We start from the raw sequence: 144,179 nt of genomic DNA on the forward strand, positions 1-144,179 counted from the left end.
TCCCTATCGCACGAGAACGAGCCTCATCAGGACAAAATATTGAAAAATCTCATTGAGTCACAAATTTTAGAACATAAACGTGGAAATAATAATAATAATAATGCATTTATATAGCACTTTTTGGACTGTATAAAGAAGTGCACTGAGTGAGTGTGACGTCTCCCACAGCGTTCAGCTCGTGAGTATCAAAGCAGCCAATCAGGAGCGAGGCTGTTGAAGGTAACGCCCCTGCCGCTCGCACCACTGGTTTATCAGGGAGCGGGCGCTTAGCAACGCAATCAATCAAACCTGTTGCTAACGCTAACAGGAGCGACCTCAGGGAAAAACGGCGCCTTATTAATGTTCATATCTTGATTTACAGACACAATAGTGAAAGTGATCGCTTCCGGCGTCTTCGACTCTGGCTCCAATTCACTTTTTATTGCAAAACTGAGTCCCCTCTGTCTGTAACTCAGACTCGTCATGATCCTGGGGTTCATTTTTTTTAATATTATTTTGAGCTTATTTTTTTTATTTTTAATTATCCATCCCTCTCAAGGAGTTGGGTTTTTATTTATTTATTAGTTATTTTGAGTTGGTGTTTTTTTGTTATTTTGAGTTTTTTTTTTATTATTTCTATTATATTTTTTATAGATATATTTTGAGTTTTTATTATTATTATTTTGTTTTTTTGAGGGTTTTTTTTGTTATTTTGAGGGTTTTTTATTATTTCTATTATATTTTTTTATATATATATTTTGAGTTTTTATTATCATTGTTTTGTTATTTTGAGTTTTTTTTTGTTATTTTGAGTTGTTTTTTTTAATATTTTGAGGGATTTTTTTTGTTATTTTTATTACATTTTTTTGTTATTTTGAGTTTACTTTTTTGTGTTTTTTTTTTTGTTTTTTTTGTGATTTTAATTTTAGTTTGCTGAAAAACTATCCTCTCTCTGTCTCTGCTGCTTCAGACTCATTCTGGTCTTAAATGTTCGTATTAACCCTCTACATGATCCTGGGGTTTTTATTTCACTATTGCGTCCGTAACTCGACATATGAACATTAATAACAGACAAATCAGGTCCTTCGTTCCCCGAGGTCGCTCCTGTTAGCTTTGGGGGCGTTACCTTCAACCTCCTCGCTCCTGATTGGCTCTTCGGTTGCTGTGATACTCGTGGTCTCTGTACCTGCTCTGGTCTCGACGAGCTTCATTTGACTGAAGCTGTGAACTCTTTTCGTTTCGTTCCATAACATGTCGATGATGTGGCAAAGACCAAAAGCCGTGGGTTCTATTGTTTTAACGAGTCAGACTTTATAATGGAGTGTGATTTCAATATTTACAGAGAAAAGGCTTCCTCCCAAATGGAAAACGGCCACTTAAGTTTCCTTTTGTTTGTCAAGCCACAGCGCACTTAAAAGTTTATAGTCAGAGCAGCGGCCCAGTGACTCACCCGCTAAAACGAGCCCATTACACAACCTTAAAACCTCCGACAAACGCTCTGGCCCAGATCTGGCGAGCGACGCTCCACCAGCTCCACCAGCTCCACCAGACTTCTCCGACTTCCGCTTCTTCTGGTTGTTTTTTTGAAATCCCGCGGCCAGGATCCAGAAGGTCTGAGAGGAGCAGATGCGGCGGTGAGGAGATGATGATGATGATGATGATGGCGCGGCGCGAGCTGTGGGTGGACCGTTTGGAAAGAGCCAGAAAAGAGGCTCATTCAACACGGAGCAGTGGAGACGGAGGAAATAATTAAACTCACGAGAGGAAGAAATGGTGAGAGGGACGAGAGGAGAGGAAACAGGAAGTCAGGATGTGCAGTGAGTCAAAGAACCGATGAAGGAGGTCGTGGACAAAATGGCCGCCTCGTTTTATGAAGGTGAGGATGAAGAAGATTTAACCTGTTCTTTTGTGCTATTATTATTATTATTATTATTTTATGTGTCACCCAGAAAAATATTGCTAAAACCTTTTGATTAGCAGGTACGCTCGCTGTGTCTTAAAGATAACAGTCGGTTTTATTAAAATTGGAAAATATAAAATAAACAACCTAAAATTATCCTTAAAAAAATAATAATAATAAAATAAAATGTATTAAAATATAAATAAATAAATAATATAAAAACTTCCCCATTATGCTTAAATGTAGAATACTTCAATTTGTGGTGTTGTTTTATTTTAATTTAATTTGTTATGTCCAAACATGGACTCCCAGACTTCCCTCGCCCCAGACACTTCCTCCAGCTCCTCTGGTGGGACCTGTCCAGGGAGTCTCAGCTGCTCCTCTCCATGTGAAGGAGCAGTGACTCTACTCCGAGCTCCCCCCGTGTGACTGAGCTCCTCACCCTGCAGAGGAAACTCATTTAAACACTCGCCATCTTGTCCTTTCGGTCATTACATCTTTAAATATTTATTCATTTTAACGTAACTCTGCAAAAACCTCCTAGAGCACGTGTGTCAAACCCAAGGCCCGTGGGCTAAATTTGGCCCTCCACATCATTTTATATGGCCCTCGACAGGCTAAATTGAAAGATATGATGGTCTTAAAATGTCGTTTTATCAGGAGACCCACAGTTACACAGCCATATTTTTTACATCTTTGCAAATGCATATGTAATATTTGTAAGTTGAAGATGTAATAAATACAGAAACAGTTAATAAACAATTTAAAAAAGTATTTATTTTACATCTGGCCCTTTGACGGCGGCCATTTTGCTGATGTGGCCCTTGGTGAAAATGCGTTTGACGCCTCTGTCCTCGAGAAACAATCGCACAGGAAGTAGTGACGCCGACAGTGAGGTAGAGGGCGCCGTTGAGCACAGATCCAGGTCGGCGCTACAACCAATTTTTTGCGTAATACTCAAAGTTAAAACTCCTCTGCAGCGTTTTCGCCACATGGACTAAAATAAAAACACATATTTATTATTTTTATTGCACTGGAAAACCATGATGTGACTCGCATCTCCACAAACCTGACTCGTCCAGCTTGGCTCCGTGAAGATGACGCTCGTTTTTTCACTCTGATATTCCACAGAACGGCTTAAAACTCGTCTGTCTCCGGCGTGAACGTTCTGAAAACTCCTCCACGCTCGGGCTGATGTGTTTAATCTGAGGAGGAGCGGAATAACCGGGGACTCCTTACACTTCCCTCACCCCAGACGCTTCCTCCAGCTCGTCCGGTGAGTGTTAAAGCGGCTTTGTGCGCGTGCGGCGGCGGAGAAAACTTTGAATAGGCTTTTATATGGAGTGTGATGGTGAGTCCGGAGGGGCCGCCGGGCCGTGTGCAAAGTCAAACTCATCACTGGTCTAATGGCGCAGCTCCACAGAGGCTCCGGCTCCGCTCCCGTCGGCTTAGACACGACTAAGTGCATCGATCCGGTTCATTACGTTTGACCCTTCGCCATTATCTGGAGCGATTAGGACCGGTCTGCGTTTTAAAATGTGCTGTCACCAACTGTCACTGCGCAAAAAAATACAAAATAAAATGAAATAAAACGTCTTTTGCAGTGGATTTACTTTCAAATCTTAAGAGATGATTAATAAAAAGTCCATTTGTGTGTTTTTTTTGTCATATTTAATTCACAAACCTGCATATTTAAGCTGAGTTCTTCTCTCAAACTATACAAAAACACTCCGTTCCACCTTGTGATGTCATCATGTAATACAGGAAGTGCTCCGCTGTGTTTCTTTTTAAACTCCACACGCCTTCATTTCTAGAATCATTTGGGCAGTTTTAGTTGTGGAATTACCAACTAAACTTAAGGTAAAAGCAGCTGTGGAGCTTGAAAACTACCACCTCATGACATCACAAGGTGGAACAGAGCGTTTTGAGCGCTGGAGAATGAAACGAAACACAACTCGGGGTCTGTTTTTGAGGAGAAAACCGCGTTAGAACGTGGATTAAACCACACGAGAGTCAGTTTTGTGTCATATTGAAGCTTTAAACTCCATCCATCCTCGTAAACCCGGTTGGAAAACACTGATCTACGTTGAGAAATAAGCACATCTTGGTCATCGTGCTGGTAAACGCGGCCCGTTACCACATCCTTACGTCACGCTTAGGTAAGAGGCGGCTCATCGCGGGGGGCGGAGGATCAGTGACAGGTCGGGGTCGTGTACAGCGGGTGAACACAGAGATGACAGATGTAAGAGCATCGTCTCATACGGGAAATGTGGCTCACACTCCTGTTACATCACTCAGAGCGGGCAGTGTCATCGCCCTCTAGCGGAGAACGGAGGAACTGCAGCTGTGACAGGAACACACAGTGAAAACAGAGATGTACAGACACAGGAGACACTTTACAAAACAAAAAGGGGATGCACAGAGACTGGAGCATTTAACAAAAAACAAAACAAAAACAAAAACACTGATTTAAAACATAAAAAACAGGCATGTACAGACACAGAAGAGACTTAAAACATAAAAAACAGAGACACACACACAGACTGGAGACATGTAACAAAACAAAACAGGGACGTACAGACACTGGAGACACTTCAAACATAAAAAAAAACAGAGATGCAGAGACACTGGAGACACTGGAGACACTTGAAGCTGCAAAGATCACAAACACTCGGCTGTACATCTGTGATAAAGATTCAGATACATGTCAGACTGTGAAGTGCCTCCTGTTAGCATGTGATCCGTCATGAATCATTTTAATAGTTGGTACAAATATGTTTTACTCTGCACTTTTTACACTGCGAGCTGAAAAAAGCAGCTCCACTGCGCTTCAGAGCAAACTGTCAGGAGAGGGCTGTTTTTATGGCACAGTGAGGATGAGGAGTGGGATGGGGAGCTGGGACCAGGGCGCATGCGCACTCGATGGGAATTTCGATTGAAAACGGGCAGCTATGCCGCGCAGAGGAGAAGAACCCAGGCTGGACGCGACCGTGGCACCGGAGCACTGACCCGGGGGACTGCGCGGACCCAGAGGCGGCTCACCGGCGTTTCCAGCTCGGATTTTCCCCGGGGATCGGCTCCATCTGCTCCGCGAGGCGACGTGCGCTTTGGCCCGCTCCCATCCCAGCGAGAGGAGAGATGTTTCCGCTCCAGGGCTGAGGTTTTACCCCGCTGTGCGCCTTTGTATCGCGTAAATAAACCTGGGAAGACGCAGAACAGGAGCGGGTTCGAGATGGTTTTCGTGGCGCGCGGCAGGACGTGGCTCAGGAGCGGCTCAATGGGGACGCTGTGTTTGCAGTTGTTGCTGTGGATTTTATGCGCCGTGAACGGAGAGGAGCGACCCTTCAGTGTGGAGGTAAGACAGCTCCTCTGTGCTCACATGTCTCCAGCTGCGGATGCGTCTCCCCTGGTTGTTTTTTTTTTTACCTCCCCAAACATTTACGCACGACACGGTTTGGTTGTTTTTTTTTTTTATCCGATTTGAAACGCAAACAAAAGCGTCTTTATGAGATTCTTCACCTCACAGCCCACTCTGGAGCATCTTAAAGCCGCAGAACGCGCGACAAACACGGGATTTACAGCAACATCACGCGCGTAAAACGTGTCTCAAGGTAATTCAAAGTGATTTACTCCATAAGAAACACGTTAAAATCACAAAACAACAAATCAAAAACTGTAACAATCAGCTTAAAATTAACATTAAAGGAGAAAAGTGCAGAATAAACCCCTTTGAGTCACGCGCAGCTCAACAGAACCTGGATTTAAACATTGTCAAAGTAAAGGCCTGTCTTACATTTTCAGGTTTTGAGCTGCGGAAACACTTAAAACTCATTACGTTTTCTCATTAATGAAGCCGTCGACTCAGAACTGCTCGTCTATAACAAACAAAAACAGCCCAAATTCGCCTCATTAGCAGCTCCTGGAAGCTAAAACTTGGCTAATTCGCACAATAGAGTTTCTATGGGTCCACTGGCATCAATAAACCAAGTAACAAAGGTGTCTTTTATCCTGGCGCCGTATCAAATGGCTCTCACTCCTCCAACGTTAACTCGATCAGTCTTAAAGGCAGATGCAAAGTCTACGCTCGCTCCTTCCTCGCCGTTTCACTCACGTTAAACCTGATCTTCCACCTTATATGAAAAACAACCAGGTTTTCTTTTTTTTTACCAAATCCTCTCGACTTCCAGCTCAGTTTAGACGGAGTTTCAAAGCTCGGACCACCCTCCCGTCCCGTCCCCACCTCCGCCGCGCTCGTACAAACACAGAACATAATTGTCTGCAGATACTCGTGTCCGTCCAGTTCCTCACATCCTTACGATTTGAAGTTTTTTGGCTCCCGTTCGGTGCTTTGGGGAGGCCGCCAGCAGATCCAGTCCAGATGCTGCAGAACAAAGACGCGAAAGACGAGACAAGAGCGAAACTTCCCCCTGTCAAAAACACGGGAGTCTTTGCTAAACCGTCAAACGCGAATCGTCTGCTGCTCGTGTCGTTTTCAAACACGAGGTGAATCTTCAGGTTTCGGTGCTTCGGTTTTGAAACGACGTGTTGACGGCAAAGTTAAAACATCCTCGGAGACTCTTTCTTGCGTTGAAACGTTCAAATTTGTCAGTTTTATGAGGCTGGACTTGAGCGAACTCGATGACAAGACGCTACACCACGAAAGCCAGGACTTTTCCACATGTTCATGTTTCCTTGACGATCTGTCGAGACTCAAAACCGATTCAAATGACATTTTCGGGCGACGGTGGCTCAGTCAGTTGAGGTAGAAGTCAGAAGTTTGCCGGTTCGAATCCCGCTCTTGACGTAAAAATCACCGGTTGAGCCGTTAAATTCACCGACCCACATATCGTCGACGCGATTCCAGCTCCCGAAGATCAATCCGGCCGCTGTTTCCTTGGGCAAAACACTTCACTGAACCCAACGCACCTCGCAACCCCAGAGTCTCCAAACACCGGTGCATGAGTTTGTGTTTTTTTTACGCGGTTTCTTGACGTAAACGCTGCGTAAAACGTGACTATTTTGCATTTTCTCCACGTCTAGCGCTGTTGCCGAGGCGCCTCTGAGCAAAATTTAAAAGCTGAAGCTGAAAAGTTACACTCGTAAAACGAAGCTAAGACTCGAACTCGACTTAAAATAAACGAGAGACTAAAGACGCAGAAGTACAGACGAGTAATCCGTCGTGTCTCTGCCGTTAAAGTGGACGATGTGGACGATGCGATTGGACCAGAGCTGGACGATGCAGAGAGAATGAGAGTATGTGGCGTTTACTTCGAGTTTACGTTGGTTTCTACGGGACTGTGTGGGACTAGAGCGAACGTGCGTGTGAGTAGAAGCTACGTCGGCGCGTTTAGGATTGTCAGAAATCGATATTTGGTCACGAATTGATACCAGAGCGAGTGTTGAGACTAGACCAGGGGGTGTCCTCCTCCTGAATCGGCACAAAAAGCAGCACTTTTAACGGAAAATTAAACTATTTCTGCCGTTATAAACCTCAAACGTCACATTGCGTCGTGACACAGACCTGAAATTGATGCGTTTTAAGCCTTTTAAGCCCTCGATTAAAAAAGTTTAGGCATCTCTGGACTAGAACGTTTGAAGAATCGTGCGAAAACGAGGGGAAAAAACACATTATTAGTCAAAAGTTTGGACACATCCTCTCAGTCGATGTTTGTTTTCTTAAGATTTATGGAATTATGTAGCAAAGTTAGTAAGTTTAATCAATCTTTTGTGTCGCATTGGTATTGAAATTGAAATTGAGTTGTCCACAGTCGCTCAGTTGGTCGTTTCGCCGAGTGTTTTTCTGATCTGAAGGTCGGCGGTTCGAATCCCGCTCTCGACTTCAAGCGACGTCGATGTCAGATTTACAGTTCGGCGGTGAGAGATCTGGCGTCGTCTCCTCGGGAAAGACGTTTGTGAAGCGTTTTGAGAGTCTCGAAAGTGGAAAAGTCGTATATAAATGTGACTGACAGCCCTCGTCGGTTTGTGGGTTTAATTAAGAAAAGTTTTAACGTTACTCAAAGCGTAAACGCATTTGTAAAGTCACACGGGTCCCTGGTTTATCGCGGGGGTCACGTTCTAAAAATAACCCACAACAGCTTTATTTTTTACATTATTCTTTATGTTTTTGTCTGTAAAACCCCTCACCACACACTTTATACACTTTTCTCACACAGGCGTTAACATTTTTCTTGCGTTTTTATTTGAGTAGCAACGATAGTCTGTTTATATAAGTGGACGTAGCTAACCTGCTAGCCGCCGCGCTACAAATACTGCGCGGTTTCGTGAATCGTTTACCGTTACGTGATGTTTAAAATGACATAACTCTGAACTTCACTCTCAGTCTCATGTTTTTGTATTTTTCTTTGAGTAGGAACTATAGACAGTTTATATAAATGGACGTAGCTAACCCGTTAGCCGCCGCGTTTCAAACAGGAAGTGATCATGTCGCACTTCCTGCTCCATCGACTCTGGCTCCAATTCACTTTCTATTGAAAAACCGTGGCCCCTCTCTCTCATGTAACATTTTACATGAGAGAGACGAAAAGAAAAAAGCGTCTTTGATAAAGTTTTGTGTAAAAAAATAAATAAAAAGTACAGTTTGAGAATCATATTCATAAAACGTGAGTGATTTAGGGATTTATCGCCTTAAAAGACAAAATAGATCAATCAGATTTACTCTACGTTTTGTCATTTCAACTAGTATAGAGTGGACCCTCGTTTATCACGGGGGTCACGTTCTAAAAATAACTCAAAATAAGCAAAATCCGTGAAGTATCGTCTTTATTTTTTACATTATTCTCTCTGTTTTTGTCTGTAAAACCCCTCACCACACACTTTATACACTTTTCTCACACACTCTTCCTTCTTCTTCCTTTTTCTCTTTCTTTCTGTCTTTTTTTCTTTTTCTTTCTGTCTTTTTTCTTTCTTTTTCTCTTTCTTTTTCTGTCTTTCTTTTTTCTTTATTTCTTTTTTCTTTTTCTTTCTTTCTCTTTTTTTCTTCTTTCAGTTTCTCTTTCTTTTTCTTTCTTTTTTCTCTTTCTTTTTCTTTCTTTTTTTCTTTTTCTTTCAGTTTCTCTTTCTTTTTCTTTCTTTTTTCTCTTTCTTTCTTTCTTTTTCTTTCTTTGTTTCTTGTCTTTCTTTTTTTCTTTCCCCTCACCACACACTTTATACACTTTTCTCACACAGGCATTAACATTTTCTCACATTTCTCTCTCGTTTAAACACAAAGTTCAAACCTTCGTAGGCGTCTTTGTCGGTGCAGAACGTTTCATCGACATTGTGGGTTTTGTCGGTGGAGAAAACAAATTGCAAACGTACAGCACTTCAGAGTCACACTGAGATCCAACGTTCATCTAAACCGTACAGATGTTGCAGAGTGTTGGATGTGTTTAAACTGTTCTGGTGTTCGTGTCGTCGTCTTCAGAGCGCTCTCATTCTTAAACCTGAGTCTCTGCGTTCTCTCCTGTCTCTCTCTCCTCTAGCGCCTCCTATCTTCCAGCGATAAATCAGTAATGAATTTGGCATTTTACACCTCGTCCCCGCGTAAAAACCGCTGCGTCGTCGTCCTCGTCCTCCCGGAGCATCTCTCAGAGCTCTGTTAGCTTTTGTTTATCCACTTGTGTTCGCTGAAGAAGTCATTTTCTCTGCAAATGAGACTCCGCCGTTAACAATGGCACCGCCGCCGGTTCGTTTCATTTATCTGCGCGACTTTTGTTTTCTGTCTAAATCCATATAGATTTTAGCCGAGGATGAAAGACGTGACGCAACCGTTCGTAAAGATGTTTCAAACGTTTAAGAACAAGGAGAATCTCGCCTCGGCCAAAACAACCCATTTGAATGTGAAAGCGGGTAATTAAAGAGGCATTATGCAACTTTTCTGGCGGAGTGGATGCCTGTCTCCATGGAAACGCTCTTACTTTGTCTGATAAACGCCACAGAAGGACATAAAACGGATCTACTTTGCATTTTTCCAGTTGTGCTTTGCAGCTAAATATAAAAAACAACAAAAAAAAAAACATGTATTCTGACTGTGAGTGGGCTCGCCTTCCCACAGATCTGACCTGTAATCCTGTCTCTGTGGAAATACTCAAACATCCCAGGCAAAACTGCGGTCTCCAGTGAGAGATACGTGTTTTTTCATGGCCGATTCCGATTATTTAGAATGTAAACGAACCACTGGCTGATGAGCTCTGCCGATATTTTTGTGTCGATTTTAACCATTTTCCCCCTAAAAAAAACGATTTAAAATGAAAACTGTGTGTACTTTTTACTGCTCCACAGCCGCGTTTGTGCCGCTGACCCATAATGGAGCTGTGTAATCTTATTTTGTGACTCATCGTCGCGCTGAAGGGTTAAAATGAAGCTTTCTGCAGCAACTGGTGAATCCAAACCGAATATCGACCCAGACAGAAGAGCAAGGCCGATCTTCCATACGCAAAAAAGGGCAAATATCGGCTCGATGTATTTGCAAACCGATATATATTGGTCTGTTTCTTGTAACATAGCGCGGTTAGGTCTGTCAAGATGAGAAACGGTGAAGCACGACGCATCGCTACAGAGAAATATTTCAATAAACGACGATATTGAAACTACTTAAAGCCACAGACACGAAACAGGAAGACGCCAGTTAAACGTATTTGTATAAACAGTTTCATTAAAAGGCCAAAACTGCAACAAACAGCAGAATAAACTCATGATAATTAACCGTAGATGTTATTTATTAAAGTCTCTACACTTCATGTCTCACCTGTTTACATAAAAATGGCTGAACTCTCCTCGTTTTTGCAAAGAAAAAGTCCATGTTCAGGCGAAACCGCGGCTTTAAAACTGAGGTTAATCGTTTCTTTTCTCTATTTGACAAACTCGCTCTTGTTTACGTCGTGTCGTAGTTACAGTAAATCCTCTGGTGTTGATCTGAGCAATGATCCGATGACCCTGAGTCTGACTGGAGTCGCTCTAAAGCCTTCGATCCTTCTGTGTCGTGTTGAGCCACAGAAGCTGATCACTCTGGATTGTTTAGACTCTTCTTACAGTTTGTTTTCAGGTAAATGATTCCTTCCTGATTTGGAGGATTCTGTCGGACCTTTGTCTTGTTCCAAAGCAGCGACGGGTCTAAACCAAACTGAGGATCTGTGTGAGTTTAAAACAGCAGCAAAGACAAAACTCCGTTAAACGAGAGTCAGTTTTTTGCAACGAGGTCAAAGTTTTACCCTGTAGACCCGGGCTGGTCAAAAGACATCATTTTGCCAGTCCCGTTGTGTCCCGTTGGGTCTCGTTGTGTCTCGTTGGGTCTCGTTGTGTCCCGTTGGGTCTCGCTGGGTCTTGTTCCATCTCTTTGTGTCTGAATGAATTAATACATTTTATTTTGGTTGTTTACATTTTTTTTTTAAAAGACAAAAACAAAAACATTTCCTTCATTAATTACAACCAAAAAAGGATTGCGTCCCCCGTGTCCCAGTGCGTCTCGTTGCGTCTCATGCAACCTGATTTGTCTGTTATTAATGTTCATATCTTGATTTACAGACACAATAGTGAAATAAAAACCCCAGGATCATGTAGAGGGTTAATATAATAATTATGAGTTTTTCAATAGAAAGTGAATTGGAGCCAGAGTCGATGGAGCAGGAAGTGCGCACATGATCACTTCCTGTTTGGATCGCGGCGGCTAACAGGTTAGCTCTGTGCATTTACTGGGGAAATAGTAATAAATGTAGTAGATAAATAGCATATAACTGAAGTGCATTTTATTTGTGTTAGTTCTTTTTTTTTTATTGTTGTAATAAATTGGAAGATTATCGTGATCTTGAAATATTGAAATAAACTTTATATATTTCATTATTTTTCGTCAAAATAACAAGCATCACACTCGCAGACGCCGGTATTCTCGCCAAAACGCCGCATCCATGCTCCGAAAGCACAAAGGCGACATAAGGACGACGCTCACGGCATTTTCTGTTTACTACATGAATAATTTAAGTTCAGCTTTTTAATTCATCTGAAAGAGACCTTCAACTCAGCCTGTTTTTTAGTTTTTTTTACTTTTTAAGTGTTCAAAATGTTCAAAATGTGTTCATTACATAGATAAAAGTTTATTTTCTGAACTGAAAAGGTAAAAACAAATCTATATATTCAGTGTTTTCTTCATTTTTACAAGTTTCCCAGGGTTTTTTTTTTTTTTTTTTATGTGGAAACTGGGTCAAAATGGCTGTTTGGGGGTTAAAGGTCACCGAACCCTGAGTTATGGTCTGAACGATTCGTATTTGAGTTTTATCTCGACGGCCCGACGTGATCAAATAGGACGCAGACTCAAAAGACAAAATGTATTATCCGCGTAGTCGTCCCCCGTGAACACAAAAAAACAAACATATTTACAAAAACGAACGGTGCTCAACGAAAACTAAGCAACAGAACTTAAACAACTAAGGCACATGTGTCAAACTCAAGGCCCGTGGGCCAAATGCGGCCCGCCGTGTCATTTTACGTGGCCCTCGACAAAGTAAATTAAAAGGTCTGACTGTTTTAATGTGTCAGTTTATCATTAGATACACAGTTAAACAGACATTTTTTCATATCTATGCAAATCCATCCGCACTATTTGTAACTTGTAATAAAGTAATAAATATAGAAACGGTTAATTAACAAGATTCAAAAGTAGCTGCATTTATTTTACATTAAATAGTTTGCTTTTAGTGACATTTATGTTACAGTTAGTTACATCTGGCCCTTTGACAGCGGCCATTTTGTTTATGCCGCCCTTTGTGAAAATGAGTTTGACGCCGCTGAACTAAGGAAAAAGCCTCGTGTGTCCGGGCTACACTGATAAACCCTAATTAACCCTGATAAAATCCTCTCCTGCACCTGAAGCTCCTCCCCCGGGTTACTCCATCTTGTCTCCAGGTGCTGTGGGTGTAACATTTGCATTTCCTTCAAAATAAAACCACATCTCTTTACTAAAGTGTTTAACAAAATAAACTATAAACACTTAATACGTAAAACATTAACACAAAGAAATAAACAAACTTAAACCAGTTTCCCCTCCACATGGTCCCGCCCACGACCACACCCAAGTCTATAAAATGGCTGACATAGGCCACGCCCCCTCTTTGTTTGGCCCATGTGGAGATGCAGGTAAGAGGATTAGTGTATTTAACTGAATTGACACGTTTAACTAAATAAAATGTTTAAACTCACTAGTGTGTGGTGATTTAACTGATTGATAAACTAAACAAAACAAACCCGGGACAGTTCTGTTTAGTTTAGTATTGAAAAGTTATTGAAAATGAACAGACGTGTACAAACCACATTATAGTACGATTAAAAAGAGACAAACGCCCACTTTGTCACTGTGTTTTAACCTGTTTTTGATCAATAAAACGTGACAGAATCCTTCATATTTAAGTTTCCATCAGCCCAAACTCTTAAATCGGATGTTGCGTCGTCTCCTGATGCTGTTGGAGGAGTTTCGTCGTGTCCGTTGTTGTACTCGGGCTTATCGTGGTCGACGTCTCGCAGCACGTGTGACCGAGGAGCGCTGGCCTCATTCCTGCTGCGGCTCATGTTACGGCGTTTCTCTGGGCTTTCCCCGGGGGGCGCCGCGCTCTGTTTGGATAGCTGGCTCAGGCTTCCAGTTACTTGCGTCGTAAGTGCATTTTAAAATATTTGCTCACGAAGTTGGTCGTCTCCACCGAGAAAAAAAATCATTTAAGTTTGGTCATTTTTAAAGACTTTACCTCATTAACAGACTGTCTGTATAAATGGACGTAGCTAACCTGTGTAGCTAACCTGCTAACGCACGTCAGACTCGTCATTTTGGTCTTAAATGTTTGTATTAACCCTCTACATGATCCAGGGGTTCATTTAGAGTTTTATTTTAGGTTTGAGTTTATTTTTTAAGTTTATTTATTTTTGAGTTATGAGTTGTTTGTTGTTTTTTTTTGTTTTTTTTGGGGGGGGGGGGTTTAGGATTTTTTAAAAAGTTAATTTATTTTTTAGTTATTTAAAGTTTTTTTTTGTTATTTTGAGGATTTTTTTGTTTTTTAATTTCTTTATTTTGTATTATTTTTTTATTTTCTTTATTTTTTTGTTTTTTTGAGTTTTGTTTTTTTTTTTTTTTTATAGTTATTTTGAGTTTTTTCTAGTTTTTTATTTTTTTTATTTTGAGTGTATTTTTTTTTATTTTTTTTAATCTGTCCTCTCTCTGTCTCTGCTGCTTCAGACTCATTCTGGTCTTAAATGTTCGTATTAACCCTCTACATGATCCTGGGGTTTTTATTTCACTATTGTGTCTGTAAATCAAGATATGAACATTAATAACAGACAAATCAGGTCCTTCTTTCCCCGAGGTCGCTCCTGTTAGCGTTAGCAACAGGTTTGATTGACAGCGTTGCTAAACCAGGTCCTGATCCGTGTTCGAATGTCGTTTCCTCGTCACACACAGACCTGGAGTTGTTTTGTTTCATTCACAAATGTTTAACACACAAACCTGCAGATTTAGGCTGAGTTCTTCTCTCAAACTGAAAAAAAACACTCTGTTCCACCTTGTGATGTCATCATGTGGTGATACAGGAAGTGCTCCACTGTGTTTTTAAACTCCACACACCTTCATTTATAGAATCATTTGGATCATTTCAGTCCTGGAGTTGTCTCTTATCTCGACTAAACTAAAGGTAAAAGGAGGAGTTAACATGAAAACTACCACTTGATGACATCACAAGGTGGAACTGAGCGTTTTGAGCTTTGGAGACGTAACAGACTAATAATAAATGAAACAAAACACAACTCCAGGTCTGTTTTTGAGGAGGAAACAGCGTTAGAACATGGATTAAAGCTACAAGGGTCAGTTTGTGTGAAATAGAACCTTTTAAACACGATCAGTTCCACCTTGTGATGTCATCAAGTGGTAGTTTTTACTTTAACAGCTCCTTTTACCTTTTTACCAGTAGAAATTTGGTAATTCCAGACGCTGAAATGATCCAAATGATTCTATAAATGAAGGTGTGTGGAGTTTAAAAACACAGTGGAGCACTTCCTGTATCACCACATGATGACATCACAAGGTGGAACTGAGCGTTTCTTTCAGTTTGAGAGAAAAACTCACCTTAAATCTGCAGGTTTGTGTCTTAAACATGTGAGAATTAAACAAAAAAACCCAACTCCAGGTCTGTTTTTGACATTATTACTCTGTTTAAACCTCAGTGGAGTCAGTTTTGTGAAATATCAGACTTTTTTTTATTAATTATTCTCGTGTCGTGTTCCACTCTGGTGTGCGTCTGGTGTGCGTCTGGTGTGCGTCTGGTGTGCGTCTGGTGTGCGTCTGGTGTGCGTCTGGTGTGCGTCTGGTGTGCGTCTGGTGTGCACTGGTGGACGGGGTTGTGGGTTCGAGTCCTGTTGTTCTTGCGGTTGCTTGTGTGTCTTGCTCTTTGCCTTGTTTACTTTTTCCTGGACGCTCTTGACCGCGGAGCCGAGCGTCACCGACTGAAGCTCAGACTCCGGGGGACGGTTTGTTTCCTATTTTGGGACGAAAAGAGTCAGATGTCGTGGCGTTCCCAGAAATCTGATGTTTTTGTTACGTATTTTGTGTTTTTTTAGTAAACTAGCATTAAGTAAAACACACATTCTCAAAGCCGCTCTTAAGTTTTAGTTTTTCATCTCAGAGTCAGGCCCGTTGACAGGGATTTCAGGGGCCCGGGGCAAAAAGACTCCCATGGGCCCCCCTAATATAAATGAAGAGGAAGAGGGGACAATTCTGGGGCCCCTGAGACACTAGGGCCCGAGACAAATGACCCCTTTGATAAAACTAATAAAAAGCAAAAACAAGGATTGGTTTTGTCGTTTTTGGAGCTGGTAAAAGACGTTTTTGACTTTATTTTTTCTTCTTTTTTTGAATAATATTGTAACGTTTAAAGACAAGAGTAAAAGACGTTTAAGTCGTACATAAAGGATTATTAAAAGTATCAAAAATCTGATATTAATCGATACTGAAACTTGTATTTAACCTAGATACTCGTTTAAGCGGGAATCGATACTAAAAAAAACCCAAAAAAGTCACATTTACAGAAAAGAAATGAACCGAAGAATAATCCTGAGCTGAACCAGGACTGAACCGGGACTAAACCGGGACTGAACCGGGACTGAACCGGGACTGAACCGGGACTGAACCGGAACTGAACCGGGACTGAACCGGGACTGAACCGGGACTAAACCGGGACTGAACCAGGACTGAACCAGGACTAAACCAGGACTAAACCAGGACTAAACCAGGACTAAACCAAGACTAAACCAAGACTAAACTAAGACTAAACTAAGACTAAACTAAGACTAAACTAAGACTAAACCAGGACTAAACCAGGACTAAACCAGGACTAAACCAGGACTAAACCAGAGCTAAACCAGGACTAAACCAGGACTAAACCAGGACTGAACCAGGACCATTTTGGATTTATTTTTACATTTAAAGCTTCGTTTTTCTTGGGGTTTTTATATCACTATTGTGTCTGTAAATCAAGATATGAACATTAATAACAGACAAATCAGGTCCATCTTTCCCCGAGGTCGCTCCTGTTAGCGTTAGCAACAGGTTTGATTGACAGCGTTGCTAAGCGTCAAGTCGTAGTAACAGTACGTCATCTGAAAACTGTAAGTACCTGAAAATAAATGTACTCGAGTAACTGTTCCTCCATCATCAAACACCTCAGACCCGCCGTGACCTCGGATCGCGCCGGCAGGTCGTCCCCTCGCACGTCGGGCCTGAGCGTGTGCGTCGTGACACATGGAGACGCCCGCGCACGTTTGGCCGCCGCTGCCAAACGTCGGAGGATTTCGTGTCACCCTCATTTGCATAAGCGGGTCTGAGTCACCCCTCCCCGAACCGCCACCTTAACGTGGTGGAGGGGTTTGAGCACCCGAATGATCCTGGGAGCTATGTTGTCGGGGGCTTCATGCCCCTGGTAGGGTCACCCATGGCAAACAGGTCCTCGGAGACGGGTCTGACTAAGAGCGGTTCAGAAGCCCTTCATGAATAGAGTTACAACGAGGCCAGTTACGTCGCCCGGACTGGCGTTACCGGGGCCCCACCCTGGAGCCAGGCCTGGGGTGAGTGCTCGGCAGCGAGCGCCTGGTGGCCGGGCCTTTCCCCACGGGGCCCGGTCGGGCCCAGCCCGAAGAAACGACGTGGGGCCGTCCTCCCGTGGACCCACCACCTGCGGGAGGAGCCATGAGGGGCGGGTGCGGAGAGATCCGGGCAGCAGTCGAAGGCGGGGACCTCGACGACCGGATCTCCGGACATGGAGACTAGCTCTGGGGACATGGAATGTCACCTCGCTGGGGGGGAAGGAGCCTGAGCTTGTGCGGGAGGTTGAGCGTTACCGGCTAGATATAGTCGGCCTCACCTCCACGCACAGCTTGGGCTCTGGAACCCAACTTCTTGAGAGGGGTTGGACTCTCCATTTCTCTGGCGTTGCCCGCGGGGAGCGGCGGCGAGCTGGTGTGGGCTTGCTCATTGCCCCACAGCTCAGCCGCTGCGTGTTGGGGTTCACTCCGGTGAACGAGAGGGTCGCGTCCCTGCGCCTTCGGGTCGGGGACAGGTCTCTCACTGTTGTGTCGGCCTACGGGCCAAACAGCAGTGCGGAGTACCCGGCCTTCTTGGAGTCCCTGGGAGGGGTACTAGACAGTGCACCAACCGGGGACTCCGTTGTTCTCCTGGGGGACTTCAACGCCCATGTGGGTAACGACAGTGACACTTGGAGGGGCGTGATTGGGAGGAACGGCCTCCCCGATCTGAACCCGAGCGGTGTTTTGTTATTGGACTTCTGTGCTAGTCACAGCTTGTCCATAACAAACACCATGTTCGAGCACAAGGGTGTCCATCAGTGCACATGGCACCAGGACACTCTAGGTCGGAGGTCGATGATCGACTTTGTTGTCGTGTCATCTGACCTTCGACCACGTGTCTTGGACACTCGGGTGAAGAGAGGGGCTGAGCTGTCAACTGATCACCACCTGGTGGTGAGTTGGATCCGCTGGCGGAGGAGGAAGCCGGACAGACCTGGCAGGCCCAAGCGCATTGTGAGGGTCTGCTGGGAACGTCTGGCGGAGCCCTCTGTCAGGGGGGTCTTCAACTCCCACCTCCGGGAGAGCTTCTCCCTGATCCCGGGGGAGGTTGGAGACATGGACTCCGAGTGGGCCATGTTCTCCACCTCTATTGCCGATGCGGCTGCTCGTAGCTGTGGTCGTAAGGTCTGTGGTGCTTGTCGCGGCGGCAATCCCCGAACCCGGTGGTGGACACCGGAAGTAAGGGATGCCGTCAAGCTGAAGAAGGAGTCCTATCGAGCCTTGTTGGCTCGTGGGACTCCTGAGGCAGCTGATGAGTACCGGCGGGCCAAGCGTGCCGCGGCTCGGGCAGTCACAGAGGCAAAAACTCGGGGTTGGGAGGAGTTCGGGGAGGCCATGGAGGAGGACTATCGGACGGCCTCAAAGAGATTCTGGCAAACCGTCCGACGCCTCAGGAGGGGAAAGCAGTGCTTCACCAACACTGTTTACAGTGCGGGTGGAGAGCTGCTGACTTCGACTGGGGATGTTGTCGGGCGGTGGAAGGAATACTTTGAGGATCTCCTCAATCCCACTGTCACGTCTTCCGAGGAGGAAGCAGAAACTGGGGACCCAGAGGCGGACTCGTCCATCACCCTGGCTGAAGTCACTGAGGTGGTTGGCAAGCTCCTCGGTGGCAAGGCTCCGGGGGTGGACGAGATCCGTCCTGAGTACCTCAAGTCTCTGGATGTTGTGGGACTGTCTTGGCTGACACGTCTCTGCAACATCGCGTGGCGGTCGGGGACAGTACCTGTGGAATGGCAGACCGGGGTGGTGGTCCCTCTGTATAAGAAGGGGGACCGGAGGGTGTGTTCCAATTACAGGGGAATCACACTCCTCAGCCTTCCCGGTAAGGTCTATTCCAGGGTACTGGAGAGGAGAATCCGACCGATAGTCGAACCTCAGATTCAGGAGGAGCAGTGTGGTTTTCGTCCTGGTCGTGGAACACTGGACCAGCTCTATACTCTTCATCGGGTCCTCGAGGGTTCATGGGAGTATGCCCAACCAGTCCACATGTGTTTTGTGGATTTGTAGAAGGCATTCGACCGTGTCCCTCGTGGTGTCCTTTGGGGGGTGCTCTGGGAGTATGGGGTCCGGGGCTCTTTGCTAAGGGCTGTCCGGTCCCTGTATGACCGGAGCAGGAGCTGTGTTCGCATTGCCGGCAGTAAGTCAGACCTGTTCCCGGTGCATGTTGGACTCCGCCAGGGCTGCCCTTTGTCACCGGTTCTGTTCATTATATTTATGGACAGAATTTCTAGGCGCAGCCAGGGGCCGGAGGGGGTCTGGTTTGGGAACCACAGGATTTCATCTCTGCTGTTTGCAGATGATGTTGTCCTGATGGCTTCTTCGAGCCAGGACCTGCAGCAGGCACTGGGGCGGTTTGCAGCCGAGTGTGAAGCGGCTGGGATGAGAATCAGCTCCTCCAAATCCGAGGCCATGGTTCTCGACCGGAAAAAGGTGGTTTGCTCTCTCCGGGTGGGTGGTGAGTCTCTGCCCCAAGTGGAGGAGTTCAAGTATCTCGGGGTCTTGTTCACGAGTGAGGGAAGGATGGAGCGGGAGATTGACAGGCGGATCGGTGCAGCGTCTGCAGTGATGCGGTCGCTGTATCGGTCCGTTGTGGTAAAGAAGGAGCTGAGCCGGAAGGCGAAGCTCTCGATTTACCGGTCAATCTACGTTCCTACCCTCACCTATGGTCATGAGCTTTGGGTAATGACCGAAAGGACAAGATCGCGGATACAAGCGGCTGAAATGGGCTTCCTCCGCAGAGTGGCCGGGCGCACCCTTAGGGATAGGGTGAGGAGCTCGGTCACACGGGAGGAGCTCGGAGTAGAGCCGCTGCTCCTACGCGTTGAGAGGAACCAGCTGAGGTGGCTCGGGCATCTGCTCAGGATGCCTCCTGGACGCCTCCCTAGGGAGGTGTTCTGGGCATGTCCCACCGGGAGGAGGCCCCGGGGAAGACCCAGGACACGCTGGAGGGACTATGTCTCTCTGGCCTGGGAACGCCTTGGGGTCCCACCGGAGGAGCTGGAGGACGTGTCCGGGGTGAGGGAAGTCTGGGAGTCCCTGCTTAGACTGCTGCCCCCGCGACCCGGACCCGGATAAGCGGAAGAAAATGGATGGGTCTGAGTCAGTCGTTTTGTTTCATTTCAACGTTTATTCTGCGAGTTTTTCGTCGTTGAACCGAGCGCGACGACGGAAAAAACGCGGTTCCAACGAGACTAGACGTGCGCCGATCCAGCTTTTCCAGTTTCGATACCGATATTGATCCCCGATATGAACCGATACCTGTTTAAAGACGAGAAGTGGCTCTTATTTCCTTAAAATGCAGAGATCCAGTCGTGTTGTGTCACTGTTATTTCTCCTCAACAGTTTTGGACGAAGAAAAGTCCAAACATTTTGAGATGTTTTTGGCGAATAATCTTAAACGCCCAACCAGGAGAATCGATTTCACGGAGCTGATTCCCGAGTGAACCTTTTAATAAAATTCCAGGTCAAAGTATAAACCAGATCTGCACCAGGATTGAACCAAGATCTAAAACAGGACCATGATGCACTGCTCTCATCTGGTTTAATGCCGTTTCCTCGTCTTTTTTGTTTCATTCACACACGTTTAACAAAAAAACAAACTGCAGATTTAGGCTGAGTTGTTCTTCTCTCAAACTGAAAACACTCTGTTCCACCTTGTGATCTCATCATGTGGTGATACAGGAAGTGCTCCGCTGTGTTTTTAAAAATCATTTGGATCATCTCAGCTCTGGAATTACCCATCTCTCCTCTGTGTGTGTCTCTCTCTCCTCCCTCTCCCCTGTCTCTCTCCTCTCTTTCTCTTTCCCTCCCTCCTCTCGCTCCTTTCTCTGTCCCCTCTCTCTCTCCTCTCTCTCATCTCTTTTTCCTTTCTGTCTCTTCTCTCCTCTCTTTCCTCTCTCTCTTATTTATCTCTTCTCTCTGATCTCTCTCTCCTTTCTGTGTCCTCTATCTCCCCTCTCTCTCTCCTGCTCCTCTGTCCTCCTTCTCCCCTCCTCTCTCTCCTCCCTTTCTTTCTCTCCTCCCTCCCTCTCCTTGCTCCCTCCCCCCTTCTCTCGCTCCTTTCTCTGTCTCTTCTCTCTCCTCCCTCTGTCTCCTCTCTCTCTCATCTATCTCTTCTTTCTTTCTCTCCCCCCTCCCTCTCCTCACTCTCTCCCCCCTTCTCTCGGTCCTTTCTCTGTCTCTTCTCCCTCTCCTCTCTTCTCTCTCCTCCCCTCTTGCTCTCTCTGTCTCCTCTCTCTCTCGTCTATCTCTTCTTTCTGCCTCTCCCCCTTCCTCTCGCTCGCTCTCCACCCCTTCTTTCTCACCCCCTCCTCACTCTCCTCTCTCTCTCATCTCTTTTTCCTTTCTGCCTCTTCTCTCCCCCCTCCTCTATCTTATTTATCTCCTCTCTCCCCCTCTTCTCTCTTCTCTCTCTCTCTTCGTGTGCTGATACAGGAAGTGCTCCACTGTGTTTTTAAACTCACACCTTCATTTCTAGAATCATTTGGATCATTTCAGACCCAGAATTTCCTCTTATCTCGACTGAACTGAAGGTAAAATGTCTCTGTTAACCTGAAAACTACCACTTGATGACATCACAAGGTGGAACAGAGCGTTTTGAGCCACATTTGGTTCACATCAGACCTTTTAAAGACTTGAAAAACGGGCTCAAAGTGTAAATCTGGTTGCGTCTGAACGTTCTGTAGGAATAATATAGATTAGGCGTCGCTCTGATGAGTATGTACGATCACACTGTGACATTTTTGTGTGACATTTTTGTGACATTTGGTCCTGACGGGGCCGCGGCGGAGACGAGGACGGCGTGCGGATGAGGAGCGGGAGACACTTTCGGTCACGGGTTTGCGAGCTACGTTAAAGGCTCTGGAATGCTAAGCTAATAAGGAATTTTACAGTAGGAGCAGACGGTCACATGTGGCTCTGCGATGACTCTGGACGAGACTCCGGCTCCGTCAGGGTTGACATGAATAATTAAGGTTATGGTCGAGCTGTAGGCATCAGGTTAGCGGCGGCGCCCGGATACGGAAAACCACCACGGACTGTAAAGACGTGACTGAGCGAGACGTCACCACAGCATCGAGACTGGAGCAGGTACAGCGGCCATTTTGGATTTATTTTTACATTTAAAGTTTCTTTTTTCATGTTCAAATTGACCAGAAGTCGTACAGTTGTCCCTCACTTTAACACGGGTCGTTATAGTGCGTCCTGATTGGCTGTTGGACTGTAGACCGTTGTGTCGTGCGTCCTGATTGGCTGTTGGACTGTAGACCGTTGTGTCGTGCGTCCTGATTGGCTGTTGGACTGTAGACCATTGTCCATCAGTCTCCTCCGTGCCGTGTCTCCTGTCCAGTACAGAATGTGTTCAGACAAATTTACATAAACGTTGGATCGCAGTGTGACTCTGAAGTGCTGTACGTTTGCGATTTGTTTTCTCCCCGACAAAACCCACAATGTCGTTGAAACGTTCTGCACCGACAAAGACGCCGACGAAGGTTTGAACTTTGAGAGAGTTTAAACGAGAGAGAAATGTGAGAAAATGTTAACGCCTGTGTGAGAAAAGTGTATAAAGTGTGTGGTGAGGGGTTTTACAGACAAAAACAGAGAGAATAATGTAAAAAATAAAGATGATACTTCACGGATTTTGCTTATTTTGAGTTATTTTTTGAACGTGACCCCCGCGATAAACGAGGGTCCACTCTATACTAGTTGAAATGACAAAACGTAGAGTAAATCTGATGTATTTTGTCTTTTAAGGCGATAAGTCCCTAAATCTCTCACGTTGTTATGAATATGATTCTCAAACTGTACTTTTTATTTTTATTTTTTACACAAAACTTTATCAAAGACGCTTTTTTCTTTTCGTCTCTCTCATGTAAAATGTTACATGAGAGAGAGGGGCCACGGTTTTTCAATAGAAAGTGAATTGGAGCCAGAGTCGATGGAGCAGGAAGTGCGCACATGATCACTTCCTGTTTGAAAACGCGGCGGCTAACAGGTTAGCTACGTCCATTTATATAAACTGTCTATAGTTCCTACTCAAAGAAAAATACAAAAACATGAGACTGAGAGTGTGAAGTTCAGAGTTATGTCATTATAAAAGTCGCGTAACGGTAAACGATTCACGAAACCGCACAGTATTTGTAGCGCGGCGGCTAGCGGGTTAGCTACATCCACTTGTATAAACAGTCTGTGCTCGTAGCTCCACTTGTGTTCATGTTTTGGATCCTTCAGTTTCGTAGAAGGCGGGTGAGTAAACAGACTAATAACTGTGTGATGTAACTCGGCCTATTTAAAAATGTAAGGTTTTTGTTTTGGTTCAGCGTTTAGCCTCCTACACGCCGACAAACACCGCGCTAGATCTGGGAAAAGCAGATATTCAAACTAGGTCAGGGCTCGGCTATGAGTAAAACAACAAATATGCACGATTAATATTCATAATTTGTTGAAAAAAAACAAACAAAAACAAAACATAAGTGGATTTTCATTGCGTTTAATCGTTAATAGAACGTGAAGGACTCAAGTGTCTTTAGTGGAGCGTCCGCCAAAGTTACAGGTCGGATCTGTAGTGTGGCAAGCTGTACGCACTGTAAAGATGTATGGATGTCGAGGTGGGTTTTTTTTGTCGCAAGAAAAACAACAGGACCATCAGAAAAGTTACACAGAGCGGCTTTAAAGGAAAGAAAAGCGTTATCGGTCGCGTTTTTACGTAGCGGTTTTGTGGGATTCGAATGGACAAACCTTTGGATCAGTGGGAGAAACGCTCTACCAACTGAGCCACTGTTATTTTTACTATTACCGTATTTTCCAGAGTATAAGTCGCACCAGCCAAAAAATGAATAATGAAGAAAAAAACATATTTCTCATATAAGTTGCATCTAAGTGTGTGTTTTGTTCATAGTTTGTCTGAGGGGGCGACTTATACTCAGATGTGACTTGTATATGTTTTTTTTTTCCTTCATTATTATGCAGTTTTTGGCTGGTGCGACTTATTCTCCCGTACGATTTATACTGTGTGAATTATACTTAGATGTGACTGATGTGTGAAAGACATGGGTTTTTTTTCTTCATTATTATGTATTTTTTGGCTGCTGTGACTTATACTGCAGTACGACTTATACTGCAGTACGACTTACACCGCGGTGCAACTCATACTCCCGTACGATTTATACTCCTGTACGACTTATACTCCCGCACGATTTATACTCCTGTACGACTTATACTGCAGTACGACTTATACTTCTGTACGACTTATACTCCCGTACGATTTATACTCCTGTACGATTTATACTCCCGTACGACTTATACTCCCGTACGATTTATACTCCTGTACGACTTATACTGCAGTACGACTTATACTCCAGTACGACTTATACTCTGGTGCGACTTTTACTCAGTTGCGATTCAAGTTTGTAATATAAATATTTACAAAACTTGAGACTCAAACCCCATTTATCTCATGAAAACAGTGTGACTGTAACAGCCTGTCCCTGCCAGGCTTCCGTAGATGTCGGCAAACTGCAAGAACAGTTTCAAATTACAATCAGCCGTGGCACCATTACATCACCGCTCCAGCTCCATGGCAACCAACTTTTTCAGTTCACAAAGTTCTGCTCCCGTCTCCTCGTCGGCGTTTGGCCCGTGGTTTCCGTCCCTGTGGGGAGCTCATTCTTTTCCCTACGCGTCTCTCAAAGTCTTTCACTGATTACGGACAGGAATGGAACCCGAGGCTCTTAACTCTTAGGTTCACTTTAACTTTAACACGGTCAGTTTGTAGAGCGTGTTAACCCGAGGCATGTCTCTGTCTGCTGCAAATGAAAGAGGAAGAGTCCAGTCACTCTGTTACATCAAAGGGAGGACGTTTAGACACTGGGAAATATAGTGATCTGCTCAAAGTGTGTAGCAACCAGGACTGTTTATGTAAGACAGAGCTAACCTGCTAGCATGTCCCAAACAGGAAGTGATCACGGGCCTTAAATGTTCAGATTAACCCTCTACATGATCCTGGGGTTAATTTTTTTGTTATTTTGAGTTTTTTTATTTTTTATTTAGAGGTTTTTGTTTTTTTCCTTTTTTTTGTATTTTATATATATTTTTTTTAGTTTGTTTTTGTTTTGTTTTAGCTTCTTTTCTTTTTTTTGTTATTTTGAGTTTTTTGTTTTGTTTTTGTTTTTTTTTTTTTTGTTTTTTTTTGTTGTTTTTTTTTTTAGTTTATTTCTTGTATTTTTGTCTCCTCTCACTGTCTCTGCTGCTTCAGACTCATTTTGGTCTTAAATGTTCATATTAACCCTCTACATGATCCTGGGGTTCATTTAAAGTTTTATTTTAGGTTTGAGTTTATTTTTTAAGTTTATTTTTGAGTTATGAGTTTTTTGTTTTTTTGTTTTTTTCGGGTTTTTTTTTAGGATTTTTAAAAAAGTTTATTTATTTTTTAGTTATTTAAAGGTTTTTTGTTATTTTGAGGATTTTTGTTTTGTTTTTTAATTTCTTTATTTTGTATAATTTTTTGTGTATTTTCTTTATTTTTCTTTATTTTTTTATTTTTTAAGTTTATTTGTTTTTATCTGTCCCCTCTCTCTGTCTCTGCTGCTTCAGACTCATTCTGGTCTTAAATGTTCGTATTAACCCTCTACATGATCCTGGGGTTTTATTTCACTTTTGTGTCTGTAAATCGACATATAAACACTTTAACTCTATATCGTCGGACGCTGTCGCCGCCGTTAGACTCACGGTCGTGGACTTTCTGTTACTGTAACTCCTCAGCCAATTGTGCTTCATGTAAATCCAAACGGCGTCTCAAAGCAGAGACATGAGGCTCTTTAAATATATCACTGTCATTACGGTCATGTGCTTACGTCGCCCTCGAAGACGACCAATCAGAGCGCAGGAGCCGCCGCGATTGTCCCAGTCAGTTATTCGAGGCGTCAAAGGAAAAATAAGGATGGACAGAGGAGTAAAATAGAGGAAGTTGTGTGAAAAAAGGCAAAAGTACAGGCTGATACTTCCTTTAACATGATTATTATGGTTAAAAACAGAGTAAACGTCTCGTCGAGCTGCACTGGTCTGTAGTTTAGACTCAAATTGTGTAGCAACCGAACTAAAGTTTAAGTTTAAAATGATAAACGAGCGAGTACAAAAGAGTCTAGACACGAAGACGACACTACAGACAGAAAATACTAAGAAAATACTAAGAAAATACTAAGAAAATACTAAGAAAATACTAAGAAAATACTAAGAAAATACTAAGAAAACACGGCACATTTCCAGATTATTCAAGTCTCTGAATGATGTTTAAAGACGCAACGTGTAACTTTTCTGCTGGACACTCAAACATTGTTATTGTTTTTGTTGTTTAAACGTAAAAGTACTGGGTTATAGAAAGTGAAACATTCCGGATATCACATGTAATACTTTGCGACAGCGGCTCAGTTGGTAGAGCGTTTGTCCACTGATCCACAGGTTGACGGGGCGATTCCGGCTTCCACAGGTGAATGCTGTTGTTGTGTCCTTGGGCAAGACACTTAACCTTCACCGGTGTATGAATGTGTGAGTGGTTTCTTGAGTGTCTTGAAGTACAGTGAATATTTACAGTATGTATTTGCGTTTAATGACTTGTATCAGTGCAGTTTACAGCAGCGACTTAATATTTCTATAGTTTAATAATTGAAGTAATTAAAAGTCTGAATGTGTTTAAAGTGATATTTCAAATAGTACTCAAGTGAAAGTACCAGCGCTCAACTCGAGTATAAAGTATAGAGATACAGAAACACGGAGGTGACACGTGAAAAAGTATTTTTTTCTTATTGTGTGAGACCTGCTGAAAAGTCTGAGGATTTATTTTTAACACAATCGTAATTTGTACAAAACAAAAATATACAAATAAAAACAAACAAAAACAAACGATCGATTCAGTTGTTTCTTCAAATTTCAGCTCAAATCTTTATCAAAATCTCCACATTTGAAGCTTTAAAGACTCAAAATCTGTGAGAAATACTTGTACTTTTTACTCTTTAAGTACATTTTTAAACACGTACTTAAATACTTTTACTTAAGTAGATTTTTTCATGTGTTTTTTCATTTGTTTTGCTCCAGTGTCTGTACTTTTACTTAAGCAACAAAATGTATACACAGTTCAAATATGGCCGCCAACACAAATACTTTTACTAATGCTGTTTTTACTTCTACTGTGTCAAAATCTGCACAAAATACTTTTACTTTTTACTCTTTAAGTACATTTTTAAACAGGTACTTTAATACTTTTACTTAAGTCAGTTTTTTCACATGATACTTTAACTTTTGCTTCAGTATCTGTACTTTTACTCAAGTAACAAAACTGAGTACTTCCTCCTCTTAAATACTTACTTAAATACTTTTACTTTGGTAGATTTTTTCGCGTGATACTTTTACTTGAATATTTGTTTTGCTCCAGTATCTGTACTTTTACTTAAGTAACAAAATGTATACACAGTTCAAATATGGCCGCCAACACAAATACTTTTACTGATGCTGTTTTTACTTCTACTGTGTCAAAATCTGCACAAAATACTTTTACTTTTTACTCTTTAAGTACATTTTTAAACAGGTACTTTAATACTTTTACTTAGGTAGATTTTTTTCACGTGATACTTTTACTTTTGCTTCAGTATCTGTACTTTTACTTCTTCCTCTTCTGCTGATACAGTTCAAATATGGCCGCCAACACAAATACTTTTACTAAACCTGTTTTTACTTCTTCTCCAGTGTAAATACTTGTACTAACTGTGTACTTCAGACCAGTGGATCTGAGATGTTCTTCAGTCTCCGGGTTTATAACAATAAAACTAAGGTTGCGAAAGTTCACAGTATGGCATTAATTTAGCTGCTTATGTCTTGGGGAAGTGGTCGTTTACGAGGTCTTAATGTGCAGTAATCATGTCCCACACTGAAGCTTTAACCTCGTGTGAGAACGAGCTCGTAAAGAGAGAGAGAACCCCGAGGCTTCACAACGATCTGTGAGAAACCTGCATCCGAGAAGTGCACCTGGTAAACACGTAAAAGAACTCAGCAGGGAAGAAGTACTCAGGTCTGTCACGTCAGTAAAAGTACAGGGACTGAAGGGAAAACAAGTAAAAGTAAAAGTATCACTTGAAAAATGGACTTAGAGTAAAAAGTAAAAGTATTTTGCACAGATTTTGATACTGTAGAAGAAGTAAAAAAACTGCAAAAACAATTGTCAGCCATATTTGAACTGTGTATCAGCAGGAGAGGAAGAAGTAAAAGTACAGATACTGGAGCATAAGTAAAAGTATCACGTGAAAAAATCTACCTAAGTAAAAGTATTAAAGTACTTGTTTAAAAATGTACTTAAGAGTAAAAGGTACAATATTTTGTGCAGATTTTGACACAGTAGAAGTAAAAACAGCATTAGTAAAAGTATTTGTGTTGGCGGCCATATTTGAACTGTGTATACATTTTGTTACTTAAGTAAAAGTACAGATACTGGAGCAAAAAAAATACAAAAGTAAAAGTATAACTAAAATCTACATAAGTAAAAGTATTAAAGTACCTGTTTGAAAATGCACTTAAAGAGTAAAAAGTTAAAGTATTTTCCACAGATTTTGAGTCGTTAAAGCTTCAAATGTGGTGATTTTGATAAAGATTTGAGCTGAATTTTTTTTTTTTTTTTTTTTACTTGTATATTTTTATTTTGTTCAAATTCTGAACGTGTTAAAAAATAAACCCTCAGACTTTTCAGCAGGTCTCACACAATAAGAAAAAATGGGGAGTTGAAAGTACAGATACTGCTCTCAAATGTACTCAAGTAATACTTTTAGGTATTTGTACTTTACTTAAGTACTTTTTACTACTTTTACTTTATGTTCCACCACCATGTCATAGCAGGTGTATCACAATAACACAATTTGAAGTGTAATATTTTGGTGAATATGGACGATAAACGATAATATTGAAACAGATTTATGCCACTGACGCAACAATCCTGAAGCGCGTTAAACCCTGTCGACTCTTTTCTATGCACAATATCGTCAAAGGTCAAATATGACACGAAACTGACTCTTGTAGCTTTTAATCCATGTCAGTGAAGGTGTGTGGAGTTTAAAAACACAGTGGAGCACTTCCTGTATCACCACACGATGACATCACGAGGTGGAACAGAGCGTTTTCAGTTCGAGGGAAGAACTAAATATCAGAATAAACGTGAATTATTGAACCGGCTGCGGCTAAAATCGTGTCACGGTTCAGCAAAATAACACAAAGCTCCAGATTAGAGCGTTTGCCCACTGATCTGGAGGTTGCCGGTTCAAATCCCGCTCTTAACAGAAAAGCATCATTGGTTGAGATGAAAAATTGAACTGTTTTCTCTTTTTTTGTGTGTTTTTTAGTCTTTTTTTCATGTTCATTAGTCACTATTTGGTTTAAATGTCAAATTCTACCTTTTAAATCAAAGCTCAAAGATAATTGACTCAAAAAAACCCACATTTCCCGTTTCGGCTTGGGAAAAAAAATCCGACTCCGTGTGTTTTGACTCGTTTGTGACTCGCAAACACCGAACTCTCCACCGCAGCCACAAATCCCTCTGAATAATTGATGACCTCATGATCTCGCCCCCCCTCCCGTCAGCTGATCCGCCGCAACCTCGCTCCTCATTGGCCCGCGGTGTTTCCATGGCGACCAGGTCCTCATGTATAATACAGAGCGCCCCCTCCTCCCCCTTCCCCCTCCCCCTCTCCTGATTGGCTGCCCTTTCCACGACACCCGGCACCTCCTGCGCCGGGCCGAGGTGCGCCGAGGACAGTGTGGAGATGTTTTCCGCGGCTTCGAGCGTCGCAGAGGCTGGAAAACGAGTATTAAATGTTGTTTTTATTCAATTAAAGCGTCTTATTTTTAGCCTATGGATTTGGATCTTCAAAGGAAACGGGGGATTCACATAAAATTGGGAGCGTTACGTGCAGATGCAGAGGTTTACGGAGTCGGGAAGCGGAGCCAAACGTTTAAATTTGAACAACGTGGCGATTCAAAGCGGTTTCTGAACATCGACGCAAACAGTTTTTCGGGAATACCTTTGTTTTAGCGCGTGACAGAAGTTTCGTGGTCGTGTTCAAGTCGTTTTTTAAGAGGGGAGTGGCCAGGTTATCTCAGATGTTTGTAACGTTTAAAATCAAACTTCACGCAAAACGACAGCGGCTCAGTCGGTAGAACGTTTGTCCACTGATCTGAAGTTCGATTCCAGCTCTGGTCAATCCACTGAGCCACAGGTCGGAGCAGGGCCGGTCCCAGCTTTCAGGGGGCCCTAAGCTAAAGTTGTGAAGTTGTGTCTGGGGCCCCCACATTTGACACATTCTGACTCTGCTCTCATCACGTTGACCAGTTGTATTTGTGTTTTTATGACCAACATCAAACTGAAAACATCCAAAATGTCACGACGACTAAAGCCACAAGAGCAGAACACAAACACATAAACGGAAGGGCCAAGATTTTTGAAGTTCTATACATTTTTTCTTCATTTTTGATGGAGTTTAATGTGTTCCAGCCCTGTTTCCAATAAAACTTGATATATTAGATTATTTTCAATTTAAATTTATGAGCTCTTGGGGGCCCCCTGCTGGCCTCTGGGCCCTCAGCAGCTGCTCAGTCTGCTTATAGTCTGAACCGGCCCTGCACATAGATGAACACTGTTATGTCATTGGTAAAGTCGGACTAGAACAGGATGGAGTTTTAAGTTTTAATGCGTCCAAACTCATTTCAGATCCAATCACGACCACAAAAGGACGAGTTAACGCAGCGAACGTTCATTTATATTCAAAAGTTTTACCTTTATTTCACGTTTTATAATATGTTTACAGCACTTTTCAATCTTCAAGACACTCAGAGCGCTTAAAATCAAAGAACCGCTCACCCATTTCCACACCGCCGCAGCTGGAATCGCACCGACAGCCCGTGTATCTGATATTTTTCCCGTATGCCAAGACTGGGATTCGAACGCCAACCTTCCTCTCTCCACGGACAAACACTCCACCAACGCCGCTTCTGTCGTTTTCCCCTGTTCTTTCGCCAAACCCTTCAAAGCATTTCCCGCATAAATCCCTCAGTAGCTTATCGAATGTTGTTTTAAGCTCCATATTTTTAAATCGTTTATGTTTCTTTATCTATACTTAGCAATGACTCAAGTCCTGGAGAGGGTCCGGGGGTGAAGGGGGAGGTGTCTCGCGCCAGAAGTTGGAGGCAAAAAAACCTACTTCAAAGTCAAATCACCAAAAATAGAGTTCGAGTGCGGCGTTCGAGGCATTCGGGCCTTCGCCGGGGTATGCGGCCGGACGCCTCATCGCTCCAGGGGCCTCGAATCAGCCCAACTTAAACCTCATTATCGCACTCAGGAAGTTCTTAGCACATTCATAACAACATAATTACGGCGTTACATACGGGGAGGCGTATACTTGGTCCATGACGCGATCTCGTTCTGCGGGTCCTGCTGAGCGCCGCGAGGAGATAAACGCGGTGCAGAATAGGTTGACATTTTGATAAACTCGACTTCCTGCCGTGAGTGAGATAAGGAAAAAAACAAAAAACAAAACGCATCAGAGCTCAGAAGGTCCAGACTTTGAAGGTTCTGGTCGGGCCTTTTCCAGATTTCGTTTCTGTGTTTCGTGGCATAAATAAAAAAATAATCCTACCTTTGAGTCTTTGATTAGAGCGACGAGCAGCGAAAGTAGAAATGAGCCGATGATATTTGATGTTTAAAAAGTCGATATTACACCGTTTTTTGATCCATGTTCTAATGTTTTCTCCTCAAAAACAGACCTGGAGTTGGATTTTGTTTCATTCACACAAAAAACTCTGCATATTTAGGCCAATTTACAGATAGAACTAGAAAATATAGACAATAAATGATCAAATTGAAACAAATTTTTGCCACTGACGCAACAATCCTGACTCTTTTCTAGGTTAAATTTGGTTAAATTTGACACAAAACTGTAGCTTTGTCATGTTCTAATGCTGTTTCCTCCTCAAAAAAACAGACCTGGAGTTGTGTTTTGTTTGTATTTGTAAAGTTAAAGCCAAACTCCGGAACATTCACCTAAAATGTCCAATTACAAGTCGAGTTTGTGGAAATGTGAGCCCACTTAGAGTAAGGACACAGGTTTTTGTATGTGTTTCAGTGCAACAAAACCATCCATAATGGGAAAAAAATAAAAAAATAGATATTAGTTTAGTCTATTTTTTGGCAGAAATGTTACATCTCCAAACCTCAAAACGCGACATTCCACCTTGTGATGTCATCAAGTGATGATACAGGAAGTGCTCCACTGTGTTTTTAAACTCCACACACCTTCATTTATAGAATCATTTGGATCATTTTCGGGAACATCGCACTCACTTAGTCCACTTCTTTATAGAGTCTTTGCTCCGTCACAAACGTCGCTTTGTGTCCTTGAGCAACGCACTTCAACTCATTTTACTGAAGTTAAACGGTTGTGTTTGAGCGATCGATTGTTGGCGCACATCGACAGGCGCGTTCGTCAAATAAGCCCCACGGCGGCTAAGGCTACCAAAGATTAGCACTATATGAGCTTTTTACAATGACACCCTTCTATTTACATGTTTTTGTTGTTTTTTTTATTTATATATATATTTTTTTTTTAGTTCGCCGTTTTTAGTTACGTCTTCATCCACTCGCCTAAACGTCTGCATCACGATAATTATTAAATAATTATTAAATCCGCTGACAGTTTAAAATGTTCTGAATCTGAATAATTATCTTTTTAATGTTATGCGTAAGTTCCACGTTTAAAGAAGCGTAAAAAAAACTTCGATCGAGCGGAGAATATTCTGGATGAACAGGGCCGTCAACTGAAATCTGGGGGCCCGGGGCAAGACGTCTCACATGGGCCCCCCTAATACAAATTAATAGGAAGAGAGTCCAATTCTGGGCCCCCTAAACCCGGGACAACAGACGTCTTTGTTCCCCTGTCGACTCCTCTGTGGATAAGTCATTTTTTTTTTTTTTTTTGCACATTCAGGTGATATAACGGCGATTATCTTTGTCGCCGATTATATAAAATGTCCCGTGATTGATTATTATTGACCTTTTTATCACGCTAAACAATATTTTTGTTTATTGTCCTACTCTTTACATGGTTTGAGGAAAGAAGCGAAAGTTCCATGGTATTGACTAAAGCCGTCGTTAGCTAGCTGCATCTCAGAGGAACACGAAACGAACGAAACTCACTGTAAATCAGGAAGAGATCAATGAATCAATCGATAAAAAACAGCGGCGCAGAGCAGACGAGTCGCCGTTCAGCCAAACCGCTCGCGCTCGCGTCGTACAGAGCGACGTGTAAGTGCGTCGTGTTACCTTCTGGCTAATCCTCTTTGGCTTTGAAGACGCGTGACGACCATGTTTCTTGGGTCTTTTGTCTTTCGTGGGTTTTTGACGGCGCGTTCTGGCCTAAGGAGCCGATTCCCACTGGAGGAACGTAGAAAGTCTGTCGGTTTAGATTCGAGGCGACGCGCAGTACGACGAGATGAGCTTGCGCTGGTTATGAACGTCTCCGAGAACAAAGGAAGAATCGTTACGTAAGAAAAGTACTTGGGAATCGCGTTTGTTTTTTAAAGCGCCCGTTTTTTACGCTGTTTTTTTTCTGATCTGTTCTAACGTTTCCTCGTCACACACAGACCTGGAGTTGTGTTTTTTTTTTGCATTTCATTCATACATTTTTAACACACAAATGCTGCAGATTTAGGCGGAGTTTTTGTTGCAAACCGAAAACACTCTGTTCCACCTTGTGATGTCATGCGGTAAAACAGGAAGTGCAGGTTCCCGAGCCTTGTAACTTAAACTTGAACGCTACACGACACGCTAGAGAGTTGGCGTTGGGTTGCTATTAGCGTTTTTTTGTAAGGCGAAGTGGAAATGCAATAGACTCACGCACAACAGCGCCCTCTACCTCACTGTTAGCGTCACTACTTCCTGTCCAGTTTTATCGCTATGAGTTTTTTTCCGAGTTACGCTGAAATGAATAAATATTTTAAGATGAGGCAGTGGACAGGGGTCAAAGGTCAGAGGTTAGTGGGTTAGGGGGGTGACTTCTGTGTTTAGAAAAAGATTTACGTGTCAATGCTAATGCTAATGCTAATTTTGTGGCATAATAAATATCAAAACACCACCACAAACTGAAATATTCTACATAAAAATAGTTGTGTAGTCTTTATTTTAATTCATTTGAATGTTTATAGGTTGTTTACTTTATGTTTTGACTGTTAGCTTTTGAGCCTCAGCGAGCTAGCTAGCGTGCTACCGTACGCAGAGCCTATTTACGAACTGTTGTGCTCACGATTAAAACACTTTGCACCATTTTCTATCTAAAAATTTGAACAATTTACGAGTTTTAACGGGCTAGCATCACGTCAACGCGCTTCATATTCAAAACCGATCGCGATTTTGACGATACGCGATAAAAAACAGCCTTGAAAACGTGGATTTTTATGTTTTAATCCAGTTGCAGTTCTGTTTGCAGCTCGTTCCCCGCTCAAAACAAATTGGCGTCGCTTTCACCCTTTAACGCCAAACCCTTTGACCGACGCGGGGACCAAAAGGCGTCTCGTTTGGACACGTTTGGACCCGGTTCTTGCTGTTTCCCGCGGAGCTGTTTACGACACAATAGCGTTAGGTTTTTATATCAGGAGAAGACGGAACAGCACGCTCACCTTTTTTGTGCGCGCCTCAGCCAATATCCTGCTAATATCTGAACGGCTGCTATCGCTAACCGCAGGCATACCGTCTTTTATTTCCTGCTTTAATAACTCTAATATGTCTGAACGTGATAATCGGGCCATTGTCGCGGCGCAAACATAGCTAGCTTTATTCAAACTTGAACAAAAACTTTTTATCTTCTTTGTAATTTACATAATAAAACATATTGCGTCGTCATAACTCGTTTTCAGAGTCTCTTTATAACGTTTGCAGATATATCAGACGGGTTTTTATTAATAATATCCGCCGCTACGACAGGGTAACGTTGGAAAAGTTATGCAAAAAGGTGGATCGTACTCGGGAAAAGCAAATACTGACCTGTTTTTAATGTTCATATCTCGATTTACAGACACAAAAGTGAAATAAAAAAAAAAAACAGGATCATGTAGAGGGTTAATACGAACATTTAAGACCAAAATGAGTCTGAAGCAGCAGAGACAGAGAGAGGGGACAGATTAAAAAAATAAAAAATTAAAATAATAATAATAAAAATAAATAAAAATAACAAAAAAATCTGTCAAAATATAATAAAAAAACTCAAAATAACTAAAAAAAGAAAGAAAATAAACAAAAATAAAAAAAACCTCAAAATAACTACAAAAAAATAATAAATAATAGAAATAATTAAAAAAAAATACAAAAAAATAACACATGAAAAAATACAATAAATAAATAAATAAAAATAAATAATTAACTTAAAATAATAATAATAATAAAAATGAACCCAGGATCATGTAGAGGGTTAATACGAACATTTAAGACCAAAATGAGTCTGAAGCAGCAGAGACAGAGAGAGGGGACAGTTTAAAAAAAAAAAAAAAAAAAAAAAAAAAAGAAATAAAAAATAAACTAACTAAAAATGAAAACAAAAAAACAAAACAAAAAACCCCTCAAAATAACTAAAAAAAACCCCAAAAAACAAAATCTCAAAATGACAAAACCAAACTAAAATAAACTTAAAAAAAACTCAAAATAACAAAAAAAAAAAAAAAAATAGAAATACCTTAAAAAAAAAAACAAACCTCAAAATAACAAAAAACCAAACAAAAACTCAAAATAACTAAAAAACAAAAAGAACAAAAAGGATCATGTAGAGGGTTAATACAAACATTTAAGACCAAAATGACGAGTCGATGTAGCAGGAAGTGCGCCCATGATCACTTCCTGTTTGGAACGCGGCGGCTAGCAGGTTAGCCACGTCAATTTATATAAACAGGACATGATAGACTATGGTAAAAGTAAAAGTATCACATGAAGAAATCGACGTAAAAGTATCAGTACAAGTACCTGTTCAACTTTTTACTCTTAAAGTACATTTTTAAAATATTTCACACAAGTGTTCATTTGTTAAAGTGGAAATGTAGAGATATAGATTCAAAATGACGCATATTTTGTTCAACAGAAACAACACAAATCGGTTTCTTAGTTTTTCTTCTGAATTTTGTGTATTTTTTTGGTTATTTTGCGCCGAAGCTTGAACTCGAAAACATTACTCAGGATGTTTCCACGAACATGGTAAAAATAACCTGTCAGATCATATGAAAAGTACTTTTACGCGTACCTGGTTAGCACGTAGCTGGTTAGCATGTAGCTTGTTAACACATAGCTGGTTAGCATGTAGCTGGTTAGCACGTTCCTCATTAGCACATAGCTAATTAACACGTTGCTGGTTAGCACGTTCCTCGTTAGCACTTAGCTGATTAACACGTAGCGGGTTAACATGTAGCTGGTTTAAACGTAGCTGGTTAGCATACATCTGGTTAGCACGTCGTTGATTAGCTTGTACCGGATTAGCCTCTGCGACGTCTTTAAACTCTTAAATCTGAATACGTCAAAAAGGGAAATGTTTCTTCCCAAACCAGAGGCGCGTCAGTGTGGAGCTTCATTTCTAAACCTGATATTTTGAGAGGTTTGCCTGAGGAAGGGCATCTGACTCAAGATCTACTCTGAATCCAGACAGACGACAGACGAGTGGATCCCCCTCGAAGGCAAAACACAAAAACAGCAGCAGAATAAGAATAATCCTCTTAACTGGACATTTTGACCCATTTTGCCTCGATGACTCCGGTTTTATTTTTGCAGCGTGGACACATTTTTTTTTTTGCGTTTTCATGTCGTTAATTTGACCACAACAAGTAGCACCGCTTTAATTTAGCTAAACACGCAGAGCCACGTCCCGCTGCAGCCGCGCTCCTTCCTCATATATTCTTCTCTTTTTTTTTTTTCTCTGCTCTGGGGAGTTAGTGGTTTGGACAAAACCAAAAGCAGTTTGAGCCAAAACCTCAAATGTCAGGGGAGAGATGCTGAGGGATGCGCTTGGGAGAGGATGAGGAAGATTACAGGAGGAAGAAGAGGGAAAGTATATGTATTTAAAGCCAAGAGGAGGAGGCGGGTCACGGGGAGGAGCGGCGGCGGCGGCGCAGGACGTTATGAAAATGACGGTGAACGTGTTTGGATAAAGATGTTTTTTTGAGATGAAGTGAGAACAGAAAGAAAACACGGAGTTTAACGGGTCACGACCAAGAAGTTTAATAAAATAAACATGAAGAAATCTACTTAAGTAAAAGAAGTACCTGTTTAAAAAAGTACTTTTAGAGTAAAAGTAAAAGTATTTCACACACGTGTCGTTCATTTAAAGTGTAAATGGAGAGATTTAGATTTAAAATGACATATATTTTGGTCACAGTAACAAAATGAATCCGTTTCAAATTTTTTCTCATGAATTTTGCCTTTTCCCTCTCTCATGTTCTGTCCCTCCCTCCTCCTCTCCTCCCTCCTTCCCTCCTTTCTCCCCCCCCTGTCCGTCTGTTCCGACTGTACAAACTCCTCTTATTATATCGTTCTCTCTCCCTCCTTCCCTTCTCCCTCTCTCATGTTTTCTCCCTCCTCTCTCTCTCCTCTCTCTCTCTCTCCTCCCCTCTCTCTCTCCCTCCTCCCCTCTCTCTCTCCCTCTTTCTCCTCTCTCTCCCCCCCCCCTCCATCCGTCTGTTCCGACCGTACAAACTCCTCTCATAGTATCATTCTCTCTCCCTCCTTTCCTTCTCCCTCTCTCATGTTCTGTCCCTCCTTCCTCCTCTCCTCCCTCCTTCCCCTCTCTCTCTCTCTCTCCTCCCTCCTTCCCCCCTCCCCCCCTCCATCCGTCTGTTCTGAGCGTACAAACTCCTCTCTCATCGTATCGTTCTCTCTCCCTCCCTCCTTCCCTTCTCCCTCTCTCATGTTCTCTCCTTCCCTGCTCCTCTCCTCCCTCCCTCCCCCCTCTCTCTCTCCCTCTTCCACCTCTCCCCCCTCTATCCGTCTGTTCCGACCGTACAAACTCCTCTCTCATCGTATCGTTCTCTCTCCCTCCCTCCTTCCCTTCTCCCTCTCTGATGTTCTCTCCTTCCCCCCTCCTCTCCTCCCTCCTTCCCCCCTCTCTCTCCTCTCTCTCTCTCTCTCCCTCCTCCCCTCTCTCTCTCTCTGTCCGTCTGTTCTGAGCGTACAAACTCCTCTTTCATCGTATCGTTCTCTCTCCCTCCTTCCCTTCTCCCTCTCTCATGTTCTCTCCCTCCTTCCTCCTCTCCTCCCTCTTTCTCCCCTCTCTCTCTCCCTCTTTCTCCTCTCTCTCTCCCTCCCCCCTCCATCCCTCTGTTCTGACCGTACAAACTCGTCTCTCCTCTCTCTTCTCTTCTGAGTGAGTGAGTGGGGGGAGGGTCTCATTTGGAAACAGGAAGTTGAGGGAAACGGAGGAAATGGCCTCGTGAAGTGAAGCGGAGGTGAAGTCCAGGTCACATCTGGGCCGTCGCCCTTAAAACGGTCACATGACACGACGACGAGAACCACGACACGAGAACCACGACACGAGAAGGAGAAGATATGAGTTAAAGGGAAAACACTACGCAAAAGTGACTTATTGTGTTTTGTTTCATTCACATGACGTTGAAAAAAATCATGAAAATTGTCCAAAAAAAATTCTTTCTCTCAATATTCTGGCATTTAGCAAATATAAATAATTTTGTTAATCCTAATCGACCTAAAACAGAAAAAGTTTAGTCTGATTTCATGTCAGACACTGAGAAAAAAAATCAAATGTGTTCCACCTTGTGATGTCATCAAGTGGTAGTTTTCAAGTTCCTCCTCCTTTTACCTTTAGTTCAGTCGAGATAAGTGGAAATTCCAGAGTTTAAATGATCCAAATGATTCTATAAATGAAGGTGTGTGGAGTTTAAAAACACAGTGGAGCACTTCCTGTATCACCACACGATGACATCACAGTTTGTTTTCGGTTTAATTTTGCAGAGTTCGTGTGTGAAAGAAACAAAACACCACTCCACGTCTGTTTGCGATGAGAATGGACTCTTTAAGTCATTTTCTGATTTATGTTCTTCTCTCAAACTGAAAACACTCTGTTCCACCTTGTGATGTCATCATGTGGTGATACAGGAAGTGCTCCACTGTGTTTTTAAACTCCACACACCTTCATTTATAGAATCATTTGGATCATTTCAGTCCTGGAGTTGTCTCTTATCTCGACTGAACTAAAGGAGGATGCTAATTTTGAGGCATAATAAATATCAAAACACCACCACAAACTGAAATATTCTACATAAAAATAATTGCGTAGTCTTTATTTTAATTAATTTGAATGTTTATAGGTTGTTTACTTTGTGTTTTGACTGTTAGCTTTGAGCCTCAGTGAGCTAGCTAGCGTGCTACCGTACACAGAGCCTATTTACGAACTGTTGTGCTCACGATTAAAAGACTTTGTACCATTTTCTATCTAAAGAATTTGAACAATTTACAAGTTTTAACGGGCTAGCATCACGGGGAGGAGTTAACATGAACTACCACCTGATGACATCACAAGGTGGGACAGAGCGTTTTGAGGTTTGGAGATGTTACAGACTAATAATAAATGAAACAAAACACAACTCCAGGTCTGTTTTTGACATTTTAACATGACTTAAAGCTTCAGGAGTCAGTTTTGTGAAATATCGTGCCAGAGTTAAACTTCATAAACACAGACACAGAGTTAACTGTTACTGGGAAACACAAAACCAGGAGAAAATGTGACAGAACTGCAGGATTTAACTGTGTCCAACGAGAATAAACGACATAAACGTCTGTTCTGTTTGTACGAGACGACGCTGATCCAGAGCCTCAGAACATTTTACTCTGGGACATTTTACTCTGGGACATTTTACTCAGGGACATTTTACTCTGGGACATTTTACTCTGGGACATTTTACTCTGGGACAGTGACATGATATGAGACATTTTGACTCGGGTCGTTCCAGTTTCTTTCCAAAATGTCATTTTCATGATTCACTGATTTTTATCGTTTCACCTGGAACTTAACTCATGTTTGAAAATTGATCAAACTGTAAAGATGTTATTCTGTCGTATTATTCCTCCCCCGCCTCACTCTCTTTCACTCTTTCACTCTCTTACTCTCTTTCACTCTTTCACTCCCTCTCTCACTGTCGTATTAACTCCGCCCCTCTCTCACTGTGGGCGTGGCTACAGATGTACAGTTGTTCTGTCGTATTAACTCCGCCCCTCTCTCGTTGTGGGCGTGGCTACAGATGTACAGTTGTTCTGTCGTATTAACTCCGCCCCTCTCTCGTTGTGGGCGTGGCTACAGATGTACAGTTGTTGTGTCATATTAACTCCGCCCCTCTCTCGTTGTAGGCGTGGCTACAGAGGTACGGGTACCTCCCTCCCGCCGACCCCTGGATGTCGGTGCTGCGCTCGGCCAGAGTCATGCACTCCGCTATCGCTGCCATGCAGCGGCGCTACGGCCTCAACGTCACCGGCAGCTTGGACGGCAACACGCTGGAGTGAGTGCATCAGGTTTAATGCCACACTGTGGAACATTCTGTGTCAAAACAGAGCGACAAGACAGAGGAAACAGAGGAGGAGACAGAGGAGCAGACAGAGGAGGAGACAGAGGAGGAGACAGAGGAGGAGACAGAGGGAGGAGACAGAGGGAGGAGACAGAGGGAGGAGACAGAGGGAGGAGACAGAGGGAGGAGACAGAGGAGGAGACAGAGGAGGAGACAGAGGAGGAGACAGAGGACAGTTCAAAATAGAAATCACACTGACGTTCAGATCTGAGCCAGAGAAAAGAAACAGTTTGAGAGAGAAGTTAAAGAAGATATTTTTGTTTGGAAACACATCAGACGTCATCTGTCCCCAATTTACGCCTCCATCTTCAGACCCAAAGCAAACAAAGGAAACAAAGAGAACAGTAGAGCTAGCTCGGAGGCTAATAGGTGTGAAACCGCTCATTAGGGGCTTGAATGACTCTGCTCAGTCGGACAGAAACACAAACTGTAAACAAACAGGTGTGTTAGCTTTAGCTTCAGTGTCGTTAGCGCCTCCTGCAGACAGATTTAAGGCAGTGTCCAGCAGGAACCTGACCAGAACTTACAGATTTTATTTTTCTTTTGCGGTGGATCAGACCTGACTAAACTGTAAATCCATCTTTTAAAAAATCCCTCCTACGTTAGAGCGTGTTGTACATTTCCACCCCGCTCTTCTCTCCGTCTGATTGGATTCTCGTGGGAGACCTTTAACCAGATTCCCGTAACCTCCAAAATCACTCAAACTGCGCTCGGTGACATTTGTGCCACCGACGCCGAAATACCATCCGCGCCACAGACGGCGACGAGCCCAAATCGCTCGCTCGGCTGTGAAATCGCACTGTGGGGGGCAGCGGTGAGGCGGGCCACAGCTGCCACACCGCTGGGTACAAACGCAATGAAACATGATCAGCTAACGATGCTAACAGGACGCTAACGGTCTGCTAACGATGTGCCTGTCTTGTGTTTTTGTTTCCTGATGCTTTCCTCGTTGACGTAGTGATGACACGATAAGGTGAGACGCTGTTTCCACTTGTGATGTCACGGTGTGAATGAGTTTTGCATGTTGTACCACGAACTCGCTAACTGCTGCGCATTAAAACCGTAGACTGTATGTGTAAACGGACATAGCTAACCTGCTAGCCGCTGCTCTACATGATCCTGGGGTTTTTATTTCACTATTGTGTCTGTAAATCAAGATATGAACATTAATAACAGACAAATCAGGCGCTTCCTTGTTTCCCCGAGGTCGCTTCCTGTTAGCGTTAGCAACAGGTTTGATTGACAGCGTTGCTAAAGCAGCGGTGCGGGCGAGAAGGAGCGTTAGCTTCAACAACCTCGCTCCAGATTGGCTGTTTGGTCGCTATGACAGTCGCGATTGGAATTACAAATACGAAACTCGGCTCCAGATTAGCCGGTATAACTGCTAGCCTAGCTTAATTTTAGCTCAGTCCACGTCTTTGCACAGTCTGCGGTTGAGACGTTTCAGTTTGTCGCCGTGGCAACAGAGCGTCAAACACCGAGGAGCCGTGCGTTCTGCAGTTTTGACGCGCAGCTCGTCCTTGTTTAACGCTCACATATGCGCTAGCTAGCATGATAAACGTACGGTGAGGGTGAAGCTAACGGTGTTTTTTTTCCGGTGTCGTAGGTGGATGAGGAAGCCCAGGTGCGGCGTCCCGGACCAGATAGGAGGATCATCGCGGTTTAACGTCAGGAAAAAGCGGTACGCCCTCACGGGACAGAAGTGGCAGCACAAACACATCACGTACAGGTGAGTCTGGACACGCCCACTCACTCTATGTTCTTTATTTTTTATATTTTTACTACTTTCCACATTTTAAATCCACACAGAAAACATCAAATATATGACGTAAGATATATGTAATTATGTATTCAAGAAAAGATGTTTTATATTTTTATTCAAACTTTTTGCTTTGTCAAAAAACATTGACTTGAGTTATTTCACTTTTTTCTTTACTAAATAATTCCATATATTTTACTTCATATATCTGATGTCTCTGTTTATTTTTTATTTTTTTACTACTCTCTACATTTTATTTACACACAAACACTGAACGAGTGTACGTGTATATCTCATAGTTCCTAGTTCCAAAGGGAAAATTGTTAAGAATAAAGTGATAAATGCCCCTAGAACTTTCCAAGAAAGAACCCTAACCTGCGAGCTGCTAGTTCCAAACAGGAAGTGATCATGTGCTCACTTCCCGCTCCATCCACTCTGGCTCCAATTCACTTCCTATTGAAAAACCATGTCTCCTTTCTCTGAACCTGCTGCTTCAGACTCATTTTGGTCTTAAATGTTCATATTAACCTGCTCTACATGATCCTGGGGTTCTTCTTCTTTTTTTTTTTTTTAGTTATTTTGAGGGTTTTTATTATTATTATTATTATTATTATTATTATTATTATTATTATTATTATTATTATTATTATTAGTTTTATTTTATTTAATTTATTTTTTTAGGGTTTTTTTCATTATTTTTACATTTTTTTGGTATATATTTATTTTTATTTTTTTTGGTTGTTTTTTTTTTGTTTATTTTCTTAGTTAATTTGAGTTGTTTTTTTGTTTTTTTTAGTTATTTTGAGTTGGGTTTTTATTTTTACTATTTTTTTGTATTTATTTATTTATTTATTTTGAGTTTTTTTTTTTGTTTATTTTGTTTTTTTTGTTATTTTGAGGTTTTTTTTATTTGTTTATTTGTTTGTTATTTTGAGTTGTTTTTTTTTGTTTTTTTTGGTTTAGTTTTGTTTTTTTTATTTTATTTATTTTTTTGTCAATCTGTGTCCTCTCTGTCTCTGCTGCTTCAGACTGGTCATTTTGCTCTTAAACGTTCATATTAACCCTCTCCATGATCCTGGGCTTTAAATCTTTACATTTTAAATATCTAACCATCTAAACTTCACGAACCTTCGTTTTGCAGCTCCGTTCTTCTTCTTCTTCTTCTTCTTCTTCTTCTTAAATCAAAACACATCAAAAGCTGAATATCATTGTGTCTTTGGCGACGCTTCATGACCAAAGCCTCGTCCGGCGGCGTGGCCCTGGGAGCCTCCACTATCTGCAGAATCACACTGAAAACACGTGCTCCGACCCCCCTCCTCCACCTCCTCCTCCACCTCCTCCTCCCGCCTCTGGGACTCACACTCGCGCTGACCTTTACGCGGAGATGCAGATCTGGCAACGAGACGAGGATCTGTGTCATCTCCTGTTCTCTGCGTTTAACAGCCGCCGCTTTAATCCCACCAAAGATATTTTTACGACGAACCGCTCCTCAACTTTTACCATGATGTGGAGTTAATTAGCGTCGTTCACTACCAGCGTATAAAACCCAATCCGTAACATCTGCGATCAACTTTCACAGCAGGTTCAGACAGAAATGCCCTCGAACTCAAAGTGTAACAGTGTTTGGAATAAAATCATGTGTTACGTTTTAAGACGAGGCATAAAAATGTTAAAGCGTCAGTATTACTCTATATTCTCATCTGTTTTAATGTTTCCTCCTCAAAAACAGACCTGGACTTGTGTTTTGTTTCATTCACATGTTTGAGTCGCACTTTATTATTAGTTGAAAACATGTGACGTTGAAAAAAAGTCCTGAAAATTGTCAAAAAAATAAATAAATAATCTCATTTTTCTGGCATTTAGCAAATAGAAATAATTTTGTTAATCGTGATCGACCTACAACAGGAAAAGTTTAGTCTGATTTCATGTCAGACACTGAGAAAAAAAAAAAAAAGTGTGCTTTTTTATGTACTGTATGTAAACGTCTGGTTCTCCAAAGCTCAAAATGCTCTGTCCCACCTTGTGATGTCATCAAGTGGTATTTAACTCCTCCTTTTACCTTTAGTTCAGTCGAGATAAGAGACAACTCCAGGACTGAAATGATCCAAATGATTCTAGAAATGAAGGTGTGTGGAGTTTAAAAACACAGTGGAGCACTTCCTGTATCACCACATGATGACATCACAAGGTGGAACGGAGTGTTTTCAGTTTGAGAGAAGAACATAAATCAGAAAATAACTTAAAGAGTCCATTCTCATTGCAAACAGACCTGGAGTTGTGTTTAGTTTCATTCACACATGTTTAACGCACAAACCCTGCAAATTTAAACCGAAAAACAAACTGAAAACACTTTGTTCCACCTTGTGATGTCATCATGTGGTGATACAGGAAGTGCTCCACTGTGCGTCGCGTTTTGAGCTTTGTAGATGTAACAGACTAATAATAAAGTGCGACTCAAACGTGTCCAGGTCTGTTTTTGAGGAGGTAACAACATTAGAACACGGTTTAAACCTCACAGGAGTCAGTTTTGCCTCATATAGTTACAAAGAAGTACAAGTATTTAAAGTCGCTCTGGAGTTTAAGTAAAAAAAAAAAAAACATAATACTGAAGAAAAACACGCAGTTGTGAGTTTGTCAGATGTGACGTATATTCCACATAGAAGAAAAAAAAACTGCGACTTATAGACCAAAAAATACAGTATTAAAGTGCTGCACTTAAGTGAGTTTTTAAAGTATCTGAACTTCACATAAGTACATTTCACAGTGTGTATTTTTTACTTTTACTTGAGTACATTTGAGAGCAGTATCTGTACTTTCTACTCCACTACATTTATGAACTGGACTGAAAAGTAAAAGTATTTTTCTTATAATGTGAGACCTGCGGAAAAGTCTGAGGGTTTAATTTAACAAAACAAAACAAAAATATAACAATAAATAAATAAAAACATATGAAATAAACGTAAATAAAACGTCCGTTCCTCCACAAACGCCTCATTTGACGGAGCTCAGATGTTGTTTTCTGTCTGTTTTTAGTCACACGTGTGCGGGGCTGCGTGTTCCAGCGGCTCCAGGACACGCGTGTAAACTGTACGACACGCTAAACATAATCTGTGGATCTGTGACCTGCTTTTGGGCTGAAATATGACGTCGTCCGGGCGGCGTTTGAACCAAAATGAGCCGTTTGTTGAGTTGTTTTTTAGGCTGGGGACGCAGAGGGAGCGGAGGAAACCCGGCGCTCTGCCTCGGATTAGGATTATGTAACAGGACGGGGCTTTTTCGCCGCGTTTGCGAGGAGAACGTGAAGCGCTCGGTCCGTGTCGTGGTCAGACGTGTCCACAGCTGTTTGTTCAGAATCAGAGCGACGTTAGATTAAAGTCTCTCTGGAGTCGTGACGTCTGCGACGTTTGTTTAGAGATGAACTGGGTCGGATATCGGCTCCCAAATATCGGTTCAGTTGATCCTGGTTCGATCATGGACTGTACATTTGTTCATCTTTCGTGGCCTCGCTGTTTCGCAGATTTTTATTTTTTGCGCAATTTTGCACGATTTTTTACAGTGTATGAGCTCTCTCTCTCTTTCTCTCTTCTTCCTCTCACTCACTCCTCTCTCTGTCTGTCCTCTTCTCTTTCTAACCCTCCCTCTCCCTCTTCTTCCTCTCTTTCTTTCCCTCTTCTCCTTCTTCTCATTCCTCTAGCTCCTCTCCCTTTTTCCTCCTATCCCTCTCCTCCTCCTTCTTCCTCTCCCTCTCTCTCACTTCTGTTCTCTCTCTAACCCTCCCTCTCCCTCCTCTCCTTCCTCTTGCTCCTCTCCCTCTTCTTCCTCCTCTCCTTCTTCTCTCTCTCAGTCCATCTTCTTGTCGTCCTTCCTCTTACTCCTCTCCTCTTTCATTCACTCTCTCCCTCCTTTTCCTCCTCTCCCTCTTCTTCCTCTCTTTCCTTTCCCTCCTCTCCTTCTTCTCATTCCTCTAGCTCCTCTCCTCCTCCTTCTTCCTCTCCCTCCTCTCCTTCCTCTTCCTCCTCTCCCTCTTCTTCCTCCTCTCCTTCTTCTCCCTCTCAATCCATCTTCTTGTCGTCCTTCCTCTTACTCCTCTCCTCTTTCTCTCACTCTCTCCCTCCTTTTCCTCCTCTCCCTCTTCTTTCTCTCTCTCCTCTCCCTCCTTCACGTTCATCCATCCCCTCTTCTGACAGACGACCAAAACGATCCAAATGATTCTAGCTCAGTGTGTGGAGTTTAAAAACACAGCGGAGCACTTCCTGTATCGCCACACGATGACATCACAAGGTGGAACAGGGTGTTTTCAGATCGAGAGAAGAGCCGTGTGTGTGTTAAACATGTGAGAATGAAACAAACACGGCGCAACACGAGCGCTTTACGTTTCATTTTGCAGAACAGATCTTGCTGATGCTAATGCTAATGCTAATGCTAATAGTTTTATCATGTGTAGTTTCCCACACACGACGCTTTGGCGAAACGCTCGATATAAACCAGGCGCTCGCTCAGACTCGTGAAAGACGCCTATTGTCACCGGAGAAAAAAACAAAAAATAAAAGAAACATTTGAGTTTTTTTTAGCCCTAAGACAAACTGTGTGTCAGCTGATGTGAGTCTCCTCGTTTAAAGACGTCGTCCTGTGTGTTTTTCTTCAGACAAAGCTCCGTTTCTGCTGCTGAGGCCGAATCTGACGGACGGCCCAGAATGCACCACTGCAGCTCATATTTAAAAAAACACACAAAGGATTCTGGGAAATGCTTCTCCCACGAGACGGCGTCGTAAAACTTTTAAAGCTCCAATATTACTCCATTTTGTTTCATTCTCACACGTTTAACGCACAAACCCTGAAGATTTAGACTGAAAACACTCTGTTCCACCTTGTGATGTCATCGTGTGGTGATACAGGAAGTGCTCCACTGTGTTTTTAAACTCCACACACCTTCATTTATAGAATCATTTGGATCATTTCAGCTCCTGGTCCTCCTAACTAAAGGTAAAAGGAGCTGATAAAACCTGTTGAAAACTACCACTTGATGACATCACAAGGTGGAACAGAGCGTTTTGCGTTGAGTTTTTTCCTTTTATGTTTTTTTTGTTCTTGTTGTTTGGTTCAAATGTGAAGTTCAGATCTGAAACGAGCAGAAAATCTAGAATTACTACGACTGTATTTAGAAATAAAAGTATCTAGACCAGGAAGTATCGATAACGGTGAGTACCTAGAACAGGATCTAGAACAGCAAATATATAGAATTACATCTAGTTATATATAATAAGTATCTAAAGCAGAACATACCTAGAACTCCAAGTATCTAGAACAGCAAGTATGTAGAACGACAAGTATCTAGAACCACACATATCTAGAACAGCAAGTATGTAGAACGACAAGTATCTAGAACAGCAAGTATGTAGAATGACAAGTATCTAGAACCACACATATCTAGAACAGCAAGCATGTAGAACGACAAGTATCTAGAACCACACATATCTAGAACAACAAGTATCCAGAACAGCAAGTATGTAGAACAAGTATCTAGAACAGCAAGTATGTAGAACAAGTATCTAGAACTACACATATTTGGAACAGCAAGTATCTAGAACAGCAAGTATCTAGAACAGCAAGTATGTAGAACGACAAGTATCTAGAACCACACATATCTAGAACAGCAAGTATGTATAACTCTAAGTATCTAGAATGACAAGTATCTAGAACTACACGTATTTGGAACAGCAAGTATCTAGAACCACAAGTATCTAGAACTGCAAGTATGTAGAACCGCGAGCATCTGGAACTAAAACTTTCTAGACCAGCAAATATCTATAACTACAGGAATCTAGAACAGCAAGTACCTAGAACGACAAGTATCTAGAATAGTAAGTACCTTGAACAGCACGTATTTAGAACTATAAGTTTGCAGAATGGCAAATATCTAGAACAGTAAGTATCTAGACCAGCACATATCTATAAATGCGAGTAACTAGAACAGTAAGTATCTCAAATGGCACATACCTAGAACTCCAAATATCTAGAACAGCAAGTATCTACAACCCCAAAACAGATCTGTGTGAGGTTCACTTTTGCAGCCAAACACTACATTAATCTAGTATCTATCTAGAACGGCAAGTATCTAGAACGACAAGTATCTAGAACGGCAAGTATCTAGAACGACACGTATCTAGAACAGTAAGTACCTAGAACTACAAGTATCTAGAACAGCAAGTATCTAGAACCGGACATATCTAGAACTACACATATCTAGAACAGCACTATCTAGAACCGCAAGTATCTAGAAGTATCTTTTAGTATCTCCAGCTCACATCTGCATCAGTTTCTTTTCTAAACTTCTTTCAGTCTCGTTCTCGTCTGATCAAACCTGGTTCTGTTTTTCTTTTTGAGATTATGGAAATGAAACGTTCATTTGTCACAAAAATAATCACAAAAAATAAATTCCTCCAGAGTCTGAGTCGTCGTCCTTCAGTCGATCCACAAACATCTGGACCCGGAGAAAAAAAAAACATTTTCACACAGATTTTATAATTAAAAGTCGCAGTAATAAAAAAAAAAATCACTGTGTAATTTTCCCCATGGCAGATTTAGAAAACACGAGGAGGAGGAGGAGGAGAGGGAGGAAGAGGAATAGGGGGGGAGGGAGGAGGAGGAAGAGGGAGGAGGAGGAGGAGGAGGAGGAGCAGGAGGAGGAAGAAGACGAGGAGGAGGAGACAGAACTTAATACAACATAAACAGTGAATGTGAACAAACACATTTACAGTGATAGGAGTGGGAGTAGTAGTAGTTTTAGTAGTAGTAGTTTGTGTATGTATTTCTAGTGGTGCAGTAGTAGTAGTGGTAATGGTGATGGTGGTAGTAGTAGTATTATGTATTGTAGTAGTTGTTGTAGTCGTAGCAGTTTTGATTTGTTGTATTGTGATTTTAATGCTCTTCTTATTCTGTAAATCTTTGAATTACATTTGTATGAATAAACCTGCGTTTACTACTCGCAGTTATGACTGTAGTAATAGTAGTAGCAGTAATAGTAGTAGTATTCATTGTTTTAGCTTCTTGTCATACGCAACATTTTTTCTATTCAAACAATAAAATATTTATTTTTAAATGGTAAAATAAAAGTTCAGTTCACAGAAATGAATTTAGGTTTAAATACTTAATCACTACGGCAACGGTCTCATTTTTCATGGATCAGCAGCAGAAGATGTACAGTTTTCTATCCCATCATTTAAAAAACTTACTACTACAACTACTACTACTACTACTACTACCACTACTACCACTACTACTACTACTACTACTACTGTCACTATTAACCTTACTTAAACTTGTATTACGTATTAGAACTACTTCTTCTGTTTGGATGCTACGTGCTAACCGTTTAGCTACGTGCTAACCGTTTAGCTGTGCTTCACCTCTCAGCAGTAAAACCTTAATAGAGCTGAAATATTTAGTCCTGGAGCAGCGTCGGTTCTCTTCTCTGTTTTTGGCCGGTGGCTCCGGAGCTCCCAGCATGCAGCGGGCTGTTGATAATCCTTAATTAGAAAATCAAATCCAGAGGCAGGAAGTGGTCTCATCTTGCGCACACCTGCCTCAGCTCCAGTCCACCGGGGGAGCCAGCTGTTCTCAGACTCGAGCGCTCCGTTTAGCTCCCGGCTGGAGGTGAAAACAAAGAGACGGAGACGGAGTTTAGTTTATGAAGTAACATCGAGCTAATAAAAGTATTTCACTGCACCAGAGAAACAGCTTTGAATGTTGATTTTACCCATAAACTGTGTAAAGAAGTGGAATAAGTGAGTGTGACGTCACGACAGCGTTTGCTCCAGTGAAGCTCATCGAGGCCAGAGCGGTTATAGCGGCGAATTCAGAGCTGAGTTCCACATTTTAATTCCGACCTCGAGTATCATAGCAACCAAAGAGCCAATCAGGAGTGAGGCTGTTGAAGGTAACGCCTCTTCCCGCTCGCACCGCTGGTTTTGCAGGGAGCAGGCGCTTAGCAACGCTGTCAATCAAAACTGTTGCTAACGCTAACAGGAGCTGGGAAAGATTTGTCTGTTATTAATGTTCATATCTTGATTTACAGACACAATAGTGAAATAAAAACCCCAGGATCATGTAGAGGGTTAATACGAACATTTAAGACCAGAATGAGTCTGAAGCAGCAGAGACAGAGAGAGGACAGTTTAACAAAAAATAAAATAAAATAATAATAAAAATAAATAAATAAATAAAAATAACAAAAAAAATCTGTCAAAATATAAAAAAACGCAAAATAACTAAAAAAAGAAAGAAAATAAACTAAAATAAATAAACTCAAAATAACTACAAAAAATAAATAAATAATAGAAATAATAAAAAAAACACAAAAATAATAATAATAACATACATGAAAAAAATACAAAAAATAAATAAATAAAAATAAATAATTAACTTAAAATAATAATAATAAAAATGAACCCAGGATCATGTAGAGGGTTAATACGAACATTTAAGACCAAAATGAGTCTGAAGCAGCAGAGACAGAGAGAGGACACAGTTTTTCAATAGAAAGTGAATTGGAGCCAGAGTCGATGGAGCCATTTACTGGATTGCGAAATAAATTAATAAATAAACTCTCTCGTTCTCGCCTCGTTCTTCACTTGTCTCGTCCTATCGGTGAAATTCATTTAAACAGCTAAAGAGGACGTACTGTTTTACGTAAAATAGTCGTTGATGAGATTAAAACTGTTAAAAAGATGCTGACTCATCGTTAGCTTACAGTTAGCAGTTATATTTCAGTTGGTTCACGTTTGTCTAATCCTGTGATCTTTTGTTCTTAAATATATTGTCAGTTCATCATTTGTGACGTCCTGATCCGATATTGGTCCATAGACTGGTCCTTCGCACGCTGCTAATGCTGCTAACGCTGCTAACGGTGCAGCTAACGCCCAGAGCGGCTTAAACACAGACTGAGGAGGATCTAAAGCCGCTAAAAACATGATTAATGACAGAGATAGTATCTGTTTCTGTCGTTTTACAGGCCTCAAATGTAAATATAATGGAAACAGTGACATTAAACATGAGCTAAAGTCTCTGTGTTTGTGTCTGAAGCTGATGTTTGGGAACCAGTTTAAGACTTTGACTATGATTTTTTTCAATTTGGGCTAAATTCATCATAGAATACATCATTATTTATAAAAAAAACACAGTGTAAATTGTGTAAATAAAATCATTACTAAAGAAAAGATCAAATTGCAAATATAAAAAACAAAACAAAAACAGCCAAAATCAAACTGTAGCCTGACGTCGTAACACAGATTGTTTTCTTCCCGTGTTCTTGCAGCATAAAGAACGTGACTCCCAAAGTGGGCTCGGAGGAGACGCACGACGCTATCCGACGAGCGTTTGACGTGTGGCAGAACGTGACGCCGCTTCGCTTCGAGGCCGTGCCCTACAGCGAACTGGAGCGCAGCAAGAAGGACGTGGACATCACCATCATCTTCGCCTCAGGTTTCCACGGTGACAGTTCGCCTTTCGACGGCGAGGGCGGCTTCCTGGCGCACGCCTATTTCCCCGGGCCAGGAATCGGAGGCGACACCCACTTTGATTCGGACGAGCCATGGACCCTGGGAAACCCCAATCATGACGGTAAGGATGTTGTTGTGATGTTTTTGGTAAACGGGGTCGTGATGAAGCTGTGATGATGTTGGGATGTCGCTGTTGTGGGGAACTCTTGGTGGAGCTGTGATGGTCTCGATGGAGCTGTGATGGGGTTTGGATGGAGCTGTGATGGGGTTTGGATGGAGCTGTGATGGGGTTTGGATGGAGCTGTGATGGGGTTTGGATGGAGCTGTGATGGGGTCTCGATGGAGCTGTGATGGGGTCTTGATGGAGCTGTTATGGGGTCGTGATGGAGCTATGATGGGGTCTTGATGAAGCTGAGATGGGGTATTGATGAAGCTATGATGGGGTCTCGATGGAGCTGTGATGGAGCTGTGATGGGGTCTTGATGAAGCTAGGATGGGGTTTTGATGGAGCTGTGATGGGGTATTGATGAAGCTATGATGAAGTCTTGATGAAGCTGTGATGGGGTCTCGATGGAGCTGTGATGAGGTCTTGATGGAGCTGTAATGAGGTCTTGATGGAGCTAGGATGGGGTCTTGATGGAGCTGTAATGAGGTCTTGATGGGGTCTCGATGGAGCTGTGATTGGGTCTCGATGGAGCTGTGATGGGGTCTCGATGGAGCTGTGATGGTCTTGATGAAGCTGTGATGGGGTCTTGGTGGAGCTGGGATGGAGCTAGGATGTGGTTGTGATGGGGTCTTGATGATGTTGTGATGGGACTATACAGAAATTGTGTCAAAATTCTCATGGCCAAAATAACTGCGATTAACGATTATATCACGATAATGATTAAAGTCGCTGACAGTTTAAAAATGTGATGGATATGAATTATTATCATTTTGAACAGGTTCCATATTTACGGAGCTGCTCTGTTCAGTCGTGTTCAGGCCTGGAGCTGAACGCTGTGGCTGACGTCAGACTCACTTAGTCCACATCTCTTTACAGCCTGTGGTTTTGATGTTGTCATATCGGTTTACTCTCTGAAGCAGTGAGTTATATCTTTAAGCCACATTTCCACGTCTTTATTCCCGGCGCTTCATCTAGTCTCCGCTCACAGTATTATGAGGCTCAATCACTCGGGTTTAACCTCTTCATCTTAAGCAGATATTCCGTGCTCTGCTTTGAGGCTCTATTGCTCTGAGTCGATCTGAAATAAGTCTGTTGTTAAACTGTCACTGAGAGAACTAAGCTCCCAGAAGCCTCCCTCGCTCTGTCTGCAGCGAAACATCCAAGGATAAAGACCCACAGACGATGTCAAGAAGTGGACTAAGTGAGTGTGACGTCACCCACAGCTTCAGCTCCAAATGAAGCTCATCGAGGCCGGAGAGTATCATAGCAACCAAAGAGCCAATCATGAGCGAGGCTGTTGAAGGTAACGTCTTTTCCCGCCCACGCCGCTGGTTTAGCAGGGAGCAGAAACTTAGCAACGCTATCAATCAAACCGGTTGCTAACACTAGTGGGAGTGACCTCCTTCAGCGTCGGTTCCTGTTGGGATGGGCGTCCGTTTTTGATCCTGGTTTTGGTATCGATGTTCACATGTGTCTGTACAACTTATGTCTGTATTTATCTGTTTTTTCTCACTTTTTAATTTAAAAAAAAAAGCTAAAATCTAGCCTCACCTGAAACATCTGGCTTCACTTTAAACATCTATCATCACCTGAAACAACTAGCATCGCCTCAAAGATCTAGCATCACCTGAAACAACTAATATCGCCTTAAAGATCTAGCGTCGTTTTAGAGATCTAGCGTCGCCTTAAAGATCTAGCGTCGCCTTAAAGATCTAGCGTCGCCTTAAAGATCTAGCGTCGCCTTAAAGATCTAGTGTCGCCTTAAACAAGATCATTTTTTGCTTTAGAAAGAAAATTCTTTGGATGGAGTCAATTTTTTCTTTTCAAATTTGGCAATAAAACTTAAATATTTTTGTAATAATATCAATATAACTTTTAGAGAAAACTTTAAATGAATATTCTGAATTCAAGTCATTTCAACTCCTCTACAAATTCATTCATTTTTCTATTTAAAGTTTTTTTTGCTCATTATTTTTATATAATATTTGGAGCTGCTGCTGCTGCTCTGCCTCAGGACGACGTCAAGAGTCACGACGCTCAGAGAGACATGAGTCAAAACAACGACCCGAGAGAGGGATGGGCTGAGAAATGAAAGAGTGGAGAGAGCAGGAGCGAGGGATGGGTTTGGAAAAGAAAAAAGCCTTTGGTGAAAACAGTGAAAGGATAAAAGAGAATGACAGAGTATCTGAAAAAGTCAGACTGGAAGTTCAAGAGAGAGAGAGAGAGAAGGGAGGATGTGAGGAGGAGAGAAAGAAAGGAGGGAGGGGTAGAGAAAGAGGGAGGGACAGAACGAGGGGGGAGACAGAGAGAGAGAGAGAGAGAGGAGGGAGGATGTGAGGAGGAGGGAGGGAGAGAGAAAGAAAGGAGGGAGGGAGAGACGGAGGGGGGAGACAGAGAGAGAGAGGGGAGGGAGGATTTGAGGAGAAAAGAGAGAGAAGGAGATAGAGAGGGAAGCAAAGACAAGATTTGAAGAGAAAAGAGGGAAGGGGAAAGAGACAGAGGGAGATGAAAGAGAGGAGAGAGGGAAGGGAGGATTTGAGAAGAAAAGAGGGAGGGAGGGGGAAGAAACAGGGAGATGAGAGAGGGAAGAGTTAGAGTAAAAGAGAGAGCGAGAGAGAGGGAAGCAGAAGCAAGATATGAAGAGAAAAGAGGGAGGGGAGAGTGAAAGGAAGGAGTGAAGGGTAGAGAAGGAGGGAGGGATGGAAGGAAAGGGAGACAGAGAGAGAGGGGAGGGCAAGGCAACGTTTGAAGAGAAACGGGGGGTTAGAGTAAAAGAAAAAGAGAAAGGAGGAAGCAAAGGTAACCTTTCAAAAGGAAAAAAAGGAGGGGGAGAGAGAGAGGGGAGTTAGAGTAAGAGAGAGAAAGAGAGGAGAAAGAGGAGTTCTTTGAAGTCAAAGAAGGGAGAAAAGGACATGGAGAAGGAAAGAGAGGGGAGAGATAGAGAGAATGTGGAGAGAGAGGGGGAAGGAGAGAGATGGAGAAGGAGGGAGAGAGAGCAATCGAGAGAAAGAGAGAGAGAGAGATGGGGAGGGAGAGAGGGAGAAACACAGGGAAGGAAAGAGAGAGATGGGAAAGGAGAAAGAGTAAGTGAGAGAAAGAGGGGAGAAGGAGAGAGAGAGATGGGGAGGGAGAGTGAGGGAGAGTAAATGAGAGAACGGGAGAAGGAGAGACAGAAACGAAGGGAGAGGGAATAAGTGATAGAAAGAAAATGGAAAAGTACAGAGGGAGAGACAGAGAGAGACCGAGAAAAGGAGATGGAGAGAGTGAGTAGAAGAGAGGGAGCAGTTAAACAGAAGTGATGAAGATTGAATTTCTGCAGAGTCTGAGACCTCGGGAAACACTGAAGAACAGGGAAAGTTCCACAGTGTAGCATTAAACGTACGAACAGCCCACGCTCACCTGTCACTTCCTGTCGCTTTCTTCTCCTCCTCATCCTCCAAAACAATATTTACACAAACTCTGAACGTCTGTGAATGCATCCCAGAATAATCCATTCACTTTTTCTTCTTCTTCTACTGCTACGCTACGCTACGCTAGGCTTTACCTGCCAAACGTGAATCATGAAGTGCCCCGTCCCGACCGCTCAGAGCGCAGACGGCGAGCAGAGACGCCTTTACGTTTTGTTTTTTTTTATTTCCAGGTTTAAGCCAGAAAATGCTAACACGCTAATCTAAAGCGCTCTGTATGGGAGCCAGATGCGTCGTGTTGGCACGGGGCTCGGAGCTGGAGGCGGCGTGCTGGAGGCGGCGTGCTGACTTTGGCTCCGGCCGCGACTACAGTAAAACACAATATTGATACAACCAGTACCACTGATACTACACCAGCGAGATGACCATTTATAGCTGTAGGTGTTTTATCATCACGAGGCCCAGATGCTTTTTTTAGGCCGCTTAGACTGTTTATATAAACGGACATGGCTAACCCGCTCGCCGCCACGCTCCAAACAGGAAGTGCTGCTGTCAGACTCGTCATTGGATCCTGGGGTTTTTTATTTCACTTTTGTGTCTGTAAATCAAGATATGAACATTAATAACAGACAAATCAGGCGACGTCTTTCCTAGTGGTCACTCCCGTTAGCGTTAGCAACAGGTTTGATTGACAGTGTTGCTAAGTGCCCGCTTCCTCCCTCCTGATTGGCTCTTTGGTTGCTATGATCCTCGTGGTTGGAATTTGAAAAAATAGGCCCATAAAACATTTTCAAACCGAGTCGTATTTAGCGTATTTTTTTCTTTCATATTTTTTCTCCTGTAACTCGACCTGTTGGTGCCACAGCCTTGTCTCCATTGAAATACACATGTTTAAAGCCATACTGTGGAGCATTCCGAGCAAAGGAAATTTAATTTATTCTGAAATGTGTTTTATTTTGACGTGAGACTGCAAACTGTCAACGTTTGGTTTTCTAACTCCTTTTTTTTTTTTTTGCATTATAAGGGAAAATAGACTCTGCACAACCCTCTACTTCACTGTTAGCGTCACAACTTCCTGTTAACGTCACAACTTCCTGTTAACGTCACAACTTCCTGTTAACGTCACAACTTCCTGTTAACGTCACTACTTCCTGTCCAGTGTTATCTCTTTGAGGTTTTTACCGAGTCATGACAAAATGAATAAATATTTAAAGATGAGGCAGTGGACAGAGAGCTGCCGGTGGGTCAAGGGTCAGAGGTCAGGTGTCAGGGGTCAGAGGGTCAGGGTCAGACCGTGGACAGGGAGCTGCAGATGGATGTCACAACACAAATAAAATTAATACTTATATATGGATAAATAATATGGAAAGAGACATTTGTGATGTTTGCGACTCAATGCTAACGCTAATGCTAATTTTAAGGCATAACAAATATTAAAACAACATAAACTGAAGTATTCTACATTTAAAAATAACCGTGTCATCTTTATTTTAGTTCATGTATATTTTTATAGCTTGTTTATTTTATGTTCTCCGATTTTAATAAAAGCGGCTGTTAGTTTTGCAACACAGTGAGCTAGCTAGCGTGCTACTGTACACAGAGCCTGTTGATTGACAAATATATAAAATCTTTTTCTTTTCTTTTTTTTCTTTTTTTTTTTTTTTTTTTTTACAAGAACTGGGCTGTTAAAAAGCTTTGATAAATCTGCGGCGTTCGAGTCTCCAAACCTGACATTCACATCTGTTTAGACGTTTGCTAATCCACCTCTCCTCCGTGTTTCGTAATCCCCTTTGATGCCGTCTGTTATGATGTAATTCAACAGTACACAATGTTTTTTTTCTCTCTTTCTCTCTGTCCATCTCTTCTTTTGTCGTCCTCGCTCCCTCCATCTCGAGCTCACGGGTGAATCCCGCTCCGTCCTGGGCCTAATCCGCTGTTGCCGTGCAGGATAGCCCCGTCACGTTGGCCAGTGCTAGCATCTCCGCGGTGACGTTGTGATTGTTGTTGTTTTGGACCACGTGGGCTCCCTTACAGCATTAATCCCCGCGCGGCGCAGAGATAAAACACGAGTAACGGAACCATATAGACGTCTGTAAAGGCTTTAACGCCGCCGCCCACCGCGCTACTGTCACACAAGGACAACGGATTATTTTAGAAATTAACGCTAGCAGTGTTTGTAGCATTCGCCGCAGACAGGGATTAGCTAATGGGGAACTAAAGTAAAAGTATTTCACGCAGATTTTGAGTCATTAAAGCTTCAAATGTGGTGATTTTCATAAAGATCTGATGGTTTTATTCAACAGAAACAACTGAATCGATCGTTGTTGTTTTTTTTTTGTGTTGTTTCATTCATGATAACAATTTAGCTTTTTTATTTCTGTCATTTAAAAACAAAAATTAATATGTCTTTCAAACTAATTTTTACGTTCCGTCCTTCTGTCCAGAGTTTTGGCTGTGGACCTTGTTATTCGTAAATTGCCAAAATCTTGAACTGATTTCGAATTTAATTAATTTCACAGCCAACATTTTGTAGTCACAGTTGTCCCGTGGCTATATTGTGGTCTCGCTGTTTCGTCCTGATTGGCTGTTGGACTGTAGACCATTGTGTCGTGCGTCCTGATTGGCTGTTGGACTGTAGACCATTGTGTCGTGCGTCCTGATTGGCTGTTGGACTGTAGACCATTGTGTCGTGCGTCCTGATTGGCTGTTGGACTGTAGACCATTGTGTCGTGCGTCCTGATTGGCTGTTGGACTGTAGACCATTGTCCATCAGTCTCCTCCGTGCCGTGTCTCCTGTCCAGTACAGAATGTGTTCAGACAAATTTACATAAACGTTGGATCTCAGTGTGACTCTGAAGTGCTGTACGTTTGCGATTAGTTTTCTCCCCGACAAAACCCACAATGTCGATGAAACGTTCTGCACCGACAAAGGTTTTGGTCTTAAATGTTCGTATTAACTCGCTCTAATTTATAAAGTACTGTATTAAATATCTTATAGTATAAAGAGGCGGGGGGTGCGGTACAGTGCGGTCGGAGGAGGCGGCGGTGCGGTACAGTGCGGTCGGGGGACGGTGCACAGATCTGGGGCTCGCGGTAACAGAACAAATGGATCCACAGAGAGAAGCGTGTGTTTCCTCACGGCTCCACACGCCTCAGACTCACTAAGACACAGATTTACAAAAACATTCTCTCCGTTTTGTCAGGTTTTCATTTGAGTAAAAAAAGACACTAGCGGTGAAGAGAAAAGGAGCAGACTGTGGCTTTATCACAAGGTCATCTCTGTGGGGTTTGTGGGGTGAGCGATGAGAGCAGTGCATGCTGGGAACATGAGATACTCTGTGGAGGTTTGATTGGATTTATGTGGAACAGAAGAAGAACCAGGAGAAGGTGTCACCGTGTGAGTGTGAGGGTGTGGTTTAGTCCTGGTTTAGTCCTGGTTTAGTCCTGGTTTAGTCCTGGTTTAGACCTGGTTTAGACCTGGTTTAGACCTGGTTTAGACCTGGTTTAGTCCTGGTTTAGACCTGGTTTAGACCTGGTTTAGACCTGGTTTAGTCCTGGTTTAGTCCTGGTTTAGTCCTGGTTTAGTCCTGGTTTAGACCTGGTTTAGACCTGGTTTAGACCTGGTTTAGTCCTGGTTTAGTCCTGGTTTAGTCCTGGTTTAGTCCTGGTTTAGACCTGGTTTAGACCTGGTTTAGACCTGGTTTAGTCCTGGTTTAGACCTGGTTTAGACCTGGTTTAGTCCTGGTTTAGTCCTGGTCTAGTCCTGATTCAGTCCTGGTTTAGTCCTGGTTTAGTCCTGGTTTAGTCCTGGTCTAGTCCTGGTCTAGTCCTGGTTTAGTCCTGGTTTAGTCCTGGTTTGGTCCTGGTTTAGTCCTGGTTTAGCCCTGATGATTCACTAGAGTTGTATGAAGTTTAAAAACACAGTGGAGCACTTCCTACGTGATGACATCACAAGGTGGAACAGAGTGTAATTTGGTCCATTTAAAACCCAAACGGTTCAGTCCAGTTTCGACGCTGTGTCTCTTGTTCTGCAGGTGACGTCTTGATTCAGTGAAACGGACCTGGGCCGATAGAAAACGACGCAGCTACAGGGAGAGAGGAGGGACATATGGTGCAGACTTATTTTTAGGCTGCGGCTCCGACTGAGCGATGAGGAGTGAGCGGAGATGAGGAGTGAGCGGAGATGAGGAGTGAGCGGAGATGAGGAGTGAGCGGAGATGAGGAGTGAGCGGAGCCGGACTCTCACTCTCAGGGTTTTGTCACTCTCTGTTTTACATGTGACTCATTGGATCCAGTTTAAATATTAATCTTAAAATATGTAAATAGCTTTTTTCCCTTTTTTCGTGTTTCGTTAATGGTCTGTCTTTGGGTATTAGCATAGCATTAGCATTAGCATTAGCATAAAATGTAAACCAGCTCTATTGTGCTTGTGTCTCTATGGTTCTCATCTCTGTGGATCATTTTGTTATAATTTACACTTTTTAAATCACAATATTCAACTAAAACCACTTCATAAAAGAAGTTTGAAAATATGTGGTGTCCAATCAGAGCGGGCGTCGCCGTAAACGTCGTCACAATAAAGAGGCGTGTAGCTGTGGCGCCACTGGTTCAGTCCTGGTTTAGTCCTGGTTCAGTCCTGGTTTAGTCCTGGTTTAGTCCTGGTTCAGTCCTGGTTCAGTCCTGGTTCAGTCCTGGTTTAGTCCTGTTTTAGTCCTGGTTTAGTCCTGGTTTAGTTCTGGTTTAGTCCTGTTTTAGTCCTGGTTTAGTCCTGGTTTAGTCCTGTTTTAGTCCTGTTTTAGTCCTGGTTCAGTCCTGGTTCAGTCCTGGTTCAGTCCTGGTTCAGTCCTGGTTTAGTCCTGTTTTAGTCCTGGTTTAGACCTGGTTTAGTCCTGGTTTAGTTCTGGTTTAGTCCTGTTTTAGTCCTGGTTTAGTCCTGTTTTAGTCCTGGTTTAGTCCTGGTTTAGTCCTGGTTTAGTCCTGGTTTAGTCCTGTTTTAGTCCTGTTTTAGTCCTGTTTTAGTCCTGGTTTAGTCCTGTTTTAGTCCTGGTTTAGTCCTGTTTTAGTCCTGGTTTAGTCCTGGTTTAGTCCTGGTTTAGTCCTGGTTTAGTCCTGTTTTAGTCCTGGTTTAGTCCTGGTTTAGTCCTGGTTTAGTCCTGGTTTAGTCCTGTTTTAGTCCTGGTTTAGTCCTGGTTTAGACCTGGTTTAGACCTGGTTTAGTCCTGGTTTAGTCCTGGTTTAGTCCTGGTTTAGTCCTGGCTCGTACAGTTTCATTTGTATAAAGTTATTTCCTCAGACGTCCGTCGTCTCGTTCTCGTTTCATTTGCGTTTAACTCTCGCCGTCGAGTAAATAAAAGTGGCATAATTGACCTTTTAAAACACTCGCCCAGATGTACAACCTTAAAATAACGACTCGGACAACAGACGGAAATAATCGCCGCTCGTTTGGTTGATCCAGTTTCTTCTTTTCTGTTCATAAATTATAAACTTTAAGAGCCCATCCCTGGAGCGACCTCGCCTTCGCTCCAGACAGAAACACAAAAAAAAAAAAAAAAGAAGAATGTTTTTGTGCGAGTTGAGTTTTATTTGACCAAAATGTGGGAGTTGAGTTCGTTTTGGGTTAAGGTCAAAGTTCACCGTCTAGACTCATAATCAGTTCTTATCCTGCCGTTTAGACACAATATATATCCTCAGTTGTGTTTGTTTGATCGCGGGTCCGGGTTTCTCACGTTAAACATCCTGATTTTCTCTTTCGCTCAACAATCGCTCCTGAAAATGAATTCTCTTCAGTGGAAAAACGTGTTAATCTGAAGAATAACTTTGCACAGAACAGTGGGTTTTACAGAATAAAATGGGATTAAAACGGTAAAAGGCGAACGATAATATCCATGTTTAATTTCCACAGTCAAACAATGGTTTTGTGTAAAAGTTCCTGCATAATTTGAGCCGCTCTGAACATTCGCGCCGTCGAAACTTCCTCGTGGGTTTAAATTGTCGGCGCTATCTCCTCCCCGACGCCGCTCCCTTGTCTCTCCATCTCCCCGTCAAAAGAAAAGATTTTTTAAAAAGTTTATTTCTGTCTTTTTTGCTTTGCCGTGTCCCCGAGAAAGAAAAAGTTTGAGTATTTTGGGCGTCGCATTTGAGGAAGTTAGCTTAAACGCCACGGATTTCACGTAAACAGTTCACGTAAACCCGCCGCCGCCGCCGCCACGATACAGGAGAGTTTGGATCAGCTTCTCTGCGACTTCAGGCGTGACCCTGTTTAGGATCTTAACACACTTCACACACACTTAACACACACACTTAACACAATTAACACACAGACTTAACACATAGACTTAACACACAGACTTAACACACAGACTTAACACACAGACTTAACACACAGACTTAACACATAGACTTAACACACACACAGACTTAACAACATTTAAAACAGACTTAACACACATATTTAACACACACGCTTAATACACACATTAAATGCACACACTTAACACACAGATTTAACACACTTAACACATACACTTAACACACATACTTAACACATTAAATGCACACACTTAACACACACACTTAACACATAGACTTAACACACTTAACACACACATTAAATGCACACACTTAACACGCACACTTAACACATAGACTTAACACACAGACTTAACAACATTTAAAACAGACTTAACACACATACTTAACACACACACTTAATACACACATTAAATGCACACACTTAACACACACACTTAACACGCACACTTAACACATAGACATAACACATAGACTTAACACACTTAACACACACACTTTACACACAACACAGAAACTTAACACACATGCTTAACATACACATTAAATACACAGTCTTAACACAGAGACTTAACACACACAGACACTTAATACTCACACACTTAACACACACGTAACACAGAAACTTAACACAGACTCAACACAGAGACTGGGATTATTCCAGGTAAACGTTTTTAAACAGCACTTAACATCAAGGACCCACACACACATTCACACAGACTGCGGTGAGGGCGTTAAGTGTCTTGCTCAAGGACACAACGTCAGCATTCATCTGTGGAGCTGGAGTCCCCAGCCTGCAGGTCAGCGGATGTGACGGCTCAATCAATGCTGTTTTTTTACATCGAGAGCAGGATTCAAACCACAAACCTTCAGATCATTGGGCAAACGCTCTACCAACTGAGCCACAGTGTATACAATGTAAACCTGTTTATGCTCTGAGCTCTCAACATTACCCATAATCCTCAGAAGGCAGTTTTCAGAGTGCTCCGTTTGTTGTGTTGGTAAATAGCTCCGGCAGTTACATAACGGGATTATAATTCTGGTGGTTTTTGGCGGTGTGGCGTTTGTGAAAGTGTGAACGATATTAAATCACAAAGACTGAAATTAGGCAGAGCTTCACAGCGCGCTCTGCCCACCAGGCTCCCACTCCAAATAGACCGCCGCCCACTGGCAGCGTAGCATCTAGCTCTGCGCGGGCGGCACTGCTAGCTTCCACCCACGCGCTCTCAACCACACCCCCCGCGGACCGCTCAGATGCTCTCATTACCCTGTACCCATAATCCTTTGCAGAATAAGACAGTAAACAGTGCCTCCTGGGATGTGGGCGCCGCTAACTACAGCTCGATTAGAGTTTTGGGAGAAGGTCGGCGGAACTTTTGACCTGTTCTGCCCGATTTGAGTCACTTTTCTGCAGAATATTTTGCTTAAAGTTGAGACCAGAGTTGTGTAAATTCTTAAAATACAAACTGCAACTTCACAACTTTTATTTGTCCAGTTTAGCGCCAAAATGAAGCTCGTCGACGCTAGCAGGTATAGCGGCTAATCTGGAGCTTCGTTTTTGGAATCCCGATTGCGAGTATTATAGCAACCGAACAGCCAATCAGGAGCGAGGTTGTTGAAGGTCACGCCCCGTCACGCACCGCTGTTGGGATCCGGCTCGTTTAAGGTCAAGGAAGTAACAAATAAAATAAAAAACAAGATGGAAAAATGGTAAAAGTAAGAAGTAATTTAATGAACAGGGTTGCAGAAGGTAAACTAAACAAAAGAAATATACGTACAGGCGACAGTAGCTCAGTTGGTAGAGCGTTTGTCCAATGATCTGAAGGTTGGCGGTTCAAATCCCGCTCTCTTGAAGGTGGAAAAGTGCTATAGAAAAATGTGACTTTTGATCCTTTACATAAACAGACAGTGCAAGGTTTAAAATAAAAGAGTAACAAAGGTAAAGTTTAATTAAGACACAGATTTTGCAATAACAGAAAAAAATCTTGACAAATAAACGAGTCACTTCCATCGACATGACAAAAAAGACACACAAAAATGACAGAAGGGCCACACCAAGGCCAACAGGAGGGAGGCGGCTAAAGGTGAGGCACGATTTCATGGAGGAAAAGGACAGATTCAGGGACGAACACGGAACATAACAGGCAAATAATAACAAATGAAAAGAGCTTAAGGTCCAGGGTCGTAACACCACTGGTTTATCAGGGAGCGGGCGCTTAGCAACGCTGTCAATCAAACCTGTTGCTAACGCTAACAGGAGCGACCTCGGGGAAAGAAGGACCTGATTTGTCTGTTATTAATGTTCATATCTTGATTTACAGACACAATAGTGAAATAAAAACCCCAGGATCATGTAGAGGGTTAATACAAACATTTAAGACCAGAATGAGTCTGAAGCAGCAGAGACACAGAGAGGGGACAGTTTAAAAAAAAAATTAAAAAAATACACTCAAAATAAAAATAAAAATAAACTAAAAAAAAGAAAATAATTTTTAAAAATCCAAATAATAAAAAACTATAATAAAAATAACAAAAAAACTCAAACGAACAAAAACAAATAAAAAAAATCTCAAAATAACCAAAAAATAAAGAAAATAAACAAAACAAAAAAACTCAAAATAAAAAAAAAAAAAACAAAAAAAAAAAAAAAAAAAAAACACAAAAAACTCAAAATAACTAAAAATACAAACAAACAAACAAAAAATTAAAAAATAAACTCAAACTAACTCAAAAAAATGAACCCCAGGATCATGTAGAACAGATTAATGTGAACATTTAAGACCAAAATGACGAGTCTGACAGTGAAAATAGAATTTGAATAGGGCCCAGAGTCGATGGCGCTCGCACCGCGCCCATGATCACCTCCTGCTTTAAACGCAGCAGCTAGCAGGTTAGCTATTTCCATTTATATATACAGTCTTTGCCTTTCGCTTCATAATAACGTCATTGTCTTCTGCTCCAGTTTTTCGTGCCGTGTCCTCAGTCCAAACACTCACACTCACACACACACACACACACACGTCCCGGTCAATGCATTATTAATGATTCATGATTACAGTGAAAGTGTATAGGTTCCCGTCTGCCCCGCAGGTGTTGCACTGAGATAAACATGGCCGCCAAACAGACAGACAGTCCTTTTCTTGGCTCCTCTCCTCTTTCCTCTCCCTCCTGGTTTTCTTATTTACCTCGAGTCCACAGGAACAAGTCAGCGTTTGGATCCTTGGCGGCTTTCCACGCGCAAAATCCCAGACCGTTTCTGTAAATAATTACGCGGGTATACATATGTTGCTCCCATCAGCTGAGGTTGTGCGCTCCGACGAGACGAGGGAAGAGGAATACGGCGGGATGGATCCAGAGGTGCTGAGTTTGCCTCCTGCGCCGACACATGGGGCTCTGTAGAAAACGCACAGCTCTGGTTTTACAATGGCGCTGAACAATGGGGAAAAGTGCTAGCGGCGCGGCTAAAGGTCGAGTATTGTGTTAATTCGCACAAAAAGAACGGTGATATTTATACTCAGGTTTGACTCCGGCCGTTTGGGATCGACACGCTCAGTTATTTATGTATCCTAGTGGCGGCAGTGGCGGTAAATTAGCAGTTTTAGTCGTTTGTGCCGTGTATAAAGAAGTAGTAGTAGTAGTAGAAGAAGAAGGAGGCTAGCAGTTATAGCGGCGAAATTCGAGCGTGTGTATCGTAGCGACCAAAGAGCCAATCTGGAGCGAGGCTGTTGAAGATAACGCCCCTTCCCGCCCACACTGCTGTTTTAGCGGGGAGCGGGAGCTTAGCAACGCTGTCAATCAAACCTGTTGCTAACGCTAGTGGGAACATTTAAGACCAAAATGACGAGTCTGACAGTTCAAATTTGTTTATGTTTTCATTTATCTGACACAGGCTGATGTTTCTACTACTGATTTTTATTTTTATTTTTGATGCAATGAAAAGAGCAATGAACCAGTGCAGCTAAAGAGGTGGCTACTTCCTGTTAGCGTCACTACTTCCTGTTAGCGTCACTACTTCCTGTTAGCGTCACTACTTCCTGTCCAGTTTTATCTCTGAGGTTTTTACCGAGTTTCGCTAGAATGAAAACATATTTAAAGATGAGGCAGTTGTGGTTTAGAGGTCAGAGGTCAGAGGTCAGGGGGTTAGGGTCAGACAGTTTGTGTCTCAATGCTGATGCTAATACCAATTTTCCGAGGCTTAACAAATATTAAAACAACACCACAAACTGAAGTGTTCTACATATAAACAAACAGTAACTGGGTCGTCTTTATTTTAACTAATTCAGATTTTAATCGGTTGTTTATTTAAAATTTGCCCATTTTAATTAAAGTGATTGTTAGCTTTGAGACGCTGTGAGCTAGCTAGCGTGCTACTGTGTACAAAACCTATTATATGAGAAAAAGTATGAATTAAAAAAAAATTAAACAAATGTGTGGACCAAATTGTTTATCGGTTAAATATCAGACACTGACATTGACTGGAAAAAAAATCAATATAGTATTTATTTTAAATTTTTTTTGTATTTTATTCAGTCATTACATTCAACATCAAACATTATTCAACTTGTATAAGATTGTACATAATATATTTATCATGACCGAAAGGGTTTAGGCTGAAATAAAAATGACTTATAACGTCTAACTCTATTTAATAATAACGCACAAAAATTCCAAGAAAAGCAGCATCAGTTCTACAACAAATGACTCAATATTTAAATTAAAAAATAAATAAATAAAAAGTTCACATGAATCATTCCTTTTTCGTTTTATTCTTTTTTTGTGTAGGAGCTTTTTAATTTATCATCAAATAACCAAGCATAGTGTCAGGTTGTTCCAAACTGATGCTACGCTAGTTTATTTATTTTATATTTTGTACTTTTTCTGAGTAAATTTACTTCAACAAAGAGTATTTCCCAAATATTAGTCATACTCACTAAATCAACCGTATTATACTGACGTTAGATATAAGTAAGTTCCCAGAATGCCACAGTGGTCCCGTACTCCTGTGAGGCCGCGTCGGGCTGAGCGTGAACGCCAACGGAGCAGAAAGCCGCCATTGTGCTTCGGCCGCGTCCGTCACAATGGTCGGTCTGTCTGCCGCGGCGTGACGGCCAACTCCGCGCTGCCCGGGGACCCTTGAGCCAGGCACCCGTCCATCGACTGTCTGCAGCGGAGCCTCGTGGACATATTCTCATTATTCCGCTCACTTCACCGCACGTCCGACACAACGGGGGGTTTTGTGTCTCGAGTCGCTGTTACGTCACGGAGCGAAACACGTGACGAGTGTGAGGTTTACGTCGTTTTATGAAGCTCTTAACGCGTCAAAAAACAGACCGGGAGTTGTGTTTTGTTTCATTCACATGTTTGAGTCGCACTTTATTATTAGTCTGTAACATCTACAAAGATCAAAATGTGACGTTCCACCTTGTGATGTCATCAAGTGGTAGTTTTCGAGTTAACTCCTCCTTTTACCTTTAGTTCAGTCGAGATAAGAGACAACTCCAGGACTGAAATGATCCAGATGATTCTAGAAATGAAGGTGTGTGGAGTTTAAAAACACAGTGGAGCACTTCCTGTATCACATGATGACATCACAAGGTGGAACAGAGTGTTTTCAGTTTGTCATAAATCAGAAAATAACTTAAAGAGCCCATATTACCTCTGTTTCCTCGTCACACACAGACCTAGAGTTGTGTTTATTGTTTCATTCTCACATGTTTAACACACAAACCTGCAGATTTAGGCTGGAAAACACTCTGTTCCACTTTGTGATGTCATCATGTGGTGATACAGTGGACAAACGCTCTACTGTGGGGCTTTTTGTTATTTTACTGAACTATGACACAATTTTCGCTGCAGGCAGTTCAGCAATTAATGTCTATGACTCATTCTGATATTTATTTCTTCCTTCAAATAGAAAAACACTCTGTTCCACTTTGTGATGTCATCATGTGGTGATACAGGAAGTGCTCCACTGTGTTTTTAAACTCCACACACCTTCATTTATAGAATCATTTGGGTCATTTCAGTCCTGGAGTTGTCTCTTATCTCGACTGAACTAAAGGTAAAAGGAGCTGTTCACTTTAAAACTCCCACCTGATGACATCACAAGGTGGAACGTCACATTTTGAGCTTTGTAGATGTTATAGACTAAAAATAACTGAAACAAAACACAACTCCAGATCTGTTTTTGAGGAGGAAACGACATTATAACAGTGTCAGACAGATGTAATATGTTTCTAAAAATTACCGACAAAATACAGAAACTCTATTAACTCGTTTGAACGATTCCAGCGCCGTTTTGTTTCGTTTTTCTGTTTAATCGTGTCTTTTTCCAGCCTGACCCCTGACCCCAGAGCTGTCCTGATGTGAGTCCTGACCGCTGCCAGATTAAATTATTCTGTGTTTGATTCAGCGTTCGGCTTCTGTTCTGAAACGTGGGGTTAAAACAATTTGTCCGTAAAATATTTCCACTGAACAAAAGCGAGAGTTTGATTGACAGCGAGCAAACTTAAAGCGGTAGTGTGGGACTTCCTGGAGGCGCAAAGAAACCTGCGTGATTACACAAAAATAAAAAAGTTAAAACCGTACTTTGGAACATATTTCATGGACACGGATGCGTTTAATTCCAGAACTGTGAAGCGATGTTTCCATGGAAGTCCTCCTCCATTTGCAATACGAGTCAGGTTTGTGGAGATGCGAGCGCGTTCATAGTAAAAGCGCGTGTTTTATAGGTTGACATAGGACGTGTCTCAATTTGTCGGTTTCGCACTTCGTCGGCTGCATTTAAAGGACACTTACGGAACTTCCGACGCCCATTTCACGCGGCCGACGAATGCGCCTTGCGTTTCCATGGAGATTGTGTCCGTTTTACATGTTTAGCTCGTGAGTCAGTGGTTGTACGGCCTTTGCGGTCGACGGAGGAGTACCCTTCGTCCGTAGGGTACTCCGAACGGTACTTCAAAGTGTGCGACCGTCAAACTGGGACATGTCCAGAGTCAAGTCTTTTCTGTGGCAGCGCCTGGACTCTAGAACAGCGCCCTCTGTCTGTCAGATCCTCTCAGACTCTGAAAACCCGTCTCTCCGCCCTGGTATTTAAGGACATACAGCTGTTTTATGGTTCTGTTCCGATTGCGTTTTTTTGTAAAATTGTTTTGTAAACTTTTATGTGCAGCACTTTGGGCAGCTCAAGTTGTGTTTTTGTTTTGTTTTTTTTGTGCTACATGAAAAAAACTGAGACAATATAGAAAAAACATAGTGGAAAAACAAGTTCCGTCGTGTGTTTTCCTGGTTTTGTTCACTTGATCCTGATGTTTTTTTGGGTTTTTTTTAGCTTGAAAGCGTCAACAAGTGCTATTAACCCTCGGACATCGCTCTTTTAAATGTGTTTTCATGTCTGTCCTGCTCCGCTGTTCCAAAACGTTAGCGTAAAACTCATTTTTCCCCGTCCTCAAGCTGTAAGTCGCGCTCCCTTTTCCCCGTCTCCGCCGTGTCCCCGGATCAACGCCGCTTTGTCAAACTCATCCTTTGAACCGGGCGAATCGGCTCATTTCCTCTTTTGTTCTCCTGTCCAGCCAAATATTAGGACGGAGTTGTTTCTGTGAGTCCCTTCTCCAGACCCGAGCCAGATTTTTGATTAAAGCTATTCTGGGTCTTTTCATGCGGTAAATTTAAATCAGGTGCCCCGGCTCGTGTGTGTAACGTTAGTGGAAACTCCGCTCTGCTCTCAGCCGCGGTTTGGCACCAACGAGCGAGACTTTTATTCCCGCTACCGTAAGAATAAGCCTTTTATATCCACCTCTGTGAAAGTCGGCCGCTCTAACCTGCGTCCCCCGCGCGCTCCGAACGCCCAAACCATCACAGTTAGCGCTTTTTTTGTGTTTAAATTCCGTTTCTGTTTCGTCCAAACTGCAGAAATTTACGTCTTGGGGATTAAAAGAGCTAATTATATATAACTTTATTCCCACGTAACAACTACTGCGACACACTGCCACGCAAAAGTTTGGACCGGACTGTTTATATAAATGGACGTAGCTAACCTGCTAGCTCCCTGCTCCGCCGACTCTGGCTTCAATTCACTTTCTATTGAAAAGCTATAGTGTCACGCAGGTTAAACTGAGCCACACTTCTTAATCTCAGTGAATTCCATCTATCCGTCCAGTTTCTTCCGTTTACACAGAGCCGGGTCGCGGGGGCAGCAGTCCAAGCAGGGACTCGCAGACTTCCCTCACCCCAGACACGTCCTCCAGCCTCCTCCTGGTGGGACACGCCCGGGACACCTCTCTAGGGAGGCGCTTGTATCCGCCATCTTGTCTTTTCGGTCGTTACCCAGAGCTCGTGGCTGTAGGTGAGGGCAGGAATGTAGCTTGTCCGGTAAATCAGGAGCTTTGGCTTTCGACTCGTGTCCTTCTTCACCAGTGAATTCAACAGGTTTGTGCAGGAAACAAAAGGAATGAAATGACAATCGAGGCAAACGCTCAATGAACAGAGGAAGCACGTATAGAAAAAAACAGGGAGGTAACAAACAGAATGACCGGACCATGCTGGGAAAATTAACTCAGGAACATGTCCCTCTCTCTGGACTCATTTTGGTCTTAAATGTTCGTAATTTTTTTTGTATTTCTTTTTAAGTTATTTTGAGTTTTTTTGGTGTGTTTTTCTATTTTATTTTTGTTTGTATATATATATTTATTTTTGTTATTTTGAGTTTTTTTTTTGGTTTATTTTCTTTATTTTTTTTGTTATTTTGAGTTGAGGTTTTTAGTTATTTTTATTATAATTTTTTGTTGTTGTTTTGAGGGATTTTTTTTGTTTATTTTTTGTTTTTTGATAAACTGTCCCCTCTCTCTGTCTCTGCTGCTTCAGACTCATTTTGGTCTTAAATGTTCGTATTAACCCTCTACATGATCCTGGGGTTTTTATTTCACTATTGTGTCTGTAAATCAAGATATGAACATTAATAACAGACAAATCAGGTCCTTCTTTCCCCGAGGTCGCTCCTGTTAGCGTTAGCAACAGGTTTGATTGACAGGTTTACTAAGCGCCCGCTCCCTGCTAAACCAGTCCAGTTGACAAAATTGAATACGTTCTAAAAATAACCCACAACAGGTGAAATCTGTGAAGTATCATCTTTATTTTTTACATTATTCTCTCTGTTTTTGTCTGTAAAACCCCTCACCACACACTTTATACACTTTTCTCACACAGGCGTTAACATTTTCTCACATTTCTCTCTCGTTTAAACTCTCTCAAAGTTCAAACCTTCGTCGGCGTCTTTGTCGGTGCAGAACGTTTCATCGACATTGTGGGTTTTGTCGGGGAGAAAACAAATTGCAAACGTACAGCACTTCAGAGTCACACTGAGATCCAACGTTTATGTAAATTTGTCTGAACACATTCTGTACTGGACAGGAGACACGGCACGGAGGAGACTGATGGACAATGGTCTACAGTCCAACAGCCAATCAGGACGCAGGACACAATGGTCTACAGTCCAACAGCCAATCAGGACGCACGACACAATGGTCTACAGTCCAACAGCCAATCAGGACGCAGGACACAATGGTCTACAGTCCAACAGCCAATCAGGACGCAGAAAAAAATCCGTGAAACAGCAAGACCGTGAAAGGTGAACCGCGATATAGCGACGGACAACAGTTTTTCTTTTACTTTGGATCAAACCTGGATGACTTAGATATTACACAAACAGCTGTACGTTATTTTATTTTTATTTTTTATTTCAAATCCTCAGAGTATCCGCCCTTTACTTTGTCAAAAACTATTTATCCGACTTATTTAACTGTTTTTCTTTGCGTATATCTTGCTTCACATATTTGCCGAGTTCGCGTCTTGGGGATTAAACGTTGGAGGTCGAGTTTGTAAAAACAAACAAACGATGAAGTAATAACAGTAACGAAGCAGCTGAGAAAGGGAGAGTCATCGCTAATTCCTCGTCTCTGTGGGGTTTTGACTTCATTTTAAAGCGTATGGTGAGATTTTCCAGGCTCAGACTCTCGATGTGATAATAATGTCACAGGAGAGATAACAAACGGAAGAAAAACCGGCCTCTCGTTGACTGAAACGGCTTTGGGCGGAGCTAAAGTGAACAGAACAAACACACGATCCACAGGGAGCGACTCCGGAGCCTTATATCAAAACAGACCTGGAGTTGTGTTTTGTTTCATTCGCGCATGTTCAAAACGCTCTGTTCCACCTTGTGATGTCATCAAGTGGTAGTTTTCAAGTTAACTCCTCCCACTTTTACCTTTAGTTCAGTCGAGATAAGAGACAACTCCAGGACTGAAATGATCCAAATGATTCTATAAATGAAGGTGTGTGGAGTTTAAAAACACAACGGAGCACTTCCTGTATCACCACATGATGACATCACAAGGTGGGACTGAGTGTTTTCAGTTTGAGAGAAAAACTCGAAAAGACAAGGCGGATGGTTTAGTCCCAGTTTAAGTCACGATTTAGTGCGAGTTTAAATCCCGGATTAAACCTGATTTTGTCATGGATCATTGATAGTTTGGACCTGGTTCACTTCCTGTATCACCACACGATGACATCACAAGGTGGAACTGAGTGTTTTCAGTTTGAGAGAAGAAGTCATGCCTGGAGTTGTGTTTTGTTTCATTCACACGTTTAACACACAAACAAACCTGCAGATTTAGGCTGAGTTCTTCTCTCAAACTGAAAAAAACGCTCTGTTCCACCTTGTGATGTCATCATGTGGTGATACAGGAAGTGCTCCACTGTGTTTTTAAACTCCACACACCTTCATTTATAGAATCATTTGGATCATTTCAGCCCCGAAATTGCCACTTATCTCGACTGAACTAAAGGGAAAAGGAGCTGTTAAAACTTTTGAAAACTACCACTTGATGACATCACAAGGTGGAACGTCACATTTTGATCTTTGTAGATGTAACAGACTAATAAAAAAAGTGTGACTCAAACATGTGCGAATGAAACAAAACACAACTCCAGGTCTGTTTTTGAGGAGGAAACATTGACCAGAGTCATATTTGCGCTTTAATTAAAACAAGATGCAGAGGGTTTGTAGTTTAATTCCGCCATTTTGTTTTATATTTTACCTTCAGCCAGTAGTGACTTCATAAAGAACCCGCTCACTTCTTGGACGATTTCTACAAGTTCACGTCATGGCGGCAGTGGCTTAATGCTCAGAGTCCTTTTCCACCAGCTCAAATGAAGGTTGACGGTTCAAACCTCTGTCATGTCCTTGGGCAAGACACTTTTTCCACCTTTTTATTCAGCGTTTTTCACTTTTAAGTCACACAAAATGCTTTATAACAAGGAACAACTCACACACAGACACTGGGGTGAGATGGGTTAAGTGTCTTGCCCAAGGACACAACAACAGCATTCATGTTTTGGAGCTGGAATCGCACCGACAACCTTCAGATTAACTATTCAAAACAAAACACTGTGTCTTTTGAATGCGACGGGTCTTCAAAATGTCGCCTATAACAAGAAGCTGGGACTCCTGAAAAGACTAAATATAAAAATACATAAAGCAGAGGATCGTGAAGTGAATTTGAGACGCTGGAAAATGGTTTTAAATCAGTGTTAAATATATGAGCTCTGGGAATAAACCCGACACACGCAGAACTTTATTTTAGTAGATGCGATTTGAGCTGTAGAGGGTGAAATCATGAACTTCTATGGCTCATTTTCATAGACTGTTTGTGTAAATGGACATAGCTAATGTGCTAGCGTCACATTCTGGCTCCAATTCACTTTCTATTGATAAACTGTGTCCTCTCTCTGTCTCTGCTGCTGTCAGACTCATTTTGGTCTTAAATGTTCGTATTAACCTAAGTTTAATTCTTTTTTTTAAATTCTTTTTTTTTTTTGTTATTTTGGGTTTTTGTTTGTTTTGTTTTTCTTATTTTGAGTTTTTGTTGTTTTAGTTATTTTTATCATTATTATTATTGTTGTTATTATTATTATTATTATTTTGTTGTTATTTTGAGGTTTTTTTTTGTTTTAGTAAATTTTCTTAATTTTTTTTGTTATTTTGTGTTTTGGTTTGTTTTGTTTTTCTTATTTTGAGTTTTTTTTTGTTTGCTTTTGTTTTAATTATTTTTTATCATTATCATTATTATTATTATTATTATTTTGTTGTTATTTTGTGTTTTTGTCTGTTTTGTTTTTCTTATTTTGAGGTTTTTTTTTGTTTGCTTTCCTTTTAATTATTTTTATCATTATTATTATTATTTTGTTGTTATTTTGAGTTGTTTTTTTTTGTTTTAGTAAATTTTCTTCTTATTATTTTTTTGTTATTTTGAGCGCCTTCTTTTACTTACTTTCGATTTCGTGCTATGGTCATCCGCCCTTAACAGCTAAATTTACTCCACTACTTTTACGTACGTGTCCGTCTTGAATTTTAACCTCCGTTTTATACCTGACGATAAATCCATGACATTTTACAAACCCAAACCTCCTGTGAACACGCACTTCTTCACCGCTGCTGCTGTTTGGGGCTAAACCTGCGTATATCACCACATTTGGTTAAACAGCAAGAAACTACAACTCCCAGAAGGCCTTGCAGTGACAGCGAGAGCTATTACCATGATCGAAAATCCAGAAACGCCATGTCAAAGGCGTCTGGCGTGATTTGTGATCCCTGGCGTGTTTATGTGTGTGCGTCTCGTCGTCCCAAATCATGTGGAACGCCGCCGACGGAGAAGAAGCGACGTGTTCAGAAACTCGACCGTTTAAAGACGCCGCCCACAGCGTTCGGCGCCAAATGAAGCTCATCGCGGCTAGCGGTTATAGCGGCTAATTTGGGGAAAGAAGGCGCCGGATTTGTCTGTTATTAATGTTCATATCTTGATTTACAGACACAATAGTGAAATAAAACCCGCAGGACTTAGTAACGTAAAGTACACATGCCTAACACAGTACTTTACTACTTGTACTTCGTTACCTTCGTTGCCGTGGAGACTCCTGTGTCCAGTCCATATCTGGTCGTAAACGTTAACATCAGCGTCCTGTTTATTCAGACGTAAACAGTGAGTCGTTATAAACTTTCTTTGGCTTCCCACGAAATATATTTAGATGTACAATTATTATTTACCGTATTTTTCGGACTGTAACTCGCACTTTTTTCATAGTTTGTCTGGGGGCGTGGCTTATACTTTTGCGTGAAATATATGTTTTTTCTTCATTATTATGCATTTTTTGGCTGGTGCGACTTATACTCCAGAAAATACAGTAGTTAAAATAAAGAACATATAAGCCAAAAGAAGCCAGATGCCCTCCCTGATGCACACGTTAGCTTATTTTTTATTTATTTATTTTGCACAATGGAAGAAGAATCGTGTTTTTGACATTAGAAGTTTGAATTTTGACCTTTTTTTTCCACCGTATCAGTAGTTTTTAAATTCTAGTATGTGATGACGTCATACTTCCTGAGGGGCGGAGTCATCTGCGTTAAACCTGATTGGCCCGTACAACGCGGCGACGTCATCCGAAACCCAGCCACGCTTATATTTTTAAAGAACATGTTTTATTTACCTTCATGATCCCACTGAAATAGAAAGTTAAAGCTGCGCTGTGGAACATTCTCCATGCAAACAGACGCCTTTTATGCAGTTTCGTTGAAGATTATCGCCAAAGGAACAATATCTCCATGGAAACGAGGCTATTTGGCCATAAAGACGCGCACTGTAGCTTTAAAATGATGTTTGTTTTGCCGTTGGGCGCTGTAGCCGTTCGCCGCTGCTCCTCCCTCTTCCTCCGCCTCTTTAAGCCGACGCCTCTCCGTACCTTGTTATTATTTCGCTGTTTTTGTCGAGATGGCGTCCGCTCGGAGACGATGACGAATCAAACGCTAAGGTCAAAGTTCGTGCCGATATAGTTAATCATCTGTGTTTTTGACGAAGAAGTGGACGACAGTGAGGGTCGACGAAGCAGGAAGTGCGCACATGATGACTTCCTGTTTGAGACGCGGCGCTAGCAGGTTAGCTCTGTTTATCTGTCGAAGTCGTTTCATATTCGTTTCTTTCGTTCTCCTTGTTCGACCTTGACTTTGTTTCTTTGAATGTTTCTTCCTCTTTCTCTTCTTCCCTGAATTCGGTGAATCAGCTCCGCGTCAACAAACCCTGTGCAATTTTCTTTCTATAAACGGCGTCCGACCTGATAATTATCGTCACAATAGACACACGGCGGCTGTTCATTTCCGCAGGGAGTCGTCTCGTTCTGTGACTGACGGAGCGACATCGCCGACCTGGACCGGCCCCTACGGAGTCACACTGTCCCACAGCGCCCCCTGTGCTCAGAACCTCAACTAGGACTAAACCAGGACTGAACCAAGACTAGACCAGGACTGAACCAGGACTAAACCAGGACTGAACCAGGACTAAACCAGGACTGAACCAGGACTAAACCAGGTCTAAACCAGGACTAAACCAGGACTAAACCAGGACTGAACCAGGACTGAACCAGGACTAAACTAGAACTAAACCAGGACTAAACCAGGACTAAACCAGGACTGAACCAGGACTAAACCAGGACTGAACCAGGACTAAACTAGAACTAAACCAGGACTAAACCAGGACTAAACCAGGACTAAACCAGGACTAAACCAGGACTAAACTAGAACTAAACCAGGACTAAACCAGGACTAAACCAGGACTGAACCAGGACTAAACCAGGACTAAACCAGGACTAAACCAGGTCTAAACTAGAACTAAACCAGGACTAAATCGGGACTAAATCGGGACTAAACCACGACTACACCAGGACTAAACCAGGTCTAAACTAGAACTAAAACAGGACTAAACCAGGACTAAACCAGTACTAAACCAGGACTAAACCAGGACTAACCCAGGACTAAACCAGGACCTCATGACCACACTTGTAAATCCCCGTTTCCTTTGTCCTTCAGTTTCCTCCTGAAGCTCTGGACTGATCTTGTTCTTTAAACTTTCGCCTCAGGGACTCGTTCGGTGTCGCACTTTTACAAATTCAGTCCTTTCAGTTTAATGTCGGCCATTTTGTTTTATATGAATTCAACATTTAAGCTCCCGTTTCGTGGATATTACCGCCGTTTGTCTTTTTTTTTTTTACGGCAAAATGAGTCACTGATGTTTAAAGAGGCAAATATATTTCATGAGTTTCCAATTAGGCGTGTTCCTGGTGAAGCGGGCTGCGTAAAGGCTCGTGTTTGTGTCGACGTGGGTCTGTTCAGATGCATTATTCATACCAAAGATTTACTGCAGATAAAGGCTCCTCTCTTTGGACGAAGAAGTGATTTTGTGTCTGTGATGAGGAGATACAAAGGTGGAGGTGCGGAGACGGCAGAAGGACGAGGGACCGTGGTAAAAGTTCAGATCCAGAAAGTTTTAGGAGCATCTATGAATATTTAAGTCGACAAATGTTACACTAACCTTAAATCTGTCGCGTTGAGCTTGTGTCTTTACTTTACAGAATAAAAAAAGACGGTAAAATCACAATACAACAAATCAAAACCTAAATAATCATCAGAAAATTAACATTAAAGGAGAAAAGTGCGGAATAAAAAAACATTTGGTCACATGCACAGCTAAAAAGAGCAGTTTTGAGTGCGTTTGTCGTACATTTAAACTACATAATTTGAGGGAAATGATCAAAATTAACCATATATATCGGTTTAGAAATGTTGGCGATCAGTCGTTCTGGATTTAAAACATTTGGGATTGTGTCGGCCGTGAAAAAAAACCCCAAAACGTATCAGCCAATCTCCACATCCCAGTTTATCTTTGTACCATTTTTACTAAAACTTCAACACAGAACTGAATCACTGGGCCACTTTTTATCTTCTGCACGTTCCTCCAAATTTCTTCTAATTCGTGGCGCTCTGGTTCTGGTTCTGATTCACTTCCGTCTGAACGATCACAGTGAAACACGACGACGTCTTCACAAAATGAGATGAATGTTTTACCACAACCGGCCCGGACGATGAAGAAAAAGTTTCTCTTTTTTGTGCGATATATAAATGATAAACACTGGTCCCTGGTTTATCGCAGAGTTAGGGTCACGTTCTAAAAACTGTAGTAAAACCCCTCACCACACACTCACCAATCAGGACGCACGACACAATGGTCTACAGTCCAACAGCCAATCAGGACGCACGACACGATGGTCTACAGTCCAACAGCCAATCAGGACGCACGACACAATGGTCTACAGTCCAACAGCCAATCGGGACGCAGAAAAAAATCCGTGAAACAGCAAGATCGCGGAAGGTGAACCACGATATAGCGACGGACAACAGTTTTTCTTTTACGTTGGATCAAACCTGGACGACTTAGATATTACACAAACAGCTGTACGTTATTTTTTGTTTGTTTTTAATTTAAGTTTTTGAGAGTATCTGCCCTTTACTTCGTCCGGGGTCGTCTGTGCTCACTCCCTCTGTTCATTCAGTCCTTTCTAAATTGTTGATCAGTCAAGAGATGCACAAACTCTGCATTTGAACTACTGTCGTTCCATTTCTGCTCCTCTGAATCTGCATTTATCTCTGTTTTTTGAAGGACATGTTTCTGAGTTTTTACTTCTTCTTGATTCCCCAAAGTCGAAGAGATTTTAGTTCATATTAAATACGACGTTCATTCCTCGGTTGTTCATTGCCTGATTACTCTGTTTTGGTCTTAAATGTTCGCGTTAACCCGCTCTACACGATCCTGGTGATGCAGCAGCGCGCTAGCTAGGTCGCTACATCTCAAAGCTAACAGTCACTTTAATTAAAATCGTCAAACTTTAAACAAACAACCGATTAAAATTCAAATTAGTTAAAATAAATATGACCCAATTGCCGTTTGTTTATAAGTAGAACACTTCAGTTTGTGGTGTTGTTTTTTTTATATTTGCTATGCCTCGAAATTAGCATTAGCATTAGCATTGAGACACCGTAACCCCCTGACCTCTGACCCCTGACCTCTAACCAACCAACCTGCAGCTCTCTGTCCACTGCCTCACCTTTAAATATTTATTCATTTTAGCAAAACTCAGCAAAAACCTCAGAGATAAAACTGGACAGGAAGTAGTGACGCTGACAGGAAGTAGTGACGCTAACAGGAAGTAGTGACGCTAACAGGAAGTAGTGAGGCCTACAGTGGTTCATCGGTCTTCTCATTGCGTCAGAAATAAATAAAAAATCAGTCGTAGAAACATCAGCCTGTGTCAGATGAAAATGAAAACAAAACTGAAGCTAAAAATTCTCTTAAAACATGTCCCGTACTGTAGCATTAACAGTGTATTCCCGTGTGTTCGCAGGTAACGATCTGTTCCTGGTGGCGGTTCACGAGCTCGGACACGCGCTCGGACTGGAACACTCCAACGACCCCACGGCGATCATGGCTCCGTTTTACCAGTACATGGACACGGACAACTTCAAACTGCCCATGGACGACCTGCTGGGGATACAGAAGATCTACGGTAAGGAGCGCGAGTTTGTGCTAGCATACGGCTGTTAGCATACGGCCGTTAGCATGAGCAGCGTGGGAATCGGGTTTGGGGAGTTGCGCTTGTTTAAAGTTCCATCAAATCCCGAGATATCAGCTCGTTTTGTCTCTTTTCACAGCTGCGCCGCAGACGTGAGTCACTTTTCTTTAAACAGTCCCATCACTTTTCACTTTCCGCTCGGCCACTTCTCAGAACGGCGGGTTATAAATATTCCGGGATATTTGAAGAAGTGCTCCGACGTTCCCATGTATATTTCATCTGAGGAGCGTTTGGGAGTTTCTTATAGTAAACGGAATTTCAGGATTTAAAATGAATCTGTTCTAACAAAAAAAAAACTAAATTCACAATGATTTTAAATTCCTCAGTTGTTCCTTTGTTTTCCTGCTTTTCATTCACACGATCCAGCAAAAAGGTTCAATTCCTGTGTTGCCCTGTGCCTTTCACTGAGGAGTTTGCACGTTCTGCCTGTGTCTGGGTGGGTTTTGTGGACGTTGTACAAATGTAATACTCCGAATTTTCTTACAAAGGCGTAAAACGTTCTGTTCCCATCATGCACCTGTGGTCACGTCACACTAAAGGAAGATAAGAGAGAAAACAGACTTTAGACAATATAGTGTGATTTTCTGCATTAAATGGGCAGGTTCCATCTCAGAAGAAGAAGAAGAAGAAGAAGAAGAAGAAGAAGAGGAAGAGGAAGGGAGTGGTCCACAGTGGTCCATGGGTGTGACCCAGTTTGTGTCTTTTACTTGTGAGAGACACAGAGACACATTATAAAGACCAGGATTAGTCCTGGTTTAGTCCTGGTTTAGCCCTGGTTTAGCTCTGGTTTAGTCCTGGTTTAGTCCTGGTTTAGTCCTGGTCTAGTCCTGGTCTAGTCCTGGGTTTAGTCCTGATTTAGCCCTGATTTAGTCCTGGTTTAGTCCTGGTTTAGTCCTGGTCTAGTCCTGGTCTAGTCCTGGTCTAGTCCTGGTTTAGTCCTGGTCTAGTCCTGGTCTAGTCCTGGTTTAGTCCTGGTTTAGTCCTGGTTTAGTCCTGGTCTAGTCCTGGTCTAGTTCTGGGTTTAGTCCTGGTTTAGTCCTGGTCTAGTCCTGGTCTAGTCCTGGTCTAGTTCTGGGTTTAGTCCTGGTTTAGTCCTGGTCTAGTCCTGGTTCAGTCCTGGTCTAGTCCTGGTCTAGTCCTGGTTTAGTCCTGGTTTAGTCCTGGTCTAGTCCTGGTCTAGTTCTGGGTTTAGTCCTGGTTTAGTCCTGGTCTAGTCCTGGTCTAGTCCTGGTCTAGTCCTGGTCTAGTTCTGGGTTTAGTCCTGGTTTAGTCCTGGTCTAGTCCTGGTTCAGTCCTGGTCTAGTCCTGGTCTAGTCCTGGTTTAGTCCTGGTTTAGTCCTGGTCTAGTCCTGGTCTAGTTCTGGGTTTAGTCCTGGTTTAGTCCTGGTCTAGTCCTGGTCTAGTCCTGGTCTAGTTCTGGGTTTAGTCCTGGTTTAGTCCTGGTCTAGTCCTGGTTCAGTCCTGGTCTAGTCCTGGTCTAGTCCTGGTTTAGTCCTGGTCTAGTCCTGGTCTTTGTGCCTTATAATAGTTTCGATACTCGGTTTGTATCAGATTTTTTCTAAACATTATTTTTACAGATCGTCTTTGTCTCGTCTTTGTCTCGTCTTTGTCGTTCTCGTCGCTTCGTCCGACTCTGCTCCGCTCGCTGTTTTTCCGCGGCTCGCGTCAACAACGACACGCCGCCAAGTCCAACAGAAAGTGGCGAACATCAGAGCGATCTCTCAAAGTTAATGCGAGGCTTTTACGGCGTCAGATGTGGCGACTGGAGACCGAGCGCCGTTTAGTTCAAGCGAGAAACTTAATGAGTCAAAACCGCAAAAACAAAACGAGCTCGACCACATCCACAGAGCAAAACAAACAAAACAACTAAATAAACAGCTAAATAAAACGTTTTTTTGATTTTTATTTTATCAGGACATGCCATCGAGCTTGTGTCTCATTCACACGTCCGTCCTGAGTCGACAGTTACAACGTACGACATTAAAATTAATAAAATTCGGAGTAAAATGTAAATTAAAACATTTACCGACCCGGCGATTCACAAAACTTCAGTTCAAACAGTTTAAAAAAAAAAAACAGATATAGTCGTTTACGTTCACTTAACGCAGGGATGTCCCAACTTTTTTCACCGAGGGCGGCAAACCGAAACATATTTGAAGCGGACGCCCCAAAACCAAAAGTCTGACCGAGCCGTTGCGCCGTTAATAAAACTTTTCGGAAGATTATTTTTAGGTCTGTGTCACAATATAAGGTGAAGTTTTTCAGGTTATAGACGTAGAATTTCTTTAGTTTGTGGTAAAAATACTTTCTAATCAATTGGACCAGTTTAGGACGAGGTGCGAGGACCAGCAAAAATAGGTCTGAGGGCCGCGTTTTGCCCCCGGGCCGTAGTTTGGACGGCCCCGATTTAAGCGAATTGATTTATGAGTCAAATGACACGATAAATAACAAAATAAAAACAGTAAAAACAAACGACTGGACAAAAAGTTGTGGGAGCGAAGACGTTTGGGAGTCGAGATTCCAATGAAACTACGTATTTTTTTGTTTCTAAATTTCTCACGGTTATTATTTATTTTGAAACGGCTTGTATCGGTTAGCTAGTTAGCGGTTAGCTCTCATGCTAACAAGTTTTGGTTTCATACTTGAACCAACACAGCGCACGTCCTCTCTCCGTCCTGATGGTTTTCTCTTGCGCAGAAAAGAACCGGCGCGTCAAAATCAACGAGAGAACGAATGAATCTACTTTTTTTCTTTCTTTTTTTCTTTCTTTCTTTAATCTTTATTTGTCAGGGACGATCTACAAAGTCATTAATCTCACAAAAGAAAAGATGATTTGGACCAGATTTAGCTCCTGCTGCTTTCCATCTGCAGTCCCCAGTCGTCCGAGCAGGATCGTCTTTGAAATCGAACAGAAACGTGGCCTTGGACGTCGTCTGTATCTCAGACCCAAAGCAAACAAAGGACACAAAGAGAACAACAGACTGAGCCGGGATGCTAATAGGTGTGAAAAACGTCCGTTAAAAGCTGGATGAATGTGTTAAGTGTGTCGAGCCCACAAACTGAAACTGTAAACAATCGCTGCGTTAGCTTGAGTGTCGTTAGCGCCTCCTTCAGACAGATGTAAGGCAGTGTCCAGCAGGAATCTGACCACAACTGAAGAAGAAGAAGAAGCGGCGTGGACGAGCAGAAAAACGTCTTCACTCCTACAACGTTTTGTCCAGTGACAGATTTTACTTTTGGCTTTTACTTTGGATCAGACCAAACAACAAAACAAACAACAAAACAAACAACAAAACAAACAAAACAAACAACAAAACAAACAAAACAAACAACAAAACAAACAACAAAACAAACAACAAAACAAACAACAAAACAAACAAAACAAACAACAAAACAAACAACAAAACAAAACAAACAACAAAACAAACAAAACAAACAACAAAACAAACAACAAAACAAACAAAACAAACAACAAAACAAACAACAAAACAAACAACAAAACAAAACAAACAACAAAACAAACAAAACAAACAACAAAACAAACAATAAAAACTGTTTTTCTGGTGTCAAATTGTTCAGTTCCTGTCCTACCATCATCATAATATTAAGCTCCTCCTCGCTCCTCCTCACTCTTCTTCACTCCTCCTCGCTCTTCCTCGCTCCTCCTCGCTCTTCCTCGCTCCTCCTCGCTCTTCCTCGCTCTTCTTGGTCTTCGCTCTTCCTCGCTCCTCCTCGCTCCTCTTCGCTCTTCCTCGCTCCTCCTCGCTCTTCCTCGCTCTTCCTCGCTCCTCCTCGCTCCTCCTCGCTCTTCCTCGCTCCTCCTCGCTCTTCCTCGCTCTTCTTGGTCTTCGCTCTTCCTCGCTCCTCCTCGCTCCTCTTCGCTCTTCCTCGCTCCTCCTCGCTCTTCCTCGCCCTTCCTCGCTCTTCTTGGTCTTCGCTCTTCCTCGCTCCTCCTCACTCCTCCTCGCTCCTCAAAGTGTTCCGTTTCTGTCCTACCATCATCATAATAATAAGCAGTAGTGAAAGAAGTACTCAATTTTTATGAAGTAAAAGTACAAATACACCAGTAAAAGTATCACAAGAGAAAATCTACTGAAGTAAACACATTAAAACCTTTAAGTTCGTTTGAGCGTTGGATTTTATTGGTTAAACGTGTCACATGGGACGAGTGGGGAAAAGTCGGCAGGAAGTTGCTCAGTCGACGGTGCAATTCCAGGTCCCACAGATGAACGCTGCTGTTGTGTCGTTGGGCCAGACACCTGGTTCGTTGCTGTAAAAACCTTTGAGCCTTGAAGGTGGAAAAATGCCGCGTATTTCTCTTTTTTATCGTCTTCCTGCTCCATTTGTAAACAAAACATAAAAAACCCCAAAAATAATCCAAACTATTCCATTTTCTCCAACTTCCTTTGCATTATTGTTAAACTGAAGCACACTGATCACTCCACGTAAACATTTTGTCACTTTTTCCCTTTAGCGTTAGCATTGTTAGCCAAACGCTCCTGTCCCACATGGCGCTCTTTGTTTTGTTGCGTCGCGTCCGGTCAGACTCGCTCTTACATAACTCCGCTCTCTCTAATCTGGGATGTATTTCAGAGGATTTCAGCTCGTGCATGAAATCTGTCTCCACGGCGACGGGCGGATCAGCTCCGCGGACTGTGACATGTGTAGCTAGCACTAGTAGCGGCTCGTGCTAATCCCGGCGTCATCTGGTTTCTGTTCTTTTATGAATGAGCGTCCGTCGTGTTTTTGTTTGACTTTGTTCTACTGTTTCCTCGTCACACACAGACCTGGAGCTGTGTTTTGTTTCATTCACAGATGTTTGACGCACAAACCTGCAGATTTAGACTGAGGAAACACTCTGTTCCACCTTGTGATGTCATCATGTGGTGATACAGGAAGTGCTCCACTGTGTTTTTAAACTCCACACACCTTCATTTATAGAATCATTTGGATCATTTCAGTCCTGGAGTTGTCTCTTATCTCGACTGAACTAAAGGTAAAAGGAGGAGTTAACATGAAAACTACCACTTGATGACATCACAAGGTGGAACGTCGCGTTTTGAGCTTTGGAGACATAACAGACTAATAATAACTGAAACAAAACACAGGTCCAGGTCTGTTTTTGAGGAGGAAACAGGATCAGAACATGGATTAAAGCTGCAGGAGTGAAGTTGAGGTGTATAAAAAGTGGCACAGTGCTCGCCGCGTACAAAGTGCACATGTGCGTTGGAGCGCCGCGTTAGCGCCGCGTCCATTAGCGTTCATAAATACTGAATAAAGGCGTTGAAATTCCTCGGTACGGCGTCTATAATAAGATACAAGTTAAACAAAGAGTCGACATAAGTTTCATATCATTTGAGTTAAAGACACAAAATGGATTTAAAACTCCAGAGAAAGAGAGGAGATAAATAAGAGAGGGAGGAGGGGGAGAGAGAGAAAGAAAGGGGAGATGGGGGGATAGAGAGAAAAAAAGGAGGCTCCTCCTCGCTCTTCCTCATTTCACTTATACTCAGATGCGACTTATATGTGAAATTACTCAAATATATAACTTCACATCTTCGTTATTGTCGCAGTAAAATGTCTGTTTTTGGTCATGGATTTTGTAAAATAAATTTCCCCAAAAAAACACGACTTAGATGTTTTTTTCTTCATTTTTCTTCATTTTTCTTCATTTTTCTGGTGCGACTTAAACTCCAGAGCGACGCATCGTCCAGAAAACGCTTATATTTTTATACGTTTTCCCAACTTCACGGGTCAAATCGGTTTATGTCAAATAAACGAGCAGTGAGGGGTTAAGTGTCTTCACAAATCATCTGTGGGAGCTGGAATTGCACCGATGACGTTTATGTCGAGAGCGGGATTCAAACTGACAACCTTCAAAAACGAATGGCAAATGCTCTACCAACTGAGCCACTACTGTCCTCTGTGCAGCGTACAATCTCAATATAGTCAACTCCTTTAAAGTTACAGGCGCACATGTGACTTTCGTGCTCCGTTTCCCGAGAGATTTTATCGTTTTGGAATGTTACGCAGTGTGGAATTAAATCGTGTGAGTGTTTTGGGTTGTTTTGTGCTGTAAATGGTTAGAAAATGGTAAAAAGTCACATTTTTATACAGCGTTTTTTCCAGTTTTAAGGCTCCTCTTAACCTCCTGAGACTCGAGCTCTTGCAGGACTTTATTTGCGAAAACTATTAACACAGACATTTTGTGTAAAAAACAAAATGAGAACAATTGTGCGTCTAGGAGCAATGTGTCTCATTTGTGCTGCCGACAGGAGCAGGAAGATATATGCCTTTAAATAAAAATAAAAATAAAAATAAATAAATCAATTAATTAAAATACAATACAAAATAAAATAAAAATAAAAGAATAAAAATACAAAAATATAAAATAAAAAAATAAAATAAAATTAAATGAAAGTTAAAATAATAATAATAATAATAAATTAAAATACAATAAAAAATAAAATAAAATAAAAAATAATAAAAAAATCAAATAAAAAAAAGTATAAATAAATAAATAAATATTCTAAACTCTTAGAAATATTCAAAATTGAACATAATCTTGTTGCTGTTCTTCTAAAAATTCGCACTGTGGCCTAAACAACCCAGAAGGTGCTGTCCACAGATGAGGACACCGGGTCTCAGGAGGTTAAATCAAAGAATCAAAGTGTCAATCTAGAACGACCAATCGATGACTAACACCAGAACCTGAAACCTTCTCGCTCTGAGGCACAAATTCGCCGTCACTTTCGCACTTTTAAATGTTCGTCGCTTCCTCTTTTTGCTGATAATCTTCCTCAGAATCCACCTGTGTTTTGTTCCGCTCTGTAATCTCTTCGCTTTTGTTGCCAGGTACATTTCGTGTTTTTCTCTCGAGGTGTTGTCCGAAAATCACAAACCGCAGCTTCGACAAATCTGTCTGGAAAACGCGCCATCGTTTTAAGCTCAAAATGACACTTCGCCACATCAGTCATGTCTGTTTCTCCCCCCCCAGGTCCTCCAGATAAACTACCACAGCCGACCAAGCCTCTGCCGACGGCTCCGCCCCCTCGCTCCCACCCGCCGTCGGACCCGCGCAAACCCGACCGACAGACCAGGCCCCCCAGGCTGCCCCCGCCGTCCCACCCCAACGCCAAACCCAACATCTGCGACGGCGGCTTCAACACGCTCGCCATCCTCCGAAGAGAGATGTTTGTCTTCAAGGTAAGACGCCGGCGAGCATCAAAACAAACCCAAGGCTGTTTTTTTTTTTCGCTGTTTGTTTTCGAGCCATCGATTTACCTCAAGGTGCGGGACGATTTTTCACAGAGAAAAACACAACTTTAACACGCCACGTTACACAAAATGGACGCTCGGGAGGTTTAAGCCGTGTTCTAATGCTGCTTCCTGCACCTTGTGATGTCATGAAGTGGTCGTTTTCGACGAGGTAACGGCTCCTTTTTACCTTTAGTTCAGTAGATTTTGACGATTCCAGAAGTTGAAATGATCCGAATGATTCTAGCGAAGGTGCGTGGAGTTTAAAAACGCAGTGGAGCACTTCCTGTATTACCACTTGATGACATCACAAGGTGGAACAGAGCGTTTCTCGTACTAAATAAGCAGGGTTTTTTGTGTTTAACATGTGTAAATTAAACAAAAAATATGGGGAAAATCAGGTACAAGGCCTTTAACGTAATATTCCTGACATTAAAACATTAAACTATGTCATATTTTTGGTATTATTTGCGATTAAATTGTTATAAAATCTGAAAAACAAAATGGCTGCTGTTACGGTGTCAGTGACACAAACGTTTATCACCCACAGATTTACTCGTGACAGGGAGAGTATGCGAGTAGGAGTGGTATTTATGACGCAAATAGACGTAAAATGTGTAATAATAAAGCTAAAGAAGCACCGATACAAGTCTGGAATCGGATATCGGTTCTTTCGATATCATATTTTGGTCTGTAAATTGTCTCAAAACGTCTCACGATATGAGACTTGGGTCAGATTTGGGTCATTTCTCATCTTCTGCTGCTCGTGTTTAAATGAAATACACGTAAACTCTAAATCGCAAGTGTCAAACTCAAGGCCCGCGGGCTAAATATGGCCCTCCGTGTCATTTTATGCGGCCCTCGACAGGCTAAATTAAAAGGTATAATGGTCTTAAAATGTAGTGATGAATACAGACACAGTTAATTAACAATTTTATAAAGTAATTACATTTATTTTACATCTGGCCCTTTGACGGGAGCCATTTTGCGGATGTGGCCCCGGGTGAAAATGTGTGTTGCGCTAAATAAAACGTCGTTATTACACCTGCTTCTAACTTTTAACAACTATACGTCCGACTCAAACACTTCCTCTGACTTGTGAATAGGTTTAGCATTAGCGACGCCGCTCCATAGTGTATCCCCACATACAGAAATACAGAAATAGTCCGTTTCTGCTCGGTTTGAACCTAATCGGCGGACGCGAGCGACAATAGACCTCCCTATCTCACGTTTTACACCAGCGTGGATGTGCTATAGGTTTGGGAAACGCCATTATACAGCCTGGAGCTAGCCGAATTAGCTAAAGCATATGCACTGAGCTGTGGAGATTACCTGGAGTCTGCGTTGAATGCTAATCTGAGCGAGGATTGTGGGGAATTGGGAAGTAAGTGAGCTGTGAGGGTGGAGAAAGTGTTTTGTACAAGTTCGCGTTGGCTCCTTAAACAGACGCTATGGACGTATTTGGAGGAAATGTGTGAAAAAATGTAAGTTTAAAGTTGTTTTTGTTTGCGGCTAACTGGTCCCTGGTCAGTTTATGTCGACTTGCAACTTGATATTTTCACGCAAGAAGAAAAGCAAAACATAAAGTTCAGAAAGGCTGATATTCTGAGTCCACGGATCTGGAAATTGGCGGTTTTATTTGTCTGTTATTAATGTTCAGATCTTGATTTACAGACACAATAGTGAAATAAAAATTTATACGAACATTTAAGACCAAAATGAGTCTGAAGCAGCAGAGACAGAGAGAGGAAGTGCAGCCCGTGATCACTTCCTGTTTGTAGCGCAGCAGCTAGCAGGTTAGCTCTGTGTGTTTATATATTCAGTCTGTGGTTGTGATACTTTTGCTTTAAGTATCTCCTGAAACCTGATATCAGCTGATACGAGACTGAAGCAGCGTTTATCTGCGTTTATCTAAAATGTGACTTTGCTCTTTGTGTTTAATAAACTGCTGTCACTTTACAGCACGTTGTTCTTTCCCCAAGAGAAAAAACCTGTTCCCTCGTCTTTCATGGTGTTTTTCGGTGTTCCGTGCTGCTCCTCGGTGTTCCTCATTGCTCTTCTGTGTTCCTCATTTTTTCTTGGTGTTCCTTCTGTGTTCTATGTTCCTTGGTGTTTCTCTAGGTTTCTTGGCCTTCCTCGGTGTTCCTCAGAGTTCCTTGCTGTTCCTCTGTGTTCCTCTGTGCTCTTCAGTGTTCCTCAGTGTTCTTCGCTGTTCCTCGGTGTTCCTCAGTGTTCCTCTGTGTTCCTCTCTGTTCCTCAGTGTGTTTCGTGTCAGACCCTGACAAACCTGTAGTTCTCTCAGATCTTCTCGTTGAGTTTGATGTTTGGACATAAATAAACTGTTTCATTGGTTCAATTAGAAACTCATGAGCCTGAAGGAAACTCCCCACGAGCGTCTCCTGTTTTACTCTTCGGGTGATGAATGGGAGCTACTAGTACTGCTACTACTACTACTACTACGACTACTACTACGACTACTACTACTACTACTACTACTACTTATACTACTACTACTACAACTGCTGCTGCTACTATGATTACTTTAAATCCATAACAAAGCCACAAAATACAACTTCCCCCAGAACAAAAACAGATCAGCACCAGTTTGTTCGGCCTCTGATTAATCAGAGTATTTATATAAAGTCCTCTCCTCCTTTCTCCCTCGTGTTACTCCTCCTTTCTCCCTTGTCTTACTGTTCCTGTCCTCCCTTGTCTTACTCCTCCCTCCGTCGTGTTACTCCTCCTCCCTCGTGTTACTCCTCTTTTCTCCTGATGAGGATCGTCGTTTCTTCACATCGACTCAAAGTCACTTTTTTATAGATTTGGATTTGACAAGAAAAACGTTGGATTTTTAAAGTAAAACAGATGTTTGAAGTTTATGTCAAAAGTGATTTGAGTCCAAGATTCTGACAGATATGAACCGATTCAGGGACAGAACCTGCCACCGCCGCCGCCGCGGCGTTCCAGACAGGAAGCTCCATCGGCTCCAATTCACTTTCTATTGAAAAACTGTCACTCTTGTCTCTGTGAGCGTCGGCATTTTGGTCTTAAATGTTCATATTAACCCTCTACATGATTCTGGGGATCTTTTTTTTAATTATTATTCTGAGTTTATTTTTTAGTGTTGTTAATGTTATTTTTTTTATTATTATTTTATTTAATTTTTTTAGTTTTTTTTTATTTTATTTTTTTTTCTTTTTAGTTATTTTGAGTTTTTTTTTATTTTGTTTCTTCTTCTTCTTCTTGTTCTTCTTCCTTCTTCTTCCTTCTTCTTCTCCTCCTCCTCCTCCCAGATAAGGTTTGGACGTGGTTTTGTCTCCTCGTCTTCTGTCGGATCTCACACCTTCTTCTTCTTCTCCTTCTTCTTCTTCTCCTTCTTGTTCTCCTCCTTCTCCTCCTCCTCCTCCTCCTCCTGGTGGTTTTGTCTCCTCTTCTTCTCTCAGATCTCTCACCGTCTCAGATGTTGTTCTTGTTTGTTTAACAGAGTGAGTCTGAGTCGTGGCAGATCGTTTATTCTTGTAAAACCAGAGCCGCTCACATCGTTAAGACTCATATATCTCGTCTCACTCTTCACTCTGCTCGTTTTATTACAATCCACAGATCCACATGATTCACTTAAACTCTGGTTGTTTTCCCGGCGCAGGGTCAGCTACCTGCTCGTCGTCATGGAGATGAGATGAATGTACCTGGTTTTAAAGTTTAAACAGACGATTTTACGCTGTTTTATGATCTAATTGTGTTTTTAATGTCGTTTCCTCGTCAAAAACAGACCTGGAGTTGTGTTTTTTTTCATTCACACATGTTTGAGTCACACTTTATTATTAGTCTAAGCTCAAAACGCTCTGTTCCACCTTGTGATGTCATGAAGTGGTAGGATTTTTTTCAAGTTAACTCCTCCTTTTACCTTTAGTTTAGTAAAGATTTGCAGTTCCAGAGGCTGAAATGATCCAAATGATTCTATAAATGAAGGTGGAGCACTTCCTGTATCACCACATGATGACATCACAAGGTGGAACAGAGCGTTTTCAGTTTTGAGAGATCAGAAACATCGTACTTTAGGCCTTTTAAGAACTGAACTTGTTGGAGAAAATCACAAAATTACCCAAGATTCAGATCAGTCTTTTGTTTTTGTCTTTGTGATGATTCCAGCTTTTAAATTTGCGTTTTTTCCGATTTTATCACAAAAACAAACGTGTATTTCGCTCGTTTTGCTCGTCCCTCGCGCTCAAACTGCTCGTTGTGTCTTTATTGATTGAGGAGATTTGAAATCACCCCTGACTAAACACATCCACTTTAAACGGAGCCAAAACTCTGTCTGTTCGGTGATTTACGGCGGCTCTTACTCCGGCCCGTTTTACAGTGTGGTCCATTCTCGTGATTGTATGGAGGCTGTGGGCCGGCGCCAGGTCCATTTGGGCTCACGGTTTTAGCTCCGCTCCGAGGGCTTGGACGAGCGGCCCAGAGCTGTGGCCAACTCATTACTTTGTGGATGTGAGTGCGGCCCCCTCAGGCCCAACGGCTCACAGGTGGGCCGGTCCGGGGGAGAGGACAGGGTTCAGAGGTGGGCCGGACCAGGGGAAAGGGGAAACCAGGGTTCAGAGGTCAGGTGGGCCGGCACAGAGGAGAGAGGAGACCGAGGTTCACAGGTGGGTCGGTCCAGAGGAAAGCAGGGTCCAGAGTTCACAGGTGGGCCGGTCCAGGGGAGAGGAGAGACGCGGGGGGGTTATAGGTGGGCCGGTCCAAGGAGAGGAGGGCCCAGAGTTCACAGGTGGGCCAGACCAGGGAGAAGGAGGGCCCGAGTTCACAGATCAGGTGGTCCGGTCCAGAGAAGAACAGGGCCCAGAGTTCACAGGTGGGCCGGTCCAGAGAAGAACAGGGCCCAGAGTTCACAGGTGGGCCGGTCCAGGGGAAAGCAGGGCCCAGAGTTCACAGGTGGGCCGGTCCAGAGCAGAACAGGGCCCAGAGTTCACAGGTGGGCCGGTCCAGAGGGGGGATCAGAGCTACAGGGGGGACGACTTTACAAGATTGAGACAGATTAGATCAAACTTGGGCCGTGTCTTGCGGTTTCACTGGAGCTTTGTTTGTTTGGCCACAAAATCCACGTCTGTTGTTGTTACGTAAAATGTTTCATAACTTTATTTTTGCTCAGGCTGAAGCTGAACTGCACAAACTTGGATTTTTATGGTAAATAGTCACATTTTTATTGCTCTTTTCCACTTTCAAGACACTTAAAGCTCTTTACATCGAGGAAACACATTTATACATGACACTGAGGGGGGTGAGTGTCTTGCTCAAGGACACGACAACAACAACAACAACAAAACATTTACTACGACTGTACTACCAATTTTTTTCCTCAGTTTTAACATTCACCAGTTTCGTTTAAACTCAACTTTCCCGCCGCGTTTGTCCGTTGTTTCCGTTCTTCCTGGAATATCCCACAGTTTGGCTTTAAATATTTGAATGTTGAGTTAATGAGTCAGTTATGAAATAGTGAAAAGTTAAAAATCCTGGATCAAGATGGCCGCCCGCTCGCCGTCTCTGGGATCTATCTTAACGTAAACGCTCATTTTTCCACGGCGGCGGCCCATTTCCCCACGTCATTTTAACAACCGAAATCCCCTCGGTAACGATACGCTCTGTGCACGGTAGCACGCTAGCTAGCTCACTGTGTCTCAAACGACCCCCTACGTAGCTAAAGCGATGTAGAGCGGCCCCGAAGCGAACGATTAAAAAGTTTTGATCTGAAAAATTGGTAAAAAATCGCCACAAAATCTGACCTTTGTGAAAGTTGTACGTCCCCGTCGGTTTGTATTTACGTTTCACTCTTTTTCGTTGTAGTACCGATGAATGGCCAGTAGTCCAACTCGAGACAGCGCTAAGCTAACATTGCCCTATCCCGTTATTTTAATAGATCCATGCTCTCAAAATTCGAATTAATAAAAATAAAGAGTACACAGTTATTTTTAAATGTACAATACTTCAGTCCCTCTCACCCCTCCTCCTCTCTGCCTCTCCTGAGGAGTAAGAAGAAAAAGGGTAAGGAAGAGGAGGGAGAGGAAGAAAAGTGAGACAGAGGAGGGAGAATGAGTACATACTAGTATTACTGAGTAAGTACTAGTATTACTTACTGGTACAATGTAAAAAGTAGAAGGGTATTTAGTAAGTAAGTAAGTAAGTATTTAGTCAAATTATTCCTCAAGTACGAGTGAATAAAACACAGAGTTTAATGTGAGGTCATGTGACCTGAGCCAGAAACACAAACCATCAGATCATTTGTATTTTTACATAAAGCTCAGGTCAGATGAGGAACACGACTGTTACTCGAGTAAAAGTACTTTTACTTCAACAAAAACACAACATCCTCTCTGTCTCTGCTGCTTCAGACTCATTTTTGTCTTAAATGTTCGTATTAACCCTCTACATGATCCTGGGTTTTTTTTTTTGTTTTGAGTTTGATAGTTTTTTTAAGTTATTTTTATTTTTTTTGTTATTTTAATTTTTTGTTATTTTGATTTTTTTTTTCTTTATTTTTTTGTTATTTTGAGGTTGTTTTGTTGTTGTTTTTTTAGTTTTTGTTTTTTTTGTTATTTAAATTTTTTTAAATTTATTTTTTTTTAAATCTGTGTCCCCTCTCTCTGTCTCTGCTGCTTCAGACTCATTCTGGTCTTAAATGTTCGTATTAACCCTCTACATGATCCTGGGGTTTTTATTTCACTTTTGTGTCTGTAAATCAAGATATGAACATTAATAACAGACACTCTTGTTAGTGTCGCCTTAGCAACAGGTTTGATTGACAGCGTTGCTAGGCGTCCTAAATGCTCCAGACTCTTTCTCTTTCCTCTTGAGCCAAAGGGTGGGTGGGTCGTGATGTGTTTCACAGCTGCCTCCCCCCGAAGGCTTCAGTGTGTCGTCAGGTTTCATCCCCGACATCAAAAACACACACACAACACACACAACACACACAACACACACAACACGTGCACAACAACACACACACACTCACGTTTCTGGAGACGCCGTCGTAAAAGTGCCGGACACAGTAGCTCCACATTCGTCACGTTTTATATAAGACCCCCAAAAAACAGACCTGGACTTGTGTTTTGTTTCATTTATTATTCGTCTGTTTCATCTCCAAAGCTCAAAATGTGATGTTCCACCTTGTGATGTCATCAAGTGGTGATACAGGAAGTGCTCCACTGTGTTTTTAAACTCCACACACCTTCATTTATAGAATCATTTGGATCATTTCAGTCCTTGGAATTACCAAATTTCTACTAAGCTTAAGGAAAAAATGAGCTGTTCACTTGGAAACTACCACTTGATGACATCACAAGGTGGAACAGAGCATATTTAAAATGTCTTATATCACATAAAACTGACTCTTGTAGCTTTAATCCATGTTCTAATGCTGTTTCCTCCTCAAAAACAGACCTGGACCTGTGTTTTGTTTCAGTTATTATTCGTCTGTTACATCTACAAAGCTCAAAACGCTCTGCTCCACCTTGTGATGTCATCAAGTGGTAGTTTTCACGTTAACTCCTCCTTTTACCTTTAGTTCAGTCGAGATAAGAGACAACTCCAGGACTGAAATGATCCAAATGATTCTATAAATGAAGGTGTGTGGAGTTTAAAAACACAGTGGAGCACTTCCTGTATCACCACACGATGACATCACAAGGTGGAACAGAGTGTTTTTTGTCTGGGTAGAAACATCAACTTAAAAACATTTCTTAAACTTTTTTGAGTTGTGTTTTTCATATAAAACCGTACATTTTGGCGTTAATGTGTTAAAGTGTAAATGTTGTGATGTAGATTTTAAATGTTTGTGTCGTCGTGTTTAAATTCTGTCGTTGTTTTTTTCAGGACCACTGGTTTTGGCGCGTCAGGGACAACATGGTGATGCCGGGGTATCCGATGCTCATCAGCGTGTTCTGGAGAGGCCTGCCCCCAAAGATCGACGCCGTGTACGAGAACAGCGAGGGGAGGTTCGTTTTCTTCAAAGGTGAGATCCCGACGACGGGCCGAGCCGAGGCAAAAACAGGGCGAGCCGAGCCAAAACAGGATAGTCAAACTCTAAAACCAACGTAAAAACCAGATCCAACGTAAAAAATATGGCGATCCAACCATGAAACGGGTCAATCCAAGACAAAACAGTCGAAAAACACTACAATCTAACCCAAACCAGGCCAGTCCAAGCCAAAAAACAGACCAACCCAAGCCAAAACAGGCCAATCCAACCATAAAACGGGTCAATCCAAGACAAAACAGGACAATCCAGTCCAAAAACAGAGCGATCCGAGCCAAAACAGGCCGATCTAACCCAAAACTAGTTCAGTCCAACCCTAAAACAGGTAAATCTGAGCCAAAACAGGTCAATCCAAGGCAAAAATAGGGTGATCCGAGCCAAAAACAGGCCAAGCGAAACAGGCCAATCTAACCCCAAAACAGGCCGATCTAAGACAAAATAGGCTGATCCGACGCAAAACAGGCCAAATCCAAAGCGAATCAGGCCGATCCACTTTAGTTCTTCAGCACATTTTACAAACAAAGGTTGCTTCCAAAGCAAATAAAGTGAAAACACCCCACCTTGTGATGTCATCATGTGGTGATACAGGAAGTGCTCCGTTGTGTTTTTAAACTCCACACACCTTCATTTATAGAATCATTTGGATGATTTCAGCCTCTGGAATTGCAAATCTTTACTAAACTAAAGGTAAAAGGAGGAGTTAACTTGAAAAAAACTACCACTTCATGACATCACAAGGTGGAACAGAGCGTTTTGAGCATCGACACACGAATAATAAAGCGTGAATGAAACAAAACACAACTCCAGGTCTGTTTTTGAGGAGGAAACGTCATTAGAACACGACTTAAACCTCACGAGAGAGTCCATTTTGCGTGAGATTGGACCTTTACGAGATCGCAAAAAGTGGCTTAGTGGTTGAGCGTTTGTCCAATAACCCAAAGATCGACGGTTCAATCCCTTCACCCACCTTTCCTGTGAACGGACGAGTGGTTCGTTGATGTGAAGTGCTTTTGAGCGTCTTGAAAGTGGAAAAATCTATATAAAAACGCAATTCTTCGCTCGTTGATGCCCAGTGTGTATCTTTAAAGACGCCGTTTAAACTCGACTCATTTATTATTAACATTTCACCAAGTCGGGACGGCGTCGAGTGGTCGGTTCCTCCCCAAAATCGTCCCCTGGAACCGCAAACCAACCCCGAACGTGTCCGCTCACCCATACGCATCCCCTCGTTAGCTAGCGTCACGCTTTGATTCGATTACGCCGTTAGCTCTTTAGCATTCAGGCCGCGCCGTGTTCCCAGAAAACAAACAGCGGATTTTATCTTTAATATCTGCTTTACGCTCTCGTCCCGCCTCGATACGGGATCTCAGAGCGAGCGCGTTTCGCCGTGTAAATCAGAACGAGATTAAAGTAAATGTTTTGCCCACTTGGCTGTAAAATCTGCCTTAATCCACTCCTTGTTTGAACGTTAATAAGTGACGCTGTGTGTTTGAACGCGCTGGCAGTGATAAATACTTTTTCTTATTATAAATAGTGGCCTGATAACATAAACACACCATGAATCATTTGGTGTTTGGAAGTAGATCAGAAGTAGCCGTTCCGTCGCGGTCTCTTAATGATGTAATGTGGTCTGTGGTGTTGCCGTAACTGCGCGAGGAATTTGTTTTGCGTTTGAATTATTAAAACGTAACAGTTATTCATTTCAAAGCCACGGGCGATACTTCCTCAGTGTTTCTCAAACTGTGCTCACGTACTCGTCTAGTGTTAGCTTAACATTAAACAGGCAAAAACACTGTTAGCGTCACTATTTCATGTTAGCGTCACTACTTCATGTTAGCGTCACTACTTCATGTTAGCATCACTACTTCATGTTAGCGTCACTATTTCATGTTAGCGTCACTACTTCATGTTAGCGTCACTATTTCATGTTAGCATCACTACTTCATGTTAGCGTCACTACTTCATGTTAGCGTCACTACTTCATGTTAGCGTCACTATTTCATGTTAGCATCACTACTTCATGTTAGCATCACTACTTCATGTTAGCGTCACTACTTCATGTTAGCGTCACTACTTCATGTTAGCGTCACTATTTCATGTTAGCATCACTACTTCATGTTAGCGTCACTACTTCATGTTAGCGTCTCTACTTCTTGTTAACGTCACTACTTCCTGTTAGCATCACTACTTCCTGTTAGCTTTGAGACACATTGTGCTAGCTAGCGTGCTACAGTACACAGAGCCGTTCTTGTCTTTTGTGTAAATTTTAATTCTCCCTTTTCCCTTGACAAACAGGTTTTTAATCTCACTGGGACCTTCCTGGTTAAATAAAAAATAAAATTAAAAAATTCTAGTCGTCCATTAACCGTGTGTCTGTGCGGCTTTTATTCCGACAGCAGCGTCTTTGTTGTTGTTGTTTTTGTTGAAAAAACTGCCAAACTTATTTATTGAACGAGCTCGCTTCTCCACAGATCAGACCTGTAACTTTGCCTGCTGGTGTTCTAGTGTTTTATTATCTCTGTAGAGCGTCGACTCTGATTCCTCATTTTGGTCTTAAATGTTCGTATTATTATTATTATTTTTTGTTATTTTGAGTTTATTTATTTATTCATTTATTTATTTATTTATTTTGCATTATTTAGATTTTTGTGTGTGTGTGTTTTTTTATTTCTATTATATTTTTTTTTTTTTGTTATTTTGAGGTGTTTTTTTTTAGTTTATTTTCTTTATTTTTTTTGTTATTTTGAGGTTTTTATTTTATATTTTCAGGGTTTGTTTTTTAGTAATTTTTATTATTATTTTTAGTTATTATTTTGTTTGGGTTTTTTTTGTTTTTTTTCATATTTTATTTTTGTTTGTTTTTTTAACTGTCTCCCCTCTCTGTCTCTGCTGCTTCAGACTCATTTTGGTCTTAAATGTTCATATTAATCCTCTACATGATTCTGGGGTTCTTTTTTTTTTAGTTATTCTGAGTTTATTTTTTAATGTTGTTTATGTTATTTTTTTATTTGTATTATTTTATTTATTTTTTAGGTTATTTTTTATTTATTTATTTATTCTTTTTAGATATTTTGAGGGTTTTTTAATTTTGTGTATTTTTTGTTATTTTTAGTTTTTTTATTTGTTTTTTGTTATTTTGAGTTTTTTTTTTGTTTATTTATTTATTTATTGTTATTTTGAGTTGTTTTTATTTTGTTATTTTAAGTTTATTTTTTGTTGTTTTTTTTAAACTCTCCTCTCTCTGTCTCTGCTGCTTCAGACTCATTCTGGTCTTAAATGTTCGTATTAACCCTCTACATGATCCTGGGATTTTTTATTTCACTATTGTGTCTGTAAATCAAGATCTGAACATTAATAACAGACAAATCAGGTCCTTCTTTCCCCGAGGTCGCTCCTGTTAGCGTTAGCAACAGGTTTGATTGACAGCGTTGCTAAGTGCTCCCTGTTAAACCAGTGCTGTGGGCGGGAAGGGGCGTTACCTTCAACATCCTCGCTCCTGATTAGCTCTTTGGTTGCTATGACACTAGCGTTGAGAACTTGGCTCCAGATTAGCCGCTGTACCTGCTCTAGCGTCGATGAGCTTCATTTGGAGCTGAACGCCGTGGGTGACGTCGCACTCACGCGGTTCAGACCTATTTTAGACCCAGTTTCGACGAGTTAAAGACGTTGTTGTTCTCGGAAAATCCATTCTTCGGTGGAACGTGGGTAAATAAAGTTCTAAAACCATCGTCTCGCCAGTTCGTAGAAGCGGTTCTTTTCCGCCTCTGAACCCCAGTCGTTTAACGCTAATTATGTCTGAAACTGGAAAGCGACTTAAAAGGCACAGAACAAACAGACCGGCCTCGTGAAAACTCCCATGATGCACTGCAGAGGGAGGGGGAGCAGACGCCGCTCTACAGATGTGGCTCTGATGAAAGCGGCGGGAGCTCGACACGAGACGTCGCTCCGTTTTATTTTCAATTCCAAACTGTTAAAACTGTCAGATGCAGTTTAAGGTTAATATCTCTGTCCACAAAACAAAGCCCTAATGTGTAATATTTAACCTTTTCATATGGAAACGAACTTAACTCTATATCGTCGGACGCTGTCGCCGCCGTTAGACTCGCGGTCGTGGACTCTTCATCGCCGTAACTCTGCAGCCGATCGTGCTTCATGTAAATCCAAATGGCGTCTCAAAGCAGAAACATGAGGCTCTTTAAATAACAGAATTATTTTTTATTTATTTAAAAAAAAAAAAAAAAAGAAAATAAAAAAACTCAAAATAACAAAAGAAAAAAACTAACAAAAACTCAAAATAACAAAAAAATAAATAAAATAAATAAATAAACTCAAAATAACAAAAAAAGAAAGTAAATTAAAAAACACTCAAAATAAAAAATATAATAAAAATAACAAAAAAACTCAAAATAACAAAAAAATAAATAAATAAACTTTAAAAAAAATCCTAAAAAAAGAAAAAATACAAAAAAAACTGTAAACAACTCAAAACTAAATAAATTAACTTTAAAAAAATCCTCAAAAAAAGAAAAAAAACTCAAAATAACTCAAAAATAAATAAATAAACTTTTAAAAAAAATCCTAAAAAAAAAAAAATACAAAAAACTCTAAACAACTCAAAACTAAATAAATTAACTTTTTTTAAAATCCTCAAAAAAAGAAAAAAGAAAAACTCAAAATAACTCAAAAATAAATAAATAAACTTAAAAAATAAACTCAAACCTAAAATAAAACTCTAAATGAACCCCAGGATCATGTAGAGGTAAATAAATAACGAGTCTGACAGCAGCAGGTACAGAGAGTTTTACAATAGAAAGTGAATTGGAGCCAGAGTCGTGCGCAACTTTACACAGCAATGGTTTATTTTGACGTGTTTTATTCATAATCAGGATGAACATTTTGATAAACCGGCGCTTCTCTCTGCTTCATTCAGTCGTGTTGTGTCCAGTCCAGATCTGTCTCTCCCAGTGCATTGTGGTCTATATTGACCGCTGTAGTGACCACTGATGCCCTCTGCTTTTCAAGGAAATTTTGAGTGCGCGATTTCCTCAGCAGCTGGACATTTAAATAAATAATAAAACACGGCACGACTCCAAAATAGTGCCCCCTGCAGGAAATAGTGTGGAGCCAATCCCAAAAAAAAATGAAACTAGAGTCAACATTTGTGGATTTTACGTGACTTTCCCACAGTTATATCGCCCCCTGTCTTCCATCTGACGTTATGAACCTAATTAGCCAAGAGCGTGACGTAACCTATTCCTCGAAAGACTCGGGCCCAGCTGTTGCCGTGTGATTTGGGAGCTCTTCTTTTCACTCGGGCCAAAGGGACTGCCCACAGACTCTGAGTATTTGTACAGTCTGAATACACACACACAGCTGATTTCCCATGAGGCCTTGCTCTGCTGTTCTGTCTGCCCCAATTTGGAGTGAAATATTTGAATGGAACTCGGTCAGGGAACAAAACAGCTCATAGTTAGCCCCCGTCGAGCGATCTGAGTCACTTCTATGGGACGGGAATCGGACGGTCGGTTTTTAAGCAGGCGACGCAAACTCGTACTTAAAGTTTAACCTCCTGAGACCCGAGCTCTTACATGATTTTATTTGCAAAAACTCTTAAGTGCCTGAACACACACATTATTTCACATCAGTGTAAAAAAAACAAAATAAACAACAATTTTGCCTCTTGGAACAATGTGTCTCATTTGTGCTGCTGACAGGTACAGGAAGACATGTGCCTTTAAATAAAAATAAAATAAAATAAAAAATAAATAAAAATATAAATAAATAAAAAATACAATTAATAAAAATAAATTAATAAAAATAAAACAATAAATTAATAAAATAAAAAACATAAATAAAATAAAAATATAAAATAACTAATAAAATAAATACAAATAAATAAATAAATAAAATAAATAAAATAAATATTCTAAACTCTTAGAAATATTCAAAATTGAACATGTTCTTGTTGCTGTTCTTCTAAAAATTTGCACTGTGGCCTAAACAACCCAAAACGTGTCGTCCACAGATGAGGACACCAGGTCTCAGGAGGTTAAAAATAAGATTAAACGTAAAAGTATTTGTATTCACGAATCGAACTCAGAGGTAAGACATAAAAAAAATATCGATGGGTTTTGGCTCCAGTCGAATGAAAAAGTAAAAAAGCCAATCAGGAGCGAGGTTGTTGATGGTAACGCCCCTTAGCGACGCTGTCAATCAAACCTGTTGCTAACGCTAAAGCAGGATTGACCTCTGTGTTGAATGCTAATCTGAGCGCTAATCTGAGCTGTTATGGTGGAGAAAGTGTTTTGTACAAGTTCGCGTTGGGTTTTTAAACGGACGCTATGGACGTATTCTTGAAATGTGTGACAAAATGAAAGTTTAAAGTCGTTTTCGTTTGCGGCTAACTGGTCCCCGGTCGGTTTATGGCGACTTGCAACTTGCTATTTTCACGCAAACTAAAATATATTGAAGAAAAGCAAAACATAAAGTTCAGAAAGGCTGATATTCTGTGCGTTTTGCCAGTTTGGAAGCTCAAATACTGGGTTAGCTTCGTCCATTTGTAGATACAGTCGATATTTTCCGTTCAAAAGATAGAATTGTCGTGGCCTCAACGTTGAAGAGAACAGGTCTGACGCTGGAGAAGTTTATTTAACGTTAGAACTGGACCTAGCATCAGAGACATGAGACCAGCGTTTGAGCGTTTATGATATTTGCACGTTTTAGCTAAGTGGCTATCGGGCTTAAATGTCTCGCAGAGGCCGATGTTTCGTTTCGGTCAATCTCGTGTCTAAAAAGTGCACATAAAGCTTTATTTTAACATTTTAGTTTTAGTTTTATCCACTTGGTAATGAAACAAGTTTGTAGATGAGTTTATCGTCATTTTAAATCGTATCATTTCTCAAACTGTGCTCACGTACTCATCTAGTGTTAGCTTAACATTAAACAGGCAAAAACACTGTTAGCGTCACTACTTCATATTAGCGTCACTACTTCATGTTAACGTCATTACTTTCTTTTAATGTCGCTACCTCATGTTAGTGTCGCTACTTCATGTTAGCATCACTACTTCCTGTTAGCATCACTACTTCATGTTAGCATCACTACTTCATGTTAGCGTCACTACTTCCTGTTAGCATCACTACTTCCTGTTAGTGACAATCTCGTGTCTAAAAAGTGCACATAAAGCTTTATTTTAACATTTTAGTTTTAGTTTTATCCACTTTGTAATGAAAGAAGTTTGTGGATGAGTTTATCGTCATTTTAAATCGTATCATTTGGGGGAAAATAATCGAAAACGGCACGATATATCAGCCCAAAAACATCGGCAAGATTTTATCGAACATTGGCTTCTGTGGATTTTAAACCGTCAGTATCAGCGTCAGCTGTGGAAAAACGCACATCGATCGATCTCAAGTGTTGTCCACTGTCCAGTCTGGCTATGCTTTCGTTGTAGGGAGTATTATACCTCTGATAACACAGGCCGAGATAACGAGGATTGAGCTGGAATCGGGAATCTTCTGCTCGATTTCAGGACCTGACGTCAGCCTCTGTGTGGAGACCGACCAAAATCAGCTATTTAGTTCATTTTTGGCGCATATTCCAGCATTTTTACTAAACGTTACTAGATTTACGGTTTTAGTAAGTTCGTAAGAGGAAGAAATCCAACACAACAACAGCTTAATTTTATCTCCGATGTCACATTCACGCACTAAATTAAACCAGTAACTTCACTTTCAAGACGCCTGACACCAGCAGATCTCCGGTTCGCTCTTGTAAAACGCCGTTAATGAGCAGACGCGCTGATTTTTACGACGGGTGACGTCAAAATCCCAACTTTCCCACATAAAAGAGCGTGAATGTTTTTAATGTTTACTATGGCAACGTTCCCATTACCAAACCCTTTCTTTTTTTCTTTTTTTTTTACACCTTGTCAAAACGGCTTATGCTAGTTTTTCCCAGTCCAGTTTGGCTATTTTAACATTGTAGGGAGTATTATACCTCTGATGATGAAGGCCAAGATGACAAGTCAGTACGGCGCAGCGATTATATTTAGTTTTTAATCACTATGGCAACAGTCCCATTGCAAAACTCATGGGTATTACAACTTGTCAAAATGGCTTATGCTAGTTTTGCCCAGTCCAGTCTGGCTATTGGCTGTCGTAGGGAGTATTATACCTCTGATGATGAAGGCTAAGATGACAAGTCAGCAATAATATTTAGTTTTTAATCACTATAGCAACGGCGCCTTTGTAAAACCCATGGGTATTAAGATTTGTCAAAACGGCATATGCTGTCCAGTCTGGCTATTGACTGTCGTAGGGAGTATTATACCTCTGATGATAAAGGCCAAGGTGACAAGTGAGTTTTTAATCACTATGGCAACGGTCCCATTGTGGAAACCCATGGATATTATGCAGCTATTGTTTTCCTGCTATTATTATTATTATTGTTATTGTTATTATTGCATGCTGCTAGTGTGTCCTTTGGCAAGACACTTTTCCCACCGACACTGGCGTACGCATGGATCAGCGCGATTGTAGCTACGTGGCGGTTTGCGGGTTGAACTCTTGACTAGAACGCAGTTTTTACTATCAAAGACTAAAGCGCGAGATGTAGTCAAACTGTCTACGCCCGTAATAAACGTGACTTTGAAGCTAATTTAGACGCCATTGAGATGATTCCGACGTCGTGTTTTGGCTCGTGATTTACGGCGTGGAGGTCCCTGAAACAGCTGTAAACCCGTCAGATACAATCCCCACGTGTTTCCTATCGAGCGCCGCGCCGCCTCTGTGTGGCCCACATAAAACACTCACTCAAGTCTATATTTCAAATCCTGATCTCATGTTACAGTTCGGCGAAGGCAGAGCGCCGTCGCGACTTCAAAGAACGCCGCGGCTCTGAAGACGAGCCCGCCTTTCGTGTGGAGGGTTTGAGGAGCGGGCGTCCGTGGAAGAAATGAATTTTAAAGGGAATTTCTCGGTTAACGTGGGATGGAAACGAGGAAATGAACTCAAAGTCGTGCGGATGCCGGGCGTGGCGGGGGGTCAGGGGTCACGGGAAGGCGTGCGAGGGAGAGGGGCAGCGGCGGGGATGTCCGTTTTCTCAGGGTAAAGGGCAGAGCGGGGCATCGGTTCGGTCGGATTTGGCGCTTCCTTGGGCGGCGCGGCGTCAGGACTTTTTAAGGAAATGACGTGGACAGATTATAAAGATTAGATTTACTCTGTCAAATGATTATCAAGATGTTCCCTCAGTTCGTAAAACTTTTGTCCACTGGTCTGAAGGTTGTCGGTTCCACAGATGAACGCTGTTGTTGTGTCCTTGAGCAAGACACTTAACCCCCCTCTCCCCTAGTGTCTGTGTGCACTGGTGTTTAAACGTGTGAGTGGTTTCTTGACGTAAGTTTGGAAAATCTCTGTATAAAAATGTGACCAAATAAGCCACATGTGTCAAACTGAAGGCCCGTGGGCTAAACATGGCCCGCCAGGTCATTTTATGTGGCCCGTGACAAGGTAAATTCAAATACCTGACTGTCTTAAAAAGCAGTTTATCAGGAAATACAGAGTTACAGTCGGTTTTTTTTTAATCTATGGAAAGATATATGCAATATTTGTAACTTGAAGCAGTTATAAATACGGAAACAGCTAATTGACAAGTTAAAAAATAGTAGTTACAGTGGTTCCTCGTTTATCGCGTGGGTCATGTGCTAAAAATAACCCGCAATAGACGAAATCCGCGAAGTTTCAGCTTTATTTTTTACTTATTCTCTATGTTTTTTGTCTGTAAAACCCCTCACCACACACTTTATACACTTTTCTCACACAGGCGTTAACATTTTCTCACATTTCTCTCTCGTTTAAACTCTCTCAAAGTTCAAACCTTCGTAAAAAAATTAATTAAAAAATGCGCTCAGCAGTAACAATTTCAATCATTTTCTTAATTTTTCTTATGAATTTTGCGGATTTATTTATTTACATTTATTTTTTCGTTTGCTCAAATCTGAAGCTTGAGCGGATTCGAATCAGTGGGCAAACGCTCTACCGACTGAGCCACGGTCACTGTCATAACACACAAACCGCAGGGGCCGTTTTAAAAGTTCAAGACGCCGTTCCAGATGTGGGTCAAACGGAAATGACATTATGAAAAATTCCAAAAATCCAAATATCTCATTTCGATGATGTTGGCGATTTTTTGTCGAGTCAACGCACAATGGACCGTAGTGATGTGTGTGCGCCTCCCCCCGCACTTCCTCTGCACCTCCTCCTCATCCTCCTCCTCCTCCAGCAGCAGCGCCGAGGGTCGGAGCGTTTCCTGGGGTCACGCCGTGTCAAAACGTGCCGTTGTTTAAACCTATTACCGCACAGGAAAAGGGAGTGGAACCGTTTTTAATGAGAAAAACGAGTCGCCGCTTTTAAACGGCGAGTACAACACGTTCACGGGGAAAGCGTTTAAATGTGTTGTTGTTTTTCGGGGCGAGTGGATCCCAGAGGCGTAGAAAGTTTCATAAAAAGCTTTGACTGTTCGTTGCTGCCAGTTTCTCCGCGAGGGCCGCTGTGTTTGGGTTTTATCAGCTCGGAGCAGTCCCCGGTTCAAGACTCAAAGATCCGTGAATAGCTCGGAGCGTCGGCGAGCACGAGGCGTCCCCGTGCGACAAGTTTGAACTGATCCAAACAAGAAAGTGTTAAGCAAGAGGTGAAAACGAGTGCACAGAAAGAACGACAGATTATAGCTCCAAAAAGGAAATGGATTTGAAAAACTGTGTTGGGTCAGATTTATATTTCAGACTTTAATGTTGATGATGTAACACAGAACAGAACTCTGCTTTTTACACATCACAAAACAAACTGTGTCACGACAGAAAAAAAACAAACACAAATACAGACACATGGAGGAGCAGCGGCTCTACTCCGAGCTCCTCCTGTGTCTAAAACTGAACAGAGTCACTGAGAAAAATATAAAACACTAACGAAAACAGTGAAAAAAACGTAAAGAAGTTTAACCCTATGACCTGCCTCCTGATTTAGACCTGGTTTAGTCCTGGTTTAGCTCTGGTTTAGTCCTGGTTTAGCTCTGGTTTAGTCCTGGTTTAGTCCTGGTTTAGCTCTGGTTTAGTCCTGGTTCAGTCCTGGTTTAGTCCTGGTTTAGTCCTGGTTTAGCTCTGGTTTAGTCCTGGTTTAGCTCTGGTTTAGTCCTGGCTTAGTCCTGGTTCAGTCCTGGTTTAGTCCTAGTTGAGTCCTGGTTCAGTCCTGGTTTAGTCCTGGTTTAGCTCTGGTTTAGTCCTGGTTTAGCTCTGGTTTAGTCCTGGTTTAGTCCTGGTTTAGCTCTGGTTTATTCCTGGTTTAGCTCTGGTTTAGTCCTGGTTTAGTCCTGGTTTAGCCCTGGTTTAGTCCTGGTTCAGTCCTGGTTTAGTCCTGGTTCAGTCCTGGTTTAGTCCTGGTTTAGTCCTGGTTTAGTCCTGGTTTAGACCTGGTTTAGTCCTGGTTTAGTCCTGGTTTAGACCTGGTTTAGTCCTGGTTTAGACCTGGTTTAGTCCTGGTTTAGACCTGGTTTAGTCCTGGTTTAGTCCTGGTTCAGTCCTGGTTTAGTCCTGGTTTAGTCCTGGTTTAGTCCTGGTTTAGTCCTGGTCTTCTGCTCTGACCTCCATGAGCTTCAGTCTGTGTTTTTACCCAAAATGTCCTCGTGGGAAAGTCCCTGGTGTTTGTGTATAAACAGGGGTCAGAGGTCAGAGGTCGTTTTACTCAAAGCGTCCGTTGTCTCTGCGTCTCGTCCTGATCGTCGTCTTGTTTTCTCTGCGCAGGGAAGCAGTTCTGGGTGTTTAAGGACACGGTGCTCCAGGCGGGGTACCCTAAGGACCTGTCGGAGTTCGGACACGGGATGCCGGCGCAGAGCATCGAGACGGTCGTGTGGTGGGAGGACGTCGCCAAGACATACTTCTTCAAAGGCGACAGGTCAGGACGCCACTGAGAACACGAACACGAACACGAACGGTCGGGTTTATTTTGACTCATTTATACTTTTAAATCCACACAGAACACGTCACATATTTTATACTGAAAACACCTCGTTCCACCTTGTGATGTCATGAAGTGGTGAGAGTTTAAAAACACAGTGGAGCACAAAGAGGGAGAGAAGGAGGAGAGAAGAGAGAGAGACGGAGGGCAGGAGAGAGAGAGATGAGAGCGAGGAGGAGAAGAGAGAGACAGAGAAGAGGAGAGTGAGTAAGAGAGAAAGGAGAGAAAGAGAGGAGAGACAGACAGACGGGAGGAGAGAGAGAGGAGGAGAGAAAGAAAGAGGAGAGGGAGGAGAGAGAAACGGAGGGGATGAGAGAGAGAGATGAGAGCGAGGAAAAGAGAGAGACAGAGAAGAGGAGAGAGAGTAAGAGAGAAAGATAAGAGCGAGAAGGGGAAAAGAGACACAGAAAGAGAGGAGAGACAGACAGAGGGGAGGAGACGGAAAGGAGAGAGAAGAGGGGGAGATAAAGAAAGAGAGGAGAGGGAGGAGAGAGAGAGAGACAGAGGACAGAAAATTAGAGAGGGGAGAGAGGATACAGAAAGAGATGAGAGAGAGAGGAGAGGAAGAGAGAAAAAGTGAGGAGAGGGAGGAGGGAGTGAGAGAGGGGGGAGAACGAAAGGAGAGATAGAGAGGAGAGAGAGAGTTAGACAGAAAGAAGGGGGCTGGGGGAGAAAGAGAGGAGAGACAGAGGGAGGAGATAAATAAGAGAGAGGAGAGAAAAAGTGAGGATGGAGAGAGGAGACAGAAAGATGATAGCAAGGAGGGAAAGAGAGAGACAGAGAAGAGGAGAGAGAGAGTAAGAGAGAAAGGAGGGGGAGAGAAAGAGAGGAGGGAGGCAAGAGAGAGGAGATAAATAAGAGAGAAGAGAAAAAGTGAGAGAGAGGGGAGACAGAAAGGAGAGAGAAGAGGGGGAGAGAAAGAAAGAGTGGAGAGAGAGGGGAGATTAGCAACTCCAGGAGCCCGAAATTATCCAAATGATTCTATAAATGAAGGTGTGTGGAGTTTAAAAACACAGTGGAGCACTTCCTGTATCACCACATGATGACATCACAAGGTGGAACAGAGTGTTTTCAGTGTGAGAGAAGACCCTGTTGTGCGTTAAACACGTGTGAATGAAACAAAACACAACATTAGAACATGTTTTAAACCTCAGGAGAGTCTATTATGTTAATGACGTTCGTGTTTAATTAAAAGTAAACACGGCCTCGTCTCAGTTCTTCTTCTTCTTCTTCTTCTTCTTCTTCTTCCTCGTCTCTGCCAACATCACGTCCACACAACCTGTTGTTTACGCATCGTTTACAGCCGCTCTGTTTAAGTCTAATCAAACGCGCGGCGGCGGTTTGCGTATTTACAGCGGATAATTGCCCGCTCGGGGACGCCATTTTACAAACTGACATATGCCGCGGATTCCGTCGTCATTCCCGAGCACCTGCTTCCTGTTGTTCATCGTGTGTTTACGTTTAGGTACTGGCGCTACAACGAGGACATGAGGACCATGGACCCCGGGTATCCCAAACCCATCTCCATTTGGCGGGGCCTGCCGGACTCGCCGCAGGGGGCGTTCGTGGACAAAGTGAACGGTACGGTTTGTTCTGAAGGTTTGTTCTGAGTGAGTGTGACGTCACCACAGCTTCAGCTCTAAATGAAGCTAATCGAGGCTAGCAGTTATAGCGGCTAATTTGGAGCTAAGTTTCATGTTTGGAAATCTGACCATGTGTATCATAGCAACCGAAGAGCCAATCAGGAGTGAGGCTGTTGAAGGTAACGCCCCCTTCCCGCACCACTGGTTTAGCAGGGAGCGGGCGCTTAGCAACGCTGTCAATCCTGTTGCTAACGCTAACAGGAGCAAGCTCAGGGAAAGAATCAAGCGTCACTTCCGGCGCAACGAGGCCCGTCCTGTTTCATGCACCGACGAACGCGACTGATAAATGTGCCCTGTGTTTCCATGGAGATCGGCCATGAGCGAAGCGTGCGTCCGAGCAGACTTCACGCACTTCTGTCTCCCATCATGCACCGCGCGTTTTCTACTACGCGAGAAAAAAAAAAATCTGTCAAAAAAAAACAACTCAAAATAACTAAAAAAAGAAAGAAAATAAACTAAAATAAAAAACCCCAAACAACTACAAAAATAATAATAATAGAAGTAATAAAAAAAAACAAAATAATAATAATAATAACATACATGAAAAAAATACCAAAAATAAATAAATAAAAATTAACTCAAAATAATAATAATTTTAAAAATGAACCCAGGATCATGTAAAGGGTTAATACGAACATTTAAGACCCAAAATGATACAGTTTTTCAATGTAAAGTGAATTGGAGCCAGAGTCGAAGGAGCAGGAAGTGCGCCCGTGCTCACTTCCTGTTTGTGACGCAGCGCTAGCAGGTTAGCTACGTCCATTTATATAAACAGTCTGTGGTTCTGATTAAAGCCTCTTCCTCGTCTCTGGCAGCAGTCGTGCGGTGCTGTGCCAGGATACAGTTGTTTACGCTAGCACGGGCGCGGGGGAGCTAGCGCAGCACGCTACCTAGCATCGACTGGAATTTGACCTATTTGTTTGAGCGCGTGGCAGCGGGTGGCGCTTCCTCACGTGCAGGACCAGAGGAAAGAGGGCACTGGCACCGCTGAAACACGAAACGAGGTCAGAACGAGCTGTTAAAGGTGTAGTACGACGACGACAGATGTTAGGAGATGTTCCACAGTACGGCATTAAAATATCTTACATTTATTCAAATACAGGTGATTTTATTGCTTTGAAAACACCTTAAAACAGGTTCTTATTGTGAACAGAGTCGTCTCTCCACAGATCTTACCTGTCAAATGGCCCGCTGGCATCACCCTCATCTTTTTATGTGGGTTTTAAAATGTTGGTTGCTATAGAAACATCCAAATACCAGTCGCATTCAATGTTTTTACTACTTTCTACAGTTCATATACAAACAGAAAACATCAGATTTATGAAATAAAATATATGGAATTATATAGTAAAGAAAGAAAAACAGTAAAAAAAACTCAACTAAAACTCTAATACTTTTTTTTTACATATTTAATTTTTTTTTAATATTCATCCCATTGCTTTGTTGAAATTTAGTCTTTTTTTTTTTTTTTTTTACTTCAGAATTCAAAATATTTTACTTCATATATTTCATGTCTCAAGTCTAAAAATACAGAAAAAAAAAAAAAACATTGACTGAGACGTCGTGTCCAAACGTTTGACTGAAACATTTAAAACATGTTTAAGTCGACTCTGTATTTCCCCCAGTGTTGCTTTAAAACACTGGTGTTTCTATAGCAACCAGCATTTTAAAATCCACATAAAGAGTTTAAACAAGCGGGTGATGTCATCAGGCCATGTTACGGGTAAGATCAATGGAGAGACGACTCCACTCACAAGACGTGTTTCAAGGTATTTTTAAACAATAAAATCACTGAATAAATGGAAGATTTTTTTATTTTATTCTTTTTTTTTTTTCAAATAAACACATGCATTTGTTAAAAGTAAATTTAATCTGGAATAAAACTGTAGACTTTTATTATTATTATTATTATTATTATTATTATTATTATTATTATTATTATTATTATTATTATTATTATTATTATTATTATCATCATTATTATTATTTTATTTTTTTATTTTTTTAATTATTATTTTATTTACTTATTTTTTTTATTTTTTTTTTTATTTTATTGGAGCCACATGTGTTATTGGGGTTTAAATCTTTCCTCAATAAAAACACAATAAAAATGTGTTTCAAGGTATTATTATTATTATTATTATTATTATTATTATTATTATCATTATTAACATCATCATCCTTATTATTATTTCATTTTGTCTTTATTTACTTCTGTTTTATTTATTTGATTTTTCTCTGGGCACGTTGCTGTTTGTCGCTTTGAACCAGTTGGACCAGATCGTGGAAAGCAAAAATGAACAAGCCGACCGCTGTGAGCTTATTCCGGTTTAATCCAGCCCGGCCTCGCCAAATGTCGAAAGAGGCGGGTCCAAACGCGTCTCAAAGCGTCTCCTTCGGCCAATCGGGCGGCTCGCGGGGCCCTCGCTCGCTCCCATTGGACGCCCGGTGCCAGGTGGGACTGTGACTTGGCACGGTTCAGTTCAGGTTGAAAAAAGCCGTCCAGGTGGCAAAGAACAGCGACGCCATCTGCGCCGTGTCGCGGTGCCAAGACCAGGGCGGGCGCCAACCCAACTGTGAAGGGTGAGCGGGCATCAGGCGCCGCGCTCGCCGTCGGTGTCACACGGACAGGACGGAGCGCGAGGAATAATGCTGCACTATGGAACGTTTCAAACAGAGCCTTGAATATTCCACAGTATGGCCTTAAACTCATCTGTCACCGTGGGAACACATAGGTGGCGCCACTAGAACATGTTACATATCAGGTCTGTGTAAGCGGCGAGCTCCATCACAGTCAGAATGAATGATGTTTATGATGTTTTTGAGCAGTTTAAATACTCGGATAAATGGAAGATTGGTGCGTTAATTGCCGCACTCTGGAACATTTTAAGAGACACAATAACATCTCCATAGAGACAAGTATGCGGCGCCACTAGGGGAAGTTACGTATCAGATCTGTGTAAGCGGCGAGCCCCCCTCAGAGTAAGAATGAATGCTGTTTATGATCATTTTAAATCATCATAAACAACATTCATTCAAATAGATGAATTAAATGCCAGACTGTGGAACATTTTAAGTGACGCATCTCCATGGAGATAAAAAGGTGGTGCCACAAGGGGAAGTTACGTATCAGATCTGTGTAAGCGGCGAGTTTAAAATGTTCCACAGTATGGCATTTAACTCATCTATTTTCTATTTATCTGAGCGTTTAAACGGCTCAAAAACATCATAAACAGCATTGACTCTCACTCTGAGGGGCTCGCCGCTCACACAGATCTGATATGTAACTTTCCCCAGTGGCACCAGATACTCGTCTCTATGGAGATGTTGTTGCGTCGCTTAAAATGTTCCACAGTTTGGCATTTAACTCAAAAGACAAACCTGTTTTATTCGTATATTTAGTTTAAAAGTCTCGGCGTTGGACTCGTTCGACCGTCGTAAAAAAACAGAAGAGAAAATGAACGACAAAAAGCATCAGCCGTTTTTTTCTTTCTTTTTTTCCATTTGTTTATTTGCCCGTGTAACAGACCCACAGAGCCGATATGGAACAGTGACCCAGATACGCCGCTCATCACTGTCGTACATTAGACAAACAGCCTGAGGCGGCGCCGACCTCCACGTGACCCACAGGCCCCGCCCCCACTCAGGCCCAAGCCCACCCAGGCCCCGCCCACTCCATATGACCCTCAGGCCCCGCCCACTCACGCCTCTCTCCCTTCTGTCGTTCTCTCTCCCCGTCTCTGTTTCTTCTCTTTCTCTCTCTTTCTTTCCCCTCTCTCTTCCTCCCTCTTTTCTCTTTCTCTCCCTCCTCTCTCCCTTTCTCCCTCTCTCTGTTTCTCTTTTGGTCTCTCTTTCTCCCTCTCCTCTTCCTTTCTCTCTCTCTCCTTTCTCTTTCTCTGTCTCTCTCCCTATTCTCTCTTTCTCCCTCTCTCGCTTCTCTCCTTCTCCCTGTCTCTGTTTCTCCTCTTTCTCTCTTTCTTTTCCCTCTCTCTCCCTTCTCTCTCTTTCTCTGCCTCTCTTTCCCTTTCTCACTCTCTGTTTCTCTTTTTTTCTCTCCATCTTTCTCTCTTCTCTCCTCTCTCTATCTCTGTCTCTCCTCTTTTTCTCTCACTACTACCATTACTACTACTACTATTAATTCTACTGCCTCCTCCTCTCTCCTCCTCCTCCTCCTCTCTCCTTCTCCTCCTCCTCTCTCCTCCTCTCTCCTTCTCCTCTCTCCTCCTCCTCCTCTCTCCTCCTCCTCCTGCTCCTCCTCTCTCCTCCTCTTCCTCTCTCCTCTTCCTCCTCTCTTCCTCCTCTCTCTTCCTCCTCTTCCTCGTGGTTGTGAGTTCTCCTCCTGAGTCGTTTTAGGGAGAATAAAACTCCTCAGACTGAGTCTGTTCTCCTTTAACACGGATCCTGACGGGAAAACGACTTTCATCTTTAATATGAAGACGCTGTGGCGTCCGCTGGCTCCGCCCCTCCCCCCACACTTTGCATTCTGGGTATTTCCTCTCACGTTTTCATGAGACACATGAATAATAAATAAACCAAAACAAAGTGAGCAATAAAAGTGTGAGCTGTGTGCGGTTTACTCCACACATCCACCGCTCTGTTAGCATGTTAGCATGTTAGGCTAATGTTAGCAGCTCTGTGTGTTTTAACGTGTCTCCATGGCGACAGTAGCCTCGAAATGCTCATTAAAGCATCAATATGACGCTTTTTTCTCTGTTTTAATGTTGTTTCCTCGTCACACACAGACCTGGAGTTGAGTTTTGTTTCATTCTCACATGTTTAACACACAAACCTGCAGATTTAAGTTCTTCTCTCGAACTGAAAACACTCTGTCCCACCTTGTGATGTCATCATGTGGTGATACAGGAAGTGCTCCTCTGTGTTTTTAAACTCCACACACCTTCATTTATAGAATCATTTGGGTCATTTCAGTCCTGGAGTTGTCACTTATCTCGACTGAACTAAAGGTAAAAGGAGGAGTTAACATGAAAACTACCACTTGATGACATCACAAGGTGGAACGTCGCGTTTTGATCTTTGTAGATGTGACAGACTAATAATAAAGTGACTCAAACACGTGTGAATGAAACAAAACACAACTCCAGGTCTGTTTTTGAGGAGGAAACACGGATTCAAACTCACGAGAGTGGTCAGATCCGGTGACTCAAAGGTTGTTGGTTCGATTCCCGCTCCCACAGATGAACACTGTTGTTGTGTCCTTGGGCAAGACACTTAACCAACCTCACCCAGTGTCTGTGTGAATGTGCGAGTGATTCCTTGACATAAAACCATTTGAGTGACTCGATGGAAAAACGTCTCAAGTGTCGTATTCCGTTTAGCTCCATTTCTCTATTAAGTTGTGGGTTCTATTCCCCGTTTTCGTCCTGACGTTTTGCGTTTTCTCTCTGCAGGTTTCACGTACTTCTACAAGGGGAAGGAGTATTGGAAGTTCAACAACCAGTTCCTCCGCGTGGAACCCGGATACCCGCGCTCCATCCTCAAAGACTTCATGGGCTGCGAACTCATGCCGATAGACCCCAACCGCCAACCCCACGACGACGGCACCTCGGACGTCATCATCGAACTGGAGAACGAAGCGAGCACGGTCAAAGCCATCGCCATCGTCATCCCGTGCGTCCTGGCGTTGTGTCTACTCGTCCTGGTTTACACCGTGGTCCAGTTCAAACGGAAGGGCACGCCGAGACACATACTGTACTGCAAACGCTCCATGCAGGAGTGGGTCTGACCTGGGACAAAAAAGGACAAAACGTAAACGACAGCGCCACCCGGAGGACAGGGGTGTTTTCTACTCTTTGACGCAAAAAGAGGAGGACTTAAAAAACGGACGGTGCCAAGCGAAACCGCGTGTCCTCTTTTTGTGGAACCGGATGAGGTCGGGTTTGACGGATCGCGCGAAAAAACCTTGTCCTTTTTTTTGAACGTCAAGGAAACAGCGCCGGGAATATTTGCCTAAAAAGACCCTCACGAGGAAAAACGAAGGGGGTCCGCATCACTTTGTAACTCGGAAACTTGACTTCCTTCATCCCCTTCCTCGTTATTTTGATCCGTTTTAAAGTTTCGGTTTCGTTTTACGCCCGGCTCGCTCGTAATCGGACGTTCAGGGAGACGCACGCTCTTCCCGTGAACTGCAGCGCCGTCGACTCTTACCGGGTCGTTGATTAACAAAAACAACAATTTTCTATTTTACGAACTTCCCCCCGTGTTTTTAATTTGAGGTTGTTTTTTTTTTAAAACACGGTCCTCATTGTCCCTTTAAAATGACGGAGGTCGAGGCCGAGGAAACCAAATAAAAATCGACTTTCTCTCCAAAGAGGATCACGTTTTTATGAGTTTAATAATTCTTGTTTTGAGATACCTTTTTGTCCCTCCTCTGGATCCGTACAGGAGTCAGGGAGCTGTGACTGTTGTGGCAGTCTGTTGGCGACACAGGGGCCAAAATATTCTGCAATATTTTAACTCGCCTTAATTACGAATCATACCGACTTTCGTGCTTGATTTTGATGTTTTTTTTGGTGTTGTTTTTATTTGTATACTTTTTCTTTGTTTGTAAAAAAGGAGCCGTCGAGCTTCTTGTGATTTCTGGATTTTACTACGTTACCCAGAATCCTCGGCACTGGCTTGCTGAGCGCGTCTGGGCCTTGAATATTACCGTAGGGTCAGCCTGTTTTGAGAGTAACGTATCGTGAAGGAAAAGTCTCGGAGTAAAGCCACTATTTTTGTGTGTTAAGATATTTTTTTTGTTAGCTAATTAATTCACGTTCGTACATTTCGGCGTCGCGGAATCCCGGATCGTCAGTCGTTCCGGTTTGGCTTCGTCAGGTTAAACGGAACAAACGCTATCGACTGCCTTGTTTGAGGGAGTTCACAGACGCCTACGTTACCCAGAATGCTTTGAGGACCTACAACATGACACAACCAAGTCGAGATCAGTGCCTGTGTCCATGTGCATGCTAGCAACCGCGCTCCTCAAAACCGCTACTAAAACGTCCGCGTAACGACACCAAAACACTTCCCATTTTCATCCCGAGGTACCAATATTTTTTTAAACTGAAAACTTGCAAGTGGTTTTTTTGTGAAATGATTTGGTAAACGAAGTAATTGGCCTTAAGTGAAACGCATTTGCAAACAGTGTCTTTGAATGTGTGTCTGTCATGATCGCATATGTATTTTTATTTTTATTTTATTTTATTTGAGTGTTTTCTGGTCAAAACAAACGGGACATCTCACACTGACTGCTTTGTGTAAGACTATGGGACAAACACGTGTCCTACAGAATGAATAAACTGATCCATATACAACGAACGACTGCCTCAAACCCTTTTTTTACACGCTCTGTAGCACGCTAGCTAGCTCAAAGCTAACAGTCGCTTTTATGAAAATTGGAAAACGACCTATTAAAATTCAAATTAATTAAGATAAAGACTGCACGATTATTTTTATATGTAGAATACTTCAGTTTGTGTTGTTTTGATTTTTATTATGCCTCAAAATTAGCATTAGCGTTAGCATTGACACACAAACATGTCTCTTTCTAAACACAGAAGGGTCTCAAGTGAAGTATTAATTTTATTTGTGTAGAGTTTAACATCCGCCTGCAGCTCCCTGTCCACTGTCTGATGCTAACCCCTTAACCTCTGACCCCTGACCCTTAACCCACCTGCAGCTCCCTGTCCACTGCCTCATCTTTACATTTTTATTCATTTTAGCCATAGTTTGTGTAAAGACGTGGACTGAGTGAGCGCGACGTCACCCACAGCGTTCGGCTCCGGTCAAATGAAGCTAATCAAGGCTAGCAGTTATAGCGGCTAATTTGGACCACGAGTATCATAGCAACCAAAGAGCCAATCAGGACCGAGGTAGTTGAAGGTAACACGTCTTCCTGTTTGCACCACTAGTGTAAGAGGGAGCGGGCGCTGAGCAACGCTGTCAATCAAACCTGTTGCTAACGCTAACAGGAGCGACCTCGGGGAAAGAAGGACCTGATTTGTCTGTTATTAATGTTCAGATCTTGATTTACAGACACAATAGTGAAATAAAAACCCCAGGATCATGTAGACGGTTAATACGAACATTTAAGACCAGAATGAGTCTGAAGCAGCAGAGACAGAGAGAGAGACAGATAAAAAAAAAAAAAAAAAAAAAACAACCCTCAAAATAACTAAAAAACAACTCAAAATAACAAAAACTATATATATATATATATATATATATATATATATATATATATATATATATATATATATATATATATATATATATAAATAAACTTTTTTTTTAAAACCCAAAATAATAATTTTAAAAATATATAGAAAAACTCAAAATAACTAAAAATAACAAAACAAAACTCAAAATAACATAAAAATAAAGAAAATAAACTAAAAAAAACCTCAAAATAAAGAAAAAATAAATAAATAAACTCAAAAAGAAAAAACTCAAAATAACTCAAAAATAAAAAGAAATAAAAATAATAATAAAAACAACTCAACATAACAAAAAAAAACTAACTCAAAATAGCTAAAAGAAAACAAACAAGAAAAAAATCTAAATAACTAAAAAAAAGAAGAAAAAAAAGAATATAAACTAAAACAAAAAACCCTCAAAATAAGAAAAAAAATTTAAAAAAATAAATGTAAAAAATAAACTCAAAATAACTAAAAAAAATAATCATGTAGAGCGGGTTAATACGAACATTTAAGACCAAAATGACGAGTCTGAAGCAGCAGAGACAGAGAGAGGACACAGATAAAAAATAAATTAATAAATAAACTCAAAATAACAAAACAAAAAAAAGAACTCAAAATAGCTAAAAGAAAACAAACAAGAAAAAAAATCTAAATAACAAAAAAAAGAATATAAACTAACTGACAGAGTGACCCTCAAAATAAGAAAAATAAATAAAAATAAATAAACGTAAAAACTAAACTCAAAATAACTAAACAAATAATCATGTAGAGGGTTAATACGAACATTTAAGACCAAAATGACGAGTCTGAAGCAGCAGGTACAGAGAGAGGACACAGATTTTCAATAGAAAGTGAATTGGAGCCAGAGTGGATGAAGCCGGAAGTGCTCCCGTGATCACTTCCTGTTTAAAATGCGTCAGTTAGCACGTTAGCTATGTCCATTTGTATAAACAGTCTATGATTTTAGCGTCACTCTGCAAAAACCTCGTAGAGACACGACTGGACAGGAAGTAGTGACGCTAACAGTTTGCACGGAGCCAGTCGTGTGGAAACTGAACATGCTTGAACTCGAACGCCGCGGTTACGATCGTGTCCAGGAAGAAGAACTTGACCTTTGAATATTCTGAAATGTCAGCTGTCGTCAGTATTGACAAAACCGCTGCGGTCGGTGGGTTGGACTCGGTCTAAAGGTGAGGAGAGTCATCGGCCCCGTCTGGAAGTCCGAGCGTGATCCAAGTCAAATCCGAACGTCCGGAAATCTCTGACCTGATGTAAACTTGACTTTTTACTAAACTTGTTCCATGTCATTAACTTTATAAAATGAGGTGGTGACAACAGACACATGGAACGTTCTACAAAGAGCTTTTATAACGGAATTCTACTTAAGTAAAAGTCTCGGTGCCTCTGAGTCGGTGATGAAGAGATGGTGAAGGTTGAAAAGGACGATTGGCAGCAGTGTGGAAGGTAACGAAGTACAAGTAGTAGTAGTAGTAGTAGTAGTAGTAGTAGTAGTAGTAGATCCGTACTTTCTACTCCACTACATTTTTAATTGGACTGAAAAGTAAAAAGTACTTTTCATTCAATTCAATTCAAGTTTATTTATAAAGCACATTTAAAAACAACCTGAGCTGACCAAAGTGCTTCACATAAAATAACTAAACACATAAAACATCACACAATGAGGAATAATTATACAAAAGAGCATAAAATACAATAACAGTGCAAGTACCAAGGCATTCTATCTAGACAGTAATAAAAAATAATAATACTTGAGGGTTTTTTGTTTTAGTTTTTTTTTTGTTTTTTTTTTCAAGCATGTTCAGTTTCCACACGACTGGCTCCGTGCAAACTGTTAGCGTCACTACTTCCTGTCGAGGTTTTTGCAGAGTGACGCTAAAATCATAGACTGTTTATACAAATGGACATAGCTAACCTGCTAACTGACGCATTTTAAACAGGAAGTGATCATGGGAGCACTTCCGGCTTCATCGACTCTGGCTCCAATTCACTTTCTATTGAAAATCTGTGTCCTCTCTCTGTCTCTGCTGCTTCAGACTCGTCATTTTGGTCTTAAATGTTCATAGTAACCCTCTACATGATTATTTTTTTAGTTATTTTGAGTTTTTTTATGTTTATTTATTTTAATTTTTTTTCTTATTTTGAGGGTTTTTTTGTTTTAGTTTATATTATTATTAATTTTTTTTTGTAGTTATTTAGATTTTTTCTTTTTTGTTTTCTTTTAGCTATTTTGAGTTCTTTTTTTTGTTATTTTGAGTTTATTTATTTATTTTTTTTATTACTGTCTAGTAATGATTTGAGGGGTTATTTTGACCATGTTCGTGAAAACATCCTGATTAAAGTTTAAGAGTTCGAGCTTCAACTTTGAGCAAAACAAAAATAAAAAAACAAAATTCGTGAGAAAAATTCAGACACTGATTCGTTTTTTTACTGTCAAACAAAATATTTAAATCTGCATCACTACAGTTACAGAAATTAAGAAGACTTAAACACGTGGATTTAAATGAACCTGGTGAGTGGAAACCAAGCGCTAACCTGGGAGCTAACATGCTAACGCTAAGGTACAAGCTAAAGATAAACTCACTGTTTTCGATTTGCAGAGGAACCGGACTCAGTGAAATAAAACATCGAAGCGTCTCGGTGAGTGACTCTGCGGAGCCGGAGTGTGCGCTAGTTAGCGGCTAACTTAGCAGCTAAAGCTAAACTACCCCATTTTGGCCATGGGGTTTCCCTACGAGCTGTTGTGTTATCGCAGGGGCAGGTCTAGAATGTTCTTACGGACAGTTTGACCATGAGAACCATAAATGCACCACTGAAGTTACGCTGTTCAGGACATAAAAAGACTTTATTTTATTTATTTATTTTGTCCTTAATTCAAGCGCGGGCTGTGATTTGAGTTTGTGACGTCACCTCCGTCGCCATTTTCCCTCGCGCTTGTACAAACACAGATATGGACATTTATTTATTTTTGTTTATATTGCAAAAACACATTTATTATATTACAAAAAAAATGTGAACGTTCTTAAGAGTAATGTTTTATCACGGTGCTTTCCAGGACATTTTTAAACGTGCTGTACAATAAAAGCTGTTGTTAATTGAAACGTAAACGCGACAATTATTATTTTATCCTGTACCTGGCGACACAAACAGACACGTAAACTCACATCTGTAAAGTTTGATTCGCTTTAAACCTGAGCCTGGACTTTTATACTTGTAGAATTATCTTTACCGCCTCAGGATTTGCGTCTAAAGTGACAGACGACCCGGTGAGTCTGTCTGTCGTTATGCTAATAGCTGTTAGCATTAGCATCGTCTGTTTTACCTTTTTATTGTAACGGTGCGTTCAGATGCTAATGTCGCCCGTCACAGTCCATTCAAGCCTTTCTATGTTCCATTTAAAGTCCGTTTTAAAAGACGTGTCGCACATTTTGAAACACGATATATTCTTCTAGAGATATACGGTGATAAACGATAAAACTGAAACTGTTTAAACCGCTGACATAATAACAATAATGTGAGATAATCCCAGTGAAGTGTGTTTAAACAACATAACGAGACTTAAACTGCAACAAATAAACAGCCAAATGAAGCAATAACGAGCCACAGAAGAGACTTTATCAACTCTACAAATCAGAGCTTATATTACGGCGAAAATCCTCCGAATCTTACACTTTGGCACAGAAATTGTTCGCGTGATAAATGCAGAGCCCCAAAATCTATAGTTCCAGTTTAGTTTAATGAAGTGAAGATGAGTCGATGAAGTGATAGTTCGACATTTAGAGCCAGTTTAATGAATATTTTACCAGTTTTCTCGCAACTTCCTACAGTTTTCTATGATGTTTTTATGCAGCGTCCCTTCAGCAAACGAGCATCACATCCAATAATGTTATTTGCACTCGTTTAAGAAGTATTTACTGAGAATTATTCAATGTTTTTACACTGAATGGTCCAAAACACACGTCAAACTCCAGGCTCTGCGACAGTCGATTTCCAAACCAGGATTACGGACGATGTTTTTGTCGTTTAAGTGTCGTTTTTTGAGCGAGAACAATCTCTTTCTGTGGATTTAAACTGGATTTCTACTGGATGAACTCGATGCCGTGAACATTTTCGAAGAACCTTTTGCAATATTGTGACCTGGGATTACGTCAGATTTCAACAAACGTCTGAGCCAATCGGATTTCACCATTTTATTTTTACGTGTTTATCGCCCCGCCTACCTCAGTCGACTCGGAGGAATCAACTTTTTTACGGGTTTCGATGCGCGGATGTTTGGCGCTCGGCTAATTTTAATAGGCGCACCTGTTCTTAAAGCAAATATTTAAAGCTGCACTGTGTAAGTTTTTGTCTCCGTGGAGATATGATTACGTAAAGGGCCACATTAGGCTGTTTTCTGACGTGGACAAATGTAAATTAAAAGGTCTGACTGTCTTAAAATATCAGTTTTTCAGCAGATACACATTTACACAGACATTTTTCTCATAAATATGCAAATCCATGTGCAATATTTGTCACTTGAATAAGTAATAAATACAGAAACGGTTCATTAACAAGTTTAAAAAGTAGTTGCATTTATTTTACATTTACGACCTTTTTGTTGATGTGGCCCTGGTTTAATAACTGAGATGTCGCTGACGGTTTGTCCCGTTTGTCGTCGCACGGACCAGATGTTCCGCCCGGTGCCCAGTCGGGTACAAAACCTTGGATTGGAGCTAGAACCAACTCAGAACCTCAAGAACCTGAACTCTGTCGCTGTCAACACGGCTCTCGCTGAATGAGATCGGAAAACGCAGAACATCATGACGATTATTTGGATTTTTAACGTCCAGTTCGACAAAACCTCAAAACTCTGACCTCCTGCACATTTTTTCACAAACTAAACATTCTGCACTGACGCTAAAACAGGCTGAAGTTCGTCTGTCGGCGTCGCCATGTTTGTTTTGGTTCGTCTAAGCGCTTCGCCGTTGGTTTCCTCAGTGCTGCTCTGTGATTGGTTGCCAAACACCTGTCGGGTCCCGTTGTACCAGCGGCCCCGTGACGCCAACGTGGATCCGGTCAGTCCAGACACTTAATCGCCGCTCACGTCCACACAAACGGGTCGTGTGTTTATGGACAGAACTCTCCGGTCAAACTTTGGACACTTGGACACAACTATGATCCAATAAAACTCAACATAGATCCTCGTTGTTGTTGTTGTGAACTGAAAAGAAATGGTTGAACTTCAAATCAAAGCACTTCAACCATCTTTAACTTCGTGATGATCGTATCTGCAGATCTAGCGTCAACATTTGGGTTCACATTTTATGTCTTTTTTACGTTTGCTCTCCCGCCTCCTGTGCTGTTCCCTGTTTGCTTTTCCCCCTCCCTCACCTGCCTGAACCTGGAGCTGGGCGGAGTTCCTGGCTCCTCCCGCGCTCACCTGCATCCCATCAGCGCATTCACCTCCACTGTGGATAGGAGGAGCCAGGACCAGACACTCGGGGCTAGATCGTCCGCATGTCAAACGTGACTATTCCTGCTCGTCTTTTTGTTCTCTCTTGTTGCCTTTTTGATGCTGATTGGATTTTTAATTTTTTAAGAAAAGCAACATTGTCTCCGGAGCATAGACTGTTTATATAAATGGACAAAGCTAACCTGCTAGCTGCTGTGCTCCAAACAGGAAGTGATCATGGGCGCACTTCCTGCTCATTCAGTACTTTCTGTGTAAAATCTGTGTCCTCTCTCTGTCTCTGCTGCTTCAGACTCATCATTTTAGTCTGAAATGTGAAATGTTCATATTCACCCTCTACATGATCCTGGGGTACTTTTTTTTTTTTTTTTTTAGCTATTTTGAGGTTATTATTATTATTATTATTAGTTATTTTAATGTGCTTTTTTGTGTGTGTTTTTTATCGTTATTTTTATTACATTTTTTAAGTTATTCTTTTTTTAATTAAGTTATTTTTTTAGTTTATTTTCTTTCTTTTTTTGTTATTTTGAGGGGTTTTTTGTTTGGGGTTTTTGGGGGGTATTTTGAAGGGGTTTTTTTTGTTATTTTTGGGGGAGGGGGTTAGTTAGTTCATATATATATATTTTTTTTATTATTTTGAGTTGTTTTTTGCTTATTTTGTCTTCTTCTCTTTTTTTGTTGTTATTTTGAGTTTTTATTTTTGTTTGTTTTTCTTTTTCTTATTTTGAATTTATGTTTTGTTTTTCGAAAAACTGTCCTCTCTCTGTCTCTGCTGCTTCAGACTCATTCTGGTCTTAAATGTTCGTATTAACCCTCTACATGATCCTGGGGTTTTTATTTCACTATCGCGTCCATAACTCGACATATGAACATTAAAAACAGACAAATCCGGTCCTTCTTTCCCCGACGTCGCTCCTGTTCGACGTTGACTCCGGGTATTCCGCCTGTTCTTTAGCATCAAAACGGCGTTGGACACTTTCGTTCTGTGGCGACTCTGCAAAATCCAACAAACGTATTCAAACCTTTGCTGTTTCAAGGTGATATTTCCATAAACTCAAACACATTTCCAGTATCTTCCGTCTGGCGGTGCAGACTCAGACTCGCAATCGCTCCATCAGAATATAAACGTGAGTAAACAGAGACGGCGGGTCCGGGACAGATAAACATGAATGGGCATATGGTTTCATACGGGCCGCTCCGGGACGCTGTGTATTTTGGGACGTGATACCATCTCGACTTCTGATGTACCAATCCGGCAGTGGCTCGCTAGTGACATTTCACCACGGAGCGGCTATGAAACGGGACCCATCCGGCGTGTTTATTCTGCTTTACTTTGACATATTCGACATGCAGATGGCGAGGACGCGAGAGAGCGGAGGTCACACGAGTTTACCGACCGCAGCTACCGGGCATAAACGAAAACGCCAGCGGCAAAACTGAACTAAAAAACGCTCGACCGAAACGAGTGAGTCACCGTTCGCCATTGAAATGTCATCACAAAGAAACGACTATGTTTAGACCTGTGTTCTTTCCCAAGGCCGCTCCTCTTTTCAGCTCCGCGTCGTGTCAGAGGTCGCGTGCGTTCGTTTAGCTAACACGCGCACGGTTGGTCCTTCTGAGCACGGTTAAGTCCTGATCTAGACTCGATTTGGACCAGTTTGTGCAAAGAAGTGACGTCACCCATATCTCCAGTCAAATGAAGCTAATCGAGGCTAGCAGGTATAGCGGCTAATCTGGAGCCGACCGTGAGTATCATAGCGACCAAAGAGCCAATCTGGTGCGAGGCTGTTTAAGGTAACGCCCCTTCTCTCCCCCCCCCCCCCCCCCCCCCCCCCGCACCTCTAGTTTTGCAGGGAGCGGGCGCTTAGCAACACTGTCAATCAAACCTGTTGCTAATGCTAACAGGAGCGACCTCGGGGAAAGAAGGACCTGATTTGTCTGTTATTAATGTTCAGATCTTGATTTACAGACACAATAGTGAAATAAAAACCCCAGGATCATGTAGAGGGTTAATACGAACATTTAAGTTGATGGAGCAGGAAGTGCGCCCATGATCACTTCCTGTTTGCAACGCGACGGTTAGCAGGTTAGCTACGTCCATTTATATAAACAGTCTATGCACTGCGGAGACGATGTTGTTTTTCTTAAAATGTTCCACGGTAAAGAAGTAAACTATCTATATCCATGGAGACCAGCAGGAAACACTAGAACACCAGCAGGCAAAGTATACAGGTCAGATCTGTGGAGAAGCGAGCCTGTTCAGTAAGTAAGTTTTGCAGTTTTTTCAACAACAACAAGAACAACAAAGACGCTGCTGTTGGAATAAAAGCAGCACAGACAGATCGACCTCAGACCTACAGCTGAACAAGGAAAATAGTGCTAGCCAGTATGCTAATAGCCAGTATGCTAATAGGTGTGAGAGCTCCATTAGGGGCCTGAACGATTATGCAAAATATGACTAAGACAACAACAAACAACAAACAGCAACTGTAAACAAAAACTGAAAAAGACCGTAAACAAATGTGTGGGTTAGCTTCAAACGGGTGCGTTAGCGTCAAACGGGTGCGTTAGCTTCAGTGTCGTTAGCGCCCCCTTCAGACAGATATAAGGCAGTGTCCAGCAGGAATCTGACCAGAACTGAAGAAGAGACTTGGACTTTATTTTATCTTTTTTTTTATATATTTGAGCAAATACAAAACTACACATAAAAACAGCTGGAAAAAAAGGATCAAAATCACCACATTTGAAGCTTTATAAGACTCAAATTCTGCGTGAAATTTACTTTTGACTCTTTAAATACATTTTTAAACAAGTACTTTAATACTTAAGTCGATTTTTCCATGTGATACTTTTACTTTTTTTAAACTTTTTGCTCCAGTATCTGTACTTTTACTTGACAAAATGAAACACTTCTTCTCCCGCGGCTCCTGACACCATTAGCTAAACGTCTTCATCGTGGCTTCGTGGAGATGGAGGATGAAGATCGATCCAAACGCATGAACCTGCTCTGGTACTTTCCTTAATTGCTCGAGGCAGGAGTCAGAACGTGAGCCAAGACGTCACTTTTAATGTTTGTTTTTAAAAGTTATGGTTTGGCTTCCATCATCCTGTCCGTAGATTTGACGCAGCGTTTTGGGTTTTTTCACATGTCGGCCGCTGAGACGCTGACGCCTGCCAACGCTGAAACACGGCCCGGAGCTGACCTCGCGCTGACCGATCCGGCGCTGTTTTCTCCGTGGCTATTTCCGTCTCGTTTCCTCCTCTGCGGCTCCCGTCACTGGCTCAAAATGTGAGTGATTATGGCCGTTTTGGCTCGACCCGCCGTCCTCACGGAGCAGCGGGTAATGGGCTCTTTTATGTAGCGCTCGCATATCCTCGTGCTGCTTATGAGGAGAGGGTCAGAGGTCACGGTGGGGTCAAGCGGCGCGGTTATGTGCAGGGTTTACATCACACAAGACGCGAATGTAACACGGAAAAAGACAGAAAATCCAAATTATTCTACAGAAAATCGCCAAAAAAATGTATTAAGATTGTATAAAGAAGTGGACGAAGTGAGTGTGACGTCACCGCGGCGTTCAGCTCCAAACAAACTCATCGAGGCTCGTGGTTATGGCGGCGAATTTAGAGCAGAGTTTCATATTTGGAATTCTGAGCGAGAGTATTAAAGCAACCAAAGAACCAATCAGGAGCGAGGCTGTTGAAGGTAACGCCTCTTGCCGCCCGCATCGCTGGTTTAGCATCGAGCGGGCGCTTAGCAACGCTGTCAATCAAACCTGTTGCTAACGCTAACAGGAGCGACCTCGGGGAAAGACGTCGCCTGATTTGTCTGTTATTAATGTTCATATCTTGATTTACAGACACAATAGTGAAATAAAAACCCCAGGATCATGTAGAGGGTTAATACGAACATTTAAGACCAGAATGAGTCACTTCCTGTTCGGAACGCGGCGGCTAGCACGTTAGCTATGTCCATTTATATATACAGTCTATGATTTTTTAAATAGCTAAAGTGCTATGTGTTATTTTGTGTTATTTTGTGTTATTTAAATAAAACTAACTTTCCTTTGAAGAGTTGAGATATTTCCTTCTCAAAAACTGCAACTAAATTAAAGCTGGACTGGGCAACTTTCTTGGTAGAAGTTATGCCATCTGCTCGTCTCCATGGAGCTGAGGAGAGGTGATCCAGCTCACAGTAATAATCCATGTTTCCCCACGTGTTTTTTAGCCTGAAAAATAAATGAAACACCCGCGATGGAATAAATGTGCGATTATGCCGTACTGTGGGACATTCCAGGCAAAACAAACCTCTTCATGGCAACAAACCATCACAAAATAATGTATCCAGAACTTTTAAAGGTCGTATATTGTGTAAAACTGACTCTTGTAGCTTTAATCCATGTTATAATGCTGTTTTCCTCCTCAAAAACAGACCTGGAGTTGTGTTTTGTTTCATTTATTATTAATCTGTTTCATCTCCAAAGATCATCTCCACCTTGTGATGTCATCAAGTGGTAGTTTTCATGTTAACTCCTCCTTTTACCTTTAGTTCAGTCGAGATAAGAGACAACTCCAGGACTGAAATGATCCAGATGATTCTATAAATGAAGGTGTGTGGAGTTTAAAAACACAGTGGAGCACTTCCTGTATCACCACACGATGACATCACAAGGTGGACCAGAGTGGGTTTTTTTCAGTTTGAGAGAAGAAAAATAAATAAAATATAAACAGAGGAAATGTTGAATATCACATTTGGTATTTGAATAAACTTAATCTCACTGAATATATATATATTTTTTTAATTCAAGTTACGCCGTACGTCTGTGTAAAGACATGAGTGACATTATCACTGTGATTATATAATATACTAATAATATTAATATAATGACGTTATGTTCTCATTTTTAGTGTTTCCTGCTTTTAAAAACAAGTTTCCTGAATGTTCCTTCTGAACCTCTCTCTGTATCTCCTCAGTCTTTCTGTATTTCCTGTGTCTCTCTGTATCTCAGGCTGGTCTCTGTGAGTTTGGAGTGTGACAGATCAGAGCGACTCCAGGTGGGTCCAGCTCCGCCTCTGCAGTGAGACGGGCTCATGTTTGGGAAAATGTCAGATACATGAGCCGTAAATCACATCATAAATCAGCGCGCACCTTCTGCTTTCTGCCACCAGGTGTCACCTATAAAAGGACACTCCCTCTGACCTCGTGCCCTCTGACCTCCCACACTTCCAAGTCTTGCCGTGTGGCTCTGCCCTTCGTAGCAATTTAGCAGATAGATCTAATTTGAATATTCTATTAAATAAACTGTTGCTGCTGCGTCTCAATTCGTCGGCTGCGTTTGAACGAAACTTACGTCACTTCCGGCGCGACGAGGCCCGTCCCATTTCACGCAGTCGACGAATGTGCCCCACGTTTCCATGGAGATCGGGCCGTGTACGAAGCATGTGTCCGAGCAGACTTCACGCGCTTCTGTATCCCATCATGCACCGCGCGACACTTCTTCTGCGGGACAAAATGGAGTCCGCGGTTGCTACGGGAAACAGTTTTAAACGTAAGTCCTGGTTTACCTCACGTACGACAGAGCGACGTAACTGTCAGGATTTGGTTTTTTTGTGTGTTCTGTTCCGTTTTTCCCTCCTCTCTTCTGTGTTTGAGCCTGGAGTTGGGCGGAGGTTCTGGCTCCTCCCACAAACACCTGCAGCTCATTATCGATTAAGCTCCACCTGCGACGATAAAAAGGACTGAGGATCTGCGACGCGGGGCCAGAGCGTCTTGTCGTCTTCCGGTATTTCCACAAGTCGTTCTTCATGTCACGCTCCGGTTTATTTTTCCATAAATCCACCGCGCTCCCGCTCTCTGGAGACGCTCTGCTCCTCCGTCTCTGACCCAGCTCTCCATGTCCGGTAGGAACACCTCAGCCTCTGACCCTGCGAACCTGTCCCATTTCGGCACGGCCCTCGCGGTCGACGGAGGAGCCGGGTCCTTCCAAGGTGCAGCCGCTGAACTGGGACATGGCTTGTATTTACTTTAGCCGTCCAGGTCGCTAAGCTAATCCGCTTTTGGTTTGTATATTTGTGTTTTGTTATACTTTTCCGTCCTGTTCAAAGTGTTTATTTTGACCTCGTTACCCCCCCTCTCTGGTCTAAAGTAGCACAGTAGTACTTTAACGAACGTGTGTGTGTATATTTCCCCCGTCTCTCATTTATCCGTCTTTCACTTCGTTCCTTAAACTGACACGACACTTTCTGCTTCCAATTCCCATCCCGTGTTTCCATTAACGGTGTCCAAAGGGTTTTCCGAGGCGCGTCACCTTTTCGCTCAAATCCTGAGGACAAACACGAGACACAAACCGAAGAAACCGCGAGCTCGTTCTGCGGCTCAGACACGCCCACTGCGCTTTAACATTTAACATCAACGTATTTTTACTAATTAACTTCTTTTTACTCGTTTTTTTTCCACGTTTTTGGTTCAGATCTTTCACTTCGGAGCAGCTGTCGACTTTCTCCAGACCATTAGCTTCACTGGGGCTGATAAATTGGACCCAGGAAGGAACTCGGATTTAAGTTACAAATGCGTTAAAGCGAAGGTCGTACGACTTCCCTCTGAGTCCATTTGATCCACAGTGAGTCCAACGTGGAGCTGGTGGCACTAAACACATTCACTGAGGTCGAGTAAAGTGCGAGAAACATAAAGAGAACACGCCCACGTCCAGCGAAGCCCCTCCCAGTTTATTTATAGAGCAGGTTTTACAAACGAGACGGAGCTGAACATGGACAGTAGATGAAGACAGATGAAGAGTTATGTTTCGGACACTGAACTAATAAAATAAATAAAAGATTTGAAAGGCAAAGGATTCACTGAACCTCAACATGTGGTCCTGGTCTGGTCCTGTTCTGGTCCTGGTCTGGTCTTGGCCTGGTCTTGGTCTGGTCCTGGTTTAGTCCTAGTCTGGTCTTGTTTTGGTTCTGGTTTAGTCCTGGTCTGGTCTTGGTCTGGTCTTGGTTTGATCCTAGTCTGGTTCTGGTGTTGGTTTGGTCTTGGTTTGGTTCTGGGTTGGTCCTGGTTTAGTCCTGGTCTGGTCTTGGTCTGGTCTTGGTTTAGTCCTGGTCTTGGTCTGGTCTTGGTCTGGTACTGGTTTAGTCCTGGTCTTGGTCTTGGTCTGGTCTTGGTTTAGTCCTGGTCTTGGTCTGGTCTTGGTCTGGTACTGGTTTAGTCCTGGTCTTGGTCTTGGTCTGGTCTTGGTTTAGTCCTGGTCTTGGTCTTGGTCTGGTCTTGGTTTAGTCCTGGTCTTGGTCTTGGTCTGGTCTTGGTTTAGTCCTGGTCTTGGTCTGCTCTTGGTCCTGGTCCTGGTTTGGCCCTGGTTTAGTCCTGGTCTGGTCTTGGTCTGGTCTTGGTCTGGTCCTGGTTTAGTCCTGGTCTTGGTCTGCTCTTGGTCCTGGTCCTGGTTTGGCCCTGGTTTAGTCCTGGTCTGTTCTTGGTCTGGTCCTGTTCTGGTCCTGGTCTGGTCTTGGTCTGGTCTTGGTCTGGTCCTGGTCTGGTCTTGGTCTGGTCTTGGTTTGGTCCTGGTCTGGTCCTGGTCTGGTCCTGTTCTGGTCCTGGTTTAGATCTGTAGTCCTCTCCTGTGGTCATGATCCTTGGGTAAAGACGGTGAATACGAGAGGAGCTCAGAGTAGAGCCGCTGCTCCTCCACATCGAGAGTTTAATTTATTCATCATTAATCTTTTTTTCATCACTTTAACTCCTCACATCTTCATCTGTTCCATCTGTTCTGTGTTTTTATAAAATGTAGAACGTCGTAAAAATAAACGGCTCCAAACTTTTGACTTTTTCATTTCTTCCTTTGCGTTTGCTCAAAAATAACTCGGAATAATCACTGGATTCTTCCGGAGAACGGGGACACCTCTCCGTAGATCTGACCCGCGTGACGCCTCCTCGTCTCCGTGGAGATGAGTTTACCTCCTCGCGGCTCGTCCCGTAGAGCAGAGTCGGGCTTGTTTACGGATTCACTTCTCGAGACCAATTCTTCTTAATTTCTAATGAGACAAATATCGAGCGAAGTGGAGACGGAGGCTGGAAACGCGGCGGGAAAACAAAGACATTTCCACCCGACCCGGCCTCTCCGCTCCTCCGGATCGCTCAAAACACGGCGGTTATTATCGCCCGTGGGCCCGGGACCGTCCCAGGGGGATCGGGCCCTTTATACCCGGCCGCACACACGAAGGGGAGCGGTGCATTGTGGGACGGGATTCAGCCGAGTAATCAATGCTGTGATTAATGGAGCTAATTTTACCCGGACAGTGCGGATCATTACTTCCTGTTTCTCCGTCTCCTCCTGGCGACGGGGGGCAGAGGTGGAGGCGTCCGGGGAGGGGGAGGTCCACTAATGAGAGGACGGCGGACGGAGCAGGGTTTTTGGAGATGTTATCGGGAGGAGGTGACGACGGAGCAGACGTGACCTTCTCGTCCGGGTCGAGCGATGAAGGAGGAGCCGTCGGGCGCCGTATCGGAGCACGGACTCGTCTGTCAGCGCCGTTTAACTAAGAGTTCACACGGAACGCCAATATTCACATGGACACGACGCGTTTTGGGTGTTTTCTGAAGTAATCCGAGTACTTTTTACTTTTATTTGAGTACATTTGAAAGCAGTATCTGTACTTTCTACTCCTGAAAAGTAAAAAAAAAGTACTATTTATTTATCATCGTGTGAGAGCTGGGTTTATTTTTCACACGTTCAAACAAAAATATACAAATAAAAATAGAAAAAAACTATAAATTCAGTTGTTTTCTCAAATTTCAGCTTAAATTTTTATCAAAATCTACACATTTGAAGCTTTAAAGACTCAAAATCTGTGAGAAATACTTTTACTTTTTGCTCTTTTCGTACATTTTTAAACACGTATTTTAAGATTTAAGTCGATTTTTTTCATGATACACTCGTCCCTCGCTGTTTCGCGGATTTTTTTGTGCAATTTTTAGTCTTTTTATTTTTAGAACGTGACCCCCGAGAGACCACGATACTTTTACTCGAGTAACAAAATGGAATACTTTACTTCTAAACCACCAGTAAAATAAAACATTTCTTCACTAAAGTCGCTCTGTGTGAACCTTTGAGGAGACTCCGCCCTTTGCTTGTCGTCATGGAGATGTTATTCGTTTCCATCTAGACCAGCGGGTGGTGCCAAAAGACCAAGTTACAGGTCAGATCAGTGTGGAGGCGAGCCCACGCACTGCATGTCGTTATTTTTAACAATAAAAACAAAACCTGTGAGTGATTAAATGTAAAATGGGTGAGTTTAAAGCCATAATGCGGAATCAGGGCTGTTGGCAGGAGTTTGGACAGGGGTTTCTGGGGCCCCTAAGACCCTGGGCCCCGGGACAACAGACCCCTTTGTCGACTTGTATGTGTGGAACATTCCAAGCAAAGAGAAAGGTGAAGAAAAGTTACTCCGTGAACTTTAAAAAACACCTGTTGAGCTTGAGTCTCTATGGTTCTCATCTCTGTGGGTCGTTCTGTTTTAATTTACACTTTTTAAATCACAATATTCATCTAAAACCACTTCATAAAAGAAACACTCCAGATGATTTAAAGTCCGAATACTGTGGTGTCCAATCAGAGCGGACGTCGCCGTAAACGTCATCACATTAAAGAGGCGTGTCGCTGTGGCGCCCCCTATGGACAGAGGCACGTCACACTAGAGCAGATTTTTATACATTTGTGCTGAAATGACGACGCGACGCTGCAGAATCCTACGAGAATCAACGATTAAGAAAATGAAACTGGAGAAGAGACGAGAGGAGAGGAGAGGAGAGAGGAGAGGAGACGAGAGAGGAGAGGAGAGAGGAGGAGAGAAGAGACGAGAGAGGAGGCGAGAGAGGAGGTGAGAGAGGAGAGGAGAGACGAGAGAGGAGAGAGGAGAGAGAAGACGAGAGGAGAGGAGAGATGAGAGAGGAGACGAGAGAGGAGAGAGGAAGCAAGAGAGGAGACAAGAGAGAAGATGAGAGAGTCACAGTGGGAGTATCACAGTGGGCGTGTCACAGGGGGCGTGTCACAGTGGGCGTGTCTCAGTGGAGGATTTACGACTAATCCACGTGGAACATTTCAAACAAACGCAGTGATTCCTTAACACAAAACTTGTGGCATTATAATAAAACAACATTGTGTTTCCATTTGTTTTATCGCTTTAACACTGGGCTCTCAAACTCAAATTATCTGGGGGCCGCACAAAAAAAAAGCTTTGTTAAAATTTTCTCAAAAGTCGTCGCTTTATTCAACGTACACGAGGAAATACGTCCGTTCTTGTGAATTTTATGGATAAACATCGTTATTTGTTGAATCTTTTTTGACGGAGCACACAGCGCGAGGGACGTGTGTGTGGGGAACCTTCTACACACTAACATTAAACTTTCATATTGTCCTGCGGGCCACAAAATATCGTCTCGCGGGCCGCAATTAGCCCCTGGGCCGTGAGTTTGAGAGTCCCAAAGTCAGATCTTTTACACCTGCGATTTGAAGCTTTATTTTCACTTCGTCCTGGGTAAACAAAACACCTCAGGTTTTGTCGAGCGATGACATCATGTTTGGTGTAAAATACAGGGTCAGGCTGAGGTCACGCTGAGGTCACGCTGAGGTCATGCTGAGGTCACGCTGAGGTCACGCTGAGGTCACGGAGCTGCTCTAGACCTGGGATTTTAAACACTTTTATTTCAGCAAAAGAACAGCAGGATACAGTGAGTTTTGTCGACCTTTGAGCTGGTTTGAGCGCGGCTGTGTTTGTGCGTCTGTGCTTGTTCGTCTGCGTCTGTGTTTGTGCGTCTGTTTGTGCGTCTTTGTTTATGCGTCTGTATTTGTGCATCTGCGTCTGTGTCTGCGTGTCTGTGTTTGTGCGTCTGCGTATATGTGTGTGTTTGTGTGTGTTTGTGTGAGTGTGTGGGGGTGTGTGTGTGTGTGCTCTTATGTGTGGAGTTCAGTTCCGCCTGAGACTATGACAAACGTCTGAAAACCCCAGGCCTCCGGGGGGCGCTCCTCTGTGGGTCACCGTTACAATAAATGAACACATGACCCATTGAGAAGAAAACAGAGGACAGAGTGTGAGGCGGCGAAGACACGAGGACGCCACCTTAAAGGGGCGTGTGTGTGTGTGTGTGTGTGTGCGTCTGTGTGGGGGTGTGTGTGTGTGTGTGCGTGTGGGGGTGTGTGTGTGTGTGTGTGTGTGCACTACTGTTTAAAAAGACCAGGGCTGCACTGTTTTAGAAAATAAAAACGTGAACAGAGAACTACAGGCTTTTATAGCAGAACATTTAGACTTTTAATGTTTAGAAACAAGAGAAGGAACAAATATGGACTAAACTAAGGCCACGATGACAATTTAAATTTATTTATTTATTTATTTGATAGGGACGGCGCATATTAATGAACATCTGTAAACAGTGTAAATATGTGCAGCTCTGTCCTCGTTAGTTTCCTTATAGCGGCTCCATTTTCTTCCTCTAATCCGATATTTCTCTGACGTAAATCCAGACGATAAACGATAATATTGAAACTGTCGTACCGCTGTGTGTAGCGGACCAAAGAGCGCAGACTCGGGGCAGATTTATAGTCTTTATTTTACCGATTGTGACATAATAAAAGAGTTCATTAACCCGGCAAGGAACTGGGAGACGTGGAAAGGAACGACGACGATCTGGCGCCGAGTGTCTGGTCCCGGCTCCTCTTATACGCGGCAGGAGGTGGTGATCGCGCTGATGGGAGGAGCCAGGAGCCCCGCCCAGATCCGGCAGGTGAGGGAGGGAAAGAGCGGGACAGGAGGTAAAACGTGGAGCGGACGGCGCGGATCATGACAGAAACTCATTTACGATACAAAAAAAAACACAAAAACTTTTCTAAATCAAACAATATTGTGGAAAAAAAAATCATGAGCAGAATGAGACACTTTAGTCGTGAGTTTGAGTCTGGAATGAGTCGGACGAGTTATTTATTCAAACTTTTACGGGTTAAATCTGATCAGAAAGACAAAAAATAATAAAAATTACAACCGCAAAAAATATTTCTTCGCCAACCAGATCAAAACCGCAACGGACTTAATCAAAACATCAGGACTTTCTTCCATTTCCTTCCTCCTGAAGTCGCCTGGTACAAAAGTCCAGCTGTTTTTTGAGTCTTTTGCTGAAGTGTGATATTAGACCCAAACACTCGCGTCTTTATTCTGTTTTCTCAGGCTCCCGCTCGTCTCGATGAACCGCGTCCACGTCCTCGCCTCGACTTACGTTCGTACGATATTAAATCCACAACAGCAGCGGCGCTTGAAATCCGATTCTGTTTTCCCCGTGCGCACGCCACGATACATAAACATGAAACACAGGAGGCGCAGCGACCTCCGTAGATCCGTATCGGCGGGGGGATGTTTGCACAGTCCCTTCGCCGCCGACACGAGATTTGTGAAAACCTCAGCGACTATTCTGCCAAGTCCGCGCGGTCCAGACGCGGTTGTTTAGAGGATTATTTTTGGCGGTTCCACGATGCAAAACACGATTTCCTCTATTGGCTTCGCTTCGCTAATGTTATCGTAATACGCCGCGCTGCAGGACACGGCCCCCGTTATGGCGTCGTATTAGCGGAACGGACCCTAATTTCACGATTTTCACGTCAGAACTCCGCCCTGTTTGGACAACGCCGTGGACCGAGTCAGTGTGACGTCACCCGCAGCGTTCGGCGTTAAATGAAGCTCATCGAGGCTAAAGCAGTTACAGCGGCGAATGTGGCGAGTGTCATAGCAACCAAAGGGGCCAATCAGGAGCAAGGATGTTGAAGGTAACGCCCCTTTCTGCTCTCACCGCTGGATTAGCAGAGGAAGAAATGGGGGATAGGGATGAGATAATACCAGGACTAAACCAGGACTGAACCAGGACTAAACCAGGACTAAACAAGGACTAAACCAGGACCAAACCAGGACTGAACCAGGGCTGAACCAGGACTAAACCAGGACTAAAACAGGACTAAACCAGGACTAAAACAGGACTAAACCAGGACTGAACCAGGACTGAACCAGGACTAAACCAGGACTAAACTAGGACTGAACCAGGACTAAACCAGGACTAAACTAGGACTAAACCAGGTCTAAACTATCAATGATCCATGACAAAATCAGGTCTAAATCAGGACTGGAACTGGGACATAAACCGGGACTGAACCATCTGCCTTTTTTTTTCTTCTCTCAAACTGAAAAAAACACTCCTTCCACCTTGTGATGTCATCATGTGGTGATACAGGAAGTGCTCCACTGTGTTTTTAAACTCCACACACCTTCATTTATAGAATCATTTGGATCATTTCAGACGCCGGAATTGTCCATTTTTACTGAACTAAAGATAAAAAATTAGCAGTTAACTTCAACGTCATGACATCACAAGGTGGAATTCAAACGTGTGGATGAAACAAAACACAAGTCCAGGTCTGTGTTCGATCGTAACGAGACTCAAATCTCATTTTATTTAACGTCGTATCTTCAGACTTTGATGCAGCTCTTGACCCACGTCTCCGTTCATTTGTTGAACATCTGCTGAAAACATCTCCACTCCCGTCGTCTACATCTTTAACATCAAAGAATAACATCGCTCCGACGTCGCCCGGACCGGCTCTCCGTCTCCGTGGGAACACTCGGGGTTATGGCGGACTCTGGGAACGAGAGCGCGCGGCTGTCAGAGTGATGTAAACGCGTTTGTACAGAGGAAACGTGGACGATGACCCTCAGAGCGCCGCGTGTTACGTCGCCGCTGTTACGAGAGCGTCAGAGGGGTCGACTCGGGTCATGTGAGCGTGTGGGCGGCAGCCTGGATGTACCATGGACGAGAATATCTGAGCGAACGCGTCGAGAGGTTGAATAAATCTGGACTTTTTGCTGTGAAATGTAGGTCATGTGACGTGTAAGTGTAAGACAAGAGGTGACCTTTGACCTGATCCAGACTGTGGTGTTTATAAAGAAAATGACCCGGTACCACGATAAATGTTCTAACGACAAAATAAAAAGATGAATTTGTTACTGATGAAATGAAACTGTGTGACGTTTTTTTGTGCGTTCTCGTCCAGTGTAACGTCACATTTAAGTTAATTCATTCCACTCATCAGTTTTTTCCCGCTCGTCTCGCCGGGACAGATGCCCGAGCGGCGTGGAGGAGCAGCAGGTCTATGCCAAGCTCCTCCTGTGCGACTGAGCTCCTCTAAGAGACGACGCAGAGACCGACAGAAGAAACTCTGGTCCTTCTGGTCGTTATGAAAAGATCAAGACCAAAAGAGAACCAGAGAATTAAAGGACTAAACCAGGACCAAACCAGGACTGAACAAGGACTAAACTAGGACTAAACCAGGACTAAACCAGGTCTAAACCAGGACTAAACTAGGACTAAACCAGGACTTAACTAGGACTAAACCAGGACTAAACTAGGACTAAACCAGGACTAAACCAGGACTAAACTAGGACTAAACCAGGACTAAACCAGGACTAAACTAGGACTAAACTAGGACTAAACCAGGACTAAACCAGGACTAAACAAGGACTAAACTAGGACTAAACCAGGACTAAACCAGGACTGAACCAGGACTAAACCAGGACTAAACTAGGACTAAACCAGGACTAAACAAGGACTAAACAAGGACTAAACCAGGACTAAACCAGGACTAAACCAGGACTGAACAAGGACTGAACAAGGACTAAACCAGGACTAAACCAGGACTAAACCAGGACTAAACAAGGACTAAACCAGGTCTAAACTTGGACTAAACAAGGACTAGACCAGGACTAAACCAGGACTGAACCAGGACTAAACCAGGACTAAACAAGGACTAAACCAGGACTAAACCAGGACTAAACTAGGACTAAACCAGGACTAAACCAGGACTAAATCAGGACTAAAACCAGGACTAAACCAGGACCAAACCAGGTCTAAACTTGGACTAAACAAGGACTAGACCAGGACTAAACCAGGACCAAACCAGGACCGAACCAGGACCGAACCAGGACTAAATCAGGACTAAACCAGGACTAAATCAGGACTAAAACCAGGACTAAACCAGGACTAAACTAGGACTAAACCAGGACTAAACCAATAATAATAATAATACATTTTAGAGCGGCGGCCTGATCCGTCTTGTCATCTTCCGTTATTCCCACAAAGTCGTCCTTCGTGTCACGCTCCGGTTTATCCCCGATTTAACTCTCCTTGACCGGTACAAACACCCCAGCCTCTGACCCTGCGACCCACGACCTGCTACAAGACTCCAGAACACGCCCCCGCCGCCGTTTTCAACTACCTGCTCCATCGACCTACATTTACTTTCCCGTGTTTGTGAATAAACTTTGTTCTACTTTTAACTCTCGGTCTGAATCTTTCGTCCCCCACACGGCGACAAAGAGCAGCCCTGGTCCCAGATGCATTTAAGTTTATTTTTCCTCGTTTCTGTTGTAGAAAAGTGTGAATAAACTTTAAACACTTTTATTCGCTGATGATGTTTTTGTTCGATTAAACTCATGAGGTTTTATGACCCACACTTCGCCGAGAGCCTCTGGACGTATTTTCAGATGAATTCTACTGCTGTAAAAATTAAGTTTTGGCTTTTTTTTGGTAAATTTGGAATCACATTTTTTCGCCCCGTCCAAACCCAGAGGAGCGTTTACGTCCCGTCTCCGCGGCTGAAGTTACGTGTAAATATCTGGGAGGTTAACGGCTTCTCCAAAAAGTCAAATTGTTCTTCAGAGCGGCTCTTCCTGTTCGTCCGCTCGTTATGAGTCAGGACGAATGTAAACGGGACAATCCTTCGTCGTTTCTCCAGCGAGTCTCTTTCTCCACCTGCTTCACCTGCACCACCCCGCAGAAGGCGCAGGGTTTGAACTCCATCATGGCGGCGGCTCTGGGGGCTCGTTCTGCTCGTATGTTTCACTCATCAGCTTCAAACGCCACATTACGCACGATTTATTGCTTCATAAACGACTTTAAAAACGTGACGACTCTGTAAAATAAACTCTGTGTGTGGCTCTTCGTTTCACGGTTTATTAATGTAAATGATGGACTTACTAAAGCTCCACCATGTAACTTTTTAATCATAAAAAAAACACAAATAAAAGCGTGTTTTTATTGCATTTGAAAAACACGCGTCCTTACTGTGCGTGGGCTCGCCTCTCCACAAACCTCCCTCCATCCATGTTCTTCGTCTTACCCGAGAAAATCTGTCCAATCAGGGACGACTCCCAGACTTCCCCCACCCCAGACACCTCCTCCAGCTCCGGTGGGACCTCAAGGCGTTCCCAACATGCACCGGGAGCTGATTCTTGCGATAGCGTGCCTCCTCCTCCTGCTGCTCGTCTCCATGGAAACGTTGTTCTTTTGGCTATAATATTCCACAGTATGACATATGTCCATGGAGAATGTTCCAGAGTACGGTTTTAACTTGTATTTTCATGCTAATGTCATAATATTCTCCCCACAGAGCTGCAGTAGCTGAAATATCCATTCTTCTAATCATTTAATGCTGTTGTTGTGTCCTTGAGCAAGACAATCCCCCTTCCCTAACTGTACGAGCTGTTTATGGTAAATAGTGACATTTTTATACAGAACTTTCCACCTTAAAAACACTAAAAACGCGTCACATCAAGGAACCACTCAGCCGTTCACACACATGTTGAAGTTCAATATGTCGCTGAAGTAAATACAGATGAGAAATGATAATATTGAAACTAATTTATGTCATTTACACGAAGCCCAAGAGCAGATTTAAACCTCAAAAACTATTTTAAATCTTCAATATTGTTAAAAATCATGAGCTGCAAGAAATAAACAGCAGAATGAAACACTTTGGTCATTAGTTTGAGTCTAGAATGAGTCAGAGAAGTTATTTAATCAAATTTTTACAACTTAAATCTGGTCAGAGAGTTAAAAAATTACCAAAAAGTTCCTAGTAATGCAAAAAAGTACATGAATCTGATCATATAGTCAAAAAACAACAAAAAATGTCTTAGTAACACAAAAAAAATGTACTTAAATCTGATCATAGAGTCGAAAAACAACCCAAAATCTCTTAGTAGGTCAAAGAAAATCTGATAAGTCAACACAGAGATTCAGGTCCACAGGTTGGGCAAGACATAGGCTCATCATAGAGCCAAAAAACAACCAAAAGTGTCCTAGTAATGCAAAAAAAAGTCCTTAAATCTGATCATAGAGTTAAAAAACAACCAAACATTTCCTAGAATTAAAAAAAGTCCTTAAATCTGATCATAGAGTCAAAAAAAAAACCCAAAAAAGTTTCTAGAATTGCAAAAAAAATGTACTTGAATCTGATCACAGAGTCAAAAACAACCAAAAATTTCCTAGTAATGCAAAAAAAAGTCCTTAAATCTGATAATAGAGTCAAAAAAGAACCCCAATTTTTATACTAATGCAAAAAAGGTCCTTAAATCTGATCATAAAGTCAAAAAACAACCAAAAAGTTTCTAGAATTGCAAACAAAATGTACTTAAATCTGATTATAGTAAAAAAAATAAGCAAAAACTTCCTAGAATAAAAAAAAAGCACTTAAATCTGATCATAGAGTTAAAAAAAACAACCAAACATTTCCTACAATTGCAAAAACAGTCCTTAAATCTGATAATAGAGTCAAAAAAGAACCCCAATTTTTATAGTAATGGAAAAAAAAAGTCCTTAAATCTGATCATAGAATCAAAAAACAACCAAAAATCTCTCAATGGTGCAAAGAAAACGTGGACATGATGAATAACGACCCGGTAAATCAACACAGAGATTCACAGGTTGGGCGAGACATAGGCTCATCACATAAATGACCATCAATGACGTTTATGTCGAGATCGGAATTCGAACCACCAACCTTCAGCTCGACAAACACTCTACAAACTGAGCCACTGTCGCCGTGGTTACGAACGCTCCCGTCGCTGAAAATACAAAAACGGCGCGACGGCGATTAGCTCAGTGAAACTCGCATCGACAGCTGTCAGCGAGATTGAACGCAGCCCGGCGCCGCTAAATGGACCCGGCATTATCGTTATTAAAAGTGAGCCGAATTAGCCGTCTGCCTTATTAAACTCTACTTGTGCACCGCTCGGCACGACTTAGAGCTGATTTAAGACCCATAATGCACTGCGTTATTAATGATTCAGCAGCGGTAATAAAAGTGGCGGAGGAGATAGAGCCGCTTTTTACCCACGTTTCCTCCGCCGTTTGACATGTGCGGACTTTTCCTACCTGTTTGTGTTTATTTACAGAAGAAAATAAGTTTGTATTTATATTTAGTGAGTCGCTGGGGCTGTTTGCAAATCCCCAAACGCCTCCGACTCTCCGTCCTTTTTACGGGGAAGTCATTATAGAAGTGGATTATACATGATCTTCTTCCCAAACCTCTCAGGAAAAAGAACTGGTGGGATTAAAATACTCAAATCTTTTTCCAAATATGAGACACACACACACATTTGCGCTCGGGTGGATGCTCGGCGCGGCCTCGTTCGCCTCCTCGAGCCGTGTGCGTGTCAATAAATTAGATAGAAGGCGTTTTTGCGGCGCACTTAAGATGACGGATGGGAAAGATTCTTCTGAGGCTCCAGTTCTGATGTGATTTAATCTGGAGTCTAATCCCAGAGCGGCACCTCCTGACCTCACCCGGGATGAGGTCGGTGTCCGTTTACAAGAGCTGCCCGAACACGAGGATACTTCAGGACGGAGGGTTTAAAGAACACGTATGACAGGAGGGAAACCGCACGTGTCAAACTCAAGGCCCCCGGGGTCAAACGCGGCACGCCACGTCGTTTTATGTGGCCCGAGAGAAGGTAAATTAAGACTTGACTGTCATTTTAAAATAAGTCACTTTGCGTCGACAATAAACTAATGAGATTTTCCCAACGAGTGACACTGAGAAATATTTGCAAATAATCATCCCAAATTGTTCAGGAAGAGGAAAATTGTCGGAAAGTTGTGGAAGGAAGTTTCAAGAAAGACGCTAAAGGTGAATACGAGTTTGTTTTTTGTGTTATGAGGTGCGGTCGGTCCAATCTACGACGACATTTTGACGCCAAACACGGAGCTAAGTGTGAAAAAGTGAGTCTGCGAGAACCAACCTATGGGTCAGTGAATCTCACCGCTCAACCAAATTAAATGTTTTTTATATCAAAGACAATTATTATTATCATTATTTTTACAAAACTGAATTCATGATCTTCACTTCGACTTTTGATAAAACGAGGACGAGGTGGGTTAAGTGTCTTGCCCAAGGACACAACAATGACAATTATTACCACAATTCCACTACCAATTTTCTTCGACAGGTCAGTTTCAACATTCAGCAGTGTTGTTTAAAGCTGCACCATGGAGCTTTTCTGGATTTTTCCTGAATATTCCACAGTTTAACTTTAAATATTTTAACGTTGGACATCGTTGGTTCATCTACAGGAGCTGGAATCACACCGCCAACCCATGGATCTGACTCCTGAACCAATGACGTTTATGTCGAGAGCGAGACTTGAACCACCGACCTTCAGATCAGTACACGAACGCTCTACCAACTGAGCCACTTTCGCGTAACTTTTTGAGCAATAAAAACGTCTGAACGCAGTACGATTAAGTCTGCAGCAACACTGTGGAACTTTCCAACCAAAGGAACGATCTCCATGGAGACAAACGGGTGGCGAACTCACTGCCAAAGAATGTTACGTAGTGCGGCTTTAACGTCGAGAAACAGAGAGCCACAGTTTACGACAAGTCTATTTTTATCCTGTTTTCTGAAAATGGCTTTGTCGAAAAAGAAGTTAATTAAAGATGTTCCTCAGTCGAACACGAGCCGTGGGTTTTATCTGAGCCGATCGGAGCCTCGCGTCAGAAGCAATTATTACGCAAACTAGATCGGCGAAGTCGTCTTTTGTTCCCGGTCTGTTAAATTAAGACGGTGAACGGAGGAGGCGGCGGCGGTTTGAAACACGGAGCAGAACAAAAGACCGACCAGCGGAACATCTTTGTTTGGTCCGGTTACACGAGAGTCGCTCCGGTTCTACGTCGCAAAGTCAAGTTCTGGGATTTTTGTTTGTAAGATGTTTATTTTTGCTTCATAAAAAGACCATCGTTATGTCGACCCCGTTTGAGTGAAGTGGTGTCAACATTTTATTTATTTATTTATTTGGACACACAAATGTAAATGTAAATGTAAGTATAGTCCATAACATTTCTTTACAGTTTTGAATTCGATTTGTTCTGTTGTATCGTGAGTGAGACGTCCCCCACAGCGTCCGGCTCCAAATGAAGCTCATCGGGGCCAGAGCAGGTGGAGCAGGTGGAGCGGGTGGAGCGGGTGGAGCAGGTGGAGCGGGTGGAGCAGGTGGAGCGGGTGGAGCAGGTGGAGCAGGTTTAGCGGCGAATCCGGAGCAGAAGTTCCATATTCGGAATTCTGACCATGAGTTTCACAGCAACTAAAGAGCCAATCAGGAGCGAGGCTGTGGAAGGTAACGCCCCTTCCCGTTCAGCAGGCGGCTAGCAACGCTGTCAATCAAACCTGTTGCTAACTCTATCTCTCTTTGTCTCTCTCTCTCTCTCTCGTCTCTCTTTCTGTATCTTTGTCTCTCTATCTTTCGGTCTTTTTGTCTCTCTCTCATGTCTCTCTCTGTCTCGTTTTCTCTCTCTTTCCCTCTTTCTGTCTCTCTCGCTGAGTCTCTTTGTCTCTCTGTTTATCTCTTTGTCTCTCTCCCTGTCTCTTCCTCTTTCTGTCTCTTTGTCTCTCTCTCTCTCGTCTCTCTTTCGGTCTTTTTGTCTCTCTCTCTCTCATGTCTCTCTCTGTCTCTTTTTCTCTCTCTTTCCCTCTTTCTGTCTCTCTCGCTGAGTCTCTTTGTCTCTCTGTTTATCTCTTTGTCTCTCTCCCTGTCTCTTCCTCTTTCTGTCTCTTTGTCTCTCTCTCTCTCGTCTCTCTTTCGGTCTTTTTGTCTCTCTCTCTCTCATGTCTCTCTCTGTCTCTTTTTCTCTCTCTTTCCCTCTTTCGGTCTCTCTCACTGAGTCTTTGTCTCTCTGTTTATCTCTTTATCTCTCTCTCTCTCTCTGTTATTAATGTTCATATCTTGATTTACAGACACAATAGTGAAATAAAAACCCCAGGATCATGTAGAGGGTTAATACGAACATTTAAGACCAAAATGACGAGTCGATGGAGCAGGAAGTGCGCACACGATCACTTCCTGTTTGGAATGCGGCGGCTAGCAGGTTAGCTACGTTCACAGCAGCGAAATGTCTTCAATTCTGTAACTGGACAAACATTTTAGAGTGAAGGTTTTTTTTGGTTTGTTTTGTTTGTTTTTTTGCTACAGAATCAACAAAATTGCTGCGTTTTAAACGACATCACCACATTCCATCGGCCAATAATATTCAACACAAACGGAGGACGCTAAAATGGTTCAACGCTAAAATGGTTCAAACGCTAAAATGGTTCAAACGCAGCGAGTTCTTGGGTCTAATCAGAAATCGAAATGATCAGGTTCAACATTTGTGAATTTCATCGGAAAATCCAACATAATCAATGGGGGATTTTGGCTCTTGCGCCCCCATCTGGCAGCATGATGTCACACACTCATCTGAAAAGCGTCAATAATATTTAGTCTCGCTCTTCGCCGTTAGCGAGGAGCCGACACGTGTTCTTCTCCAAACAAACCCCAGGTAAACACTCGTCTTATTCCCCGTCGTAAACGTTGTGTTTTGACTCGTGGTCCCATCGCGTTTGAATAATTCAGTCTGACTCGGCAGCGGCGGCGGTCACTGCGGCACATCGTGAGTCTCTAACGCCGAGCGAATAAGCCCCTTTGTGTAAAAAGTAACGAAGAAAACTCAGATTGTGAAATGTAAACGTGTAAATATGAGTCTGGAGTCGAGTCCGGCCTCAGAGTGAAGTTTATCTGTGAAAGGACCAATGTCGAGTCCTGGTTTAGTCCTGGTTTTAGTCCTGGTTTAGTCCTGGTTTAGTCCTGGTTTTAGTCCTGGTTTAGTCCTGGTTTTAGTCCTGGTTTAGTCCCAGTTTAGTCCTGGTTTTAGTCCTGGTTTAGTCCTGGTTTTAGTCCTGGTTTAGTCCCAGTTTAGTCCTGGTTTTAGTCCTGGTTTAGTCCTGGTTTTAGTCCTGATTTAGTCCTGGTTTAGTCCAGGTTTAGTCCTGGTTTAGTCCTGGTTTAGTCCTGTTTTAGTCCTGGTTTAGTCCTGGTTTTAGTCCTGGTCTAGTCCTGGTTTAGTCCTGGTTTTAGTCCTGATTTAGTCCTGGTTTAGTCCTGGTTCCGTCCTGATTTAGTCCTGGTTTTAGTCCTGG

At 42.3% G+C, this 144,179-nt stretch overlaps 1 protein-coding gene across 1 annotated transcript; it reads left to right on the plus strand.

The window, feature by feature from the left end:
• The first annotated feature begins 4,800 nt into the window (after positions 1-4,800).
• On the plus strand, positions 4,801-115,516 carry LOC117388220 (matrix metalloproteinase-16-like). Its single transcript, XM_033985719.2, has 10 exons — positions 4,801-5,234; positions 40,401-40,549; positions 42,222-42,344; positions 51,688-51,992; positions 79,034-79,195; positions 86,259-86,467; positions 94,385-94,523; positions 106,342-106,492; positions 108,021-108,136; positions 113,607-115,516. Exons 1-10 carry the CDS (start codon positions 5,112-5,114, stop codon positions 113,939-113,941), a joined length of 1,812 nt encoding a protein of 603 aa, XP_033841610.1. The 5' UTR covers positions 4,801-5,111; the 3' UTR covers positions 113,942-115,516.
• The last annotated feature ends 28,663 nt before the right edge of the window (positions 115,517-144,179 follow it).

Source organism: Periophthalmus magnuspinnatus, chromosome 20, assembly GCF_009829125.3.
Source record: "Periophthalmus magnuspinnatus isolate fPerMag1 chromosome 20, fPerMag1.2.pri, whole genome shotgun sequence".
Taxonomy (NCBI): Eukaryota; Metazoa; Chordata; class Actinopteri; order Gobiiformes; family Gobiidae; genus Periophthalmus; species Periophthalmus magnuspinnatus.

Excerpts from the sequence above, each read along its gene's own strand:
- LOC117388220 (XM_033985719.2), top strand. The coding sequence starts at position 5,112 with ATGGTTTTCGTGGCGCGCGGCAGGACGTGGCTCAGGAGCGGCTCAATG. Across the intron at positions 5,235-40,400 it reads AGCGACCCTTCAGTGTGGAG|GCGTGGCTACAGAGGTACGG; the intron begins GTAAGACAGCTC and ends CTCTCGTTGTAG. Across the intron at positions 86,468-94,384 it reads GAGAGATGTTTGTCTTCAAG|GACCACTGGTTTTGGCGCGT; the intron begins GTAAGACGCCGG and ends TGTTTTTTTCAG.